The sequence below is a fragment of the Scyliorhinus torazame genome, chromosome 10 (genome assembly GCF_047496885.1).
Source record: "Scyliorhinus torazame isolate Kashiwa2021f chromosome 10, sScyTor2.1, whole genome shotgun sequence".
NCBI classification, from domain to species: domain Eukaryota; kingdom Metazoa; phylum Chordata; class Chondrichthyes; order Carcharhiniformes; family Scyliorhinidae; genus Scyliorhinus; species Scyliorhinus torazame.
Window position 1 is genome coordinate 212,021,336 of NC_092716.1, and position 144,179 is coordinate 212,165,514.

The following is a 144,179-nucleotide window of genomic DNA, read 5'->3' on the forward strand; positions in this document are numbered from 1 at the left end:
TATCCACTCTGTCTATGCCCCTCATAATTTTGTACACCACTATCAGGTAGCCCCTCAACCTCTTTTGTTCCAGTGAGAACAAACCGAGTTTATTCAACCTCTCCTCGTAGCTAATGCACTCTATACCAAGTGTCATGAGAATATCGCTTTTAAAAATGTTTGGCTGCTCATGTTACTGCAGTGATGTCAGAGTGTGGGTGGAGCTGAGCTCTGGTTCTGCTTTTTAGTTTCACTTTGAGAAAAGCTTGTGTATGTCTGTGTCTTTTTTGGTTTCGTTTTTCAGTGTGTTGCAGCTGAAGTCAGACAAAGCAGGTGTACTGTTGATCTCTCTGCCATGAAAAGACTATCTCTGGATCATTTGGTGAATTCAGAATTATAAATGTTCTCAGTAGTGAATGTAAAGCCTGATGTGCTTCTGTTTAAAGGTTTGTTATGTCTTCTGGGTGTTAAAAGGACAGCTTACAGATTACTTAGTGTTATATTCTTTGGAGGGCTGTATTTGATTTACTGATTGCTAAGATGTTCACTGTTTGTTTCAGAAAGGTTAACTTGAGTTCATAGAATAAACATTGTTTTGCTGTTTAAAAAAATACTTATCCATTTCTGAAGTACCACACTTGTAGAGTGAGCCCTGTGCTCCCCATACCACAATCTATTAAAAGTTGTGGGTCAGGTGAAGTCCATGATACACTTTGGGGTTCTCTAAACCCTGGTCCATAACATAGGTAACATCCTGGTAAATCTCTTCTGCACCCTCTCCAAAGCCTCCACATCCTTCTGGTAGTGTGGCGACCAGAATTGAACACTATACTCCAAGTGTGGCCTAACTAAGGTTCTATACAGCTGCAACATGACTTGCCAATTTTTATAATCAATGCCCCGGCCAATGAAGGCAAGCATGCCGTATGCCTTCTTGACTACCTTCATCATCTGAGTTGCCACTTTCAGTGACCTGTGGACCTGTACACCTAGATCTCTCTGACTGTCAATACTCGTGAGGATTCTACCATTCATTGTATATTCCCAACCTGTATTAGACCTTCCAAAATGCATTACCTCACATTTGTTCGGATTAAACTCCATCTGCCATCTCTCAGCCCAAATCTCTAAACGATCGAAATCCTGCTCTTTCCTCTGACAGTCACTATTGTAGCCATGTAAAATGGCTGACTCCCGATTAGAATTGCCAAACCCCGATTTAAAATGGCGAACGGAAGAGGCTGATGGGAAAATCAGCCAACAGGACTCAAACAGACAGCTGCAGGTAAAACAGTGTCTTCGCCTCTGGAGAAGCCAGACCAAACCGATACCTGCAGCCATCAACATCACAACACCCCAGCAATCTGCATTTTAATCAGCCATCCCCGGGAACAATTGCTACAAATTAGCAGCATAAAGCCGACCCAGACCTTTCGGCGCCAGCAGGAGCTGACACAAAGAAAGGTAAACGACCACCCCTCGATCAAGGAATCGCTCCAGTATTGGAGAATATCGAACCAAGTGATTGGGACCAAGTCCAATCACTTGGAACCAGGTACAAGGTCCGCCCCGCGAGGCGGGAGACCCTGGGGACTATAAGAATAGGGCCAAGTTCAACTCGACCCTTCTTCTCCTCTCTGCACCCTTCTAGCCCCTTGCTGAAAGAACCCGTAAGTTTTACTCCAACGATCGCTACCAGATAGACACTCCTGACTATCGACCTGTACCAGCTTTTGAATCCCGCAGGCTCAGAACCCATTCGAAAAGCCATTTGTTTCCCTGACCTGGTGGGCCATTTCCAAAGTTAAGTATTGGTCTGTTAGTGGTAGGTAGTAGTTTAGAAGTAGAATTATTGTATAAGTATTAATTGCTGTATATAATAAATGAGCGTTGATTTAACTCTTACTAAGCGGTGTACTGGATTATTAATCATTACTCAGACTTGAACCACGTGGCGGTATCAGAAAGATACCCGGCGACTCATGAGCAAAGGTGACAGAATAAGAATAAGTAAACTAAGGCTAAAACGAGCAACACTATCTGCAATTCCACCAACCTTTGTGTCGTCTGCAAATTTACTAATCAGACCAGTTACATTTTCCTCCAAATCATTTATGTATACTATGAACAGCAAAGGTCCCAGCACTGATCCCTGCGGAACACCACTAGTCACAGCCCTCCAATCAGAAAATCACCCTTCCATTGCTACTCTCTGCTTTCTATGACCTAGCCAGTTCTGTATCCATCTTGCCAGCTCATCTCTGATCCCATGTGACTTCACCTTCTGAAGTCCTTATAGACAACATCCACTGACCTACCTGCATCAATCATCTTTGTGACCTCCTCGAAAAACTCCATCAAGTTAGTGAGACACGACCTCCCATTCACAAAACTGTGCTGCCTCTCGCTAATACATCCATTTGCTTCCAAATGGGAGTAGATCCTGTCTCGAAGAATTCTCTCCAGTAATTTCCCTACCACTAACGTAAGGCTCACCGGCCTGTAGTTCCCTGGATTATCATTGCTACCCTTCTTAAACAAAGGAACAACATTGACTATTCTCCAGTCCTCCGGGACATCACCTGAAGACAGTGAGGATCCAAAGATTTCTATCAAGGCCTCAGCAATTTCCTCTCTTGCCTCCTTCAGTATTCTGGGGTAGATCCCATCAGGCCCTGGGGACTTATCCACCTTAATATTTTTCAAGACGCCCAACACTTCGTCTTTTTGGATCTCAATTTGACCCAGGCTATCTATGCATCCTTCTCCAGACTCAACATCCACCAATTCCTTCTCTTTGGTGAATACTGATGCAAAGTATTCATTTAGTACCTCGCCCATTTCCTCTGGCTCCACACATAGTTTCTTCCCCTGTCCTTCAAGTGGACCAACCCTTTCTCTGACTACCCTCTTGCTTTTTATGTATGTGTAAAAAGCCTTGGGATTTTCCTTAATCCTTTTTGCCAATTACTTTTCGTGATCCCTTTTAGCCCTCCTGCCTCCTTGCTTAAGTTCCTTCCTACTTTCCTTATATTCCACACAGGCTTTGTCTGTTCCCAGCCTTCTAGCCCTGACAAATGCCTCCTTTTTCTTTTTGACGAGGCCTACAATATCTCTCGTTATCCAATGTTCTCGAATTTTGCCATATTTATCCTTCTTCCTCAGAGGAAAATGCCGGTCCTGAATTCCTTTCAATTGACATTTGAAAGCCTCCCACATATCAGATGTTGATTTACTCTCAAACATCCGCCCCCAATCTAGGTTCTTCAGTTCCCACCTAATATTGTTATAATTAGCCTTCCCCCAATTTAGCACATTCACCCTAGGACCACTCTTATCCTTGTCCACCAGCACTTTAAAACTTACTGAATTGTGGTCACTGTTCCCCAAATGCTCCCCTACTGAAACTTCTACCACCTGGCGGGGCACATTCCCCAATACCAGGTCCAGTACAGCCCCTTCCCCAGTTGAACTATCTATATATTGTTTTAAGAAGCCCTCCTGCATGTTCTTTACAAACTCTGCCCCGTCCAAGCCCCTAGCACTAAATGAGTCCCAGTCAATATTGGGGAAGTTAAAGTCTCCCATCACAACAACCCTGTTGCTTTTACTCCTTTCCAAAATCTGTCTACCTATCTGCTCCTCTATCTCCCATTGGCTGTTGGGGGCCCTGTAGTAAACCCCCAACATTGTGACTGCACCCTTCTTATTCCTGATAAAATCCCTTGTTGAGAAACCACACTCTTCACAGCTTCACTGCCCTCTGAGGTGTCCTCCCGCATGACAGCTGTGATATTCTCCCTAACCAGTAGCGCAACTCCTCCACCCCTTTTACATCCCCCTCTATCCCTCCTGAAACATCTAAATCCTGGAACGTTTAGCTGCCAATCCTGTCCTTCCCTCAACCAGGTGTCTGTAATGGCAACAAGATCATAGTTCCAAGTTCTAATCCAAACTCTAAGTTCATCTGCCTTACCTGTTATAGTTCTTGCATTAAAACAGATGCCCTTCAGTGCCACCAGTCCCGCTGTTTTTAGCAACATCTCCCTGTCTGCTCTTCCTCAGAGCCACACTGGCCCTATTCCCCAGTTCTCCCTCAATTTTTTCACCTTCTGACCTATTGCTCCGGTACCCACCCAGCCTTAGGGAGGGGAAGGAGTCTAGGAATGGATCAAGGATTCATCCTTGGGGACATCAGAGGTAATGGTATGGGAGAGAGAAGAAGAGTGTGGTTTCTCAACAAGGGATTTGGATGCAGTGCTGCTACACCTTCTGGCCACAGGTTGATTTTTCTGTCTCTATATTTATTGTGGAGGCACTTCTATACTGTTATTAGCATCATCTGGTACCAGACTCAAGCAGTTTGTTCCGATGATTACTGCCTTGACTGGTGTTCTTGTGATGTATTGAAGAATTCAGCACTCACATTATGTTTACCACCTACCCAAGGTCACAGAGACACAACAGAAGGTAGTATTTTTAACATCACAGCTGGTGTATTCATGCTTCTGCATCAAATAATGATGCCTCACATAAAGTAATAGCATGTTTCCTATAAGGTAAGTATTTTGTTCCCCAAGTGAAAAAATAGTTTATGTCCATCTCACACTGACAACAAAGGAAGCATGACTACATCTAGAAGTACGAAGTCTTACAACACCAGGTTAAAGTCCAACAGGTTTGTTTCGATGTCACTAGCTTTCGGAGCGCTGCTCCTTCCTCAGGTGAATGAAGAGGTCTGTTTGAATTTGTCTATATATGTGTTTCTGGAACAGACCTCTTCATTCACCTGAGGAAGGAGCAGCGCTCCGAAAGCTAGTGACATCGAAACAAACCTGTTGGACTTTAACCTGGTGTTGTAAGACTTCTTACTGTGCTCACCCCAGTCCAACACCGGCATCTCCACATCATTACATCTAGAAGAGCATTGTGCTCTGGAAATGGATGAGTTTATGTTTACAATAAGGTCCTGTTTGGCATGATGGATGGGTCAGTGTGAACCTGACATGTTCTGCCATGGGTAATAGATAAGTCTCTGTCCAAATTAATTGTGTCACCCCAGATAAGGGATAAATCTATGTCTACAATATATATTCTGTTCTATATTTGTGTCCACTCTACATTTATTGCTATTGTCTAGGATGAATTTATGTCCATACTCAAAGTACTACTTCTGGCAATGGGTGAACTTAGGTACGCAATAAGTGCATCACCTCACATAATGAATCGATCAGTGTCAATGCAACATTTAATAGTAAATGTTCCTATTAGTTACACCCAAGCATAACAAATACAAAGTGGACATCACTGAGCAGAAAATGAAAAGTGGTTTCTTCCAATTTAGCACCCCTTCCAACTTTCCATTGATTATGGTACTGGTGACAGAAGGTGCAATTTGTTTGTCGTTAATTAGATAAACATTATGCCACAATTACATTATTTAAATGTTTGCATAGTTTTCAGGGCTTCAGGGTGAGATGGTGCTCAGTGATCTCCCTCACATCCACAAATAAAATGGCCCCTCTGCTGCACTGCTTAAGGAAATGCATTTAAAGATCTCTGTTGTAATATCTGAAGCAGAATTATGAGATTATTTATAGACTTGGTTTTGTTTCTTTTTTGTATTTACTGGTCAATCAAAAGGCTTTGCTGTCAGTGTTCTGGTAATATTACTTTTTTGGTACAACTGCGTTTTTAGGATAAAGAGTTTCCTATTGGGAATTCCCTTACCCTCCCATTGGAGTAAGAGGAGGACCAACAAAGCTGGATAGTGTCAGAAACGGACTGTTTCCACTAGCCAGTGTCCTGCAACTCATATTTGTCATGATATTCAAACACACACATCATGATGGACACACCAACAGGCAAATCAGAGCACACAACACCACAACCAATCACAGACAAGAACACCAACCACATAAAAAGCACGAGCACGACACCTGGTGGTCAGTAGGTCTGGGGACAAAGAAACAAGAAAGAGCTGTTAAAACATCACAAGCAGGGAACCCCCACGTGCAGAGTGCAAAGACAAAACTGTACATAGTAAGTTTAAATAAAATAGCGTTGTACCATATACAACCGTGTTGGCTCATCTGTGTGTCAAAACACCCAACACCACATGGTACAGGAGTGGATCGATACCTGCCTACTAACCTGCCATTCTGGACATGGACCACACCGACGGACCGCAGCCGATGCAAGTCGCGGGGAACCTAGGTACCAATTGGAAGCTCTACAGGCAGCGATTTGACCTGTACATCCGTGCCACCGAAAAACAGAGTGCCTCGGATGACACGAAGATTGCAATGCTCCTCTTCTACGCAGGTCAGCACGCCACCAACGTCTTCAACTCACTGGTGTTCGAAGAAGGCGAAAACCAATCCAAATATGACACGGTCATCCTCAAGCTGGACCAGCACTTTCAAGTTGAAGTAAATGAAAGTTTTGAAAGATACCTCTTTCAGCAACGCCTGCAAGGTAAGGAGGAGCTTTTTCAACCCTTCTTGACGCACCTCCGGATTCTAGCGCAGTCCTGCGGTTACGGCACCATCACAGAGTCCATGATCAGGGACCAGATTGTTTTTGGCGTTGCCTCTAGTGGCCTACGCCAGCAGCTTCTTAAAATAAAAAGCCTCACCTTAGCGTCTGCTGTGGAAGCCTGTGTCCTCCACGAAAATGCTACCTGCCGTTTTGCCCAATTTCAGACGTCCGAGTTGGCACGGAGGGGGTCCCCAGCCGTCGAATCGGCAAGCCAGGCCGCCCACGACGTCGAACGCATCCAGGCCGTCGATTACTTCCCGACCCACGGCCCGGACGACAGCGGCCGCTTCCCGCGCTTTTCGCGGTCTCCCGCGCAGGTGCGCGCCAAAAATAACGGCCACAACGAGAGACGCACTGCGCAGGCGCGCCCACCGCAAGATCGCACTGCGCATGCGCAGTGGCGCAACGAACGCCGTGACGTCATGACGTGCGGCAATTGTGGAGCTCTACATTTAAAAGGGCAATGTCCTGCAAAAAACCGACAGTGCCTCAGATGTGGCAAGATGGGCCACTACGCAGCCCACTGTCGTTCGGCTCAACCCATGGATCCGGCGCATCCTCGACAATCTCGCAGACAAGTCAGGACCGTCCAGCCCACGCATCAAGACTTCCAGTTAAGTGATGCAGATGACCAGGATGCCTTCCGCGTTTCCGTCATCGATGTCAACAAGGTCAATGCCATCAATCCAGCCGATGAGTGGTGTGCCACCCTGACGGTCAACCGATCGCGCGTCGCCTTCCGTCTGGACACCGGCGCATCCGCCAACCTGATTGCATATTCTGCAGTCCAGGCCATGAAGGTCAAACCACCCATCACGCCATCCCGGCTCAAGCTGGTTGACTATAACGGGAACGTCATCCCGTCCATAGGATCTTGCCAGCTACAGGTGACCCACAAGATGTACACGGCCACACTCCCCTTCGAAGTTGTCGGCTCATCAAAGGACTCGTTACTGGGCGCACAGGCGTGTAAGGTCCTTCACCTGGTACAGCGCATTATGTCTCTCTCTCCAGATGAGATATCCGACTTCCCGGATGCTGAGTTCCACGCAAATCTCCATTCCCTCCTTGCTCACAACCAGGAGGTTTTTGAAGGCATGGGGACATTGCCATACACGTACAAGATTCGACTCAGACCGGACGCCATCCCTGTCGTTCACGCACCTCGCAGGGTTCCTGCGCCACTCAAAGACCGCCTCAAGGCACAACTGCAGATTCTTCAGGACCAAGGGGTCCTATCCAGGGTCACGGAGCCCACGCCATGGGTCAGCTCCATGGTCTGTGTAAAGAAGCCCTCTGGCGAGCTCCGTATATGTATAGATCCTAAAGATCTGAATAACAACATCATGCGGGAACACTATCCCATCCCGAAACGAGAGGACCTCACCAGCGAGATGGCGCGAGCCAAAATATTCACCAAATTGGATGCGTCCAAAGGATTCTGGCAGATCCAACTGGACCCGGCCAGCCGAAGACTATGCACATTCAACACCCCTTTTGGCAGATTCTGCTACAACCGGATGCCATTCGGCATCATTTCAGCATCTGAAGTTTTCCACCGCATTATGGAGCAGATGATGGAAGGCATCGAAGGGGTACGTGTATATGTGGACGATATCATCATTTGGTCCACCACTCCGCAGGAACACATGCATCGTCTACGACGTGTCTTCACCCGCATACGACAAAATGGCCTGCGTCTCAACCGTGCGAAGTGTGCCTTCGGCCAGACGGAGCTGAAATTCCTCGGGGACCACATCTCAAGGTCAGGGGTCCGTCCCGATGCAGACAAGGTTAGCGCCATCACAGCCATGCCACGGCCGGCTGACAAGAAGGCTGTCTTAAGATTCCTGGGCATGGTCAACTTCCTTGGGAAGTTCATTCCCAACCTGGCTTCTCATACAACAAATATGCGCCATCTCGTAAAAAAATCGACAGAATTCAACTGGCACCAATCGCATCAGCGGGAATGGGAGGAGCTCAAGCACAAACTGGTCACGGCACCAGTGCTGGCCTTCTTTGACACGACTCGCCCTACAAAGATCTCAACAGACGCCAGCCAATCTGGTATTGGAGCGGTACTCCTGCAAAAAGACAGCACGTTGTCATGGGCCCCGGTTGCATATGCCTCACGAGCCATGACCCCTACCGAACAGCGCTACGCGCAAATCGAAAAAGAATGCCTGGGCTTGTTAACTGGACTGGACAAGTTCCACGACTATGTGTATGGCCTGCCACGATTTACGGTCGAAACTGACCACCGCCCCCTGGTCAACATCATTAACAAAGACCTGAACGACATGACTCCTCGCCTCCAGCGCATCTTACTTAAACTCAGGAGGTACGATTTCGAACTGATCTACACTCCGGGGAAGGAGCTCATCGTGGCGGACACTCTTTCCCGAGCAGTGAGCACACCACCAGATGCGGAGGGGTTTGTGCGTCAAATTGAGGCACACGTAACTCTGACAGCAGCAAATCTGCCAGCTGATGATCCTAGTCTGGCCCACATACGCGCAGAGACGGCGACTGACCCCCTTCTGCAGCGAGTGATGCGCCACATGACGGAAGGGTGGCTCAAAGGGCAGTGCCCCCAGTTTTATAATGTGCGTGATGATCTTACCAACATAGACGGGGTCCTTATGAAATCACACAGGATCGTTATTCCGCACAGCGTGCGCCAGATGATTCTTCATCAACTACACGAAGGCCACTTGGGCGTCGAAAAATGCAGACGAAGGGCCCGGGAGGCGGTATATTGGCCGGGTATTAATGAAGACATAGCCAACATGGTGCTCAACTGCACAACCTGTCAGAGGTTTCAGCCGGCGCAACCTCCGGAAACACTTCTACCACACGAGATGGTGACGTCCCCCTGGGCGAAGGTGGGTGTTGACCGATTTCACGCGCTCGGCAGAGATTACATCGTTATTATAGACTACTTCTCAAACTACCCGGAAGTCATGCCTCTCCATGATCTGACGTCGTCCGCAGTCATTGGGGCCTGCAAGGAAACATTTGCTCGCTATGGCATTCCAAGGACTGTCATGTCAGACAATGGACCCTGTTTCGCCAGCCGTGAATGGTCGTCCTTTGCCGCAGCATATGGTTTCACTCATGTGACATCCAGCCCTCTGCATCCACAATCGAACGGGAAGGCTGAAAAGGGTGTCCACATCGCCAAGCGGCTCCTGTGCAAGGCGGCTGCTGCCGGATCGGACTTTAACCTTGCCTTGCTGGCCTATCGATCGGCCCCGCTATCCACGGGTCTCTCGCCAGCGCAGCTACTAATGGGTCGCTCCCTCAGGACGACGGTACCTTCCATCCTGGCACCAACAACAGACCATGAGGCGGTTCTTCGGAACATGCAACTGCAGCGTGATCGCCAGAAAAGTCGGTACGACACACGAGCGACGGACCTGCCCCCCCTGTCCTCCGGAGACAAAGTACGCGTCCATCAACCGTATGGTGGCTGGTCAGCACCGGCCGAAGTCCTCCGACAAGTGGCTCCCCGCTCGTTCCTGGTTCGCATGCCGGATGGTTCAGTGCGTCGCCGCAATCGGCGCGCCCTTCGCCGACTTCCACGCTCACAGCCACACAGTACGCACACGCCAGATCCTCAACAGGCTTCCGAGGATGACTTTGTGGAGCTGCCGCACATCACGCCCTTTCCATCGCCACCCATGGCCATGCCTGCACAGCAGCCGGTGGTTCTTGATCCACCCTTGAGGCGATCAACCCGAACTCGTCGCAAGCCCATTAGACTGGACTTATAATACCGTTCATATGTTTAACAAGTTGCACAATTTTACATGATAACCTGTTGTTGTTTATCGTTCCAGATGTCGTCTGACTGGACAACTGTTCAAGTTTTTTTTCCTTCTTCTCTCGCTCGCATTTATGTTATGTTATGGTACAACTTGGTTCATGTGACGCACCCGACATCGCCCCATGTACATAGTTCCGTCATATGCACATGCTGCACACGACACACACACACTCTTAGATGCACTCACGACACGATCATATTTATTACCACGTAGGCACATATCTTTGTAAAAAGGGGGGATGTCATGATATTCAAACACACACATCATGATGGACACACCAACAGGCAAATCAGAGCACACAACACCACAACCAATCACAGACAAGAACACCAACCACATAAAAAGCACGAGCACGACACCTGGTGGTCAGTAGGTCTGGGGACAAAGAAACAAGAAAGAGCTGTTAAAACATCACAAGCAGGGAACCCCCACGTGCAGAGTGCAAAGACAAAACTGTACATAGTAAGTTTAAATAAAATAGCGTTGTACCATATACAACCGTGTTGGCTCATCTGTGTGTCAGAACACCCAACACCACAAAATTTACAGCCAAAGGTGTATATGCTTGATCTGGCAGTGATCTGTCTACACAGGCTCTCGATAAGAAGGCAGCCATGTTCAAAGCTGTGCCATCTGTTGCTCGCGTACCAGCAGAAATTGGGCACCTTAATGTTGAACTTGGCAAAGGCTGTGAGTAACAGCCACATCCTAGGAAAACCTAGGAAAACCTTCACTTCCTTTCAGGTCTGTTACAATGTTGTCCAATTAGGGGGTGAGGGTAGTTTCCCATATGGCAAGCAGAGTCACTCTCTTCAGTACCACTTTTGCCTGCAACATTTCCATTTTAGCAGCTTTCATGCAAGTGGCAGAGTCAAATGGCTTAGACTCATTTTTGTTTATCAAACCACTGAGGAAAAAAGCACTGTGTGTGTACCTACATCACATGACTGCAGCACTTCAAGAAAATGGCTCACCACTTCTGTCTCAACGGCAGTTGGAGAGGGAAATAAATGCTGGCCTTGCTTGTGATGATGCCATCCCAAGAATATATGATACATAATAAGAAATGGTTGCAACGCTATGCTGCTCCATCTTTCAGTCACAGAATATAGGGCCTTGGTGAGGCCACACCTTGAGTTTTGTGTGCTGTTTTAGTCTCCTTGTTTGAGGAAGGACAGTGTCCAGCGAAGGTTCACAAGGCTCATTCCGAGGATGGCAGGACCGACATATGTGTGGTGTTCTTTGTATTGCTTATTTCAGGATGATTGGCGTAGTGTTCACAAAGACCACAAAATAGCTTTAACTTAAACAAAGCTATACATTTCTTAACACTACTGACTTGGATTCGACACGTACTCTTAAAGAATATACAGTTGATTAATACCATCTAAACTACACTCATCTACAGCAAATCTCACTACTGATTTAAACTGTGATCTGTACTCACTTACACTATCTGTACTTCTGACTCTCTAGCTAACTCCTGCACACACTCTCCCACAAGGCTTAGCATCAGTGCCTTATATAGTTGTAACTGTAGCTCCCTCTAGTGGCTACCCTTGACACTTCATTAACCCTTGCAGTTCTGACAGTTAAGATAACACCACAATATGAAAAAAGACTGGGCATGTACTCACTGGAGTTTAGAAGAATGAGAGGGGATCTCATAGAAACATATAAAATCCTGATGGGACTGGACAGGCTAGATGCGGGAAGAATGTTACCGATGTTGGGGACATCCAGAACTAGGGGTCACAGCCTAAGAATAAGGGGTAGTTCAGGACTGAGATGAGGAAGAACTTCTTCTCTCAAAGAAGTGGAAATCTCTACCACAGAAAGCTGCTGGGGCCAGTTGGTTGGATATATTCAAGAGGGAGCTGGACGTGGCCCTTACGGCTAAAGGGATCAAGGGGTATGGAAAGAAGGCAGGAGTGGGATATTGAATTTGCATCATCAGCCAGGATCATAGTGAATGGTGGTGCAGGCTCGAAGGGCCGATTGGCCTACTGCTGCACCTATTGTCTATGTTTCTACGTTTCATCCTGCTTCCACATTTATTGTGTCAGCAATCGGATTTTTCCAGGTACTTTTGATTCCCAAATTAACTTTGCAAAGCTTAAAATATTGATTAGTATGGCCTGCCAATATTTTTAGTCTTCAATGTTCCGATCCCTATTAAACTTACCCATGATTCTTTAAACTGCTTCGAGAAGATTCCTTGCCCGCCTTTCCTCTCTCATAACTCCAGGCTCAATACAGGTAGAAAGGTTACCCCCACTGTGCAAATAAAGCTAACCCTGCAAAATTTTGACACTAACTGATGGATAGGTACAAATAATGCACTATGTGATTAATCGCTGAATGGAAGGAGTGTTTGAAAATTTACTCTGTATTATCTAGGTTAGCCAATCGGCTTGTTCACTTTTCACCATATCCCATTGTCTCGATGCGCAGATGTGCTCTAACTGTATTAAGTTTCTGTACAAATTTCATATGCAGCAAAATATTTCACATTAACAAACCAGTAGAAATTAATCCCCAAATCAAGTGAGTTGCAGCTTCTTGTGCAGAGGAGCCACTGGTCAGTGAGTCAGGTGGTATGAGCTCGATAAATAACACAGAAATGATGTAAGACTGGAGGTGAAAGAAAAAGAAAGATGTGCATTTATACAGCATCATTCATGAGCACAGGGTATCCCAAAGTGTGTTACAACCAATGAAGTACTATCACTGTTATGGCAGCTATTTTTGAACAGCAAGCTCCCACAAATAGCGATAACGACGGCTAATCTGTTTCACTGATGGTGATTGAGGGATAACTATTGGCCTGCTCTTTACTGAGGTAGAGCCATGTGATTTTTATATCCATCTGAGAGGTCATGTGGGGCTTCACTTTAATGGGCAAGTTTTTCTGACCCCCGCGGCATGTTTTCCAGCAGTGGGGTCAGTTCACCATTGGCAGCTGGCAGAACCTGCTGGTCCTGCTGATGTCTACAGTATATTGTGTGGTTCACCCATTGTCCCACCACCGGGGAACCCGCAACAGAGGGTCACCTTCAGGCACGGACTCGGGCTGTCCCCAGAATGGGTACACACAATCCAGAGGTTGTACCCCCATCCCCAGCAGAGAACCCCACCCCTGCAGGCACACCTGCCCCAACTCTGATACTCCCATGGTGGCCAACCCCAACTGAGGCTGGCCCCCCAGTTGCCCTCCCTACCCCCATCTGAGCACAGGTGCCCCAGGGCTCTTTGCCTGTCAGCGAAGATGGCTAATCACCTCCTCGGGTCCCGGCAGCAGCCCTTCCACCAGGTTTACGTTTTTAAAAAGGAGTACTAATCAGCGCCCATGTGACCACTTGCTGGGGAGGTGATTAGATCACGGGAGGCCGTTGGATAATGATAATAATCTTTATTGTCACAAGTAGGCCGACATTAACATTGCAATGAGGTTACTGTGAAAAGCCCCTAGTCGCCACATTCTGGTGTCTGTTCGGATACACTGAGTGTTGGCTGTTGCTTCCTGCAGTGTTCAGGCACTATGGCCAGGCCTCATGGTCTGGTGGGATGCTAGGCAATAACTGCCACATGTCACGCCTAACCACATGTATCCACTTGGGAGCTGTGAAATGCTCACTTAACTACAATTACCAATTCCCTATTAGCAATAGCCTTCAGCCACGTGGCCAGAGGCCTCCATGGTCCGTGGGAGTTATGGGTAGTCAGTGGGACAGACAGGGGGGAGCTGGAGATGCCCCATTATTGGTACAAACTATCCAGGCGGTGGCAAGGCAGACCCGTGGGTGCTGAGGCTCCCCCTTCCCCCCTGAGCTCTGGGGCACCAACCCCAGTGCCCCTGGGCTCACTGCCTGGGCGCGAAGATAGCTACTCACCTCCTCGTATCCCCATAGCAGCCATTCCGCCAGCTTCACATTTAAAAAAAGGTGAACTAATCTGTGCTCACATGACCACTTGTTCGGGAGGCAGTTAGATCACGGGAGACCATTAGATAATAATAATAATCTTTCTTATTGTCACAAGTAGGCTTACATTAACATTGCAATGAAGTAACTGTGAAACCCCCTAGTCGGCACATTCCGGCGCCTGTTCGGGTACACAGAGGGAGAATTCAGAATGCCCGATTCACCTAACAGCACATCTTTTGGGACTTGTGGGAAGAAACCGGTTCACACAGAGGAAACTCACACAGACACGGGGAGAACATGCAGACTCCGCACTGACAGTGACCCAAGCCGGGAATCGAACCTGGACCCTGGCGCTGTAAAGCAACAGTGATAACCACTGTGTTACCATGCTGCCCATCGGGGGTTGTCCCCATTAATTGAATGGAGGTTGGCTTTAAGTGGTGATTATTGGTTTTGTGCCAAGCCACGATGGGATTCATTTCTCGCAAATGGGGATGGGATGGTTAACTTGCATAGCGATCGGTGCCCGGTGGGTTTCCCAATTTTGGCCTTTCTCGCGGTCTAACGGCCTTGTCGTGCTCTTGTTCAAGCGCGACGCGGCCGGTGAATCATGCACAGAGTGCAAAATGTTAGGCTCTACGAAGAGCTAGGTGTTTATGTCCTTTCTTTTCTGTTTGCTGGCTGTCTGAAGACATTTAAATAAACATTTAGTTTTTGGTATTTGGTCAACTGTGTGAGCAATTGAACTGGGTGAACTCCACCCTGCCTATCACCATCCCCAAACCCTTGTAACATCACGTCTGCTGGTGGGATAGGGATTGATAAAATTCACCTCACAAGCGCATCTTTCGGGACTTGTGGGATGAACCCGAAGGAAAACCACGCAGACACAGGGAGAACTTGCAGACTCTGCACAGACAATGACCCAAGCCAGGAATCGAACCCGGGTCCCTGGCGCTGGCACTAACCTGCGCCTCACACACCTGTTACCCAGAAGCTGCCCCACATGCCGGCACCCATAGCGGACGCAAAGGCCAGTTGCCCTGGCCACCAAGGACACCAGCGACCCAACCACTGGGCTGCATGTGTCAGACTGTCGAATACTGTCATCTTCTGTTTCTCCCCACACCACCCTGCTAGGAGAAGGCTGTGCACTACCGCCGAGAGCATGAGAAGACAGGAGGGGTACCGCCGGACCTGCGGCCCATCAGTGTGGCCGAGCAGAAGACCTTAGATGTCATTGGCAATCGGAAGAAAGGGAGTGCCGAGGTGGAAATCGGCCGCGGGCGAGGAAGTGAGATCCCGCTTAGTTGCGGTCCTCCATGACACGTGTGTCAATCCCCCCAACACCACCCTTGTCCCCACCCTCACCCCACACCACCCTCACCCTACACCACCTGCACCCCTACCCTCACCTCCACATCACCCTCATCCCACACCACCCGCACCCTTACTCTCACACCCACACCACCCTCACCATACACCACCCCACACCGACTTCCCCCATCTTCACACCCACCGCCCCCACTCCCCCTAGCCATGCACTTGCACATGCACAGAGGGTTTGAGCACTACCATCAGTCAGAAGCGAGTGCAATGCTCGCAGATGCTCACAGGGAAGATACTGAGATTTCCTCACTGGATGTTCTCATCACTCTCCATGAATCTAGTGGCAATGAGCATATCTCGAGCTAATTTGCCTCGCCTGGGTATTGCTATGGTTCATGGTCAGCATCCTCGCCCTTGTGGACCTCCTCAGCCGCATTCCTTTCAACATCCTCTTCCTCATTGGAGGAGATGCACCGCTCCTCCACCGCCTCCTCAGGTAATTCCTCCCCAGTCACCATTGCAGCGCCAGGTTGTACAGTGTGCAGCAGGTGATAACAATGAGTGGCACTGTGAATTGTATTGCCGGGCTCCACCAGACAGCTTCAGGCATGGACCCTCATCTTCAGTATCCTATGGTCTGCTCCATCAAAGTGAGGGTTGCAGCATGAATCTCATTGTATCTTGTCTCAGCTGCATTCTGTTGCCTCTACAGAGACATCAACAACCATCCCCTCAGTGGGTAGGCCTTGTCCCTGAGGAGCCAACCCTGCAGCCTCTGTGGACCCTGGAAGACATCAGGGGTCTAAGAATCGCTGAGAATGTTGGAGTCATGTGCACTCCTTGGAAATCGAACACACACCTATAGGATGCAGTTGGTGTATTTGCAGACCAGCTGAATATTCAGATGGCGGAAGTCTTTGCGGTTCACAGTTGACAGCTTGATGCTACAGAGTGGGTGCTTTGAGTGCAGTCGATGGCACCTGTTGAAAACCGGAAATTTGTGCAAATCATGGCTTGTCAGATCCTGCTCGAAATAGACTAGGCTGTGTGCCCTCATAAAGACTGCAACCATCATCTCCTGGGTGCACTTGCACGTGGAGGATGTTGAATTCTCGCAGAGGTCACTTCTGGATCCCTGGAAAAGCCACTGGTATTAAAATTGAGCACTGCTGTAACATTCAGCAACACTGGCATGGATGCCCTTCCTGTGGTGCCAAATCCTGCAGCAGGTGATAAATGTAACCAACCAGTTCCCTGCGACACTAGTTCTCAGACATCTGCAGATATGTCAAGTGCTGCCTGTAAATCATGGGTACATCAAGGCACCTACGAAAGATCGCTCTGTGGGGTTCATCCTCTGTATGTGGAGTATTCTTCACACAGCCACCTATTCTTCTTCACGGTTCTGCTTCTGACTTTTGTTGAGCCAGGTGCCATTGTTGCCATCTTCTTCTTCCCCCCTGTCTGTAGGCGAGAAGAATGACCAAACGTTCATCAGACTCCATGTTCCTGATTGCCTCCTCACTGCCATATCAAACAGAGACTTGACGGTTAGCATATTGTCTGCAGCTGCCTCTCAGAGCCCATTGACTCATGTCCTGGCCACAACATTGAGGTCTAGTCCTATGTTCGCATGCTGGTTGGGATACCACACCACCCCTAGCCCATGGGGGCCACTAGTCAATAAACAGAGAGTAAAGGAGTAGGAGTACTATTCTTGGGCATTGTGCGATGATCACCTTTTTAAGCAGATAATATTGCTTCCCCAGTCTGGCACAGGTAGAGTCACACCAAAGCAGTCATAAATGCCAAAGATTATATGCTGAACAACAATAATTTGCACTCTCACAAGTACTTCTTGAGTGTGTATAATTATGTGACTAGCCTGACTCCAAGCATGTCACTTAAGATCAAGCTAAATGGTCTCCGCTGCATCAGAGTGCTCATGATTTTCTATTTGCCTTGACCTTGTCTTCAACCTGCCTCCATATGCAACCCCTGTGATTGTGTGGCACTTTCAGTCCATGCTGACTTCACCACACCTCCGCCCCCAACCGCTCTGAAGCCTGTGCCCTGCCAACACATGCTAACCAAGAAGCTGATATGCAGCCCTGCTTGTGACCTACCCAAAGATGTTGAACCACTCCAGGTGCTGCACTAGCTTGAGTGAGCTCTTCTTAGAGTTCTGCTCACCCTTGCTTGCCTTTGAAACCAGTCGTACATTGTGCCATTCTGACATCATGCCCCAGTGAAAGTTTAATTTGATGTGGGGATATGGGGCGTCATTCTCCGACCCCCCGCCGGGTCGGAGAATGGCCGTTGGCCGCCGTGAATCCCGCCCCCGGCCCCGTCGAAGTCTCCGGTACCGGAGATTGGGCGGGGGTGGGAATCGGGCCGCGCCGGTTGGTGGGACCCCCCGCTGGATTCTCCGGCCCGGATGGGCCGAAGCCCCTCCCAGAAATTGCCTGTCCCGCCGGCGTAAATCAAACCTGGTATTTACCGGCGGGACCAGGCGGCGTGGGCGGGCTCCGGGGTCCTGGGGGGGGGGGCGCGGGGCGATCTGACCCCGGGGGTTGCCCCCACGGTGGCCTGGCCCGCGATCGGGGCCCACCGATCCGCGGGCGGCCTTGTGCCGTGGGGGCACTCTTTCCCTTCCGCCTCCGCCACGGCCTCCACCATGGCGGAGGCGGAAGAGACTCTCCCCACTGCGCATGCGCGGGAAACTGACAGCGGCCGCTGACGCTCCTGCGCATGCGCCGGGAAACTGTCAGCGGCCGCTGACGCTCCTGCGCATGCGCCGCATTTCCGCGCCAGCTGGCGGGGCAACAACGCCATTTCCGCCAGCTGGCAGGGCGGAAATCCCTCCGGCGTCGGCCTCGCCCCTCAATGTTGGGGCTAGGCTGCCAAAGATGCGGAGCATTCCGCACCTTTGGGCCGGCGCGATGCCCGTCTGATTGGCGCCGTGTTTGGCGCCAGTCGGCGGACATCGCGCCGTTGGGGGAGAATTTCGCCCATGATTTCAGCATCTGGATCTGATAATGATATGCTCGTAATCAGGGGCAGAATTCTCCCCCAACGGCGCGATGTCCGCCGACTGGCGCCAAACACGGCGCCAATCAGACGGGCATCGCGACGGCCCAAAGGTGCGGAATGCTCCGCATCTTTGGCGGCCTAGCCCCAACATTGAGGGGCTAGGCCGACGCCGGAGGGATTTCCGCCCCGCCAGCTGGCGGAAATGGCGTTTGTTGCCCCGCCAGCTGGCGCGGAAATGCGGCGCATGCGCGGGAGCGTCAGCGGCCGCTGTCAGTTTCCCGTGCATGCGCAGTGGGGAGAGTCACTTCCGCCTCCGTCATGGTGGAGGCCGTGGCGGAGGCGGAAGGGAAAGAGTGCCCCCACGGCACAGGCCCTCCCCCATATCCCCCTCCCCATATCCTTCATATCCCCCCTCCCCATATCCCCCTCCCCCATATCCCCCCACCCCCATATCCCCCCTCCCAAATATCCCCCATATCTCTCATTTCCCCCCTCCCCCATATCCCCAAGTGAATCCAGCCCTAACCTTAACCTCTGCAATACACGCGCAACCGATGGTGTGCATTCATATACCTGCCTAACACTGTTGCCTTTTACCCCTGCCACCACCCCCACCCACAGGAGAAGTGAGCACACAACACCAGGGAGCATGTGAGGACTGGAGGAGGCCACGCTGATGAGAGGCCACTGACCGAACACGAGGAAGGGCCCTGGAACTGGCTGGCGGACCTGACGACCGGGAGGTTGCTGATGCAGAGGTCGGGTGCGTACGAGCAAGTGAGCCACCGACAGCCCGTCCCCATATCCCCCCTCCCCTATATCCCCCTCCCCCATATCACCTGATCACTGCCTGCGTGTCTCACCATGCATGCTTCATTGTGTATTGCAGGAGCAAACGTCGAGGCACCCATCCCCGCAGATGCAGACCGCCTGCAGGATGCCCCTCGGAGGCCACGGGAAACGGAGAGACCCGGACCCTCCGGCATGCGACGCCCGCAGGATGCCCCTCGGAGGCCACGGGAGACGGAGAGACCCGGACCCTCCGGCATGCGACGCCCGCAGGATGCCCCTCGGAGGCCACGGGATACGGAGAGACCCGGACCCTCCAGCATGCGACGCCCGCAGGATGCCCCTCGGAGGCCACGGGAGACGGAGAGACCCAGACCCTCCGGCATGCGACGCCCGCAGGATGCCCCTCGGAGGCCACGGGAGACGGAGAGACCCGGACCCTCCGGCATGCGACGCCCGCAGGATGCCCCTCGCACACCGCGGGTGACAGAGAGACCCGGACCCTCCGGCATACGACGCCCGCAGGATGCCCCTCGGAGGCCACGGGAGACAGAGAGACCCGGACCCTCCAGCATGCGACGCCCGCAGGATGCCCCTCGGAGGCCACGGGAGACGGAGAGACTCGGACTCTCCAGCATGCGACGCCCGCAGGATGCCCCTCGGAGGCCACGGGAGACAGAGAGACCCGGACCCTCCAGCATGCGACGCCCGCAGGATGCCCCTCGCACACCACGGGAGACGGAGAGACCCGGACCCTCCGGAATGCGACGTCCGCAGGATGCCCCTCGCACACCATGGAAGACGGAGAGACCCGGACCCTCCGGCATGCGACGCCCGCAGGATGCCCCTCGGAGGCCACAGGAGACGGAGAGACCCGGACCCTCCGGCATGCGACGCCCGCAGGATGCCCCTCGCACACCACGGGAGACGGAGAGACCCGGACCCTCCGGCATGCGACGCCCACAGGATGCCCCTCGCACACCACGGGAGACGGAGAGAACCGGACCCTCCGGCATGCGACGCCCACAGGATGCCCCTCGCACACCACGGGAGACGGAGAGACCCGGACCCTCCGGCATGCGATGCCCGCAGGATGCCCCTCACACACCACGGGAGACGGAGAGACCCGGACCCTCCGGCATGCGACGCCCGCAGGATGTCCCTCGCACACCACGGGAGACGGAGAGGCACGGACCCTCCAGCATGCGACGCCCACAGGATGCCCCTCGCACACCACGGGAGACGGAGAGGCACGGACCCTCCAGCATGCGACGCCCGCAAGATGCCCCTCGCACACCACGAGAGACGGAGAGACCCGGACCCTCCGGCATGCGACGCCCGCAGGATGCCCCTCACACACCACGGGAGACGAAGAGACACGGACCCTCCGGCATGCAACACCCGCAGGATGCCCCTCGCACACCACGGGAGACGGAGAGACCTGGAGCAACAGGGAGACAACGTTCCCGTCACGTGCGGGAGCGACGAGGCAGGCGTGTGCCACCCATCGACGAGGGGGGCAGCCACAGGCCCCCGTCACAGCCGAGCCAGGACACCACTACCCAGGACACCACTACCCAGGACACCACTACCCGGGACACCACTACCCGGGACACCACTACCCAGGACACCACTACCCAGGACACCACTACCCAGGACACCCCTACCCGGGACAGCACTACCCGGGACAGCACTACCCAGGAAGACGAAATACCGGACAGTGACTCAGAGTGGATGGGTGGAGACGAACCCCCATCCCAAAGTGCCATGGACTCAGAGTGGGACGAAGAGCACGACACAATGCCATTGCTGTCACCAACACCCTCCACCATCGCAGAAACACTCACCTTGGTTGGGCACTTTAGTGATGAGGCGTCTGGTACACTCACTGGTGCGCACAACACAGCCGTCCCGGTACAGCAGGTGGAGGTAGGAGCAGCAGAGGGGCCGGACGGTCAGAGGGCAGCCCAGCCCAAGCGAACATCTGCCGCCCAGATGGATCCCGGGTTCCTGGAGTTTCGACACCTACCCATAGATCCGATGCAACCGCCGACCCAGAGACGAGCGAAGAGGGTGACGGCCGGCTTGCGGCGGCTGCAGTCGCAGGTGGAGGAGTCCACCCGCGTCCAGGAGCTGGGAGTGGGGCCGGTCATGCGTGCCACCCAGGCCGACACCGCACAGGTGGCGTCCGCGGTGGGGGCAATGGGTGCGACGGTGTCAGACATGGGGAACGGTTTGCGAGGCCTGGGGCTTTCCGTGCAGGTGGCGTCTGTGGCCCAGGACATGGCTGCCCTCTCACAGGAGGCCATGAGCCAGTGCCAGCGCCAGATGGCAGAGGCGCTCAACGCCATGGCCCAGTCTCAGCAGGCCATGGCCCAGTCTCTGCAGGCCATGACCCAGTCTCTGCAGGCCATAGCCCAGTCTCAGCAGTCCATGGCCCAGTCTCAGCAGGCCATAGCCTAGTCTCTGCAGGCCATAGCCCAGTCTCTGCAGGCCATAGCCCAGTCTCAGCAGTCCATGGCTCAGTCTCAGCAGGCCATAGCCCAGTCTCTGCAGGCCATGGCCCAGTCTCTGCAGGCCATGGCCCAGTCTCTGCAGGCCATGGCCCAGTCTCTGCAGGCCATAGCCCAGTCTCTGCAGGCCATCGCTGAGGGCATCGGCGCCAGTGGCCACAGACAGGGTTTGCCAACCCCCTGGGCTCCATGGCTGCAAACCTGCAGACCCCTGTCGATACCAGCACGGGCCTCCAGGACTGGCAGCTCCAGATGTCGGGGGGGCGTCGGATGGCCAGTCCGTTCGCATCCCCCACCCATGTAGAGGCCTGGGGGCCATCGGGCACCCCGAGGGAGGAGGAGGTGGTGTGGTCCGTCCCGGCTCCCCCTGTAGGGGAGGTCCCGGAACACCGCGACACCTCGGGCTCCCCCCTTCCGTCCCAGGTGCATCGGGTGGGCAACGGGCAGGACAGGCTGGCAGCTAGCCATCCCAGTCGCCGGGGCCGCAGCCTGGTCCATCTAGGCCAGGACGCCCCAGGAACGGCCGCCAAAGGGATCCAGTGTCAGAGGGCAGGAATCACAGGAGTCCACCTCCAGTTCTGCTGTTCCGTCTGGGGAACCACGTAGACGTAGTCAAAGGGCCCGTAAGGCCAAACAATTAGACACTGAGTAAGTTGGCACGGGTGCAGGGCACAGATGAGTTTTAGGGGTTAGGGCACGTGCATGAACTCCTTTGGTTATTAAAGTCAATGTTACACCTACAGAAGCTGCCTTTGTGCTCTGTCCAAAGCGTGCGGGGGTGTCATGTACGTTGAGCGCAAGTGTGTGTGTGAGGGGTTCTCTTACCTCAGTCCCAGGTGAGTCTGCCCCCTTCCCCCTGGGCCGCCATCAACATCCCCCCGGGCAGAGGACGGGACCGTGCGCTGCAGTGTCACAGCCGCATGCAGGGATGGTCCGGGTGGATGGTGGTACTGTGGCCATGGGTCAGACATAGTCCAACGATGTGGAGCCAGGAGCTCACCGCAGGGTGGGTTGTCATCATCCTCCATGGCCTGCAATAGACACGCGTCCACCCGCAACTGTGTGAGCCCGGCCCGTTGTGCCGCAGGTGGATCGGCAATGGGGGTGGTGGTGTGCATGCGGGTGGGGTGGGTGGGGTTGGGGAGGGGAGTGAGGGTGCTGGGTGGGTGGATGGGTGAGGGGTGTGGGTGGTCGGCTGTTGCCATGGTGTGCGGTCTGTGGGCATTCTACCTGATTCCCACGCCCATCTAGTCAGTGAAGCGGGCGGCTATCAGCCTGTCCCGTGCCCGCTGGGCCAGCCGGTAACGGTGGACAGCCACCCGCCTGTGTCTAGTCCATCTGCCCTGACCATTACCCCCATCCCCCTCACCTGGGGAGGACTGCGCCTCTTTCTGCTGCTCCTCCACTCCGCCCTCCTCTGCCTGCGGCACATCGCCCCTCTGCTGGGCTATATTGTGCAGGACGCAGCACACCACAATGATGCGGCCGACCCTATCTGACCGATACTGGATGGTGCCCCCAGAGGGGTCCAGGCACCTGAAACGCATCTTCAGCACGCCAAAGCACCTCTCGATCACTCCCCTTGTCGCTACATGGGCATCATTGTAGCGGTTCTCTGCCTCATTGTGTGGCCTCCGTATAGGAGTCATCAGCCACGATCGCAATGGGTAGCCCCTGTCGCCCAGCAACCAGCCCCTCAGCCGGGGATGGCGTTCCTCGTACATGCCGGGGATGGATGACTGCAACAACACGTATGAGTCGTGTACACTGCCTGGGTAACGGGCGCAGACGTGCAGGATCATCATGCGGTGGTCGCAGACCACCTGTCTGTTCATCGAATAGGTCTCCTTCCTATTGGTGAACACTGCCCTGTTATCTGCAGGTGGCCGCACGGCGACATGCCTCCCATCGAACCTTGGATGACGAGAGATATTGTAGGCCTCGTCAAAAAAAAAAGGAGGCATTTATCAGGGCTAAAAGGCTGGGAACAGACGAAGCCTGCGTGGAATATAAGGAAAGTAGGAAGGAACTTAAGCAAGGAGTCAGGAGGGCTAGAAGGGGTTACGAAAAGTCATTGGCAAATAGGGTTAAGGAAAATCCCAAGGCTTTTTACATGTACATAAAAAGCAAAAGGGTAGCCAGGGAAAGGGTTGGCCCACTGAAGGATAGGCAAGGGAATCTATGTGTGGAGCGAGAAGAAATGGGCGAGGTACTAAATGAATACTTTGCATCAGTATTCACCAAAGAGAAGGAATTGGTAGATGTTGAGTCTGGAGAAGGGTGTGTCGATAGCCTGGGTCACATTGAGATCCAAAAAGAAGAGGTGTTGGGTGTTTTAAAAAATATTAAGGTAGATAAGTCCCCAGGGCCTGATGGGATCTACCCCAGAATACTGAAGGAGGATGGAGAGGAAATTGCTGAGGCCTTGACGGAAATCTTTGGATCCTCGCTGTCTTCGGGGGATGTCCCGGAGGACTGGAGAATAGCCAATGTTGTTCCTCTGTTTAAGAAGGGTAGCAAGGATAATCCCGGGAACTACAGGCCGGTGAGCCTTACGTCAGTGGTAGGGAAATTACTGGAGAGAATTCTTCGAGACAGGATCTACTCCCATTTGGAAGCAAATGGACGTATTAGTGAGAGGCAGCACGGTTTTGTGAAGGGGAGGTCGTGTCTCACTAACTTGATAGAGTTTTTCGAGGAGGTCACTAAGATGATTGATGCAGGTAGGGCAGTAGTTGTCTATATGGACTTCAGTAAGGCCTTTGACAAGGTCCCTCATGGTAGACTAGTACAAAAGGTGAAGTCACACGGGATCAGGGGTGAGCTGGCAAGGTGGATACAGAACTGGCTAGGCCATAGAAGGCAGAGAGTAGCAATGGAAGGATGCTTTTCTAATTGGAGGGCTGTGACCAGTGGTGTTCCACAGGGATCAGTGCTGGGGCCTTTGCTCTTTGTAGTATATATAAATGATTTGGAGGAAAATGTAACTGGCCTGATTAGTAAGTTTGCAGACGACACAAAGGTTGGTGGAATTGCGGATAGCGATGAGGACTGTCTGGAGGATACAGCAGGATTTAGATTGTTTGGAGACTTGGGCGGAGAGATGGCAGATGGAGTTTAATCCGGACAAATGTGAGGTAATGCATTTTGGAAGGTCTAATGCAGGTAGGGAATATACAGTGAATGGTAGAACCCTCAAGAGTATTGAAAGTCAAAGAGATCTAGGAGTACAGGTCCACAGGTCACTGAAAGGGGCAACACAGGTGGAGAAGGTAGTCAAGAAGGCATACGGCATGCTTGCCTTCATTGGCCGGGGCATTGAGTATAAGAATTGGCAAGTCATGTTGCAGCTGTATAGAACCTTAGTTAGGCCACACTTGGAGTATAGCATTCAATTCTGGTCACCACACAACAGAAGGATGTGGAGGCTTTAGAGAGGGTGCAGAAGAGATTTACCAGAATGTTGCCTGGTATGGAGGGCATTAGCTATGAGGAGCGGTTGAATAAACTCGGTTTTTTTCTCACTGGAACGAAGGAGGTTGAGGGGAGACCTGATAGAGGTATACAAAATTATGAGGGGCATAGACAGAGTGGATAGTCAGAGGCTTTTCCCCAGGGTAGAGGTGTCAATTACTAGGGGGCATAGGTTTAAGGTGAGAGGGGCAAGGTTTAGAGTAGATGTACAAGGCAAGTTTTTTACGCAGAGGGTAGTGGGTGCCTGGAACTCGCTACCGGAGGAGGTGGTGGAAGCAGGGACGATAGTGACATTTAAGGGGCATCTTGACAAATACATGAATAGGATGGGAATAGAGGGATACGGACCCAGGAAGTGTAGAAGATTGTAGTTTAGTCGGGCAGCATGGTCGGCACGGGCTTGGAGGGCCGAAGGGCCTGTTCCTGTGCTGTACATTTCTTCGTTCTTTGTTTGTTCTTTGTTCTTTGATCGCGCCCTGGACCACGGGGAACCCGGCCACGGCAGAGAAGCCCACGGCCCGGGCATCTTGGCTGGCCCGGTCCACAGGGAAGCAGATGTAGCGGTGCGCCATGGCATATAGGGCATCTGTCACTGCCCGGATGCACCGATGTCTGCGATATGCCGGACAGGTCCCCACTCGGTGCCTGGAATGACCCTGTTGCATAAAAGTTCAGAGCCACCGTAACCTTGACGGACACGGGGACAGGGTGTCCCCCGCCAGTGCCACGCGGTGACAGGCGTGCCAGCAGGTGGCAGATGTGTGCCACGGTTTCCCGCCTCATCCGGAGTCTCCTCCTGCATTCCCGGTCTGTGAGGTCCTGGTATGACTGCCGGGGTCGGTACACACGGGGCGCCCTCGGGTGCCTCCGTTGCCGTGGGGCCGCGACGTCCTCCTCCCCCTCATCGTCCTGTCGGTCAGGTGTCCCTCCAGCCTGGGCGGCTGCCGCCTGCCCCTCTGCGGCAGCAAGCGCCGCCTCTCTGGCATGCTCCTCCTCCTCCTCATCCAGGGCAACATGGACATTAGCGGCTGCCGCCACGGCGGCCAACATCGCTGGATGATCGGAAAACACGACGGCCTGGTTGGAGGGGGGGGGGGGGGGGGGACGACATGTCATCATTGCCCATATCCCCTCCTCCCCCCAGCCAGGTGGCATGGACCGCATGGGTCCAACTGTTGGAGGCTGGCACCTGGCCAGGTGGACCAACTCACTTGCCCCCCCATCCCCCTCCCCGGCACGGACCTCCCACCCTCCTCCCCGGCACGGACCCCCCATCCTCCTCCCCGGCACGGACCCCCCTCCCCCTCCCCCTCCCCGGCACAGACCCACCCCCCATCCCCCGCCCCGGCACGGACCTCCCATCCTCCTCCCCGGCACGGACCGCCCTCCCCATCCTCCTCCCCGGCACGGACCCCCCCCCATCCCCCTCCCCGGCACGAACCCCCCCCATTCCCCTCCCCGGCACGGAACCCACCCATCCTTCTTCCCGGCACGGACCCCCCACCCATCCTCCTTCCCCGGCACGGACCCCCCCCCATCCCCCTCCCCGGCACAGACCCCCACCCATCCTCCTCCTCGGCACGGACCCCCCCCCCATCCCCTTCCCGAGCACGGACCCCCCCCATCCTCCTCCCCGGCACGGACCCCCCCCCCCCCATCCTCCTCCCCGGCACGGACCCCCCCCCATCCCCCTCCCCGGCACGGACCCCCCATCCCACTCCCCGGCACGGACCTCCCATCCTCCTCCCCGGCACTGACCACCTCCCCCCCCCATCCCCCTCCCCGGCACGGACCTCCCATCCTCCTCCCAGGCACGGACCTCCCATCCTCCTCCCCGGCACGGATCCCCCTCCCGGCACTCCCCCGGAGCCCAGCCCACTCTAACCCCCTCCCCCCCCTGCCACACACACACACACACACACAACCCGAGACACACCTCTCCCCACACATTCAGATTGCGGCCACGCCATCGCCTGCCCAGCGGCCAACCCCCCAGGCCGTCACTCACCTCCACGCTGGTCGGCGTGAACCTTGGGCACAGGGTCACGCCGATGAAAAGGATGTTTGATTTACGTCGACATGACCGGTCATCACGTCGACGGGACTTCGGCCCATCCAGAAGGGAGAATATCGGCAGGCCGAAAATCGGCTGCCTTGCGCCCACCCGTACCATTCTCCGACGGCAGCGGCGCCATTAACGCCCCACCGACTTTTCTCCCTTCGGAGACTTCGGCAACCGGTGGGGGCGGGATTCACGGCGGCCAACGGCCATTCTCCGACCCGCTGGGGGGTCGGAGAATGACGCCCAAGGTTCCTGACATTGAACTGTGGCTAACACAGCCCACCACCAGCAGGAGATGGGGATGATCCTGTCCAGCATTTACACCACTGGGACACGTATTCACTGCCTTCTCGCAATACATTCCACTCCTGCTGCCAAAGCTGCCCACTGTGAACTACAGTGGAAAATCCTGACCAGTGTGTGTGTGGCATGGCGTCCAACAGATGTATTTATATTCATAAAAGAAATTGAAGTAGCTGGCATCAAATTAGTATAAAGCAAAAGTGGTACATTAGAGAATATTTTGCAAGAAGTTGGAATGCATCAATGAAGAAAGAAAATTTAAGGGTATTTAATATTTCAGAGACACAGAAAATGAGTTGGGTAGCTCTATTAAGAAAAACTGAGAACAGTGCTATTGCGAGAAATGGTAAGAAGTCTCACAACACCAGGTTAAAGTCCAACAACTTTATTTGAAATCACAAGCTTTTGGAGCGTTGCTCCTTCATCAGGTGAAGTCCAGCGCCGGCATCTCCACATCATCGTGAGAAATGATCTTGGTTCAGATATTCAAGATGTAAAATCAGTTTCGATGGAGATAAGAAATAACAAAGGAAATAATTTACTAATATATAGGTCCATTAACAGTAGCTACACAGGGCAAAGAATACATCTTAAAATAATGGGCCTCGCAAGAAGTATGCAACAATAATCTTGGGTAATGTAAATCTTCACAAATATTGGAAAAAACAAATTGGCAAAGTTAGTGAGGAGGATGAGCTTAGAGAGGAGGATGAGCTTAGAGAGCGTATTTAAGACAGTTTCTCAGGACAATATGTTCTGGAACCTACCAGAGAAGCATCTGAATACCTTGGAGACTGCTCTTATGATGTACCTCCTTCAATGTTAAGCAGTGCTCACTCGACTTAAGTGGTGCCAACCATTTAAGATATTGTCCCCTTGCTGATGTGTTCAGTCAATCGTCAACATGGTTCATGATGTATCAATACTGAAATCGTTGAAATGAAAAGGCAAGATTAGGTTGGCATGCTGCTTCCATTGCAATCAATGGACTTTAATTAATGGAACATTTCCTCCATTGTTTTTACTCTTACTTTTCTTTTTTTCTCAAACAGAAGACAAACTGAATTTAACTGGAAATGAGGGTGAAGCTTGCAGAGATGAGGGTAGCTGTGAACTCACATGATGGCATCATTGAGGCCTGGAAAAAATTTAACTCCCAAATCTCAGTTCTGTGTTCAAAGTAGAACTGCTGCTCAAACTCAGTGGGAATCCCTTGGGGCAGGTGTTGGTGCAGTCATATTGTCACTGAAATAGTTATCTAGAGATCTCAGGTAATGCTCCAAAGATCATTGACCAATGAGCAAATCCAACCATGGCAGCTAGTGAAATTTGAATGCAATTAAAAGTAAAATGACTACCATGAAACAATTGTCATAAAAACCCATCGGGTTCGCTAAGGTCCATAATTCTGCCACCTTTACCTGGTCCGACATATATGTGACTCCAGATCCACAACAATGTGGTTGACTCTGAAATTGGCTAGCAAGCCATGGGCAATAAATGTCGGCCTAGTTAGCGATGCCCACATCCCATGAATTTTTAATTCTGAACTTCTGAACTTACTGTTCAAGCTGATGAAGCATCTCTTCTCGATCTGTTTGGTAATTCCTGCTACTGTATTACTCTCTTTGGAAGGAGAAATGTAAGAAAGAGCCACATAAATCCACCAAAGGTCCTCCAATTAGATTTTATCTCTCCCTTCCAGGCAAATGGTTGCCTCAGCCTTGTATGTTGCACTCACATGCTGGGCTCTGCCATCACCTGAGCAGAGGGATGTTCATGGGGTCTCTTCTCCCCTTTAGATTTTGAATTGCCCACCAACTTCATGACTGGACCTGTCATGGATATGAAAATTTGATCTAATCTATTGGTTATGGGATCACTGAACTCTGTCAATAGCATGCTGTTTCCACTGTTTTGCATGCCCATACATCCAGTTTTGTCATTGCATTTCATTATAGGTATGCCCGGTACTGCTCTTCTGCCCTTCTATATAACCAGGGTTGATCACCTGGTTTGCAGGTAATGACAGAGTGTGCGATTTGTGAGGGCATGAGGTTACAGATTAATGCTTAGCCTGAAGCAGTTACTCCTGGCATCAGTTTTAAATTTATTCCACATCAGTCTACACTTACAACCTTTAGTCTCACTATCTTGCCTTTATTATACGACATTTAATGCAATTAATACTTCCATAAGCTTTCCTCCTTTTCATATTTTCCTCCCTGAGCTGTAGAGATGATACTTTTTTAAACTTTGTCACCTGCACCATTCCCATTATTCTTGGAAACATTCTTGTTGCTCTTCCCCCCCGTCCTCATTTCCTGCATTGTGTTCAGATATTCCTTTTTAGGTATTTGCTTCTCGAATTCTTCCTTCCATTGCCTGAGTCCCTGAGGTAAGCAGTGTTGCAGGCTGCATAGACTGGACAGAAATAATCACAGAGAGTGAATCTCTGTCTCATCATTTCATGGTTATTTCATCAGCCCTGGCTGCCTAATGTCTCCACATTAATTCTGGAGTCTATTAAATTCCCTCTCTACTTCTCAGTTAGCATTTCAAGCCACAGGAGGCTAGTGTTCTACTTTTAGAATAGGGTTAATACCACAAGTTATGACAAAAGCAGCACACAAACTGTCAGTTCACAGCTTTCTTGTCAACGACTGTTTGGATTTATGCCACCATTTCTCCTCTTCTCCTCTAAAGGCACTGTGCCATCATTCCACTGCCTCTGGCAGTCATCCAGTACCTTGTGCAGGTCTGCTTGAGATAGTGAGCAGCAGTGTCACAGTCAAACCAAATCTGATACTTAATAAAATAGAAGCAGCAAATGATGGAAGTACACAGCAAGTCCGGCAATATCTGTTGAGAGAAAAACAGAGTTAACAGGGGCGATTCTCCAATCGCGGGACTAAGTGCCCGCACCGTCGTGAACTCCGTCGCGTTTCGCGAAGGCGCGAACGGGCCCTCGCCACGACCAATTCACAGGCTGGAAAGGGGCCAGCAGCGGTGCTGCGAGAAACGCTATGTATAAGGAAGTGCGCGGATCGGCGCACACACCGGGGCCCGACATGGATGAGCCCCGTCGCGCCGCTCCCCACTTCTGGGACAGCGACATGGAGTCACTCCTGGAGGCAGTGGAGGGGCGCCAGACCATCCTCTTCCCCAGACGTGGACACCGGCAGCCAAGCAGCACTGTGAGGCATGGATGGCGAGAGGCGGGGGCGGCAGTCAGCGCTGTGGGGCACATCCCCCGCATGGGAGACCAGTGCAGGAAGAAACTGCACGACCTCACAAGGGCAGCGAGGGTAAGTACTCTGACACTCCCCCCGGGCAACCCCCCCTGCCCACGCTGGGGAGGGGGCTGGGGCCCAATGTTGCACAAGGGACACATGTGGAACCCCCCACCCCACCCAGTGGGCAGGTGCCATGGCGTGTTCATAGTGTCCTCACCTTGTGATAATGTTGCGTTCATGTGTGCGTCCGAGATGTCCGCCTAACCCTGAGGTTCTTCTACTCCCCCTCCCTCCTGCTCCCCCCCCCCCCCCCAAGGGCAAGACAGCTCACAATCAGAGGGAGCGTGCAAGAACCGGAGGGGGATCACCTGAGCTGCACCCCCTGACTGTCTATGAGCAAAGGGCACTGGACCTTGCTGGGGGAGCCGCCAGCTGGGAGGTAGCGCCGTGCCAGGTCGGAGGCGAAGCTCCAGGTGAGAATCCACTGTATGCAGTCCTTCATCCCATCGGTACCCCCACCTCCCCTCACACCCCACTGCCTGACACTGCACCACCCTCACAGTCCACATCCTCACACCCCACCGCCTGATACTGCACCAGCCTCACAGTCCACACCCTCACACCCCACTGCCTGACACTGCACCACCCCACAGTCCACACACTCACACCCCACCGCCTGATACTGCACCAGCCTCACAGTCCACACCCTCACACCCCACCGCCTGACACTGCACCACCCCACAGTCCACACACTCACACCCCACCGCCTGATACTGCACCAGCCTCACAGTCCACACCCTCACACCCCACCGCCTGGCACTGCACCACCCCACAGCCCACACCCTCACACCCCACCACCTGACACTGCACCACCCCCACAGTCCACACCCCACCACCTGACACTGCACCACCCCCACAGTCCATACCCTCACACTGCACCGCCTGACACTGCACCGCCCCCACAGTCCACACCCTCACACCCCACCACCTGACACTGCACCAGCCCCACAGTCCACACCCTCACAACCCACCGCCTGACACTGCACCACCCCCACAGTCCACACTCTCACAACCCACCGCCTGACACTGCACCACCCCCACAGTCCACACCCTCACACCCCACCACCTGACACTGCACCAGCCCCACAGTCCACACCCTCACAACCCACCGCCTGACACTGCACCACCCCCACAGTCCACACCCTCACACCCCACCGCCTGACACTGCACCACTCCCACAGTCCACACCCTCACACCCCACCGCCTGACACTGCACCACTCCCACAGTCCACACCCCACCACCTGACACTGCACCAGCCCCACAGTCCACACCCTCACAACCCCCCCTCCGCCCCTTCACATACAACCACGCGAGCCTAACAAAATGTGCTTTACTGTGTTCTACCGGGCCACACAAGCACCGCCGTGGAACTGCTGGTTCACCCCGCCGCCGTACAGCCCCAATCTCTTCTGGCCACAGGGACGCATGGGACAGAGGGCAAGGATCACGGGCAGGACGGCCACCCTCTGAGGCCGGGCCATTGAGGCGTGATGCAGAGAGGACAGACAGAGATGTCAGGATGGACAGTAATGACTCTTATGACAGTGAGACGGAGGAGGGGGGGACAGCGAGCCCGGACAGTGACGCACAGAGGACGTCGCGACATTCGAGGCACAGGGCACGGCACCTGTCTTCGGCCGTGGTCTCAATGCACCGGGCAAAGTGAGTCTGGTGTCTCGGCAGGAGACACGAGAGCTGGGGACAGACGAGGACCCAGCTGCCGCGGCACTGCTGTCACCCACACCCTCCAACATGGCAGATACACTCACCTCGGTTGGGCAAGTAAGTGACGAGGCTTCTGGTTCACAGACTGCTGCGCACCGAACAGCCAAACTGGTACAGCAGGTGGGGGTAGGAGCAGCCGAGGGGCTGGACGGTCGGACGGCAGACCGACCCCAGCACCCAGCTGCTGCCCAGACAAGTCCCGGGTCCCTGGGCATTCCAGGCCCACCCACAGACCCGATGCATTCACTACCCCAGGGACCAGACGATGGGATGACGGCTGTCTTCCGGCAACTGCAGGCGCAGCTGGAGGAGTCCATTCGTGTCCACGAGCAGGGAGTGGTGCCGGTCATGGCTGTAACCCAGGCCGACACCGCACGGGTGGCGTCCGCGATGGAGGCAATGGGGGAAACGGTTTTGGCCATGGGTCAGGTTCTTCAGGGCGTGGGACTTAGTGTGCACGCGTCATCCATGGCCCATGACAGGGCTGCCCTCTCACAGGCTGCCATGCTCCAGAGCCACATGGACATTGCCGCCGTGCTCCAGGGTCTGGCCCAGTCTCAGCAGGCCATGGCCCTGTCCCAGCAGGCCATCGCTAAGAGCATCGGCGGCCTTGTCCATGTGATGGATGACGTCGGCCAGACCCAGCGGGAGGTAGCGCTGTCCCTGACAGGGATGTCGCACTCCCTCAGCTCCATCACCGGGAACGTTCAGACCCTGGTCGATTCCACAGCGGGTCTCCAGGACTGGCAGCGCCATGTGTCGGTGGTGCAACCGGGAATGCCTCCGCGCGCACCACTCTCCCTTCGAGAGGCCCAGGGGCGAATGGGCTCCCTGAGGGAGGAAGAGGTCCCGGTGCCTGTCCCGGTAACCACAGCAAAGGAAGGACCGGAACACTCGCAATCCCCCCGTCCTGTCTGGTGGGCAGCGGGCAGAGGAAGGTGGCAGCACGCCAACCAGCACGTCTGCCGAGCAGCCTGGCCCATCCAGGCCGGGCCACCCCAGGAAGCGCGCACTGACAGGGAGCCACGTCGAAGGGCAGGATTCTCATCAGTCCGCCTCCACTCCGGATGTACCGTCTGAGGAAACACCTGGACGTAGTGGTAGGGCCCGTAAGGCCAAAAAGGTAGACACATAGTAAGTTGGCACGGGTGCAGGGCACAGATTAGTTGGAGGGGCTAGGGCACGTGTCACTCTATGTCACAATTAAAGTTGCTGCACCAAACCTTCATGCGTTTGTCCTATTTCTGGTGCCTGGGGCGGGGGTGGGGGGGGGTGGGGGGGGGGGGACACGTGACGGTGCACGGTGACAGCGGTGGTGTTCGACGATCATCACAGGGTGAGGCTGGGATTCCCCACCCCCACCCCCAACACCAAACACGCCGTCGTCCGCAGTGCTCCCTCCGACGCCCGCTGCCTTACATGGACTTGTGATGGAGTGTCCGTGACGCATAGGGGGGACACCGAGGTGGGGGGTGTTCAGATATGGCCATGAGTCAGACATTCAGTAGCGATCTGTAGCTCACAGCTCATCACAGAGCGGGCTGTCATCATCCAACATGGCACTGTTCATACCCGCTTACGGAAGTCGAGGTCTACCGACAGTAACGAGGTGCCGCAGGTGTTGTATTTCTTGACGGTGGTGCCGTGTGTGGTAGGATTGTGCGATGGTGCGGGAGGTGGGTGAGGGGGTGCTGGGTTGTGCCAGTGCACGTGGTCAATGGTGCCAGTGCCCTTAACAACGATGCCCTCCCCCTAGTGTGCGAATCATGCGGCGATCAACGCACCGCATGCCCGCTGTCCCAAACGGTGGAGTCGTGCGGCCTCCCGGCCATATCCCGTGACCCGATGATGTCTGTGACCCGCCGCCCTCCCATCCTCCCCCTCCTCCTCATCCTCCAGTTCAGAGTCACTGCCCTCTTCGGTCTCACCTTATTGTTCCTCCTCCATCACATCGCCCCTCTGTTAGGCGATGTTGTGCAGCACGCAACAGGCGACAACGATCCTTCCGACCCCCTGTCGGGGTGGTACTGCAGAGCGCCCCCTGAGCGGTCCAGGTACTAGTACCTCATTTTCAGGAGGCCGAAGCACCTCTCCACTACACCCCTGGTTGCCGCATGGGCCTCATTGTACTGGCTCTCCGCGTTGGTCTGTGGCCTCCGTATGGATGTCATCAGCCACAGCCGCAACGGATAACCCATGTCGCCCAGCAACCAGCCCCCCATCTGGGGTGGGTGACCCTCGAAAATTGCGGGCATGTAGGACTGCGCCAATATAAAGGCGTCATGCACGCTTCCCGGGCACTGGGCGCACACGTGCATTATTCTCATTCCCTGGTCGCCCACTACCTGGACGTTCATCGAATATGTCCCCTTCCTGTTTAGGAAGACGTCCCTGTCCCGCGGTGGTGCACGCAGGTTGACGTGCACCCCATCCACGACGCCCTGTACCATCGGGATGCCGGCCACTGCGGCGAATTGCGATGCCCTGGCAGCCTGGTGCATGTGGTCCTCCGGGAAGTTGATGTATCTTGTCGCGACTGCATAAAGGCCATCGGTGACTGCCCGGATGCACCGGTACACCGAGGCCTGAATGATGCCGCAAAGATCCCACTCGGCGACTGGAAGGAGCCGGTCGCAAAGAAATTCAGGGCGACCGTCACCTTCACCCTCACTGGGATGGCATGTCCTCCCCCGGTTCCACATGGTTCGAGGTGCGCCATCAGGTGGCATATATGGCCGACCGTCTCACGGCTCAATCGGAGTCTCCTCCTGCATGCCACCTCCGTTAGGTCCTCGAAGGAAACGCGGTCCCTGTACACACGGTGACACTCGGGCGCCTCCGACGCCTTGGCACGACCACATGCTCTTGCTCATCCCCTGGTGACTCATCAGGATCGGTTTTGTTGCCCTCTTCCTGGCCGACGACGTGGAGGTGATCCTCCTGGCACGGGGCCATCCGCTGACACTCCCTCTGCAGCACCATCCCTGAGCCGCCTTGCTCAGCCCCGACGGATGGCCACCTGCATGTCTGCCGCTGCCGCCACGGCGGCGAACATCGATGGCTGCTGCAAATACATCATCAACTTGAGGGAGAGGCAACGACATTACAACATTTGTTAGGAGGGTGCTTTGGCACGTCGGCAGCCAGGGCCCTTTCGATGAATGGGTGCCCCGGCTGCCTGGTCACTGTTCATTCAGGCACCGTGCCACCTGCCCACAGTATCCGTATCCCGCACAGTTCAACCTGTCCCTCCTCATCGCAGCGCTAAACCATGCCCTCGATTTGGAGGGGTGTCCTCATCACCTTCCTGCCACGGTACCCCAGCTGGGGGTCACGGTTCCGCGGGCAACCGTGGAGGTCCGCCCGCCCCCCCCACAACCCGGCCAAGATTGTGGCATCTTTTGCCCCGGCCCCTCCTCCTTCCCCCTTCTCAATCCTTCACCCCCGCGCCCTTCTCCTACCCAATCCACCCTTCCCTGTATCTCTTTATACTACCCATCCTCCTTAGCCCTCATGTCACCCATCCCAAATACCCCCTCCCCCCCAACCACGTCCACCTTTCCCCCCTCTCCCCCCTCCCCTAAACCCATCCACCCTTCCAACCTCTCCCCCTCCCCCCCAACCACGTCCACCCTTCCCCATTCCCCCCCCAATCACGTCCACCCTTCCCCCTCTCCCCCACTCCCCGCAACCACGTCCACCGTTCCCCACTCCCCTCCCAACCACATCCACCCTTTGCCCCTCTCCCCCATTCCCCCCTCACCACGTCCACCCTTCCCCACTCCCCCCCCCAATGCCACCCCAACACCCTCCCCCCCAGCCCATTCGCCCCCCCACCATGGGGGATCACAGCAGACACTTCCTACAGCCCTCCCCCACCCCCCACCCCCACCCGCCATCACCGGCCGTGGACGCTACTTCCTGGTTGCTGGGATGGGCCCGTCTACTCACCTCCCTCTTCCGCTTCATCAGCCAGCATGATTGGCTGACGAATTTATTTAGCAGGGGTAAACGGCGACGGCGTGACCAGGGGCGAAATTCTCCCAAAACGGCGCCAATCAGACGGGCATCGCGCCGCCTCAAAGGTGCGGAATGCTCCGCATCTTTGGGGGCCGAGCCCCAACATTGAGGGGCTAGGCCGACGCCGGAGGAATTTCCGCCCCGCCAGCTGGCGGAAACGACCTTTGGTGCCCCGCCAGCTGGCGCGGAAATGACATCCCCGGGCGGCGCATGCGCGGGAGCGTCAGCGGCCACTGACAGTTTCCCACGCATGCGCAGTGGAGTGAGTCTCTTCCGCCTCCGCCATGGTGGAGACCGTGGCGGAGGCGGAAGGGAAAGAGCTGATTGGTGGGCCCCGATCGCGGGCCAGGCCACCGTGGGGGCACCCCCCGGGGCCAGATCGCCCCGTGCTCCCCCCAGGACCCCGGAGCCCGCCCGCGCCGCCTTGTCCCACCGTTCAAAAGGTGGTTTAATCCACACCGGCGGGACAGGCAATTTATCGGCGGGACTTCGGCCCAATCGGGCCGGAGAATCGAGCGGGGGTCCCGCCTAACGGCGCGGCCCGATTCCCGCCCCCGCCGAATACCCGGTACCGGAGACTTTGGCAACCGGCGGGGGCGGGATTCACGGCAGCCCCCGGCGATTCTCCAACCCGGCGGGGGGTCGGAGAATGACGGGTCACGCCGTCGGGACTTCGGCCCATCCGGGCTGGAGAACAGCGGTAGACTGGGAGAATCGGCTCTACTGCCTGCTCGGCGGATTCTCCGGCATGCGTGGCGCCGACCCCGATGAAGCCAGTCTCGCCGGTTGGGAGAATGGTGAAACGGCATCGCGCGAAAAACTGGTGTGAGCAGCGATTCTCCCAGAGGGCATGGGAGAATCGCCCCCAACATTTCAGGCAAATGGGGCAAAATTCTCCCCAAACGGCGCGATGTCCGCCGACTGGCGCCCAAAACGGCACCAATCAGATGGGCATCGCGCCGCCCCAAAGGTGCGGAATGCTCCGTATCTTTGGGGGCCGAGCCCGAACATTGAGGGGCTAGGCCGACGCCGGAGGGATTTCCGCCCCGCCAGCTGGCGGAAACGGCCTTTGTTGCCCCGCCAGCTGGCGCGGAAATGACATGTCGGGACGGCGCATACGTGGGAGCGCCAGCGGCCGCTGACAGTTTCCCGCGCATGCGCAGTGGGGAGAGTCTCTTCCACCTCCGCCATGGTGGAGACCGTTGCGGAGGCGGAAGGGAAAGAGTGCCCCCACGGCACAGGCCCGCCCGCGGATCGGTGGGCCCCGATCGCGGGCCAGGCCACCGTGGGGGCACCCCCTGGGGCCAGATCGCCCCGCGCCCCCCCCCAGGACCCCGGAGCCCGCCCACGCCGCCTTGTCCCGCCGGTAAATAGGTACTCTAATTTACGCCGGCGGGACAGGCAATTTATCGGCGGGACTTCGGCCTATCCGGGCCGGAGAATCGAGCGAGGGGGGGGCCGCCAACCGGCGCGGCCCGATTCCCGCCCCCGCCGAATATCCGGTACCGGAGACTTCGGCTACCGGCGGGGGCGGGATTCACGGCAGCCAACGGCCATTCTCCGACCCGCTGGGGGGTCGGAGAATGACGCCCCTGACCTTTCAACAGAACTCTACATGGTTTGAGATGGTTAGAGGTTATAAGCTGGTATTGTGGCAGGAAAAGGGATCAAGGGGTGAAAGAACAAATGGGATGGTCCACGATCAGAAGGACAGAGGTAAAAGGGCAGGTAATACATTCCATGCACTTGTAAGTGAAGGCGCCAGAGGAAAAGGAGGGTTTGCTGGGAGTGATAGAAGGTTGGAAAAGGGTGTCATGCAGGGAATGGTCCTTTTGGAATTCTTAAATCGGAGGGGAGGGATCGTGTGTCTGATTTTGGCACCACACTGGAGGTGATGAAAATGGTTTTGGATGACCTAGCGAATATTAAGGCTGGTGAGGTGAAGATGAGGAGAAAATGTATCATGGCCTGGGAAGGAGAGCAGATCTTCTGGAAATGGAATGCGTGTGGTCAAGGAGCCTGTCAACTACAGTGGAGGGGAAACCTTGGTTTAAGGAAAAAGGAAGGTATATCGGAAACATTGAAATGGAATGTGGCATCATCAGAAGAGATGCACTGGAGAGAGAGAAGCTGAAGACACCATTTATTGTATTGAGTGACACTACCGCCCTCCTCAATGGGATAGATTCAGAACAGATCTTGCCACTCGCACAGGGCATTTATGAAGCACTATGGGCCATCAGCACCAGCACAAGACCATAAGATGGAAGAGCAGCAGTAGGCAATTCAGCCCATCATTCTTCTCTGTCATTTAATGAGATCATGACTGATCTGATATGATTATCCTCAACTCCTCTTTCCTACCTTATCCCCATAACCCTTGATTACCTTACTGATTAAAAATCTGTCTTTCACAGCCGTGAACATACTTAACAAACCAGGCTCTACACCATCTACAATAAAGTGTTCCACAGATTCATTACCCTCTGAGAGAAGAAAGTTCTCTTCATCTTTGTCTTAAATGGGCAACCCTTATCCTGAGTTTCTGCCCTCTGCTCCTAGACTCTCCCACAAGAGAATTGTATTTCATCACAAAACTGTGATGAAATTGAGGGCAGCATGGTAGCACAAGTGGGTAGCACTGTGGCTTCACAGCGCCAGGGTCCCAGGTTCGATTCTCCTGGGTGAATGTCTGTGCGGAGTCTGCACGTTCTCCCCATGTCTGCGTGGGTTTCCTCTGGGTGCTCATGTTTCCTCCCACAGTCCAAAGATGTGCACGTTAGGTGGATTGGCCATGATAAATTGCCCTTAGTGTCCAAAAAGGTTAGGAGGGATTATTGGGTTACGGGGATAGGGTGGTAGTGAGGGCTTAAGTGGGTCGGTGCAGACTCGATGGGCCGAATGGCCTCCTTCTGCACTGTATGTTCTATGTTCTCTGTAATCTCATGGTCCAACGTATCTCACACTCTGCCATTGCCATCAAGATATGTGACCAACACTAGTTCAATAAGAAGTGCAAAAGAGCAGCATTAGGCTTACCTGTAATGAGTTATCAACTTGGTGAAGCTGCAACATAGGGTTTACATCTTACATGCATAATAAACAGTGGAAACAGCATGCAGACAAAGAAAAGTGATCCCAGAAGCAATGGATCAGATCAATGTTCTGTAGCTCTGTCCGTGTCCAGGTGTGAATGTTGATCGGCAATTCATAAACTAAGGGAAGAGGAGGTCCCATGAACATCTCTAATCTTTAATGATGACAGAGCCCAGTACATGAATGCAAAATTCAAGGTTGAAGCATCCATTTTCAGCTAGAGGTGTCAAGCGGATGCTCTATTCGCCAATTGTTGAGGTTTTCAACATCACAAGGACTAGTTTTCGGCCAATTTTATTCATGCCACTTAATACCAAAAGAAAGTAGAATAATGAATACAACAAAGGCTATGGGCCCTAAAAACATCCCAGCCATAGTTTTGGAGACTTGCAATCCGGAATTAGCCAGTCCTCTAGACAAACTATAGCTACAACACTGGCATCTACCTGGAAAAGTGAAGGATTGCACTGCCGTCTGCTGTCAAAAATAGCAGGACAAATCCAACCTGGCATATTACTGTCCCATCAGCATATTCTCGATCACCAGCAAAGCAATGGAAAAGATCATCGGCAGCACTTATTCACCAAGAACATGCTCATCAATCCTCAGTTTCAATTCCACCATGGCACATGGTCTCTCGGCTCCAGAACTAATTACAGCCTGATCCCAAATGGATAAAAGAACTGAATTCCAGAGAAAAGGAGAAAATGACTGCCCTTGACATCAAGGCAGCATTTGACTGTGTGTGGCATTAAAGAGTCTGATTAAAATTGGACTCAATGAAAATCAAGAAGTCTACACTGGTTGGAGTCATATTGAGCACAAAGGAAGATGGCTGTGAGGTTTGGCGGTCAATCATCCCAAGGCAGTATCCTTGGCCAAACTAATTTCAAAATTTTCATTCCTAATCTTTCTTCCATCACCAGGTCGGGAGAGTAGAGGTTTGCTGGTGATTGCACAGTTTGTAGTTCCATTCACAACTTTGCAGGTAATGAAGCAGCCAGTGCCTGCATACAGCAAAACCTGGACAACATTCAGCCATGAGTTGATATGCGGCAAATAAGGTCTGTGCCACACAAGTGCCAGGTAATGACCATCTCCAACAAGAGAAAGTCTACTTCCTCCCCTTGACACTCAATGACATTAACATTATTGAATCCGGCACTATCAACACTTGGAGGTCACAACTATCCCGAAACCTAACTGGATGAACCACATGTTGTGGCTAAAGGGGCTTGTCAAAGGCTGGGTGTTCTGCAGGAAGTGACTCACATTCTGATTCCCCAAATCTTGTCTACCACCCACATGCATAGATCAGGAGTGTCACAGAATACTCTCAATTTGCCTGGATATGTCAGCAACAACAACACTCAAGAAACGCGACACAATTTAGGAAAAAGCTGCCCATTTGTTCACCACCCGCTAGACATTCACTATCTCTACCAACAATACATCATAGCAATAATATGCACCATCTACAAGATGCACTGCAGCAACTCACCAAGGTTTCTGAGATAGCACCTCTAAAACCCAATGGCAATGGCAATAGACACATGCAAACACCACCACCTACTGGTTTCCCTTCACGTCACATCTGACCTGTTCCTTCATCAATATTGTGAAACATCCTACCTAATAGAACTTTGGAATACCCTTCACCCCAAGGGTTTTGGTGGTTCAAAGACATGGCAGTAACGATTTTCCATGTCACACATCCCATGAATGAATTAAAGAAGAAAGCTCGTGATACCTGACTGGTGTCTGTGCCCAAGCCCCGCAGTAGCAATGTTTCTCCTCTGTTGCTCGAATCCCTCCAAAGCTGGGCTCTCTACTGCCCCTAGATTGATTGATTAATTGATTTCAACATGATCATTGAAATGCATAAAAGATAATCAGAAACTAGAATTAACAGGATAGAACAGGGCAGGTTTTAGAATGGATGAGCAATCTACTCTACCAAGCAACCAACAAGGCTGTGAAGGCAACATTTTCCCATCTTTTGCCATGGATTAAAACGTATTGCTACAGCTGTCTTCTGATGAGCAGTTAATCCTGAAGTTAACACTGAGGGTAATAGGCCTCATTTAAAAAAAGAAAATTAAAGACTTGCCTTCCCTAACCTCGTGCTCTCCGGTCATTTCAAAATAATAATACAATAGTTTTGAAGTTTAGTCACGAAATAGGAAATTTAGATGAACCAAAGAGACTGAAACAAAACATATGGCCAATGCGTTGATGAACATTGTGAAGAGGCAGCTGGAGCCAGAACAGCCAGGAAATCCACTTGGTTAGTGTAAAAAAAAATGTTCAGTGAACTTGATAAAAGCAATGCACAGATGGCTTAAACTTCTGCTTTCTGTTTTTTGTCATGTATGTGGATTAGTAAGATTACAGGGGTTGAATAATTAAATAATCTACTTACATTTAAAAGGTTGCACTGACGGTGACTCTGTCAGATAAGCTTGAACTTCCTTCATTGCAACAAACCAAAACAAGTATAGTCACAGGAAGCAACATGAACATTAAGAAGTCCAATATCTTGTCAAACTGAATAATGTCAACTTGCTTTTAGAAATTCACCTGCTGATTAAATCAGTAACACTTCAGGGTCCCATTTTCACTTCAGTTCTTTGTCCGGTAGTGGGCTGGAAAAGGAGCGAGCTTCCGGCTGTTCACACCGGTGGGATCTTCTGGCCCCTCCGACGAGGCACCCCCTCTGTGGGTTTCCCGGCAGCAAGGGGTGGATTCAATAGGAAATCTCATTGCAAGCAGTGGGACCAGAAGATCCCACCACCAGCCAATGGCGGTCTGGCTCCCACTGCCGAGAAACACACCACGGGGACGCCACAGAAGCTCGACCATAATTTGACAATCCATTCTAACCTTCTAACATCAGTAAATTAGACTATCTGGAGACAAGAAAATTGAAAAAAAATTGATTTGTTAGTTTATAACCAAAAATGACTTGACTTCTATGAAGAAGCATAGGGTTGATAGTCTGATACTAGATAATAAGTTTTATTTTATTTGAAAGAAAATAAAAGCAATCTGTCCCCATAAAATTGGAGGAAAATAAATTTAGACTTATGATGGTCACCTCACGCCATAAAGTACTATTGGGAAATGGATGCTTTGCTTTTTCTTTTAAAAAAAGAGAAAACAGCAATATGTAATTTATTATTCACAAAATGGACTCTGAAAAGTCAGGTGACTCTTTTTGCGGTTTCTGGACAGACCACGATACACAAGACCACATATTTTGAGGACGGTGCTTAAAATGCAAATTTCCCAGGTGCTAATTGACCAGCTCTCACCATTTTAATGGAAGAGTTTTAAAATGACAATGGCTGCTAAACCTGAAGATGGGATTTCAAATATAGCCATTCATAGCCAAAATGTTGATTGGGTATCAAACATTTTCCCATTGTGCATCAATTACATTGGCTCCAACCCATTGTGTGGATAATGGGACAAATTAATCCTGTCATGACCTGACTGAAACTAGCTGGATGGGAGCGGGGGCGTCATTCTCCGACCCCCTGCCGGGTCGGAGAATGGCCGTAGGCCGCTGGGAATCCCGCCCCCGCCGAAGTCTCCGGTACTGGAGATTGGGCAGGGGCGGGAATCGGGCCGCGCCGGTTGGCGGGACCCCCCGCTGGATTCTCCGACCCGGATGGGCCGAAGTCCCGCCCAGAAATTGCCTGTCCCGCCGGCGTAAATGAAACCTGGTATTTACCGGCGGGACCAGGCGGCGTGGGCGGGCTCCGGGGTTCTGGGGGGGTTGCGGGGCGATCTGACCCGGGGGGTGCCCCCACGGTGGCCTGGCCCGCGATCGGGGCCCACCGATCCGCGGGCGGGCCTGTGCCGTGGGGGCACTCTTTCCCTTCCGCCTCCGCTACGGCCTCCACCATGGCGGAGGCGGAAGAGACTCTCCCCACTGCGCATGCGTGGGAAACTGACAGCGGCCTCTGACGCTCCCGCGCATGCGCCGGGAAACTGTCAGCGGCCGCTGACGCTCCCGCGCATGCGCCGCATTTCCGCGCCAGCTGGCGGGGCAACAAACGCCATTTCCGCCAGCTGGCGGGGCGGAAATCCCTCCGGCGTCGGCCTAGCCCATCAATGTTGGGGCTAGGCCGCCAAAGATGCGGAGCATTCCGCACCTTTGGGCCGGCGCAATGCCCGTCTGATTGGCGCCGTGTTTGGCGCCAGTCGGCGGACATCGCGCCGTTGGGGGAGAATTTCGCCCCTGATACCTTATTAATCCAAAAGGGCAGCCAAGCAAGGTAGTCTAGGGGCTAGTATTTCTCAGGGACAGATCACCCAGCAAAAGTAAAGAACCCTGCCTGTAGGCAGAGAAATGGTGCTGAACTATTTTACCTGCAAGGTTATATTTCTTTACTGCAGAGGCTCATCCACAATTTCCACTATAAAGCCAGAAATTTCCAAGCTCCATTTGTTTTCAATGACCCAGGAGAGACTCTTTCTCAAAAATTGATCTTGTTGCAGTCAGCCAAGAGGTGGGAAAAGGGGGGGAATTATCCCACACCTCTCCCCACCTTAGACATATTCTAAACAACTATGATTAGATAATCTCCCGTGAAATGGTAGATGGGGAGCCAATATCACATGCAATCTACAGGCAAAGTAGGAGCATCATGTCTAATACCGGTGTGTCATAATATGAATTTACAGACAATGATTTTAAATATTGGATGCAAGCAAGCTGTTAAGATGACTACCACAAATCATTTAGCATTTGGGCTATGGACAGTATCAAGCATTTGGTGAATACCTAATTAAATATGGATGTAGATGAGGGTGCCTTGCAGCCAATCATGGAATTAACACACCGCTTTGTTTAAGGATGAATCAACACCAAAGCTTATGGAGTTTCAAGGCTATCTGTCCCTTTGTTTCATAATGGATAAAAAAAGATAGAAGAACTCTATTTGTGGCAGATGGAAGTGACTGGCAACTGTTAACCTTCCATTGTATCACAATGGCCTCCCCTATCCAAACTAAATTGGGTGGACCTCAGAAGTGTTAACCCACAATACAGGATGTGGAATCAACATAAACACATGTGTTATTTGTGAAAGGCCACATGGTGGAAAAACCATGGTTTGTTTTGTCTGTTCAGAAGGTCAGCTGAGAGCAGTCTGCTAATCATATCTGGCAGAGCCATCTGAACCATCAGTTCAGCCAGTCTGTGAACCAGACTCGGAAACCAGCTGCAAGATATCAAACAGCCAAAGTACTTAACCTGTTGGATTTTCAAGTTCACCTGAGTTACAACCTCCGAGACATTCAACTACAAGAAATCTCGGCTGGTTTAGCTTTGAAAGCAGACCAAGGCAGGCCGGTAGCACGGTTCGATTTCTGTACCAGCCTCCCCGAACAGGCGCCGGAATGTGGCGACTAGGGGCTTTTCACAGTAACTTCATTTGAAGCCTACTTGTGACAATAAGCGATTTTCATTTCATTTTCACAGCTTGCTGTAAACCTTTTCCTTTAGAAGACACTCAGTCCAACACTAAATCATTGGAACCATTGAAGCAATCACAGGCATGTTGTGTGGGAGACTAGAAATCATTAATCATAGACTAAATTAACCGTAACCTGTAAAAGTAAAACTCTCTTTGTGTGTGTGTGTGCATGAGACTGAGAGTGTGGTGTTGCGTTTATTCAGAGTATGCGGGTGAGAATAAATGATCTTCTTTATTTTAAATTTGCAAAAGCTTGCTTCTGAATGATGTAATTGGAATACACACTCCAAGGGTAAGAACCTTGGGCGGGATTCTCCCCTACCTGGCGGGGTGGCCAGTCCCGGCACCGAGGGGTGGCGTGAACCACTCTGGCGTCGGGCCGCCCGGAAGGTGCGGAATCCTCCGCACCTTCAGGGGCTAGTCCGGCACCGGCAGTGTTGGCGCTGCGCCAACCGGCACAAAGGGCTTGGTGCCACGCCAACCGGCACCGAAGGGCCTCCACCGGCCAGCGCGAGTTGGCGCATGCGTGGGAGCGCCAGCGTGGGTTAGATGTAGAGTTTCAGGCAAGAAAAGAAGAATGTGAAAGATAGGAGAGGAAAGAGGGACCAACTTTCCAGCTGGAGAAAGAATTACAAGCACAAAGGGACAGGGAGCTATGGCAGATGGAAGCAGCTAGGGAAATCATGTTAACTGTTAACCACCTCAGACACAATTAAATGGAAGCATATTTCAATTATGTCCCAACACCTACTGGCCATTTTTGAATGAATGGTATTTCTATGAAACATATTGGAAAATATAAAAGTGCTTTTAATTTTAATACCAGGAACAACAGGGAGTTTGACCCACATAGGCAAGTACTGGGATTGAACTACCTGATAGCCGATATGTTTAATATGTTTTAACTGCCATCATTGCAATTGGCACCTGTTGGTGCTATTTGCTTGATATTGCAGTATTAGGGTGAAAGGGTTAATGTGGAACTGAGGGACAGTGCTACCCACATAATGCTATAGGAGGTGTCGCATGACTAGTAACAGCCTTGTAGTAGTCTGAATGGAAATAGATCATAGCTCGGACTGAAGAAGCATATTGTTTTGAATATTTGTACATTGTTATGTCCTAAAGTAAATAGTTACTGTGCTATGGACAGGGTTTTCTTGCCCCGCTGTGGTGGGTCTTGCCACGGCAGATGCAGCAAACCAGACAAAAGTACACTGGACTGTATTCTCTGATTCTGCGGCTATGTCCGCAGGATCCGTCTGGTCTTACGAACAAAACGTCGAGGTCACCCCCGCACCGATGGTGGGGGGCTAGCAGCCGCGCCACGTAAAGCCCCCAGCTTTACTTGCCGATAAGGACGCAGAATTGCCGGGTCCGCGGCCAGTGGGGGCCGTGCCACATGGTACAACATGGTACCGGCCGCGCACAGATCCGGCATGCCAAAAACTGCCCTCCTGTAACCCCTTTCACTACCCCGGACCACCCCCACCAGTCCCCCCCCCCGACTGTGGCGGTGCTGGACACAGTCCGCAGCCGCCACACGAGCTCCACAAAAAGTGAGAGGACACATGCCCCACGCCGTCGGGAACTCGGCCCACCGGGGACAGAGCATGGGGGGAGGGCCTCAGGTGATGCCCTGAGGCCGTCACGACAGCCTGGGGCGTGCTCCTCAAGTCCGCCGTCTTTGAGGGGACAGAGCATCGGGAAAATGGCACCGCCCCCGATTCCGCTGTAAAAATGGATTCTCCGGCCGATCGCCGAACGCGATTTCAGAGTCGGCGATCAGAGAATCCCGCCCACTGACTTTGCGGCACCAGCAAATCCCCCAGCCTGTGCCTCTTAATGTCGTCCTGAGACAACCACAGCAGCATACATCAATAAAAATGGAAAAATCAGCAGCCTGACATGAAAAATGGTGTAAAAACTGAAGAATTTGATAAACAGTTGGAAATTGCTATAAACCGCCACAACAGACATGAAGGCTAAAAGGCAGAGAAGGAATCAACTGTGCAGCTCAAAAAGGACTCCAGCATACCACGTGGAGATTCTCCCAAAATCATGATCAAAAAGCAGAGTCAAAGAACCTAGCAAAGATTGTGGAAGGGTGAGATTCTCCGCTCCCGCGCAGGTTGGGAGAATCGCCTGGGTCGCCAAATTTTCCCGTGACACTGGTCCGACGCCCTCATTCACCCAAGTGGCGAGATCAGCCCCGTCGAGTTCCGCGCGGCGCAGTCCGGAGAATCGCCCGAGACACCCAAAATGGCGATTCTACGCCACCCCCGCTATTCTCAGGCTCGGATGGGCCGAAGTCCCGACGGCGTGACAGCAGTTCACGCCGTCGCCGTTCACACCTGCGATTTAAAGTCGTCAGCCAGTCGTGCTCCTGGAGATCGAGTCGGCTCCCCGGGAAAGCTGCGGCCAACGGGGGGATGAGGGACAGTGTGCAAGTGGGAGGGGGGATAAGGGAGAGTGTGCAGGTGGGAGGGGGGATGAGGGAGAGTGCGCAGGTGGGAGGGGGGATGAGGGAGAGTGTGCAGGTAGGAGGGGGGATGAGGGACAGTGCGCAGGTGGGAGGGGGATGAGGGAGAGTGCGCAGGTGGGAGGGGGGATGAGGGAGAGTGTGCAGGTGGGAGGGGGGATGAGGGAGAGTGTGCAGGTGGGAGGGGGGATGAGGGAGAGTGCGCAGGTGGGAGGGGGATGAGGGAGGTTGCGCAGGTGGGAGGGGGATGAGGGAGAGTGTGCAGGTGGGAGGGGGATGACAGAGAGTGTGCAGGTGGGAGGGGGGTGAGGGAGAGTGCGCAGGTGGGAGGGGGGATGAGGGAGAGTGTGCAGGTGGGAGGGTGGTTGAGGGAGAGTGTGCAGGTGGGAGGGGGGATGAGGGAGAGTGCGCAGGTGGGAGGGGGATGAGGGAGAGTGTGCAGGTGGGAGGGGGGATGAGGGAGAGTGTGCAGGTGGGAGGGGGGATGAGGGAGAGTGCGCAGGTGGGAGGGGGATGAGGGAGGTTGCGCAGGTGGGAGGGGGATGAGGGAGAGTGTGCAGGTGGGAGGGGGATGACAGAGAGTGTGCAGGTGGGAGGGGGGGTGAGGGAGAGTGCGCAGGTGGGAGGGGGGATGAGGGAGAGTGTGCAGGTGGGAGGGTGGTTGAGGGAGAGTGTGCAGGTGGGAGGGGGGATGAGGGAGAGTGCGCAGGTGGGAGGGGGATGAGGGAGAGTGTGCAGGTGGGAGGGGGGATGAGGGAGAGTGTGCAGGTGGGAGGGGGGATGAGGGAGAGTGCGCAGGTGGGAGGGGGGATGATGGAGAGTGTGCAGATGGGAGGGGGGTTGAGGGAGAGTGTGCACGTGGGAGGGGGGATGATGTAGAGTGCGCAGGTGGGAGGGGGTTGAGGGAGAGTGTGCAGGTGGGAGGGGGGATGAGGGAGAGTGTGCAGGTGGGAGGGGGGATGAGGGAGAGTGCGCAGGTGGGAGGGGGGATGATGGAGAGTGTGCAGATGGGAGGGGGGTTGAGGGAGAGTGTGCACGTGGGAGGGGGGATGATGTAGAGTGCGCAGGTGGGAGGGGGGATGAGGGAGAGTGCGCAGGTGGGAGGGGGATGAGGGAGAGTGTGCAGGTGGGAGGGGGGATGAGGGAGAGTGCGCAGGTGGGAGGGGGGATGAGGGAGAGTACACAGGTGGGAGGGGGATGAGGGATAGTGTGCAGGTGGGAGGGGGTGATGAGGGAGGGGGGATGGGGGAGAGGGGGATGAGGGAGAGTGCGCAGGTGGGAGGGGGGTGAGGGAGAGTTTGCAGCTGGGAGGGGGGATGGGGGAGAGTGTGCAGGTGGGAGGGGGGATGAGGGAGAGTGCGCAGGTGGGAGGGGATGAGGGAGAGTGCGCAGGTGGGAAGGGGGATGAGGGAGAGTGTTCAGGTGGGGGGGGAGATGAGGGAGAGTGTGCAGATGGGAGGGGGGTGAGGGAGAGGGCGCAGGTGGGAGGGGGGATGAGGGAGAGTGCGCAGGTGGGGGGGATGAGGGAGAGTGCGCAGGTGGGAGGGGGGATGAGGGAGAGTGCACAGGTGGGAGGGGGATGAGGGAAAGTGTGCAGGTAGCAAGGGGGTTGAGGGAGAGTGTGCAGGTGGGATGGGGATGAGGGAGAGTGCGCAGGTGGGAGGGGGGATGAGGGAGAAGAGTGCGCAGGTGGGAGGGGGGATGAGGGAGAGTGTGCAGGTGGGGGAGGATGAGGGAGAATGTGCAGGTGGGAGGGGGGATGAGGGAGAGTGTGCAGGTGGGAGGGGGGATGAGGGAGAGTGCGCAGGTGGGAGGGGGGATGAGGGAGAGTGTGCAGGATGGGGGGGGGTGAGGGAGAGTGTGCAGGTGGGAGGGGGGATGAGGGAGAGTGTGCAGATGGGAGGGGGTTGAGGGAGAGTTTGCAGGTGGGAGGGGGATGAGGGAGAGTGTGCAGGTGGGAGGGGGTGAGGAAGAGTGTGCAGGTGGGAGGGGGGTGAGGGAGAGTGTGCAGGTGGGAGGGGGGATGAGGGAGAGTGTGCAAGTGGGAGGGGGGATGAGGGAGAGTGTGCAGATGGGAGGGGGGGGTGAGGGAGAGTGTGGATGGTATCGTCCATCCGCGGATGCCACATGTCAGCCGCCCTGATATGCAGGACGGTGACGAGGACACGGCCGCAGGTTGCCGTGTGGCTGATGGGCACAGGCGACTGGCACACTGGTGAGGAGTATGGTGTGAACTGACCGTTGGACGCAGACAGTTACCAGATGTTATGCTGGGTGCGTATCTGCAGCGCATCCATCCCACCGGGGCACACAGGTATCCCATGCAACCCGGCTGGCGAGGTGTGGAAGAACCTCCGTGTAACATGTTGTTTCTCTGCACCCCCACCACCCTCCTGCAGGTCACCATGAATGCCAACCAGACAGCGATGTTCACTGCCGTGGTTGGAGCCGCAGCTCTGCAGGTGGCCATCCAGCAGCGTAGACTCAGATGGCCCACAGTGGCTGCAGATGCAGCGGTTGCTGCTGCAGCAGAGGGGATCGCCGCGGAGTGGCCCGTCGTCGCCGCGCAGGCCGCAGGCGCCCAGGACCCGAATGTACAGGGGGATGCCGAGGGGAACATTGACCCCTGACGGCGAGGAATGCAGAGGAAGTGCTTGGGGGAGAGCAGGAGGAGGAGGAGGAGCAGGAGGATCCACTGATGGTGGTGCCAGGGCGCCACAGGCGCCCAGCAAGGCCGAGGGTGTACCGGATGGTACCGAGGGTATGTCGTTCGAGGCCCGACTGGACATCACTCGCAGGAGGAGACTATGGTTCAGCAGGGAGACGGTTGCACATATATGCCACCTCGTGGCGCACCTCGCACCACTTGGAACTGATGGAGGACACGCGATACCAGTCTCCGTCAAGGTGACGGTGGCCCTAAACCTTTATGTGACCGGTTCCTTCCAGGCGCCGAGCGGGGACCTCTCGGGGATATCACAGGCATCGGTCCACAGGTGCATCAGGGCCATCACCGACGCCTTGTACGCCATCGCGGACAGGTACATAAAATTCCCCGAGGCCGCACGGTTCACGCACTGTGGGGGTGGGATTCGCTGAACATTGCCACTTGCACCGTCACTCCTGCACACGGGCACCACACAGCACCCCCCACCAACACCCCTCACCCCCCCCCCCCCCCCCCCCCCCGCACCCCCGCACCGCGTTCACGGCACCAATTCCACATCACCTCACCATTGCGGCACTACGGGATTGCACAAGAGTGGTGATTGGGTAAGTGGGTGTGATCAGTGCCATGCTGAATGATGACGGCCTGCTCTGCGATGAGCTGTGTGCTCAGATTCGCCAGCCGAGGTCTGACTCAGGGCTATAGCTGAACCATGCACTCTGATGGTCACAGCCTTCGTGACGGATATTTCACCACATGCCCGTGTGGGGTGGCTGGCGTCGGTGTGCCGAGGACAACGGTGTCCGATTATGGGAGGCAGGGGGGAAAGGGTCAGCACATCCGGAACAGACCTTGAACCGCTCGATTACCACTACGCCACTCGGTCACCCTCACGAGCCCCCTGGCACCGGACATAGCACAGAGTCTTACAAGTCAAATTCAACAGTGAGTTTATTTGTGTGATTAACATAGGTGCCCTACCCCCTACAACTAAACTGTGCCCTGCACCCGTGCCAACTTCTTACGTGCCTAACTTCTTTGCCTTATGGGCCCTACCACTATGTCTGGGTGTCTCCCCAGATGGTACAGCAGGAGTGAAGGCGGACTGCTGAGAATCACGCCCTGCGACATGGCTCCCCGTCGGCACGCGTTTCCTGTGGCGGCCCGGCTTCGATGGGCCAGGCTGCTCAGCGGGCATGCTGGATGGCGTTGTGCCACCCTGACCTTCCCGCTGCCCACCAGATGCGCCAGATGGAACGGGGGGAGGCCGAGTGTCCCGGGACATCCCTTGATGGAGCTACCGGGACGGGCCCAGAACCTCTTCCTCCCTCGGGGAGCCCGGTGGCCCTCGAGCCTCAATGTGGGACGGAGATGCGATCGGAGACATACCCTGTCGCACCACCGACACCTGGCACTGCCAGTCCTGGAGGCCTGCAGCGGTATCGACCACGGTCCGAATGTTCGCTGAGACGGAGCCCATGGAGTGCGACATTCCTGCCAAGGACTGTGCGATCTCAAACTGTGAGTGCGCTACGCCATCCATCACGTGCGCCAAGCGGTCAGTGCTCTCCGCAACTGACTGCTGGGACTGTGCCATCGCTTGCTGGGACCGGGCCAGGGCCCGGAGAGCGGCGGCAATGTCGTGTGGCTCTGGCGCATGGCTACCTGTGAGAGGGCAGCCCTCTCCTGGGCCATGGATGACGCATGCACGTTAAGCCCAACGCCTTGCAGAACCTGACCAATGGCCGATACCGTTTCACCCATTGCCTCCACCGTGCGGTGTCGGCCTGGGTGGCTGCGATGAGGGGCACCACTCCCTGCTCCTGAACGCGGGGGGACTCCTCCAACTGCGTGTGCAGGTCCTGGAAGATGGCCCTCATCCCGTTATTCAGTCCCTGGGTGTCCACATGCATCGGTTGTCCGGGTGGGTCAAGTACATCCAGGAACCTGGGAACCGTCTGGGTGGCAGCTGTTTGCTGGGCCTGGGCTGCCCTCCGACCGTCCAGCCCCTCGGCTACTCCAAACTCCACCTGCTGTACCGGCTCGGCTGTGGGGTGCGCACCAGATCGTGACCCGGGAGCCTCATCACTTATATGCCCAACCGAGGTGAGTTTCTCTGTGATGGTGTATGGTGTGGGAGACAGCAGTGCCGCAAGCTCGAGGTCATCGTCCGTTAGGAATTCTGGTCTGTTCTCCTCCCACTCATGGCCCGGCGCAAGCTCCATGCCGGCCATGTCGTGCTGACCTCCAGGTGATTCCACCGAGTGTGTGGCCGTGATGTGTGATTCTTCATGAATGTCTGCCCTGTGCCCCTCACTATTGTCTCTCTCGGTGGTGTGAGCGTCCCTGTCCTGCGTCCCATACTGAGAGGTTTGCCCTCCTGTCCGACCGACTGCCAACCTGTGCCGTGCGTCCCTGGGTGCACTTGTCGTTGGCGATGTTCCGCTGTCTCTTGGCCGAGACGTCCCTGGACGTTCGGCGGCTGGCCCTGGGGAACATAAAGATTCGGGGTTCATTAGACATGGTGGCCCGGGTGTATGGTGGTGATGGGTGTACAGTGTGAGGGGGGGGAGGGGAGCGAGGGTGCAGTAGCATGAGTGTGAGGGGGGAGTGGATCGATGCTGCAGTGGGCAATGTGTGAGGGTGACGATGACGGGTTGGGGAGGGGGTGAGGACATGCAGGGTTGTCTCACTTGCTTCGGCGCCTCCGAGCTGGCATGTCGCGACATCCCGGGTGGCGGATCCCCCAGCAAGGTCCAGGGCCCTCTGCTCGTGAACGTTTAGGGAGTGCAGCACAGGAGAACCCCCTCCAGTTCTCATACGCTCACGCTGGTTGTGAGCTGTCTTGTCCTGGAAGGGGGGGGTTGGATAAAGCATCACAATTAGGCGGGTATCAACAGGGCGTGCAGATATCAACTACATTTTTGCTGGTTCAGGAGACAGCACGCCATGGCATCGCTCTGGGGGGGGGGTCCCGGGGCTCATGTGGGCCGAGTAAATCGTTGGGCACCCTGACCCCCCAAACCCCCCTGATGCCCCAACCTCCCCCTGACCCCCCCAACCCCCCTGACACCCCACCACTGCGCCTGATGCCCCAACCCCCCCGACCCCCCCCCAACCCCCCACCACCGCCCCTGATGCCCCAACCCCCCCTGACCCCCCCCCCTGACCCCACACCACCCCACTTCCCCCCCTCGTGCCCGGGGTGGGGGGGGGGGGGGGGTTGGTTGTGACCCGGGGGCACCCTCATGGCACTTACCCTGGCAGCCCGAGTGAAGTTGTGCAGCTTCTTCCGACACTGCTCCCCCGTCCGGGGGATCTGCCCCACAGCACTCACAGCGGTGCCAACCTCACGCCAACCGCGCCTCACCGCGCTGGATGGCTGGCGATGCCCACGTCTTGGGCAGGGGGTGTCCCTTCTGTGCTCGACCTCATCCGGCAGGGTGTCCAGGTTCATGTCCCGGAACCTCGGTGCGGCTCGCCGGGGCTCAGCCATCTCTTCCTCTCTCTTCTCCTCCGGGTCCTCTGTGCGCGGATCGTGCCACTTATGACGCAGCGCCGTGTCATTCGGGCGTTGCGCGGTGACAACACGGCTTTCACGACACCCCCCCCCCCCCCCCCGAGTTTCCCGCGGCCCCGATCCTAGCCCATTTTCGGGCCTTGAATCGGTCGGGATCGGGGCCGTTTCGTGCCGTCGTGAACCTCGACGGCGTTCACGACGGCGTGGGGACTTAGTTGCGGGAGCGGAGAATGGTTCCCATAAAGTTTCTAAACAAGGGAACAGTAATCAAGGACCATAGAGAAACAGTTAATTTTTAGTGTGTGGCTTGAAACACTCCACAGCCCACATCCAGAGTCAGTGCCGTAACACATGGCAACCATGGGATAAGGTAAAAGTAAGAAGAAAAATTTCAATCCTCCAGTAACAGCAAAGTAACTAACTGGTCTTGATAATAATTTTCATGATTCTTCCTGCGATTCGGAGACCTTTGGCATGTCTCGGTAATCGTGGTGAGAATCTGAAAAACCTCGATCCAAGTGGGAAAACTCAATTACCACAGCACCATTAAAAACATTTAAAACAAGCCTCCCCAAAACATAAAATAGTGATCGATTCAAAATTTACTTTTCCAGAACAATTTGGACAAATGGAAGAGCAAGATCAAACACTCTGTGGGCACTCTGGAGGAGGAGAATTTAAGGTACAGAATTGCACCAGGATTGAGTAATTATATCAGAGGCTGAACAAGTTAATCCATTTTTTGTATTCAATTAGTTCAATTGCTGATGGTGTAATAGCCAGACAATGTATTAATGCATTTTCTGACAAATTTGAAGAGGTCATCAAAACCTTTAACTTCCAGAGTAACAACATTTTTAAAAGGTTCAAGTTTAACAGAAGAGTCCAAAAGCCTGGAGAACCTATGGATACCTTCATCAATGATTTGTATTACTGAAGGTTCGCTGAAGGTTGTGATTATGATGATCTTAACATTCAGCTGATATGAGATCACATGGTGGTTAGGGTTACTGACAATTCCCTTTCTGACCTGCTGCAATCCAAGATAGATCTGACTTTGGAGAAGGCGATACAGATTGTCAGACAACCTGCAGTCCATCTGCAAAATCGAGCCATATTGAGAGGAGATGATAAATCAGGATACAGAGCACTTCTTGAGGAGTCCCTCAGTGTCGAGGATGACTTACTTCGACTGAGGAGGTGGGTTCTGCGGTGGCGGAATAGTCCAATCCTGGATCCACAGATTCTGTCACAGGTTTGGCAGGTGGTGTTTGATGAGGTGGGTGGGTGGGATGCTCTGGATTCTGTGCTCGCCTTCTGTTGTTAATGTTTGGCCTCCATATGCTCCACCCTGTGATTGGTGCCTTCGCAGATGCTTCTCCAGTTGTTGTGTTCTAAGGCAAGTGATTCCCACGTAGTCGTGGAGATGTTGCATTTATTTGCTTCTTGAGAGGCCTTGGAACGTTTCCTCGGCCGTCCTCATGATCGGATGCCATTGCGGAGGTCGGACTACAGTACTTGTTTCGGGAGTCTTGTGTCGGGCATGCGTGCAATATGGCCGGCCCATCGCAGCTGGTCGAACGTGACCAGTGTCTCGATACAGGGGATGTTGGCCTGGGAGAGGACGCTCACACTGGTACGCCTATTCTGCCAGTGGATTTCCATGATTTTGTGGAGGCAACATTGGTGGTATATCTCCAGGGATTTGAGGAGTCTGCTGTACATTATCCATATTTTTGATGCACACAGGCGGGTGGGCATCACGGCTTCTCTGTAGACCATGAACTTGGTGCTGGATTTGAGGTGTCGGTCTTCAAATGCTGGATTTCATCATCAACCATGATACAGAACACACCCAATGACCATACAGCTCACTAAACAATGAATTGCGAAAGACATTCCAGGGCAAAAAAGATCTGAAGCAATTAAAACTCAAGATAGCGGTAAACCAGCTTCACGGGTGTGAAAGGGTCCTGTAAAAACAGCAGAATGCTTCCACTGTAAAAGGCTGGAACATTATGGGAAAATGTGCAGATCAAAAACCTCTAATTGCACACACAGAACTCGCAAATCTTTGCATAAAAAGCCAGCAATGAAATAAAAGAGTGTTATATCTTTGAGTTTGCCACAAAGAGAAAAGGTATGGAGGTGCTCACACTCTGGATTCTTACAAACATGATGGAGAGCTTTCATTCGGATTGTTGCTCATACAACTGAAGCCTACCCAAACACTCATTGCTGACATCACTACAGGTCATGTGATGCACCAGCGGGAATGTATTCTCTGGCATAAAATGTATTCTCATACATAACAAACAAATAGTCACAGAAAGGTGAAGAACAACAATACTTCCTAGGCGGGATTAAAAGTCCAGATATACCTGCTAAAATGGTGACATGTGCATCAATGGGAACATTGCATATTTTAAGTTAGACACAAGCAAGTGTGACAGTCCTGTCCAACAGAGAACAGTGGCTAGCCACCCTCTGGCTGCAGACACCAGGCACAATGTTCTATAATCCAGGAGGGATCAGTTTTAGGCATGCTATTTGATCTAATTCAATACAGGAACAAGCAGATACTGGAAATGCTATTTATGATTTGCAATCAGGAAGTTTACCTCCTGAACTGAGAAACTGCCCTCAACCTCATCAAAGCAGTGGAACAGACAGTCATTGAGAATACCAAGTTTGAGACCCTCAAACTGTTCAACAGTGCTGTAGACCTCGACTGGGTCTTCAGTGCAAAATTTCCGACACTCTCTGCTGAGGCAGATAAGCCAGATCTTTTCCAAATAGGTGAAGGGAACCTTCTTCCGCTGGAAAAGGAAACAAATCAGCTGGATTAATGAGTACCTAAGTGCGTCCATGACTCTTCATCACTTGACGAATCGTCACAGAGGATCAAAGTCGAAATCCAGTGATGGGTTATTAAGGTACAATCCCGCATGCACCTGTCAATATTGACTCCTTAGAAAGTGCGTCCACATTAATCTATCCACCAGAGCTGATGATTCAGGGTGCAAATAACCAAATAGTTTCAGAACTAGAAAAAAAGTCAGAATTAGATAACATTCCGAACACATCAGCGTTATTGGAGGGACAACAACGTTAATCAAAGCCTTCTTCACCTCAGGAGACAACAATCCAGGATTTTCCAAAAGTTCAGGAACAAGGGGCAACATGGATTGCTCTAAAGACAATGCATAGTGCACACAATTGTTAAAAAGAACCAGCATCAATCCAATGCACAGGATGAGGAACATAGTCAATGTAGAGAAAAGGATAAACACATGACATGCGACCATGAAACTATAGGTAAGGAAAAGAAGGAGCAGAAGAAAAGGATCAACTGTCAAATCTAAAACAAACAAAATACTAAATACTGCAGCTTAATAATAATAATCATTATTGTCACAAGTAGGCTTGCATTAACACTGCAATGAAGTTACTTTGAAAAGCCCCTAGTTGCCACATTCCGGCGCCTATTCGGGTACACAGAGGGAGAATTCAAAATGTCCAAATTACCTAATAACATGTCTTTTTGGACTTGTAGGAGGACACCGGAGCACCTGGAGGAAACCCGCGCAGCTACGGGGAGAACGTGCAGACTCCGCACGGACAGTGACCCAAGCTGGGAGTCGAACCTGGGACCCTGGCACAGTGAAGCCATAGTGCTAATCACTATGTTACCCTGCTGCCCAATGAAGAACAGACAAGTTGAACAAAGAAATCTAGGTTGAGACTACCAATCATCCAAGTTTCAAAAGAACATGATCAGGGAAAGTTGTGAAACCTCCACACCGTTTAAACCTGTGAAGTCAGAGACTTGGAAGGAGAAGAGGTAGCATGCAAATATTTTTGGATATCGGCTGGGGAGGGCGGGTGGGGGAGAGGTATAGTGTTAAAGTGTTCAGGACTGGAGAAACATTATCACCCACATGATGCTGGAGAGAGAGTCACATGACTAATACTCTGGTAGTAGTTTGAATGGAGGTAGCTCATAGCTTAGACTGAAGAAGCTACCATCTTGTATATCTGTGCGCAGTTCTGTTCTGTAATAAATAGTTATTGTTCAGACTCTTTGGGCTGAATTTCAGACTCCCCCATTGGTGTTTTTTTAGGCAGGGGAGGGTGATATTGAAAGGACAGAATTCCTCCTAAGTTCCCGACTGCCCCGACCTTGCAGCGATTTCACGATGGGGCAGGCAAGGCTGCAGATGGGATACCCTCCCTTGCCCCAATTGAGGCCCTTATGTAGACAATTATTGGTCACTTAAGGTCTATTTCTCACCCACTCTCAAGTTATAGGCTGCCAAGAGGATTTGCCGGGTTTAGGTAACTTGAATGAGAAGGTGCCTCCATCAGAAACCTCCTTCTGATTTTGGGCACCCCAGTCAATCCCTGTTCCCTCCCACCCCAACCCCACCCCCACTCACCCCCTGCTTTACCCCGACACCTCATTCACTCTCAAGCCTTCTCTACCTTCCCTGCCCTGGGACCCCTTAAACACACCTGGCCTTCAGTCCTTGGAATCTAGGCACAGGCGTCCTTCTAAAGTTCCTCTCCAGTATACTGCAGCTCTTGTTGCTTCAGATAGGACCTCTGCCTAGAAAGCTGCCAGTCAGGATTGGCTGGCAGCTCTATAGGCAAAGGTCCTAACTGCAGCCAATTGATGTTCATATAAGTGTCAAGTGGCTGAAAGGCACTTAGAGTTGGAGGGCGGTGGTGGAAGTGTTTTCTCCACTGGCCTTTTGGATGGTGGGATGGGAGTCTCCTGCCATCCAAAAATGTAGCCCTATCTGAATCTTTTCCGAAGACAAACACAAGAACATACAAGAGATATAGGGAACTGCATATGGTAATTGTGGACCGTGTAGGGCTGGGACCCGCATCTTAATTCAATGAATTCTAATGCCTACATTTGTAATGGCAACTGCGTGTGTAAATTTTGTTGACTGCAGTTGTGCTTCAATACATGTGATGGTGCTTCGGGAGCTCTACCCAGGCAGAGGTGGTTATGGTGTGATACAGGGAGTTTCCATTACAAACCAAGACATAGGAATTCATAATGTACAAACATAATAGCAGTGTGTGCACATGTAATATTAAACATGTTATAAATGGGTAGTTCATGTTTTAAATCCTCGTATTTCATCTGCCAACATTAATAATGTATTGTATTTATATCATAGGAACTATATGGACTTTGTTGGAATTGTGTTCAATGGATACGATGGGGGATGATGAGAGAGGGATGAAATATATTTGTTCCTTTGTTGTGTAGCCTTGTTTCACACTTGTGCCTTTGAGGCAATAGGTTTCTAGTTTGATCGCCAGTCCAGAATTTGATGCATTATCTACGCTGGCACTGTATGATGAGACATCAATTGAAACCTGGCATCTAGTAAAATTGCTGCCCCTGGATTTCTTTTAAATAAAACAGAATGATTTGATCAATGACAGCCTAGTAAAAAAAAGGAATGCTCCTGGTCCCTGGCATCTGTGGTGGGGCATGTTCCGTCGGGAACTGCAGAAGATGTTTTCAAGTTGTCTTCATGAGGTAAAGGTGAAGAGAGTCAGTGTCCATGTGCACATTTGAATTTGTTTAAGCAGTCAATTCAGAATTATATGCATTGTAACTGTGCATCCTATCATACATAACCTACTCTATCCTAGTGGCTTTTTAATTCAAATATTTGAAGTTCCTGGGAATTAAATTTTTTTAAAGTCTGATTTTGGTGAAGTGGGTTTAATTCCTGACAGTCAGGTGGTGCCTCCTGTTGGCCTAATTCAGTGCTGCTGATACGTGACCCCTTTAGTTACGCACCGTAGAGAAGAGTAGGAAATATTTGGGTCGACGTACCTCAACCCACTTGTAAATGATTCATTTATCTTGATTCACATCCAGCTAGTCAACCACAAACTGGGAAAGTTTGACGTCAGTGACTTTGATTAACACAGCAGTTAGCAATATGTTCAGAGCTGAACTCTGTCCGTTTCCATGACAATTCGCTGTTTCGTTTTACAAGGACATTGCATTAATTTACACATCAAGGTTTCAAGTACAAGTGCAAATTATGTATTTTTCTTTTTGTTTGTAGCAGTAACGCAGTCAGCAGGGTCCTTGGAAGGTGAGCAACAGTAAACAAACACTGAAGTGCTTCAAATGATGTTGCCCTCATAAATACACTGTTGTGGATAAACCTCTCCAAAGGCCACTAGAGTTTCTGAACTGGAAAGAGATCAATTTTTCCATATTAATTTATTTTAAAAGAGAGCATTATCTACTCCATTCCTGATTATGTTCTTCTACTTAAATATTGTTTTATTCATTCATGGGATGTGACAATCGTTGATGAGGCCAGCATTTATTGCCCATTACTAATTGTCCTTGAGAAGGTGGTGGTGCGTTTAATTCTTGAAATGCTGTAGTCCGTGTGATATAAGTACACCCTCAGTGCTGTTAGGGAGTCAGATCCAGGATTTTACTGAGCAAGAATGATGGAATGCCATACAGTTGCAGGCCAATGTGGTGTAAGACTTGGAGGGGAAATTGCAGGTGGCAGTGTTCCTATGTGCTTGCTGTCATTATTCTTCTATTGAGTAGATGTCGTGAGTTTAGAAGATTCTGTCAAAGGAACCTGGGTGAGTCACTACAGTGCATCTTGTCGATGCATTGCTGCCATTAAGCACATGCGGTGGAGGGAGTGAAGGTTCAAGGTGGTGGATTGGGTGCCGATCAACTGAACTGGTTTATCCTGGCTCATAGATCATAGAATTTACAATGCAGAAGAACCCAGTCCATCGAGTCTGCAGCGGCCCCAGGAAAGAGCACCCGATCCAAGCCCACACCTCCATCCCATCCCCGCAACCCCACAACCCAGTTACCCTAACTAACCTAAGGGCAATTTTTGGATGGCCAATCCACCTAACCTGCACATCTTTGGCTGATGTCAGGTTTCTTGAGTGTTGGAACTGCATGCATTCAGGCAAGTGATGCGTCATGTAACAGATGGGTTGTCTCTGGGGTGTCCGGAAGGGTAATATACCCTGCTTGTGACCTAATGTTGGAGTGCAAGTCATTTTAAAGCTGCTGAAGGTGGTTGGGTTGAGGACACTGCCCTGAGTAGCTCACACAGTGATGTCTTGAGGTTCAGATTATTGATCTCCGACAGCCTCAATCATATTGCTTTTTGATAGGTAAAACTCCAACCAGAGGACAGCTTTCCCCGTGTCTCCACTGACTTCAATTTTGCTTGGGCTCCTTGATGCCACCCTCTGTCAAATGTTACCTTGATTTCAAGTGGTGTCAAGTACAGTCACTTTCAGCTCCTTAAATATTAATTATTAATACCAATGTTAATTATTAATATTAACATTATTGATTATATTAATATTTGTAATAAATATGCTTTAATCAATTACACAGTGTATCCAGTGTATCTGCACAACACTTTTTCACTTCAATATCAGCTGGAGTCAACAATGAATCAGTCACAAGACAACTTTCATTTATATAACACCATTAACATTATGAAACGTTCCAAAGCCATTCATGGGAGCTTCAAACAAAATTTGAGATCAAGCCACATAAAGAGACTGAAAGCTGGGTCAAAGAAGTTTTCTTTGAGTAAGTCCTGTTGTGTTCTGTGATCTTGTCCATGCAATGAATCTACAGAACTGCTGGTGACTTAACTAAAATGATGTTTTATTGCTGTACATGTGGCTAAGTAACAATCAGAATTGCTATACAGATCAAGTTATCAGTGTTACATTAGACTCTCCTATAACTACCCTTACGTGCGATTGCCCTGATGTACGTCTTACAACCTTCTGCTGAGAGTCCCATGACCGATGTTTCAAGACTGCATGGTAGATCTGTACCTCCACCTGCCGGTTGGAGGTCGCACCACCAATTCTATACAATATTGTCTACAGGCAATATCACCACATGTCCAAGGGTGGAGAAGTTTAGGAGGGAATTCTGTAACTTAAGACGTGGCCAGCAATGGTATGGCAATAAAAATCAGGGATTATGGAGGCAGCCAAACATACAAACCACTACGTCACTGGAGAGGAGTTGAACTTGTGGGTAAATGGGATTGTACTGGCTGTGCGAATGTGTTGCAGATGTGCTGTTTTCAACCACGCTTTTAACTTGTAAATTTAGTGTTTTATTTTCCCTAAATTCCACTAATTTCCACTCTGCTCTTTGGAAATGTTTCTGAGCCATGCTGCATCAGTGATGTTGAGACTCCACCTACTTCACATTGCTCAGAGAATTCCTGGATCTCCCAAAGAGTGGGCAAAAACACATATGCTTGCTGGTATGTGGCAGCCATCGAAATGAGGGAGAAATAGGGAAATGTCTCTCTTGAAAGAGGGAGATGAACTTCCCAAAGAAATGATCCTGAGGTTTTTCCCTCATCTAAGTTTAGATTGGAAGGGTTGAAAGGACAGGCAGCAAGAATAAAGATAAATGTAAGTGAAACCATTTTACAAAGTTTCTGAGTGAAATTCTTGGTGGTCGAGGTCTTGTGGATGCTGTTTCTGGACAATAGCTAGGCAGTCTTGAAGCCTGTCGCCATTTGTGCATTGGATTTCTGTCCCAGCTGCAGACACAATGCCAAGCCAGGGCAGGTGTGAACTAGGTGCATATTGATGCTGTGTTAACTATTGTCAGGCTCAGATCAGATCAGGTGGATCAAACATCAGAAGCATTCTCCTTCACTACCTCCCAAGTGGAGGGATTTGGGGTGGAACTGCAGGTATGGAAAGGGGATAGAAAAATCAGGCTATAAAATTATAATTTTGCCAGAATATATGGCAAATTTGTGAATGCTATTGATTTATTCCACTGGAATATGGATCATATGTCAGAACATTAGAGATGGTGCATTACATACAGCGGATTGGCAAGCTGACCTTCTGTCCTGGGACAGGGGATCAAATTCAGGCGCGACAAATGTGTTGGTTACAAATCTTCTAATGATATGAATTCAGAGAGTCCCAATCCAGATTCCAAGAAGAATAAGGCTCTAATGTCTCGTAATTTGACAAAGAATCGTAATCTTATCTGAGAGACATCACAAGGACTGCTAAAGTTGCAACTTGAAAAGAATAGCATTGTGGTGCAGTGGTGAGCAAAGTTGTTAAGGTCTTGGCACACTCTAGAAAAATCTTTCCTTTGCATCTAACCTGTGCAATATATAATTCATTCATATTTGTTACAGAAAGTTTCCATCTTTCAGCACTGATGCCTTTCACCTTAAAGTGCAAATGTAATTTATCCAAAACTACAAAATAAGTAAAGATCTTTTGTAAACTTCCAGGAGTAACAATACATATAAAGTTACAAATCTTGAAATTTCATTGCGTTTCCAGACTGGCTGCCATAGAAAGATCAATCGAATTCCTGGAGTAATAAATGTCTGTTTTAGCCAAGTGCCATTTCTTCATGTGTTCTGTTGTATGTCCCCATCGGTGAAATTCTTGCAAGAATTCCTGGCAACAGAAAATATAACAGAGAAGTCTGAAGAGAGCACTGATTCAGCTTGGTTCCTCTGTTCACACTTTTGCCTCTGAATCTGAAGATTCTTGCCCCATTGCATTGGTTCCGAGAACTAGGAATCGATGGATTAAAAACAGAGAAAATCCATCTGGTTTACTTTCCATCATCATGATGGTGACCCGATACATCAATAGTACATTCATTGACTAATTATGGCAAACAATCTCCAAGGTGGAATACAACCAAAACATTTCTAAGGGCGTGATTCTCTCGCTCGAGCACAACGAGGCCGGTCACCAGCGTGAGAGGCCAAACAGCTTGCGATGCAACCAGCCCGTTCCCGTAGGCGAAACCGGGGTCCCGCAGTAGCATGGCCAATAATCAACACTTCAACCCGATTTCCATACGATTAATGGGAGCCATCCCATACCCAATGGCTTCACAAAACTCAGCCACCTGCACCAGCATGTGGTCACATTGGTGCCGATTAGCACTCCTTTTTAAAAATGTGAACCTGGCAGAAGCCAAGGAGGTGAGTAGCCATCTTCGCTCACAGGCAATGAGCCCGAGAGACTGGGCTTGCCACCTCAGTGCTCAGCGGGGTGGGGGGGTGGAGGAGCACACCCGGCTGGGGTGGGCCTCCATAGGAAGGGAAAGGGGAAATCAGCATTGAAGGGGGTGGTCTGCTGGGTGGACAACCATGCGCAGCTCCGCCATGCTAAATCCTGGATCGTGTGTACCCCTTCTGGGAACAACCTTTGTCCCTGCCCATCTGCCCCAGCGACTACCCATAACCCCCACCGACTGCTGAGGTCTCTGGCCGTGTGTCTTAAGGCTATTGCTGAATTGGCTATCGTAGTTAAGTGAGCACTTCACACATCCCAGGTGGATCCCTGTGGGTGTGCGGGCCATGTAGCATGTGGGAGCCATTGCCTGCCATCCCAATCAGACCGTGATGCCTGGACACTGTACCTGAAAACTGTGGGAGGCCACACCAAGATCCAGCAGCCAAGATCCATACACCCAAGGATGGGTCCCAGCACCGGGGGCATGTCGGGTTGGTTGGTGGGTAGGTGAGTGTAATGGGAAAGGGACCAGGGCCTGGCCCAGGTAATGTTATAAGTGGATACAGGATGAGGGGTCTATGGGTGGGGTGGGGGGGGGGGGGGGGGGGGCACTGCGGCCCGGTGTGCATGGGCAAGGTGTGCCGGGTGTGGGGAAGGAGCTGGGAAGACGGGGAGATCAATGGGGGAATGGAGGGTCCCAGGTTGGAAGCCATCGCTGTTTGTCAGTTTAACACCCTCCCCCAATTCCTTACAGATATTGACCGATATGGATGGTCCGATATGGATGGAGAACAGGCCCTAGTGGTGCTGCTGGTAGACAGGGCGGCTAGGCGCTGGAGATGCTGCAGCAGCAATTCTTCAGAGGCTAAAGGGGTGCCGGAACCCGCCCCACACCCTGAGGACCCGGAAGCCCATCAGGCCAGGGTGAGACCCAGAGGGGATGGCCCACGATGACTCAGGGTTTACAGACATCGTTGGTCATTCGAGCGGATGATGGACAGCGCGTGTCGCAGAGGGCTCCGCCTCAACAAGGAGATGGTGCGACACCTGTGCCATGTCCATGTGGATCTGGCATCACGTGGAGAAGGAGGACAACCACTCTCTGTGGCCGTCAAGGTCACCGCAGCCCTGAACTTTACGCCTTGGGATCATTCCAGGGCTGGAGCAGGAACCTCTGTTGATCTCGAAGGCCACAGCCCTCAGGTGCATCCGACAGGTCACGGCTGCCCTGTTTGACTGTGTGGAGAGCTATATCAACTTTGACATGGGCCAAGCCAAATGAGATGCCTGGGCAGCAGGATTCTCCACATCATTGGGATACCGCAGGTCCAGGAGCTGATAGACGGCACGCATGTCGTCTTGCGTGCACCAGGCCAGCTGAGAGTGCCCTACATTAACAGGAAGTTGGTCCACTACCTAAATATCCAGCTCATGTGTGACCACCACATGCAGATCATACACGTATGTGCTTGCTTCCCAGGGGCTGTGCACAACAGCTACATCCTGGGGCAGTCAGACATCCCATCTTCTTCGAGGACCACCCCAGTGTGGCCGGTTGGCTCTTGGGGGATAAGGGGTACCCGCTGAGGACCTGGCTAATGACACCAGTATGGAGGCCGGAGACCGAAGCAGAGACCTAATACAACGAAGCCCATGTGGCCACCCGAGCTGGCATTTAGTGGTATATCGGACTGCTTAAATGTGCTTCTGAAGCCTCGACCACTCTGGTGGTGCCCTGCAGTACACCCCCGGAGGGTCGCACTTTGTGATGGTCTGCTGTGTCCTCCAAAACCTGGCACAGCAGCGGGGCAATTTGATGGAGGTCTGGGTTGAGAAACATGTGGCCTCCTCTGAGGAGGAGGACCAGGATGATGAGGAGGTGCTGGATCAGCAGGGGCTGGAGGATAATCCCGGGGAAGAACCCGGGGAGCAGCCAGAGACTGCAGGACAGGCAGCAGCAGAAAGGGTCCGGCAAACCTGGAGGGCCAGGGAGGCCCTCATACCCGCACACTTCACATAGGACGCGGCATCGTCCATCATCATTATCTTCCCCACCCTCCTTCCCCCATTTCCCAAACTCCCAGGGTCTGTGTTACATCGATCCAGGGTGCTGGGATTGTGTCGGCACGTCAGCGACGTCACTGTCAAGGGCAGAGGGGTGATGATAACCCGCAGAGAGATAAGAGCCGGTGCCCCCCCCCCCTCCGACCAGTGCCCTCTCAGTTATCCTCGTTGCTACATCAAGGTATATCCCCAGGATGCACATCAGAGGTGGAGGCAACCAGCTGGTTACACGTCCCGTGGCCTTCAATGCCCCTAGCAGGCATCCTCTGGGGTCTCTGAGGCCAAAGGGCCCCGGCACGCTTGTCGGCAGCACATGCGCAGCCGTGCCACTCAGTTCCATGTGTTGACTGTGTGAGGCAGCCTCATCAGAGGGATGGAACTCAGGGGAGCTTTTGGCCACCATCCCCACTCCAATACCCTCTCCTCCCACGTGGTGACCATAGGGCCTTGAGGTTCACCTCTGGATGGAGGGGCAGCTGGTTCGAGCCCTGCTGCCCCTGCATCATGTGGCTCTGCCAGACCGACCAGTTCCCCATGGTCCGCACCATTGTGTCGACACCCTCGGCAATGCTCCTCAGTGATTGGACGATGCTCTACAGCTCTCAGTCATGCCTGTCACCGACTGCGCCACACTTTGGGCACCTTCACTAATACTACCAATAACGTGCACAAGGCTCTCCACTGCAGCCTTAGCAGTGTTGGCCTTGGTGCCACACATTGCCAGCAAAATCTCCTACAGCCGTAGCCTCTGGGACTTCTCTGATCAGCTATGGACCTGCTGGAGTATCGTTGACATCTCCCTCTGAATGTCCCGGCCGCTCCCTAACACCTCCCTCAGCTCCGAGATAACCTGGTTTATAGGCTCAGCATCTGGCTGGGACCCAGCTGGGTCCTGGGATCCAGCAGGCCTCTGACTGTTATCCCGTTAACGTTGCCCACCAAGGTGTGTGTCTCTGCATTGGTGGAGGGTGGGGATGACAGCTGTGATGCACGGTCAATGACCACTAAAGCGAGGTTGTAGTCCAACTGAAGGCTTTAATAAGCTAGATGTTCCCCCCAGCAGCTCAGGTACAGAATGAAGGCTGCTGGGGCGGCACAGGCTCTTATACCCCACCTATCAGGGCGGAGCTACCATACAGCTTGACCAATAGGAAGCATACAATATCTACCAATGGTGTTCCAGCATTACCAGGTACCGTAATACCTCCACACAGACTACCACAAGCTGTGACGCATCTCGAAGCTCTACTCCAAGGTGGTCTCATGGGAGGCAGAGGATGGGGCCACCCTGGATGGGTTGGCGCCGTCAGCTGGAGGACCTGTGGGAGAATGAACATGTGGTCAGTGGGAGTGATGGGTTAGTCTGTATGGCATTCACAACTCAATGACAGGCCCTCCGTGTGGGGCCCAGTCGCTCGTCACCTCTGCAACCTCCGCAGTTGGCCACTCCAGTCACCTCCAGGACCCATTCCTCAAAAGTGGTGAGGATTCTTATGTCCTGCACCCCACCGCCAACCTGGGCCCTCTCCCAGCGATTGTTGGAGAACTTCTCCTGCGGAGACACAGAGAGGTCATTGTTAACCGCACGTGTGGTTCACAATGGTTCGGGGTGGGGTTGAAGGGGAGGCACAGGGAAGGTTGGGGGTGTGCTGCTCGTCTGGGGGGGTGGGGAAGGTCTCGGGGATTGGGGGGGGCTGTCAGCTCACCCATGCCACCCGGTTTATGTCGTTGACCTTCTTGCAGCACTGGAGGACAGTCCTCCTGGTCACGCCACCTGAGCTGACAGCCGCTGCTACTTCATCCCAGGTGGCACTGGTTGCCCTGTGGCTCACCTCCCAGGACCCTCTTGGCCTCAACCTCATCTAGGAGCCTTCCCAGCTCCGCGTTTCTAAACCTTGGTGCCAGGCATCTCGGCTCCATGGCTGCGAGTTGAGTGGGGTTGGCTGTGCAAGTGCTGTTTAAATGTTGCTCGATCTTGTTAATGGGGGCTGGTAAGCACGGCCCCGGCAAATCGGCTGTTGAGCCTTCATTTGTGGTGTGAAGCCCGTGGCTCCTCGTTAAGTTGACCAATTAACATTGTATTGCATTGCTTGTCTCGTCAGGCCGAGCGCCAGGAAGCTCGCGGCAGTTCCCGCTTGCTACCACACTTAGAAGTCTTTCCGGAGAATCAGGCCTGAAGTGTTATTTTTGGCAAGTTTGGCAGTGGGGCGGGTTCATGTCGGCCTTTTGGTTGAGATCCACACCGGTATTCACCCACACTCAGTCATTTTTTTGGCCTTGGGGAGCTTCTCCCCGTTCCAGCCTACATTTGGAAACCTTTTCAGAAGCGAGGAGTTGAACTTCCCAGCGAGGCTGGCTGCTCAGAGATCGGACGCCATTTTGAAGGGGTGCCCCGGTCTCAAAGTAGCTTGAGGGCCACCCACACCCCCACTAAGGCATTACTCACTCACTAACAGCATAGTGGATGCACCTACACCTCAAGGGCTGCAGCGGTTCAAGAAGACAACTCACCACCACCTTCTGAAGGGCAACCAGGGATGGGCAATAAATACTGGCCTAACAACACCGCCCAAAAACCCTCTCGTCTCCAAGTTGGCCCATTATGGGGTTGCTGAAGGTGTCTCATTTTCAGGCCTCCCCACCCCCACTTTCGCTGCCCCCTTTTCAGGACCCTCACCTTCACCCTCCCAACCTTTATAAGGTTCCTTCAGGTTTGCAATAAAAACCCAATTCATGCCTCACCTTGTAATCACAGGCCCTTGGTCATTTTATTGCATATATTCTATCTTAAGAATGCAACAGAACACTTCATCCTGATTTTCTGTCAAGTACTTGTTTCGCAGGTGAATTAACCTTTACTCTTTTTCACTCCTTTAATTCTTGTGTCTGCACAAAGATCAAGCTTGCAAATTCAAAAGTGGTAAATTTATTTTAATCCAATTGTGTTTTATGCATATCCTCACAGCAGAACAGGTTGTATTTGAACTGCCACTACATACCAAAAGTGACAAGGGCAAGGAATGGACTGTTGAAATAGCGGTGATGGGAGGGTGAATGCTGTCTTGTTTAGAGAGAGGAAGCAGGTTACTGCTTCATGGAGCCATTGCTACTCCTCTGTGCAGGTACCTCAATTCTAGAAATCTCTTAAAAGACAGATTGTTGGCTGACTGTGAAACTATGTAAGCTCCTTTGCACACTGATATACACAATCATGATGGTAGAAGACTGAGCTTGTTTGGCAGGAGGTTGATCTTGTATGACTTCAGTCTAAACTTCCATGGTAACACTCAACTGTTTAATGTCTCCCGTTGACCTGCAATATAAATTGCAACATTGGCCATCATGTGTTGCAACATGGCTGTATTCACAAGCGTGCAAATGGGATTGGCACCACTTAAAGGATGGTCTCCAAACAACGTGCAAAACTTTCTGCCAAATTGGTGTTGGACACTGTCGTGTTAGGTACACTGGTCTAACACTGGCTGCAACTGGATGCATCTTAGATCAGAAAGAGACCTTGAAGTTAGTTCAATCAGGCTTATTGAACTAATAGCACAGTTAGCACAGTTCTCTGTGAGTTCGACTCTCTGCTAACTTAAGTGTGGTTACTTTGTCTGACTGAACCAGACTAGCTCTTAGCCACATGGTGGAGGTGTGAGATTGTAACAACACTCTTGACTGACTCTCTAGATGTTCATCAGTGGAAAGAGGTGGAGTGTGAGTGCCTCGTGTCTTTTATAGTCAGATCCCACCCCTGAGTGTCCTGCCTGCTTATTGGTCATGTCCTGTTCTCTGTGTCCATTAGCTGCTTGTCTGTTTATCATTATGTGTGTGTCCGCATATCATGACATCTCCCCTTTGTTTTTATGTTTGGATGACATATGTGAACGTATTTACAAGAATAGGCCAATATTAACATATGTACATGTGAAAACAGCTGTCCAATGCGAGAACACAGAACATAGCAAACAGAACAAATGTTCATAAGTCCAGTCGCTGTGGCTTGCGTCCGATCCTGGTTGACCGCCGGAGAGGTGGTGATGGGGACGACAGCGCTTTGATGGGCGGGATTGAAGCCTGACTGATGGCCTCGTGAGTCGAGGTGTGAGATTGTAACAACACCCTTGACTGACTCTCTCGATGTTCATCAGTGGAAAGAGGCCTTGTGTCTTTTATAGTCAGATCCCACCCCTGAGTGTCCTGTCTGTTTATTGGTCATGTCCTGTTCTCTGTGTCCATTAGCTACTTGTCTGTATATCATTATGTGTGTGTCTGCATATCATGACAGACACTTCCAAGCTTCTGTACATTGACTGCAGGTTTCATGGAAACCTTCCCAGGACACCAGACATTTTGTCATGCTTACTCAGCAGCTTCCTTCTGCAGGCTACCTCATTGAGATACTTATCTGAGTCCTCTGCAGCAGAACTTGGCATCCAGTGAGAAGGCACCACAGCTATCCTTACCCCGATTGCAGATCATTCATGTTTGGTGTCTCAATGTTTGCAGATGCCACCTTGATCTTATCACCTAATTTACATGCCGAGTCAGCATCTGAGCTGGTGACTGCAAGTGTGTAATCAGATGGTGGTAAGTCTTCATTAGTGTTTCCTCATTGTTCCTCCGCTGACGGCCAGGTTGCAGTTCTTGATTACCTGAAAAGGGAAAGGCACAGGATTAAGATTGTGGGATGGAGAGGTGTAGAGGACTAAGGGCACAATTCTCCAGAAAAATTTCTAAGTGTGGTAGTGAGCGGGAATTGCCGCAAGCCTCCAGGCGCTCGGCCCAGCGAGGCCGGCAACGCAATTCAACATTAAGTGGTCCACTTAACAAGGCCTCACAGGCTTCTCCTCACAAATGAAGGCTTGCCAGCTGATTCGCCGGGACTGGACTCGCCAGCCCCCCACTGATCAAGCAGCACTTGAGCTGCACTTGCTCAGCCAACCCTAGCCAGCTCACAATAATGGTGCTGAGGAGACTGGCCCCAAGATTCAGTGATGTTAACCTGGGGAGGCTCCTCGACACAGTGGAGGCCAAGAGGGATGTCCTGTTCCCACATGAGTCCAGGAGAGTCAGCCACAAGGCCGGCAGTGCTGCCTGGGATGAGGTGGCGGCAGCTCGGGAAGTGTGACCAGGAGGACTGGCCTCCAGTGCCGTAAGAAGGCCACAGAATCATAGAATCATGGAATTTACAGTGCAGAAGGAGGCCATTCGGACCATCAAGCCTGCGCCGGCCCATGGAAAGAGCACCCTATTTAAGCCCACGCCTCCACTCTATTCCCGTAACCCAGTCACCACACCTAAACTTTTCAACACTAAGGGGCAATTTAGCAAGGCCAATCCACCTAACCTGCACAACTTTGGTCAATGACCGACACCGGGCAGCACGAGTGAGTATACACGTCCCCCCCACACCACCCCCCCCCCCAACCCCAGGAATCATCCACTCCCCAACTCCCCATGTGACTCCCAACCCTTCCTCCACCCACTCCGCATTCAACACCCCCCAACCCTTGTTTCACAACCCACATCCCCAACCACTGTGAACCATGTGTGTGGCCAATGATGCCCTCTCTGTGTCTCCCCAGGAAAAGCTCTCCCATAACCATCAGGAGAGGGCCTAGACTGGCGGATGGGTGCCAGACTTAAGAATCCTCACCTTCTTCAAGAAGCATGCCCTGGAGGTGACTGGTATGGCCAAGGACAGGGCGGTCACCCACGTGGAAGCTGGCAGATGCCGCAGAGGTGAGGAACCACCGGGCTCCACCTGGAGGACCTGTCAAATGTGAGTTGTTATTGCCTTACTGACTGACCCATACCTCACACTGACCACATGTCCATTCTCCTGCAGGTCCTCCAGCCGAGGGCGCCGGCACATCCCGGGCAGCACTCTCTCCTGACTCTGGGGAGAACACCTCAGAGGAGAGCTCCTAGGATGCAATTGTTATAGTCACAGCACAGTTGACATCCCCATCCTCCACCAGCGCAGATACACGCACCTTGGTGAGACACGTTACTGGACAGGCTTCACAGGCACAATCTGGTGAGCACAATACTGCTGATGATGCACATCAGGTGGGGGAAGGAAATCCCAGGCGAGATAGCAGTCAGAGGGCTGTTGGATCCCAGGAACCAGCTGGGCCCCAGCATAATGCTGAGCCTGTGGAACAGAGGTATTCGGAGCTGTTGAAGATGATAAGGAGCAGCCAGGACATTCAGAGGGAGATATCAGAGTCACTCCAGCAGATCCATAGCTGATTGGAAGAGTCCCAGAGGCAACAGGCGCAGGAGATGGCGACGGCAATGCATGGCTCCAAGGCCAACACTGCTAGGATGATGACCGCAGTGGAGAGCCTGGTGCGCGACGTCGGCACCATGAGCGAAGGTGTCCAAGGCGTCGCGTAGTCAGTGACGGCCATGGCTGAGGGTCTTGGCAGAATGACCAACTCGCTGGGGGATGTGACCCAGTACCAGGCTGGCCTAGATGAGGTTCTGTGGGACATATCCTGCTCTCAGATAGGCATGGTCAAGGCGCTGTGGAGCTTGTCGCAGGTGGGCATTGCTTGGGCGCTATAGAGCAGGCATTTTCAAAGTGGGGTTCACGACCCACGGGTGGGTCGAGGGCGGGTATCATTGCGTTCCTGACCACGGGAATTCACGCGCAACAGCCGGCTTTTAACAATGCCGGCCGCGAGTGGCTTTACAAATGGAGGCCACAATCAGAAAAAAAAATGTGTGCCCGCTGATCAGTGCACCACCAGAAGCAAGTAAGTTCAAGGTCAACGCTCGCTACCAGACGGGCGACCTTAGCTGTTCTCCTGTATCTCTTTGAACCCAACAGCCTCAGATCCGAACAAAGGCCATTGTTCCTCTGACTAAGTGGGCACCCGAAGTTAAGTATAGGTGTTAGCGTTAGAGATAGCTTAGTTTGTAGTACTGTTGTGCATGAGTAAATCTTACTGTGTGTGTAAATAAATAGTATTGACTTTGAACTAACTAACTGGTGCATTGGCTCTTTGATCGGTATTGGGGTTGAACCTTGTGGCGGTATCGAGAGATACCTGGTGACTCTGAAAGTAAATATAATTGGGATTAAGAAAAGCGACCATACTGACCATATTTATAACCAGATAAACAGAGCAACAATGGGAGGAGCCAGGGGCTGAAGCAGTCAGATGTGAGATTTTACTTTAGTTTTAGAGTGGAATGTGAACAGAAGTCAAGCATCTGCTCTTGATACAGTTTAGTTAAAGATCTGTCTGTAGACAGACTAACAGTTTCTTTTAAAACAGTTCAGAGTTTTAGTTGGGAGCTGGAAGCCAATCTATGAGGGCAGTTTCTGAAGACTTCAGCGAGAAATCTTGCATTGTTCTGACAGGGTCAGGTCTCTTTCTTTAAAACAGTCACAAATATTTATCTTGTTCAAAGTGGAGTTTCAAGACATCTCTGTCGAAGAAGTATTCATGAGTGCAAATTGTATTTAAAAGTGGATTGGGATCTGAGATGGTTCTGTTGTTTGATTGGAAGTAAAGATAGCAGTTAAGGGTTATTGTATGACTGTATTGATTAGCATTGTTTAAGGGGTAATTGTAAGCTATTTTCTTGTGTGATGTTAAGGATATTTTAATACTCTGTTTGTAATAAAGTTTGCTTTAATACATCATATTCTTATTTTGTGTGAGATATCCTTTCCTCACAGTCTTACAAAATTAAAAATAAAGTATTGAGGTTTATGTCCAGTATCCCAGCCACTGTTGGGATCTGGTCTGGGAACATAATAAGTAAGTCTGTAAAGGCTTCAATCGTGTTGCTACAATCGGCACAAGTTACCATAATAATTGATCAATCCTAAAAACGAGATGTTATTCAAAAGGAAGTCTTCTCTGATGAAACAGACCTTTGTGTGTGACTATAGTGTGTAGTGGCTGTGATTCAGCAGCCACATTCATCTGCAGATATGCACGTGAAAGATCAATTTTAATGAATTTCTGTCCTCCAGAAAGTCCAGCAGTAAGTCTTCAATTATTGGTAGTAATTAATGATCTACGCACAAAACTGGATGAATAGTAGTTTTAAAATCTCCACAAGTTTTACTGAGCCATCCTGTTTTAAAATAGGAATGATTGGTGTTGCCTAATCACTTGTAGCAACAGGTTCAATGACTCCTGTCCTTACCAAACTTTCTAGTTCTTCTTCAGCTTTAGGCCTGTGGGCATATAGTCCAGTTCTACCTTTGAGACATTTCAGTCTTTTCTCTGTCTTGATTTTTAGGTATATCTTAACTCCAGTCGTAGAGCCTAACAAATCTTCAAACACCTTCCCATACTTCTTCAGAGGTTTTTGCAAGTTGCTCTTTGAATCCGCAATATAATTTTAAAAAATAATTTATTTTAAAGTGTCCAATTCTTTTCTCTTCCAATTAAGGGACAATGTAACGTGGCCAATCCACCTACCCTGCACACTTTTGGGTTGTGGGGGTAAGACCCATACAAACACAGGGAGAATGCGCAAACTCCACATGGACAGCAATCTGGGGCCAGTATCAAACCCGGGTCCTCAGCGCCATGAGGCAGCAGTGCTAACCAGTGCGCCACCATGCCAACGTTTGAATCCACAAATCAATTGACTTTTCCCAGTTTAGCCTAATATTAGCCAACCGTACTTTGCCACTAAAGTTTCCACAGAAAATATGAAGGGGTAATTGTGTGCTGCCCATTTGTTTCTATTTTCATTATAATGCATCCTTTTAATGGCACAACCACTTCATGTATGTTCGTAGGATCACATTGGACGATTTTGAAGGCAAATGCTTTAGCATTTGATGATAAATATCTCAGGGTATTAGTAATACTGCTGCATCCATATCCACTTCCATTTTAATTCATGACGTTCAAGTGTTGGATATGCCCCAAAATATTGTTGATCACCCTGTATCGACAAAAGACCTAGCTTTAGGTCTTGCAGTAGGTTGGTTTTGCTGTTTTTTGAGTGATTTTGAGCTTCCTCCACTAATTTGTAGACACGACTAGATTGTTTAACAGTATTTTCTTTTTGCACTTTCTTGGTGGAGCAGTAGTTTTCTGCGCCCAACACACTTTGGCATTGTCGTCCTTCTTGCCAGAGTACTTGAGAGTATCCAATTTACTTCAGCGTTCTCCTGCTGAGTGCCCAACCTGTGTACAACAGTGACAGGGTCGCACCTTTGCTGCCTTGTTCCTTGAGGGTATCCATTTTGTGGATCTTCGCTCCAGCCCCTATCTGTGAAGCTTCTCTTGTTGCAAGCTCCATAGGTGTAGCAACCTCCACAGCAGCTTTTAGAGTTCAATCACTTGCAGGAACAACTTCCTCTGAATAGCTTCACTGTGGAGTCCACAATCCTGCCTGTTTCAAAGAGTACAATCAAGTGTTGTATCGAATTCGCAATATCTAGCTCATTGTCTTAAAGACGCTACAAACTTTAAAATGGTTTCACTTTTTTCCTGACTATGGTGGTGGAACTGAAACCTTCCTGCAATTAATAACGGTTTAGGAGAGAAATGTCCCTTTAAGATTTTGATGAATTCACTAGGACTTTCTTCCTGATTTTGCTGGGTGAACTAGATTCTGTAGCAGCATAAACATTTTACAACTAACTGAACTGAGGAATGTTGTGAGTTTTAGGTCTCCTGGTGTCTGCTTAATTATTAAAAACATCCTCATCAAATGGGTCAGTGATGCCCATTTTTCAAGCCATTTTTGGATGTTGGCTCCTAAGGTCTACACTTCCTCTCTACCGACTATGTTGTGCAGTGTGTTGCTCTCTGCCTTGCTCCAACCAGATGGCTTTGATTTGTAGTGTTGATCAGAAAACAACAAGTCTTGTAAACTAACAAAACTATTTATTTAACACTACAATTGGATTCGACACTTATCCCTAAGAACTAACAGTTGACTAAACACACGTAAACTATATTCATCCAGCATCTAACTCACTAACTCATTAACTACTCTCTTGATCTCTCACTCGCTTCAGTACTCCTAGCTCAGCTCCTGCTCCTGCCACCTACTCCTACCTTATGTCCCACAAGGCTCAGTATCATCCCTTATATACTGCTAGGATTGTTCCCTCTAGTGGCTGACTGTACATATTTCATTAACCATTACATTACCTTCATGTATGATAATACCACATAAAGTGTGGTGCAAACAATTCCTAAAACGAGTAACTCGGAAACCTGGCCCCTTTTGCCTGAGCATTTTGACTTTTCACCCAAGTACTGGCCCTTGTTGAGTTGGCAGACTTCAAAATCCCCAGACTTCAAAATCCCCATTCCCTGCAACCCGCTTTGCTTTGGCACATGCCCGGTCGCTGCAGCCCCGACCCCACTCATTTCAATGCAAGAAAGTCTTCCCCGATTGTCGGTCTTCTTACTCACAGCTGCTGTCAAAAAATGTTTTAAAACTTCACATCGGTGGCAGTGCTTCACCTGTCATGTGTGTGTGTGTGTGCCTCAATCCTCATCGTCCGTCTTCTCTAATAGAATTTACAGTGCAGAAGGAGGCCATTCGGCCCATCGAGTCTGGAAAGAACACCACATTTAATCCCATGCCTCCACCCCATCCCCATAACCCAATAACCCTGTGGTGATGTGCATCACTGTAAATACATGTAAGCTAGACAGACACTAGAGGGAGCACCAGAAACATCACTCACACACACTCAACCAATAGATAAGTTAGATAGGAGGCGACCAATGGACATTCACGATACACAAGGAGGTGACACGACCACAGGGGGACATTACACCAACCCATACATAAAGGACACCACACACATGATTTGCCCTTTTGGCCAGTGGAGACAGTGAGGAAAGGCACAGGGTTGATTCAATATTACACCCACCACGTGGAAGACAGGAGATGGTTAGTCAGTTAGGTAGCTATAATAGGATTAGCATTAGTGTTGAACTCAAGTTATAAAAGTGTACATAGTGTAAATAAATGAGTTGAAGTTATTTACACGTCTCAACCTTCCTTGACACATGCAACACAAGGAAGCCGCTTATGTTACAAAGGAAACATAACAAAACATGGTACCAGGAATGATCTGCTTAAATCCAGATAGCCATACCTCAGCGTACAGTGACAACCAGCAATACCCAAACAAACCCCACACAAATCTTTGGACACTAAGGGGCAATTTAGCATGGTCAATTCACCTAACCTGAACATCTTTGGACTGTGGGAGGAAACCCACGCAGACACGGAGAGAAAGTGCAAACTCCACACAGACAGTCACCTGAGGCCGGAATTGAATCTGGGACCCTGGAGCTGTGAAGCAGCAATGCTAACCACTGTGCCACCATGTCTCCCACCTGTTCTATTTCCTGTTGCCACAAAGGGAAAAAGTGTGGAGGTGCCCACACTCTAGACTCTTGTAAAACACGGTGAGAGATTTATTCAGGGTGTTTCTCATACAATCAAGTTGATGATCGGCCCAAAGCCACTGCAAACACTCTACTGACATCACTACACATCACGTGATGCAGAACCAGAAGGAATGTATTCCCAGATACAGAACACCAACCAGTTTTCTATCCATCTCAATACGTTACCCCCAATCCAATATGCTTTAATTTTACTTACTAATTCTACACTCTCAGTGGGACTTTGTCCAAAGCCTTCTGAAAGTCTAAATAAACCCCATCTACCAACAATGCAAACATATGAATAGATAATGGAGATGTTGAAACAAGATTTTGACAGAAAGATTTATTCACTTGGTGGAGGAAGAACAGCAGACCCGGTGATATGTTTAACTAGTTGAATCCTGTTAACCCTCTCTCCGGTGAGTACCACTGATTTGAAGGCCTGCGTCCTTAAGTTGCTAAATGAATGCTTAAGCCTCAAGTATGTCGGTCAGAAGCATTTATTTAGATCTATTACATTTGTTGTATAAGTATTAGCTGGGGCCTGTCTCTGGGCAACTAGATGACACAGACATTGAGTAATTTATATAAATTAGGATCCTGAGCATTATCAAATAATGTTTGAGATGAAGCCACATAAAGAGGCATTAGGATAGATGGCGAGAAGTTTGGTCAAAGAAGTAGGCTTTAAAAGGCGGCATGGAAGCACAGTGGTTCACACTATTGCTTCACCGCGCCAGGGTCCCGGTTTGATTCTCGCTTGGGTTACCGTCTCTGCGGAATCTGCACGTTCTCCCCGTGGCTGCGTGGGTTTCCCCGGGTGCTCCGGTTTCCTCCCACAAATCCTGAAAGACGTACTTGTTAGGTGAATTGGACATTCTGAATTCTCCCTCTGTATACCTGAACAGGCGCTGGAGTGTGGCGACTAGGGGATTTTCACAGTAACTTCATTGCTGTGTTAATGTAAGCCTACTTGTGACAATAATAAAGAGTATTATTATTATTTTTATAACGGAGAAAAGAGGCTTTTCGAGATGGAACTCCAAAGGTTAAGGTCTAGGTCACTGAAGGCCTATATGAAGTGATGCAGATAGGAAATACACAATGCTGGCAGCAGCTCCACTTCAACCTCGTCGCCAGTGTAGAATCAGACTAAGTGACCACACAAGAATGCACATTTGTAGGCAATAAGAACACAGATTTATTCACAATACAGCAATCACTCCACTCCCTGAAGGGAGCGGGGTTTATATACTGAGAGGTTCCCCTTGTTCAGGGGAAAGCCCCATCCCATTTACTGCGGATGTTCGTATTCCCAGAAGGACGCAGGGGACCAGCCCTCTCATCACAATTTGTTTGATGGGCCAGATTTTCTGGCCACGCCTGACGGGCGACCAGAAATTCCTGCCCAAGGTCAACGGACCTTCACATGGTCCCTGCCCCGTCCATGGTGATCTTGCGGCAGGCGCAGCCGAAAATCCAGCCCTATGTTTGGGCAGTGTCCCTACCAGGACCAGCCCCTTAACCCAAAAAGAAAGTCACAAGGAACCCAGTGGCACTCACTCCGTGACATCTGAGGGGATCATAACAAGATCAAAAGGTTGATTTGATGCGCTTGGTTTTGTTTTTTAATTTGCTTAGGTTGACTGCTGCTCACTGCTGTCTTCAATTAGCTCATTATTGCGATCGAGCAGGACGTATCGGTGTGGCTTCAATTGACTTCTGGCCATGGGTCTTATGTTCAAAGGACAGAGCAATTGGCTGAATTTAAACAAACTTAAACTGAATTTATGCAAATTTAGAATAATTGCAGCAGCACCATGCTCAACATAACGGAGTCAGGCCTCAAATGACTGCTGCTCACTGCAGGTACAGGTTATTAAAACCGGATGCATGTCACCACAGGAGCCTGGGCACCCTAGTTTCTGGGCAATATGATAAATACCCTTGAAAATTGCAATTGGCAGAAAATTACCATTCCAACTTGGTTGCGAGCAATTCCGAGGGCATGGGCTGTTTGGGCCGATGGGCTTCTGAATTAGTGTTGACCGTTGGGGATAAGCATGCATAAAGTGATTTTTGGCGCAACTCACTTTTACTTAAATCTGCATGATCCTGAGTTCTATTTCAGTCGTTAGGCTGCATATTAAGCTGATACCGGGATGGAATTCATGTGGAACTTCAGGTTAACTTCAAAAATGATGAATGAGGAAAACAAATACAGAAAAATCTTGGGTAAAAGGCAACAGCATTAACTGCGCTTGAGCACCAATCCATAATGAGCATTAGTGCGCGTGTGGTTAGATGATGGTGAGGATAGGCTTGGACTTTACTGTGGTAACCTTCCCACTTTCCTTTGGGCTGCTTAACAAAGGTTCCTGGGGGGGGGGGGGGGGGTTGTTCATATTTGTGTGACCATATAGCACCAAGAGGCATCTTCAGGTGAACAGAAACTTCTGAATAATATGTAAAATTTATCGGAACAAATGCAAATATTTCTAGAATTTTTTTTTCCATTCATTCATGGGATGTGGGCGTTGCTGGCTATTGCCCATCTTTACTTATCATGAAGAAGGTGGAGGTGAACTGCATTCTTGAACCGCTGCAGTCCATGTGGTGTAGTAACGCTTATAGCGCTGTCAGGGAGGGAGTTCCAGGACTTTGACCCAACAACAGTGAAGGGACGGTGATATGTTTCAAAACCCACTGCCTTCAGCGCTTCCCACCCCATGGCTGCCGAAACCTTCCACGTATCGTTTATCTCCACATACCTCCGAATGGCCTCCCTCACCCACTTACTCACCTCCTCCTCCGCTAATAGCCCGACATCAAACCTCCAGTGCGGACACCCTCCTTATTCACCCGTAAGTCCACCCAGTGCCGGGCATGATCCGACGCTACAATCGCCGAGTACTCAACGCCCACCACCCCCGCCAACAACGTCCTGTCCAGAATGAAAAAGTCAATTTGAGAGTAAACTTTGTGTACGTGGAGAAAAAACGAGTACTCTTTTGCTCTCGGCCACCCAAATCTACACAGATCCACCCCTCACCATGTTTTCCATAAACCCTTTTCATTCCTTCGCAGCCGCCAACACCCTCCCTGTCCTCGAACACGACCTATCCAGCCTTGGATCCATAACCGTATTAAAGCGCCCCTCCCCCAATCATCAGCGGATGCGAGTCCAGATCAAGGATCTTCCCCAATACCCACTTCATGAACTCTACGTCATCCCAATTTGGTGCATAAATGTTCACCAGCACCACTGGCATCCCCTGCAGTTTCCCGCTCAACATAACGTATCTCCCCCACCTTCCGTGTCCACCACTATACCTCCCACTTCGAACAACACCCGCTTATTAATCGGAATCGCCACACATCGGGCGGGATTCTCCTCTATCCGGCAGAGCGGGCCGTACCGGCGCCAAGGAGTGGCGTGAACCCCTCCGGTGTCGGGCCGCCCGGAAGGTCCGAAATCCTCCCCACCTTCAGGGACGTGGCCGGCGCCAGTGGGGTTAGTGCCGTGCCAGACGGCGTGGAAGGGCCTCCGCCGGCCGGCACGAGTTGGCGCATGCGCGGGAGCACCAACGTGTGCTTGACGTCATCCCAGCGCATGCGCAGGGGGTTCTTCTCCGCGCTGGCCATGGCGGAGGTTGACAGCAGCCGGCGCCGAGGGAAAGAGTGCCCCCACGGCACAGGTCCGCCCGCGGATCGGTGGGCCCCGATCGCGGGCTAGGCCACTGTGGGGGCACCCCCCAGGGCCAGATCCCCCCGCGCCACCCCGAGGACTCTGCAGGCCACCCGCAGAGCCGTGTCCCGCCAGTACAGACCTGGTTTGATTGACGCGGCGGGACCGGCCGAAAACGGACGGCTGCTCGGACCATCACGGGGCGGAGAATCACCAGGGGGGCTACTGCCAGCGGCCGCCAGAACCCCGGCGCCGGAGAATTCAGCAGCCAGCGTCAGGGCGGCGGGGCGGGGTTCACGCCGCCCCCCCCCCCCGGCGATTCTCCGACCCGGCGGGGGGGGGGGGGGGCGGTCGGAGAATCCTGCCCCTCTTGTTTTGAAATCTGGCCCCGAATGGAATATCTGCTCTACCCACCCCTTCCTCAGCCTAGCCTGATTCACCATCCTCAGGTCTGTCCCCTGTATCATCGCCACGTGCGCCTTTAAGCTTTTCAGATGGGCGAACACACGGGCCCTCTTGAGTGTCGCATTCAGCCCTCTCACATTCCATGTGATCAGCCTGGTCGCAGCCTGGTTGGGGGGCACCTACCCCCCCTCCTGGCCGATCAACCATAGCCTTTCCTGGGCCAGCCTGCAGCCCATGTACCGCACCTCCTCAGGCCTTGGGCGGGCGCCCACTGTCATCATCCCTCACCATGTCAGCCTTCAACAGCCCCTCCCCTGTCAGCAGACTTCTACCCCACTCTCTCTTCCCCCCCCACTCCATGACAAAATAACAATCCCAACCCACATCAACACATTTGCCACCTGCTCACCCCCCACTGCGTTACCGTGAGCTAGCCCGCCCAGCTAGCCTGGTAGCCCCACTGCCCATGGCTAGCATCCTACCACCCCCCCCACTAATTCCCCTCCCCCTGCTCAACCATCCTCCCAGTGCAAACTTTACAATCCCAACCAAACACAAAGAAAAGAGCAACCCACCATCCTCCATCAAGAACTAAAAAAAAACCAAAACAGAGCAATGGCCCAAAATACAGTGCAAAAGTGGTTCATACAAACCAGAAGAAAACCAAAATACGAGATAGGAATATCCCCTCCAGAGCTCAATGTTGTCCTCCTGCCAGTCCATTGTCTCTAACAAATTCCATCGCCTCCTCTGGTGACCCAAAGTAGAGTTCCCGGCCTTCAGATGTTGCCCACTAACGCGCTGGGTATATCATGCCAAAGTTCACCCCCTTCTTAAAGAGGGCTGTCTTCACTTTATTGAAGTTCGCCCTTCTTTTGGCCAGCTCCGCACTCAGGTCCTGGTACACGCAACTCGCTGCCTTCCCAACTACAGCGCCTCATCTGCCTGACTCACCTCAAAATCCGTTCCTTATGCAGGAACTGGTGCAGTCGCACCACCATCGCCCTCAGCGGCTCCTTCCTTGCGGTTTCCTCATAAGTGCCTTGTGTGCCCGGTCCACCTCCAGGGGCAGAACAAGCGCTCCTTCACCCAGCAGCTTCTTGAACATTTCCTGCAGCCTCGTCTGTTAATCTCTCATGAACCTCATCTCCGCAGCCATCAAGGCAAGCTTCTCCTCATGCTCCCCCACCGCCTGCTCCACCTTCTGGATCGCCTGACCCTGGGCCCCTAACCTCATCTCCATGCGGTTGATCCCCGCCTTTATGGGATCCACCACCCTGGCATGGTCCTCCAAGTTCTCCTTCCTCTGCTGGGCAAACATCTCGTTGAGGAAGCTCACTAGCTGATCCATCGACCACAGGGCCGGTACACTCGTACCCTGACCATCCGTCATCTTCCCCTGTGTCGCAGACTTCACACCAGCTTTCCGCAATTGTGCTCTCCTTTTTCAACCACTTCTGGTCCATGTCCTTTTTCAACCACTTCTGGTTGTGAAGGCTACAATGTAAATTCAAGTCTTTGGGCGTGATTCTCCGACCGTGTCTGCCCGGTGCTCAGAGAATCCAGCCAGAGGCCAATGGATTTCTTCATTGTCCGCGTCTCACCCGTGGCATTCTTGCAGCGGGCGGGGAGGAAGAATCCAGCCCTTTCTTACCTTTTTTTTAATGCATTAAAAGTCTTGCAGCTAGCATACATTTCCTGTAATTATCCCATTTGCTTCCTGAAATATTTTACTCACCGCACTTTGTTGATAATTGTCCGAAACTAGTGGATCAGCTCACTCGTCATGCACATTGCCACGGGAGATTTGCTAACATAGATTATAATTATTGTGACAATAGTGTTCTGCAAACCCTTATGATTAAGGAATGAATTGAACATTTACGTGTAAAACCTACAAATGTGCTGGCAGCAGATACAGCGTTGCACCGTAGCATGGAAAATTTAAGTCAGATCGGCATAATGCCTTGCAAAATATTTCACAAGCTCATCGCTATTTGAGATCAAATTGAAATCAACACTGGAATTTATGATCTCATCCCAATGTTTCTCCTCCTACCACTGTTGCTTCACACTGTTATTCCACTTAATACACTCCCACACATCCACATTGACTTCTCCCAATCTTTCTCCCACAGAGAAAGTGATAACTGAAGTGTTATGTACTGTATGTCTCGTCTAGCTTGCCGTACTTTGCAAGCCAGTGCTGTTTGGGGTTGTAGGATCTATGTTTTTTGTTAGTTTGGTTGCTGAAGTCAAATAAGCCGAATCTGTAATGTTCATCATCTCCTGTGCCTTCATGTGTATTGATTGACCTTTGAAAGGTAGCAGTCTTAAAAATGTAAAAAAACTGGTGGGAAGGATGATGGGCTTTTTGGATAATGCCAGGCAAAAAGTGAATCTAAAGTAAACTTTTTTTTTCAACTGTGAGCTGCATGTTGGATTTGAACTGCACTGCAGAAAAAGGCTGGTAGAGTATAACAAGAAAGAAACCTGCAGAGTTTTAAAAGAAATAAATGAGAGCCTGCCATCTTGATGGCAACGATCACTGCAGTGTGCCTTTTTTAAAAAAGCAATAAGTTTGGGCGGCTTGGAGGGGAATGAAATGGCTTATTCCCAGTGATCCTGAAAAAGTGCAGGAAGCAGAGAGGAAAAAGTTCCTTCTAATACTTCATAAAAAAAACAGGAGAAATGCCCTGAAACCAAACTTTACAGAGCAGAGAAGAAATTGTAGCAGTTTCCAAGGTTTGAAAAAAAAAGCAACCTCTTTGTGGGAATCCCAGCAGGATTTGGGGTAATTGGGACCATGAAGCTGATAGACTGCCGACAGCTCCAAACTTCAAAATAAAACAAACCTTCAGGGTCAGCCATGGAAGTGAGCAAAAAAATGCTACTGCGCTTTGAGCATAACAAAGAAAGTTAAACATTTTTTACAAAGAAAACAGCAAAAAAGCCGTTAAATCCACAACACAGAAATCTGACAGCTGCAGTAATAATTTGAAGTCAAAAAGATCGATTACTGTCTTAAAATGGCAACACATTTAAAGCGGCAACACAGTGACTGACAGAGAAGAGAAATTTAGAAGGCTGAAAACAACTACACTTACCAAACCTATGGGACATTAGGGCCGGGATTCTGCATCCCTCGCCGGGTCGGAGAATCCCCGGGGGGAAGCGCGAATCCCGCCCCGACACCGGGGCTGCCCTATTCTCCGGCGCCGTATTTTGGGCGGTGGCAGCATTTCCGCCACGCCAGTCGGGGGCCGTTGACAGCGGCCTCTCCGGGCCCGAATGGGCCAAGCAGCAGTCCATTTTTGGCCAGTGCCGCAGGCGTGAATTACTCACCTCACGCATGGCGGGACCTGGCAGGTAAGGGTGCGGGGGTGGTCTTCGGGGGGGGGCGGCATCCAACCCCACGGAGGAGCCTCCACGATGGCCAGGCCTGCGATCGGGGACCCCCGATCTGCAGATAGGCTTGTTTCGTCCGTGCCGGGCCCCTGTAAGGCTCCGCCATATTGCCCGGGGGCCAGCGCGGAGAAGAGAACCCCCGTGCATGCGCGAAAATATGCCGGCCGGTCTGCGCATGCGTGAGAGCACGCTGCCGTGCATGCACAAACTCGCGTAGGCCCTTCGGCGCCGGCTGGAGCGGCGCCAACCTCTCCGACGTCCACCTAGCCACCGAAAGTGCAGAGAATTCCGCACTTTTGGGGGCTGTTGACACGGGAGTGGTTGCCGCAGGTTTTCCCGCCGGCGTGGGGACTTAGTCCCCAGAAGGGAGAATCCCAGCCAAGATTCTTGAACATTGGAACTCCTACACTGAACACTTTGAGTTTTTAGTCTTGGTAAATGAAATTGAAAATGACAGAAAGGTAACAACTTTCTAAAATGTGATGGGAGCTAAAACCTTCGGCTTATGAAGAAGTTTAGTGCAGCCTGACAAATCTGGCACAAAATTGCTGAAGGACAACATTTGCGCCGTATGTTGCAATACTTAAAAAGCTCACTGAAGATTGTGAATTCAATTAACTAACGAACAATATCCTCCGTGACAGGTTGGTCTGTGGCCTTCGTAGTGAAGCAACCAGAAACACCTCCTAATAGCAGCTAACCTCATTTTGCAAGAAGCCATAGAGATTGTGGTCTCCATGCAAAAGCAGCACAGCTGGGTGCATCAACTCAAGTACATACCACAACAGCCGAGAATGCACACAAGGTAACAAGAAGCTGAAAATGTTATCATTGTGGAAAGTATAGTCACCATCCATCTGAATGTTGGTGCAGAAACCTTGCATGATATCAGTATGGCGAGAAAGGATACATTGAACCTGCTTTAAGAACAGAAAAGAAGCAGTGAATCGGAAAAACAAACCAGTGAAAAAGAAATCTGCAGTCTGGCGTAACAAGAAGAAAAATCTGCCTGTCGTACAGCACGAACGGGAGAGCCAGAGTGACACCGAATCCTTGGAAGAAGTGTCCCTCCTTGTCTTATCCATGGCAGGTAGTTCATGGGGCTATTGGGTCACATCGCAACTGAAGGACAAGCTAATAGGCATGGAACTGTATACAGGGGCAGCAGTTTCTCTGGTTCCAGATGCTGTGTATAAGGAGAAGCTGAAACATCTTCTCTTGAAGCCTACAAATCTTGTTCTGAAAGCATAGACAGGATAATCTGTACCTATGATGGGCAGAATGAAATTTAATGTGAAAATAAGTGGACAGAATGCGAAACTATCACAGTTTATGGTGAAAGAAAGCTGTTTAAATGGTCATAGCATGAGAAGATCTGGTGAAACCGAGCTGAAATACATAGCATTACAACAGAGGAAACTGGTCTGGCAGCTGTGATAAAAAAAACATGCCGTTGTTTTTGAAGGGAATTAGGGCAACGTGAAGACAATTACCGTAAAATTGAATATCAAACCTGACTCTCAACCTAAATTTCCAATGGCCAGAACCATGCCTTATGCCACATGACGAAAAGTCAAAGCTGACCTGGTCCGTCTGTTCAAGATATGTGTCTTGGAACCTGTTCCCATTATGAATGGGCAACACCCAACTTTCCAGTACTCAAGAAAGATGGCGCCATACACATCCGTGGAGATTTCAAGGTTGCTGTTAACTCCATGTTGTGTGCTTCCACTTCTTCAGTTTGAGGACCATTTTGTTGGCCTGGCTGGTGCCAGATATTTAGCTTAGTTATAAATGCATGTTGATGAGAAGTCACAAGAATATCTTACTATCACAACGCACAAGGAACTGTACAGATATTGCTGTTTGCCTTTTGGAATAACATCAGCTCCAGTCAGGGGACCATGGAAAAGATTCTGAGTGGCTTACCTGGATTTCAGTGGTACATGACGCCATCTTGGTAACGGACAAGACAGTGAGGATCATGTCAAGATCTTAGAAGCCACACTGCAAAGGTGAGAGGAGTATGACCACCAGGTTCCCAGATACAAAGCAAGTTTTTTCAGCCCTCTGTGGAATATTTGGGGCAGGTCATGATGCTGCTGAGCTTCGCAAAGCACTCTCCAAGGCCATTGTGGATGTTCTAGCTCCTCAGAGTATCAGCCAGCGTTGCTCATTCTTAGAGCTGCTGAATTAATGCGGGAGAGTTATCCCACAGCTGAAACACTTGCATGAGCTTCCGTGTCACAACAAAGCCTGGAAATGGTCATAAAGGGGCAGCACGGTAGCATTGTGGATAGCACAATTGCTTCACAGCTCCAGGGTCCCAGGTTCGATTCCGGCTTGGGTCACTGTCTGTGCAGAGTCTGCACATCCTCCCCGTGTATGCGTGGTTTTCCTCCGGGTGCTCCGGTTTCCTCCCACAGTCCAAAGATGTGCAGGTTAGGTGGATTGGCCATGATAAATTGCCCTTAGTGTCCAAAATTGCCCTTAGTGTTGGGTGGGGTTGCTGGGTTATGGGGATAGGGTGGAGGTGTGGACCTTGGGTAGGTTGCTCTTTCCAAGAGCCGGTGCAGACTCGATGGGCCGAATGGCCTCCTTCTGCACTGTAAATTCTATGAAATTCTATCTATGAAAACTGCTCGCAGTAGTGACTTTAACCTGATGTGCTTCTGTTTAAAGTTTTTTTTGAAAGTCTTCTGGATGCTAAAAGGACAAATTACGGATTACTTAGTGTTGTATTCTTTGGGGGTTGTATTTGAATTAATGGTTGCTAAGACGTTCACTGTATGTTTTTTAAAAGATTAACTTGAGTTCATAGAATAAACAATGTTTTGCTTTAAAAAATACTTTACCATTTCTGCTGTACGACACCTGTAGAGTGGGCCATTTGCTCCCCATACCACAATCTATTAAAAGTTGTGGGTCAGGTGAACTCCATGATCCACTTTGGGGTTCTCTAAACCCTGCCCCATAACAAATTGGAGGCTCGTCTGGGATAAAAGTCTATCTCTTGGATTGGCTTCGTGAACTTAAAGACAGTGAGGGGTGAGCATATTGTGGTTGCTTTTCAGGTGTGGTATTTCAGTTTAAGTAGGGAGTGTGTTGTGGACAATGGCTCCTTCAGAGGCTCTGAAGTTTTGGGGGTGGAGACGGTCATACGCAGTACCTTCCGGACAGAGACTAAAAGCAGACTGTGAGATTTGGCAAAAACATTGCAGTTAACATTACCTGACAAAATACGAAAAGATGAGGTAACTATGGCGGTGGCTAAGCATTTAAAGTTGCCTGAGATACAGTTTGACAAATTGGAAATGGCAAACATTCAGTTACAAATTAAACAAATGGAACATGAGCAAGAATTAAAGCAGCTTTAATACGAAAGAGAGGGAGAGGAAAAAGAAAGAGTAAGAGAGAGAGAGGAAAAAGAGAGAAGAAAGGAAAACAGAAAGAATAGCCCTAGCAGAACAAAAAGAAAGAGAAAGGGAGCTACAGATCAGGGAAAAAGATAAAGAGAAAGAGTTTGAACTTCTGAAAATGGCTATGAAACATAACAGTCAGTTAAAATTGGCAGAAATAAAGGGAAATGTACAGTTGTTTGATAGTGATGAGGATAGTGAGAATGAGCATCAACGTCAAATGCTTGTTGGGAATCTATTTAAATATGTCCAAGCATTGCCAAGGTTTGACGAGAAGGAGCTGGAAGCCTTTTTCATTTCATTTGAGAAGGTGGCTAAACAAATGAAATGGCCACAGCACATGTGGGTGATGTGCAATCAATTATTCTCAAGACGAAGTGATTCATAACTGAAGGCTTTAATCTGCTAGAACTCTTCCCCAGCAGCTTCGATACAGAAAGTGAAGGCTGATGGGACGGCACCGGTTCTTATACTCCGCCTCTCAGGGGGGAGCTATGTACAACAGCCAAAGGTAGACTTCTGGGTCTAACCAATGGTCATCCACCTCTTAGGTACCGCAATACCTGGTCCTACCACATTCAGTCCCTGTTAAAAAAAGAGTCCGGCGGGGGTGGTGGCCAATGTTAATAGTCGCCTTTCGCATGGTATGACCAGGTATGGAGGTACCGTGATGTCGAGGGAATTTACAAAGTGTTCATAGTGCAGCAATCAGTCGATCGGGTGGCCTGGTCGTCCTTCTGGAGCGTCTGGGTCTCGGCGGTGATTCTGATGGGTGTCCCGGCGGTTGCGACTCCAGGAGCGTGATGTCATCCTCCCTGGCAGCTTTGTCACCCCTAGGAGGCGTTGTTGGGGCAAAAGGTGGACATGGGAGGAAAGCGCCTGTAGGGGGCGTCGGTGTGTGGCCGGGCCTAGGCAGGAGCGGCGGGAGTACTGACCCTCCAGTCAGGTGCTGTGGGGAGGGTGGGGGTAGGGGCAATGGTTTGGGTGCACGTGGGGCTCCAGCGGGCGCCAGGTCCCGAAGGGAGACTGTGTCCTGGCAGCCGTCAGGGAATGCTACGTAGGCGTTCTGGGGGTTGGCGTGCAGCAGGTGAACCCTGTCGACCAACGGGTCCGACTTATGCACCCTCACATGTTTCCGAAGCAGGATGGGTCCGGGTGTCGCTAGCCAGGTTGGGAGCAAGGTCCTGAAGGAGGACTTCCTGGGGAAAACAAGGAGACATTCATGGGGTGTCTGATTTGTGGTTGTACAGAGCAGTGACCGGATGGAGTGAAGGGCCACCGGGAGGACTTCCTGCCAGCGGGAGACTGGGAGATTCCTGGACCGTAGGGCCAGCAGGGCGGTCTTCCAGACCGTTCCGTCTCCCTCTCTACCTGCCCGTTTCCCCGGGGGTTGTAACTTGTCGTCCTGCTCGAGGCGATGCCCTTGCTGAGCAGGAATTGACGCAGTTCGTCGCTCATAAAGGAGGACCCCCTATCACTGTGAATGTATGCGGGGAAACCGAACAGTGTAAAGATACCCTGGAGGGCCTTGACGACGGTGGTTGTGGTCATGTCTGGGCAGGGGATGGCGAATAGGAGCCGGGAGTACTCGTCAATCACGTTCAGGAAGTACGAGTTGCGATCGGTGGAGGGGAGGGGGCCTTTGGAATCCATACTGAGGCATTCAAAGGGACAGGAAGCCTTTATCACGTGCGCCCTCTCTTGCCGGTAGAAGTGTGGTTTGCACTCCGCGCAGATTTGGCAGTCCCTGGTGACTGTCCTGACCTCCTCGATGGAGTAGGGCAGGTTGCGGGTCTTGATAAAATGAAAAAGACGAGTGGCCCCCGGGTGGCAGTGGTCCTCGTGGAGGGATCAGAGGCGGTCCACTTGTGCGGCCGCACAAGTGCCGCGGGACAGGGCATCAGGAGGCTCGTTCAGCTTCCCCGGAATTTACAAGATCTCGTAATTGTAGGTGGAGAGTTCTATCCTCCACCGCAAGATCTTGTCGTTCTTAATCTTGCCCCGCTGTGCATTATCGAACATGAAGGCAACCGACCGTTGGTCCGTGAGGAGAGTGAATCTCCTGCCGGCCAGGTAATGCCTCCAGTGTCGCACAGCTTCTACTATGGCCTGGGCCTCCTTTTCGACCGAGGAGTGGCGAATTTCGGAAGCATGGAGAGTACGGGAGGAGAAAGCCACAGGCCTGCCCGCTTGGTTGAGGGTGGCCGCCAGAGCTACCTCGGACGCATCGCTCTCGACCTGGAAGGGGAGGGACTCGTCGATGACGCGCATCGTGGCTTTTGCAATGTCTGCTTTGATGCGGCTGAAGGCCTGGCGGGCCTGCGTCGACAGGGGAAAGGTTGTGGACTGGATCAGGGGTCGAGCCTTTTCTGCGTAGTTGGGGACCCATTGTGCATAATAGCTGAAGAACCCGAGGCAGCACTTTAGGGCCTTGGGGCAGTGAGGGAGGGGGAACTCCATGAGGCGGCGCATGCGCTCGGGGCCTATGACTCCACTTCGCACTACGTAGCCTAGAATGGCTAGACGGTCGGTGCTAAACACGCATTTATCCTTATTGTATATGAAATTAAGGATTTCCGCTGTCTGGAGAAATTTGCGGAGGTTGGTGTCGTGGTCCTGCTGGTCATGGCCGCAGATGGTGACATTATCCAGATACGGGAACGTTGTACATAAGCCGTACCGGTCAACCATTCGGTCCATCTCTCGCTGGAAGACTGAGACCCCGTTCGTGACACCGAAGGGAAATCTTAAAAAGTGATAGAGCCGCCCATCTGCTTCCGGGTCACCATTACGGAGGGGTAGCTGGTGGTAGGCAGACTTGAGATCCACCGTGGAGAAAACCTTGTATTGCGCGATCCTGTTCACCAAGTAGGCTATACGGGGGAGAGGGTACGCATCCAGCTGCGTAAACCTGTTGATGGTCTGGCTGTAGTCGATGACCATCCTATGTTTCTCCCCGGTCTTTACCACCACTACCTGAGCTCTCCAGGGACTGTTGCTCGCTGCGATGACCCCTTCCCTCAGCAGCCTTTGGACCTCTGACCTGATAAAGGTCCGGTCCTGGGCACTGTACCGCCTGCTCCTGGTGGCGACGGGTTTGTAATCCGGGGTGAGGTTCGCAAACAGGGAAGGCGGGTCTACCTTAAGGGTCGCGAGGCCGCAGACAGTAAGGGGGGGGTAATAGGGCCGCCAAATTTAAAGGTCAGGCTTTGCAGATGGCACTGGAAATCCAGCCCAAGAAGGGTGGCTGCGCAGAGGTGCAGCAGGACGTACAGGCGGAAATTGTTGAATTCCCTGCCTTGGACAGTGAGGATCGCTCAGCAGAATCCCTTTATCTCCACCAAGTGTGACCCGGAGGCCAGGGAGATCCTTTGATTTACAGGATGGGTGAGAAGAGAACAGCGCCTTACTATGACGGGGTGAACAAAGCTTTCCATGCTCCCAGAGTCAATCAAGCAAGACGTCTCGTGGCCGTTGATGGAGATAGTCGTTGTAGCTGTTGCAACTCTGGTCCAGAGTCACCGAGGCTAGCTGAAGTAATTGAGGGTTCTGGTCGGGCAGTGTGTAGTCGGCTGTGCTGGGGGCCTTGGGCCCCATCCAAGATGGCGTCACCCATGGGTCGCACATGGTGTCCGGGGATGAAGAAGATGGCGGCGGCGAGGGACAAAATGGCGGCGCCCACCCGTCCAGCATGGTATCCGGGGGGCAAAACTGCCGCGCCCGCGGGTCGTACGTGGCCTTAGGATAGGGGGGTGGCGGTGAGCGCTGGGCGGTCTGGGCTTGAAAGGGAGGTTGCCGATAGTCGCTGGAGACCTCGGCCACGGCGCGGGCCTGGCAGACCCTCACATAGTGGCCCTTCTTGCCGCACCCTTTGCAGGTGGCGGTGCGGGCCGGGCAGCGCGGGCGGGGATGATTTGCCTGCCCGCAGAAGAAACAGCAGGGTCCGGCGGCGTTAGCGGGCCGTCTCGCCGCGCAGGCTTGCGGGGTCAGGGGGAAGTTCTGAGGGGCTGCCGCGCGATCGGGTGCAAAGGACAGTGCGTTTTTATAGGCAACGTCAATGGACCCTGCCAGGGCCCGTGCCTCTGTAAGTCCCAGAGTGTCCCTTTCTAGGAGTCTTCGGCGGATATCGGGGGAGGTCATACCTGCCATGAAAGCATCCCTGATCAAATATTCCGTGTACTTGCTCCCCGAAACTGGCGGGCAGCCACAGTTTCGGCGCAGCACCAGCAGCGCCCGGTAGAAGTCTTCCAACGTTTCCTCATGGCTTTGCCGCCTAGTCGCCAGCAGGTGACGAGCATAGACCTGGTTCACAGGGCGGATATAATGTCCTTCTAGCAGCTCGATCACGGCAGCATAATTCTCCGCCTCCTCGATAAGAGGGTAGATCCCAGGGCTGACCCGTGAGCGTAGGAGATGCGTCTTTTGTCCTTCTGTGGGGGTGTTGGCGGCCGTGTTGAGGTAGCCCTTAAAGCACGCCAGCCAGTATTTAAAAATAGCAGCAGGGTTGTCCGCGTGGGGGCTGAGCTGAAGGCACTCCGGTTTGATACGGAGATCCATCCTTCCAACTGAAGTTGTAGCAGATTAAATTGATGCGCAATCAATTACTCTCAAGACGAAGTGATTCATAACTGAAGGCTTTAATCTGCTAGAACTCTTCCCCAGCAGCTTCGATACAGAAAGTGAAGGCTGCTGGGATGGCACCGGTTCTTATACTCCGCCTCTCAGGGCGGAGCTATGTACAATAGCCAATGGTAGACTTCTGGATCTAACCAATGGTCATCCACCTCTTAGGTACCGCAGTACCTGGTACTACCACAGTGGGTATTACTGATTCAAACAACGCTGGTAGGTAGGGCTAGTGAAGTGTTTGCATCACTACCGGTGGAGGTATCTGGGTCATATGAGGAGGTGAAAAAAATCAATCTTAGGTGCATATGAACTAGTGCCTGAAGCCTAAAGACAAAGGTTTAGGAATTTAAGGAAAGAACCTGGTCAGACATAAGTGGAGTTTGAAAGGATCAAACAGAGTAATTTTGATAGGTGGATAAGGGCTTTGAAAATAGACCAAACCTATGAAGCTCTCAGAGAAATTATACGTTTGGAGGAGTTTAAAAATTCAATTCCTGATGTAGTGAGAACTCATGTGGAAGAGCAGAGGGTTAAAACTGCGAGATTAGCAGCAGAAATGGTCGTCGATTATGAATTAGTTCATAAATCAAAGCTTGGTTTCCGGCATCAGTTTCAGCCTGTGAGGGATAGAAACTGGGGACATGAGAAATACTCAAGTGATAAAGATAAAGGTGATCTGATGGGAGATAATAAGGAGAGTGTACCTCAGATTAAAAAAGAAATCCAGGAGGGTGGAAAAGAAATGAAAAGTTTCAAATGTTTTCACTATAATAAACTAGGTCTTGTAAAGTCACAGTGTTGGTGGTTGAAGAAAAGCACTGGGAAGGCTGATGTGGTAAAACAGGATAAGATAGTGGGGTTTGTTAAAGTGGTAAAGGAAAGCCCAAGTGAAGTGAAGGAGGTGCAAAAGATTGTATAGCCTGATCAAGAGGTGATTGATAAGAAGGTGCCAGATCTCTTTAAAGAATTTACTTGTGTGGGTAAAGTTTACTCATGTGTATCAGGAGGAGGAGGTAAAGAAGTCACAGTTTTAAGAGGTACGGGAGCTAGTCAATCGTTAATGGTAAGAGATATGGAATGATGTGGTTTGGAAGAATGTTGCCAGAAAAGGTGGTAATATGTGCAATTCAGGGTGAGAGGAGTAGTGTTCCATTATATAAGGTAAGATTGGAAAGTCCAGTGAAGAGTGGTGAAGTGGTAGGAGTAATAGAGAAACTATCTTGTCCAGGAATACAGTTTATCTTGGGTAATGATATAGCTGGATCGCAGGTGGGAGTGATGCCTACGGTGGTTCATAAGCCAGTGGAAAATCAGACAACTGAAGTGTTGAAGGACGAACATCCTGGGATATTAGTAACAAGGTCTCAAAGTCTCAGGTTAAAACAAGAGGAGAAATCAAAGTGTGAAGATGAAGTTGAAGTGCAATTATCAGAAACGATTTTTGATCAGATGGTTGAAAAAGAACAAGGACAGGTGGAGGATGAGGCGGATATTTTTAGTTCAGGAAAATTGGAGGAGTTATAACAGAAAGATATAGAAATAAAACGGATGTATCAGAAAGGAGATACGGAAGAGGAATCTGAGTGTATACCAGAGTGTTATTACCGTAAAAGTGATGTCTTGATGAGAAAATGGAGACCTGTACATATGCAGGCGGATGAAAAGTGGGCAGAAGTTCATCAAGTAGTATTGCCGGTAGGGTATAGAAAGGAGGTGTTGTGAGTTGCACATGAGGTTCCAGTGGGAGGTCATTTGGGGATAAGGAAAACTCAAGCTAAAATCCAGAAACATTTTTATTGGCATGGACTACATAAAGATGTAATTAAATTTCGTCAATCATGTCACACATGTTAAGTGATAGGGAAATCTCAAGCATTGATAAAACCAGCGCCTTAATACCCATTCCAGCATTTGAGGAACCTTTTACAAGGGTCTTAATTGATTGCGTAAGACCGCTTCCTAAAACAAAAAGTGGAAATCAATATCGTTTGACTATAATGGATGTGTCTACTAGGTTTCCAGAGGCCATTCCAGCATATACTATTACAGCTAAAAAGATTGTGGAGGAGTTATTTAAATTCTTTACTAGATATGGACTACTCACAGAAATACAATTGGATCAAGGATCAAATTTTACCTCAAAGTTATTCAAACAAGTTATTGATAGCTTAGGAATCAAACAATTTAAATCAACTGCGTACCATCCAGAATCGCAGGGAGCGTTAGAAAGGTGGCATCAGACATTAAATACAATGTTGAGGGCTTAGTGTCAAGATTATCCAGAGGATTGCAATTGAGGAATTCCATTCGTACAGTTTGCAATTAGGGATGCACCTAATGAGTCAACCAAATTTAGTCCTTTTGAACTAATTTTTGGTCATGAGGTGAGAGGACCACTTAAATTGATTAAGGAAAAATTGGTGCGTGAGAAATCGGAAATTACACTATTGGATTATGTGTCAAATTTTAGGGAACGATTAAATAGAGCAGGTGAATTGGCTAGACAACATTTGAAAGTTGCACAAAATGTGATGAAATGGGTCGCGGACAAGAAATCCAAAGATCGTAGTTTTGCCAGTGGGGATAAAGTTTTAGTGTTGTTACCAGTGGTAGGGGAGCCTTTAAAAGCTAGGTTTTTGGACCTTATCAGATTGAAAGGAAATTAAGTGAGGTGAATTATGTGGTAAAAACACCAGATAGAAGGAAGACTCACCGAGCCTGTCATGTGAATATGCTTAAAAGGTACTTTGAAAGGAACGGAGAGAAAAGGGAGGAGGTTTTAATGATTCTAACTCAAAGTGACGAACCAAATCCAGATGACTGTGAATTTGACATACCTCAAAGTAAATTGGAAAATGAGGATTTTCTTAAAAATTGGGATAAATTGTTGAGTTACCTTCCAGAGGAAAAACAAACTGAACTGAAAGAGCTACAAGGGCAGCATGGTAGCATTGTGGATAGCACACTTGCTTCACAGCTCCAGGATCCCAGGTTCGATTCCGGCTTGGGTCACTGTCTGTGCAGAGTCTGCACATCCTCCTCGTGTGTGCGTGTGTTTCCTCCGGGTGCTCCGGTTTCCTCCCACAGTCCAAAGATGTGCAGGTTAGGTGGATTGGCCATGATAAATTGCCCTTCGTGTCCAAAATTGCCCTTAATGTCGGGTGGGGTTACTGGGTTATGGGGATAGGGTGGAGGGGTTGACCTTGGATAGGGTGCTCTTTCCAAGAGCCGGTGCAGACTCGATGGGCCGAACGGCCTCCTTCTGCACTGTAAATTCTATGATATTATTGATATCACATAGGCAAGTTTATGGAGATAAATTGGGAAGTACTAAAATGGCTACATATGATGTAGATGTGTTAAATGTTGTTCCAATCAAACAACATCCATACAGACTTAACCCTTTAAAATTGGCACAGGTTAACAAAGAGATTGGGAGTATGCTGAAAAATGGCATAATTGAAGTGGGTTGCAGCCAATGGAGCTCACCCATAGTGATGGTACCTAAACCAGATGGTACCCAACGGTTGTGTGTGGACCATAGAAAGGTTAATGCAGTTACAAGAACGGACTCTTATCCTATCCCACGTTTGGAGGACGGCATTGAGAAAGTGGGATAATCAGTTGTTATTTCCAAATTGGATTTACTTAAAGGTTGCTGGCAGGTACCTTTGTCCGAAAGGGCGAAGGAGATTTCAGCTTTTGTGACTCCAGATGGTATACACCAATTCAAAATTATGCCATTCGGCATGAAAAACGCCCCAGCCACATTTCAACGGTTAACTAATACAGTCATTTCAGGATTACCCAATTGTGCGGTATACATCACCGATCTGGTAATTTTCAGCCAGACACGGAAAGAACATTTAAAACATCTTATGGAGTTATTCGATCGATGTCAGGAGGTGGGTTTGGTGATAAAACTAGCCAAAAATGAATTTGGAAAAGCCCAAGTCACTTTCTTTGGCCATACAATCGGACAGGGTCGAATGGTCCCACGGGATGTGAAAACGAAAGTTATTGGGGAGTTTCCGATACCCTCGACACAACGGGAAATAATGTGATTTCTTGGTATGAGTGGATTTTACCGGAAATTTGTCCCAACTTTTAGCAGTGTGGTCGCTCCACTGATGGACTTGCTCAAGAAGCGTTACAAATTCCAGTGGACAGCCGAGTTTCAACAGGCATTTGACGGTCTGAAGGCTGTGTTAACCACTGCTCCTGTGTTAGCCATCCCAAATTATACCAAACCATTCAAAGTGGAGGTTGATGCGAGTGATGTGGGTGTAGGTGCGGTGCTTCTACAAGACGACGACGAAGGGCTAGAGCGGCCTATTGGTTATTTTTCAAAGAAATTGAATTCTCACCAGAAAAAGTATTCGACGATTGAGAAGGAGACTTTGAGTTTGGTGCTAGCTTTGCAACATTTTCACATTTATGTGACCAGCAATCCATCTGACACCATTATATATACTGATCATAATCCATTGACGTTTTTGGAGCGATTCCGGAGCAACAATGCAAGGCTGTTTCACTGGAGTTTATTGTCATAGCCATTTCATTTAAAAATAGTACATGTGGCAGGACGTGAAAACGTGATAGCCGATGCTTTGTCATGAATGCGATGAACAGAAGGATTTCAGGTGGAGGAAGAAGAACAGAAAAAATGGACTATATTATTATACCTGTTTGCATGTGTTGTTTTTTGAAACAAACAAGTATATTTACTGTGTGCATTTCTTAAAGGATAGTGTTTAAGAAATGTACCTTTGAGAAATGGAGCTGCTCATGTTACTGGAGTGATGTCAGGGTGTGGGTGGAGCTGAGCTCTACTTCTGCTTTTTAGTTTCAGTTTGAGAAAAGCTTGGGTGTGTCTGTGTTTTTACAGTGAGCTGTATCTGGAGTTAAAACAAAGGGGTGTACTGTTGTTCTCTACCATCCAGAGATCAACAGTACATTTGATGAATTCAGAAGAATTAAAAATGTTTTCAGGAATGACTGCAAACTCTGATGTGCTTATGTTTAAAGTCTTTTGGGTGAAAAAGGACAGCATACAGGTTACTAAGTGTTGTATTCTTTGGGGGGTGTATTTGATTTACTGGTTGCTAAGATGTTCACTGTTTGGTTTAGAAAGGTTGACTTAGTTCACAGAATAAACATTGTTTTGTTTTAAAAAATACTTGTCCATTTTCTGCTGTACCACACCTGTAGAGTGGGCCATGTGCTCCCCATACCACAATCTATTAAAAGTTGTGGGTCAGGTGAACTCCATGATACACTTTGGGGTTCTCAAAACCCTGACCCATAACACATTCCTCCATTCAAAATGTCTGGAATTATTTCTGCTGACACAATGAAATACACCACATGGTACGTTTAAAGAATCTCCAGCATTCCTACTAATGGGATGGCAACTGGGCACTTGCTTTGATCTTCTAGAACCAACAAAGTCACGGCAAGCTGTGCAAAATCAACAGCATGACCAAGTGGTGAAAAAAGCACAAAGATCAAAGCCAAGAATTTGCTGTTCTGGACAAGATGTTCCTGCTCGTAATTATGCTACTGGAGGTAAATGAGTTCCTGTTACTGTGATTGCTCAGGCAGGACCTGTTTCGTACACAGTCCAAACTGCAAATGATCTTACCTGCTGGAGACATGCTGATCAATTGTTGCCAAATCAAGCACCATCTAAGGATACGCCTCTTATGGAAGAGCCTGATTTCACCATTTCGAGTGAGCCATCTTCAAGTCAAGGAATGCCAATTCCAGTCTCACCTCCTCAGTCTAGCTCCACTGAAGTAAAAGTAATCTCACCTTTGCCTGCAGCTTCAGATTCTGCTACAAGTCCAAAGTTGTCATCAGTTTCCAATGCACATTACTCTTTATGAATAGGGGGATCTGGGGTTATGGTCAGAAGGCAGGAGAATGGGGATGAGAAACAGATCAGCCATGATTGAATGTTGAATGGCAGAGCAGACTCGATGGGCCAAATTGCCTAATTCTGCACCTATGTCTTATTGTCTCATGGTCTTACTCTGCTGTAACACACATCAGGAGATAAGACTCCCTGAGCGTTTGAGTTATAGTTAAAGCAAACCCATATGGTTTTCTTGGGACCATCTTCCTTCTTCCCCTAGTGTGGTGTTCTTTGTGATTCTGTTATCAGGATGGATGTTGTAGTGTTCACAAAGACTACAGAAGCTAAGTTCATTAACAAAGCTCATTTTTATTTACACTACTTATTAAAGCTCAACCACTTACTCCTATAGTAAACAATAATCTAGTAATCTACAATCTGCACTCTACTAACACTAGTCTCTACACTCTACCTATAACTGCACTCTACACTCTCTCACTGCTCTTCTCCAGCCTTTGCCCAGAAGCCTGTGAGTCAGTACTTTATATAGTTCTGCATCTAACTCCATCTAGTGGTTAATTATGATATGACATTAACTCTTTGTATTCTGAACATTTCACATAATATCACACCTAGTTTCAAGAAATGTTTTGTTGACCTGACATTTTCAATAAGTGGGTGGGGATATGTTATGTCTGCATGTCTTGTTTGGCTCACCGTACTTTGCAAGCCAGTACATTACAAGATTGCAGGATACATGTTTTTTGTTAGGTTGGTTGCTGAAGTTAAGTAAACTAATGCTGCAATGCTCATCACCTCTTATGCCTGCATGTGTGTTGATTAATATTTGAAAGGCATCTGTGTAGAAAACATAACAAAAAGGCAGATTATTCCTGAGCCGTTCTCATCCAACACTTTATGACTAGTTTCCAAGTGACAGAACCAAAGATCAGTGAGCTCATTCTCCGCTTGCTTTCCTGGAAAGGAATGATATGTAGCAGGAGCAAAAAAAGAAAATGGGGCTTGAAATAAGAGATTCTCAACACCCTCTTGCACTCTTCCCCACCAAGAGATAAACCACAAATATACAGAGCAACTTCTCTAATCTAATTCAGAACAAATGACCTCACTTCTGGCTAATTGACAGATTAATATGAGTGATGTACCCAAATAGGGCACAGAAACCCTGAGAATTAGGGTGACATGGTGGCACAGTGGTTAGCATTGCTGCCTCACAGCATCAGGGACAAAGGTTCAATTCCAACCTCAGGTGAATGTCTGTGTGGAGTTTACACATTCTCTCTCTGTCTGCGTGGGTTTCCTCCCAAAGATTTGATGGTTAGGTGGATTGGCAATTCTAAATTGTCCCTTTGTGTCCAAAGATTAGGTGGAGTTACAGGAAAGCCAAGGGTGCCTCAGAGCAATATTTATTCTTAATTCTGGGGGTTTCTGCGCCCTATTCGAGTATCGCTCATATTAACCTGTCAATTACACTAAGTGAGGTCACTCGTTGCTACTACGCTTCCTGAAGTCCTCAATATCAACAAAACAAAGGAGATTGCCATCGACTTCAGGAAGTATAGTGGAGAACATGCCCCTGTCTACATCAATGGGAATGAAGTAGAAAAGGTCAGGAGCTTCAAGTGTTTAGGTGTGCAGATCACCAACAACCTGTCCTGGTACCCCCCGTACCGACACTATAGTTAAGAAAGCCCACCAAAGGCCCTACTTTCTCCGAAGACTATGGAAATTTGGCATGTCAGCTACGACTCTCACCAACTTTTACAGATGCACCATAGAAAGCATTCTTTCTGGTTGTATCACAATTTGGTATGGATCCTGCTCTGTTACGCAAACCAGCCGCCCACCCATTAACTGTCTACAATTCCCACTGCCTCGGAAAGGCAGCCAGCATAACTAAGGACCCCACGCGCCCCGGACATACTCTCATCCACCTTCTTCCGTTAGGAAAAAGATACAAAAGTTTGAGGTCACGTACCAACCAACTCAAGAATAACTTCTTCCCTGCTGCCATCAGACTTTTGATTGGACCTACCTCATATTAAGTTAATCTTTTCTCTACACCCTAGCTATGACTGTAACATTACATTCTGCAGTCTCTCCTTCCTTCCCTATGTGCGGTATACGTTGTCGGTATAGCATGCAAGAAACAATACTTTTCACTGTATACTAATACTAATACATGTGACAATAGTAAATCAAATCAACTCAAAAAGCTTTCTGGTATAAGGTTGGGGGGAGAGGGCCCAGGTAGGGTGCTCTTTCAGAGGGGTACTGTAGACTTGATGGGCCGAATAGTCTCCTTCTGCACTGTAAGGATTCCATGATTCATAATTGTCTGTGCATCTATTATCTGCCATCTCAGATATTTATCAGAATCTACATTGGACAAAGCTTTACATGCGCTAGCACCGGATAATACTTTTTCTTTTATATGTTTCTTTTTGAGGAAAGGAAACAATAACATGTTCATTTTTCAATTTGTATTGCTCTTATCTTCATACCTGTGCCGATGTTATTGTTCTCCCAAGACCAAAATCTGGCACTTTCAATTGTCCACCAATTTCCTTTATCTATCAAAGGCCTGGTATGATTTTGATATGATATTAATTTTAGAATTTTACATAAATTAAGAATTGTCATTGAATAGTTTTATCTGTAAAATATAGCTACTTGCTTTCTTGTCTTAGCACAAAATATACCATTTAACACCTGATTCTAAGGTTGTGTCTGAACAAGTCCCATATCATGCAAGCCAATTTGATAACCATATTTTAGATAAGGATGTAAAACGGTTTATCGGAATCTGTACTTTTATTCATGTAACATTCAAAGATAACATTGAGCACAAATAAGAATGAACATTTGTCTCTCACTTATGTGATTTGGGCCTTGTAGGTGGGTAGAGAACAAGTGACCTCACTTCATGTAGTTGACAGGTTAATATGAGCTATACCTGAATAGGGCACAGAAACCCGCAGAATTAGGGATAATTATTGAAGTCTCTGAGGCACCCTTGACACAGTCACCCCATTGCTTCCAGGGTAACAACGCTCTTGAGATATAGTTCAACATCAGGACTAAGACAAAGATTTTGCCTGTTCTGTGAGCACCTGAGGGAATCCAAATTATCAGGGGTGTGAACATATCGACTCGAATCTCGCTGCCTTTTTTTAAACACCCTTGCTCAATAAATTTTATTTTGTATCACTACAGCCTTTGTTTCTCACTTGATTGTACTTTGAATGTCTAGATCAGCAGACCTTAAGTAATTATCGATTTGACTAAAGATACCAGCAGCCCCAAATTTTAATCAGGTGCAGATTCTTACAGTCCCCTCCACTATAGTTGATAGTGGTGGTTTTCCTTTTTGGCAAAAAGTTCCTAAAAAGGTAACGGGTTGGAAGCCCAATTCTCCATTCCTGCATAATGCTCCAGGCCTCTCAGCCGGGAAACTCGCGGGTGTGGATTAGTGCAGGTATTTTCAAGCATGGCTCTGACATGGTGGACGCCGCAATGCATCAAGGTAAGTACGTAATGTCGATGCTCCCCAAAATCCATCAGAGGGTCCCCCAAAATGCACAGCAGAAATCACTTAGCTGCTTTTGATGTGGTGATGACCTGGCAATCATAGCTAGGGTGCATATCAACATTTTAGTAAACATCAAAGCAGGGTAATGGAGATGCATTCAAGTGTGAAGGGTAAGATAATAAACCATCCACCAAGCAACTGTCTCTGGAGTATACAAACTGTCAATCACTGGCTAATGGAATGTATTGCTGTGTGAAATTGAATGGAAGATCTGCATTTCAAACCATGTCAAGGGACTTCAAGTCCTTTGAAGTGTAACGGGCTATCCAGGAAGCCTCTGACTCTTGCAAAAGCTGCTGCTTTGAACATTTCTGCCTGAGGCAGCAAATGTTAAGAAAGGGTAAGTGAAAACTCAGTGAATTTTCATCCTGCTGCCCGGACTGGTCTTCAGCTTTCAGGCAGGGGTCACTCATTGGGAGCCTGAAGGGGGTGGTGCTGGGGTGGTGGGGTCTGGGGGGGGTTTCATGAGCTGGTCTTTGTTGGGGGTCTTTGATGAGGTTGATGACGTCTTTCTTGGGTGTCTCATGGTAGCACAGTGGTTAGTACTGTGGCTTCACAACTCCAGGGTCCCAGGTTCGATTCCCGGCTTGGGTCACTCTGCTTGGGTCTGTGCAGAGTCTGCACGTTCTCCCCGTGTCTGCGTGGGTTTCCTCCGGATGCTCCGGTTTCCTCTCACAAGACCGAAGGACGTACTGTTCGGTGAATTGGATATTCTAAATTCTCCCTCTGGAGACCTGAACAGGTGTCTGAATGTGGCGACTAGGGGCTTTTCACAGTAACCTCATTGCAGTGTTAATGTAAACCTACTTGTGACAATAAAGATTATCAGTATTATTATTGGGGTTTGATAGGGGGTCTGTTGGGGGTCTCTGTTGGGGGTCTCTGTTGAGGGTTTCTAATGGGGTTGATGGAGTCTTTGTTGGGTGTCTCTGTTGAGGGCCTCTGCTCGGGATTTCTGTTGTGAGTTTCAGTTGGAGATTACTGTTGTGGTCTCTGTTGGGGGGGGGTCTGATAGGGGTTCCTGTTGGGGGCGTCTGTTTGGGGGGCTCTTTTGGCGTGTCTAATGGTTGGTCAGTGGGGGGGGGGGGGGAAATCGGTCACCCTTATGCATGCGTGTTGTGGGGGGGGGCGGTGACTATTATTCCCCTAATAGTGGGGCGAGGGTGCCCCTACTTGTCAGCGGGGGTTGGGGCACGATTTGCATTGTGCGCGGAGGGGGCCAGCCACTGGACCTCCGTATTGAGCCGCCCACTGAAAATGGCGGCACGTGACCGGGATCCCGACAGAATCCTGTGAACTCCCATCATGCATAGATTTGCATGATAAAGGAGAGCAAATTGCTCCTGGGCACTGTTCCCAGCACCCGTGGAGACAAGGGGCAATTCTACTCAGATGGGAGCACTGAGTCTCCAGGTTGGAGAATCCATACAGTAAGGCTAACATGTCTGAAAGTTAGCAAATGATATGGAGTCAGTATCATAGCAATGGCAGTTCTGCTGGTGCTGGAAATAATGGCTTATTCTCAATGTTCAGTTGAAGGAAATTGTGACCCCATAACAAGCTGAACAAATTGGAGTTGAACAGGTCATGAAGAGGGAAATTTAGGTGCCATCACTATACATAAGGAATCTGGTCCCATGCTTGTGGAGGAATACACCTTGAGCCATTAAGGAGATAGTAAGAGACAGGGAGTCGGGGCACAGCAAGGATAGAGTCCAGAGATGGTTGGGTTGGAGCAAGCAGAGGATTTTTTATTTGATATAAATTGGCTACACTCAGATACATAGAACTGAAGCATTAAAAAGTGAGGCAATGGAGAAGAATTTCATGATCATAGGACCGTGAAATTATAAAGACTCCTGTTCCTATGAAAAGTCCAACAAATGACCACTGGGAATAAGGGTAAATGCTACTTTTCCGTCACTTATGACAGTTTAATGGTGTGCCCATTGGATGACTGGCAGATCTGGAGACTAAAGTAACCTTCATAGAATTTCAGAGTCAGGGAGCTGGATTCCTCGCCCGCCGCGCCACATATCTGCCCCGACCCGCCGGCGCGATTCTTCGTTACACTGGCCAGTCAATGGGAGGGTGGGATTCACCGAGTCTCTGCACCGAAATCGCGATCGACGCAGGGGCGGAGCATGGGCCGAATTCCAACGTCAATGCCGCTCCCGCGATTCGAGAAACGGCGCGAATCGCGTGCGCGCCGTCCATGCGGCGCAGGTAGGGGGCCAATGACAGAGGCCCCCGCGGCGAATCTCCAAGGGAACTCGGCGTGGCGGCTGCGGACTCGGTGGGGGGCGGGGGATTGTTTACTGCGGGGGGGGCCTCACAGACGGCCAGGCTATTGATCGGGGGCCGCGGGTGCTCGGGATCTCGGGGGCCTATCTTTTTGGTGCCGGTCCGCGGTGTGGGTCTGCCATGTCGCGCGGGGCGGCCGCCGCAGACCGCCGCCGTGTGCCTGTGCGGACCCCCGACTGGAGGTGCAGGGCCTCGTATCGGTAGCCGGAGCTGCGAGGACTACACCAGGGCCCTGCTAGTCCCTTCCAGGTCGGACAATCACTCTGGACTTTCTTCAGGAGAGTCCAGAGTGATTCGCCCACGTTTCCACGCTGGAGTGGGGACATAGCCCCATTATTGGAGAATCCCGCCCTGGGTTTCCCATTGTGGGCCAGCCCCACGCCTTCAGGAAACCCCCGGGCCCCGGCAAAATGGAGAATCCCACAGGCGGAGAATCCTTGTGGAGCAGGGCAATGCTGGCAGTTATGAAGGGGAGACAGAGGGCTGGATTCTCCGATTCTGAGGCTTTGTCCCCACACCGGCAACTGATCTTCCTTTAGGCTGGGGGCTAGCATAGCAGTGGCGTAGAGCACCCAGCTCCAGCTGACGATACGGCCCGGTGAATTGCCGGGTCCGTGGCCGTGCAGGCGCATGGCAGCAGCCTGCAGCGGCCACGCTGTGCTTGATGGCGGAGGCCGCTCGCCAACCCGGCCCGCGAAATGGTGCTCCCCCCCTTTGGCTGGCTCGCATTCCCTGGACCAACCCCCGCAGTGCCCCAGCCCCTGATAAAATCCCCCCACTGCCCGTGGATCGACCCTCCCCCGACAGTGGTAGCGCTGGACTGAGTCCGCAGCTACCATGCTGATTTCCCGACGGATGAGACCACACGTGACCATCGGGAACTCGGCCGGTCGGGGGTGGGGGGGGATCATCGGGGGACGGGCCATCGGGCAATGTTCTGAGGCCATCGATACGTCGCACGGCATACTCTCTGAGTACGCTGCTTTGGAGGGGACGGAGCATCGCGAAAGCGGCGCTGCCCCCGATTTGGTCAGGAACTTTCATTCTCCAGCCAAAAACAATTTTGCCGTCGGCGACCGGAGAATCCGGCCGAGACTGTCTGAGGAAACGCAGCTATCAAAAATGTTATCTTACAGTGGGGAATGGTCAGGAGTTGAGTTGGGATGGAGGGATAAAAAGAGGAGGTGGTGGGTCTCATGGTGTCTGATAATTCACCAGGGCCAATGAACAGAATCTTCAGTGTTGCAGGGGGCCAGGACTAAAGTCAGTGAAGTACTGGGGTTGGGAGTGGTGGCAGAGATAGCTGCAGCAATAGTTTGAATTTTAGAGATGAAGAAATCCAGGAACTCATTTTATTTGAAGATTAAGAGTATGCATGTCGTATATGCTACAACTGTTTTTCAGTCAGACAATATTTGCTATTTCTATGCAACTCAAAATGTAAAGTATTACTGGATCACATTACTGAATATTGTCACCTTGATCTGAAAACTGCTATTAATCTGGAATGTGATAGGTATGAAAAAAACTATTTACTGTCTCAAATTTGATTTATTTCATAGTATGCGTGAACCAGCTGAGTGGGGTATTGTAATGATAATGCTACGGTCCATGAGGCTTGTCATGTGGCTGTCAACAAGCCTCAAGTGAATTCTGAGATTAAAATGTATCTTTGTTCCCATAGAGCAGTGGAATGTAGATTAAACTTCCGACAGAAGTATAACATTCAATTTAACAGTCAGAAACAAGCCATTCAGCTCAACAGGTCTTCCCCACCATACAAACCTCCTCCCATCTTGTTTCATCGCACTTTCTATTTCTTTCTCCTGCGCTTACTTTTCTCGCGTTCCCTAAAATGTATCTATGCTAATCACCGCAACTACTCCAACTGGTAGTAAGGTCCACATTCCTACTTCTATCTGGTTGGAATTTTCTGGACCCAACATGGGAGGGTCGGCTGCCCGATCAAAAACCTCAGATAGATGAACTTCAAAATCAAGCTTGATAACAATATAATTAGGATCAATATTGAAAGCTACTGGGATAAGTATAGGCAGAGGTATTTATTGTGCTGATGGGAATAGGGAGACAAAGAATACCCCGGGCCGGGTCGGAGAAACGCGCGTGCACCGATTCTCCGGGGACCTGGAGAATTGGCGCTGGCGCTGGCTGAACGCGGCCCCCGGCGATTCTCCGTGCGGGATGGGCCGAGTGGCCGCCGAGATAGGCCGAGTCCCGCCGGCGGCGTTCACATGTGGTACTGCCCGGCAGGACCTCGGCGTCCATCCTGCAGAGAGCGGCTTAGTGGGGGGTAGGGGGATCCGACTCCGGGGGTGGGCCTCCACCGTGGCCTGGCCCGCAACCGGGGTTTACCGATCGGCGGACCGGCTTCTCCTGGTGGGGGCCTCTTTTACTTTGCAGCGGACCCCTGTAGCTCTACGCCATGTTGCATCGGGGCCGGCGCGGAGAAGGCAACTAGTCCGCATGCGCGAGTTCGTGCCGGTCGCAGCGCACATGCGCAGACCCGCGACACCAGTATTGGCAGCTGGAGCTGCGTGAGTCACTCCAGTGCCATGCTGGCCCCCTGTAGGGTGCAGGATCGCTGCTCCTGGGGGCCTGTTGACGCCGTCGTAAAACGTGACAGCGTTTACGACGGTGTCAACACTTAGCCTCAGGATTAGAGAATCCTGCCCCCGGCCTGTGCAAAGTCACACATTATGTTAGGTGGAATGGACCTATATTATTGTGAAGTTTACTTATTGCTTTTGGGGATCAGGCAATATTTCTATAGGAGATTAAATGGTGGAGTAAAGTTTATCATGAGACAGATTGTATGTGTTTAATAAGTGAAGTGGGATCATGGATCAAGGATCTTTGTCCATACTTTCTCATGCTGATCTGCTTTTCCATGTTCTCCGAGCAGCAACCTGCCGTTTCATTGTGTCAGAATTCCTGAATTTGAATTACATGGAAAGAGTCAATTTTAGGGGGAACTGTTGCAGAATTAGTCTGACGAGTCAAATGGTTGCACATAATGTTACAATTTTCTTTTGCTACATAGGTATGACATATGTGTTTCAGTCAACAAATACATTGATTAAAATTAAACAAATAGTGTAATTGAAAATGTGACTTCTATAACCATAAAGCAATAGTTATCAGGATGCAAAGGGAATGACAATGAATGCTTTTAAAATATACATATATAGAATGACAGTAAAATCAATAGCTGCAACATTTTCCTCATTTAAGTTTTAAGATTAGTTTGAAAATGTAATGCAGCCAAAATAAAGATTGATTTTCAAAACAATTTATCAAAAACCTGAAAAGAATTAGCCTTCGACTTCTTGATGATGGTATAGCTGAACACTGTATTTATTGAGTGACAGTTGAAGAGAACAAAGTAAATTAATTTAATTACAAATGCAGAGTAACCTTGTCATATCACTGATTCATTTCATTCAATTTCACAATATGAGAAAATATTCAATTAAAGAGGAGGCCGAGACCAAAGGATGTCAAGGCAAGGGAGTTTTCTCATTGCCATGGACAATAGGTATCCTTCAGCCAGCATGGCCAAACACAGATCATCGAGTTATTTAACTCATTTGTTGTTTGTACAACTTTGCTGTCTGAAATTTGCATGCCACATTTCCTTACACAACAAAAATACTTCTCTTTTGGTGAAGCAGATTGTGATTTCCTGAGGTAATGAAAGATGTTACATAAATGTTAGCTCTTTCTTATAATAAAAAACTTGAGGAGGATGGTATTATTTAATACCATGGTTTCATTTAATTTTTTATCCGTTTGAATAGAGAAATGTTAGCATTGGGAATAGAATACCACTTTTCAGTTTGGGCATATGCTGTCAGGATTAAGCACTCCCACGTTAGATAAAGCATGAGCTAAATACAGCAGTCAGGTTCCTCAGCCATGCATTTGAACCAGAAGAACATCCTTCAATGAATAAGACTTTTTTCTTTCCGTTTTCAAACCCAGCTACCTCTTATGCTCTTTCCGATTGGGTTGACTGGTTCACGCCAAAATGAGCTGTTCTGTGCTTTCTACTCACTTCTACTGTGAATTGAGTTGAGACTCACTTTGCATTACAATTTTACAGTCACTGGAGAAATATCCCTGCTGACTTTCCCTCTGCTATCCCAACAGGCAAGGGAGAGGTGGAAAAATGGCACAAGGTCAAGTGGTGAGACCAAACACAGCATAACTGCCTGTCCTCTATTTCCCTCCCCACCCTCTGCTGCGATGGTCATTGACTGGAGCATAAGAGTCTGGCACATGTAGGATTAATGTTTGACTGTGTACAATACCGCCCACAGTTCTGTAAGAGAACACATGCACCTGAGGGTCAATATCATGTTGGACAGAATTGTGTGCACAATCAAACATGGAGATCTAGATTGAAATTGTTACTGTATACAGGTACATAGTTCTTGTAGTTAATACAATTAAAGTGGCTAAGACTATGAAGACTTCATTAAGACCTACCAAATGATATCCAACACCCTACAACGCTGGCGACCCCTGCCATTCCTTAAATAAATATCAACAGAGGACTGGGCCTGATAACAGCATAGTTCACGTACAGAATATTGGCAGAATGGGCAGCACGGTAGCATTCTGGTTAGCACAATTGCTTCACAGCTCCAGGGTCCCAGGTTCGATTCCCGGCTTGGGTCACTGTCTGTGCTAATGAGGAGTCTGCACGTTCCCCCCGTGTCTGCGTGGGTTTCCTCCGGGTGCTCCGGTTTCCTCCCACAATCCAAAGATGTGCAGGCTAGGTGGATTGGCCATGCTAAATTGTCCTTAGAGTCCAAAATTGCCCTTAGTGTTGGGTGGCGTTACTGGGTAATGGGGATAGGTGGGGTTACTGGGTAATGGGGATAGGGTGAAAGTGTGGGCTGGGTAGGGTGCTCTTTCCAAGAGCCAGTGCAGACTCGATGGGCCGAATGGCCTCCTTCTGCACTGTAAATTCTATGATCTATGATCTATGAGAATGTAGGAGCTCCAAGCAATATTTTAATAAAATATGGATTGGTGGGGAAGTAAGTTGACAATAGAAGCAGCAACATTTTATTTCAGTTCTGCTTCCTCAAATGAATATTTCATTTTCTGTATGTTTCTGAATTTAATTAATTGAACTGGATGTATAATTGGAATATAGCTCTTTAATAGCCAGTTGGCAGGCACTGCTATAGGTTGGCACAGCAGTTATTGCGTTTGCTGTTGTGCATTGAATATTCATTGCCAGGGTTGGAGGATTAATTTCAGTGAGACTTGTGAAATTTGGACCAATGAGCCTTTATGCATCAAGACCAAGACCTATTTTCCCACTAAATATTCCTTTCAGCTTGTGTAGCTCATTAAAATGTGTGTAGAAGATACAAGATACACAATAATAATTACCGTGTTTTTAATTTGATATTTCAGTCTAAATCTTGGAAGTATTGTGGTGGTATGTATTAGGGGTAATGTGGTACCTGTGAAGCCGAGAGGCTATTGGCTGACAGGTCCCGGGTCCTGGTTGGATCTGCCGACTTCTGGCTCCGCCCTGAAGGCGGAGTATAAGCGCTTGAGCTTCTCCCCGCCGCCTCATTCTGTTGCTGAGCTGCTGGGGACAAGTCTCGCTTAATAAAGCCTAGATCGACTTCATCGCTTCTCGTCTCGCATAAGTCATTGTGCGCTACAAGTATATAACTAGAAAACTCTTGAGGTGCAGTTTTAAAAGCAGGGCAGTGGTAGAATGCTCAGATCAGCCATTATAATGAACAGGACATTCAAAAGAACAAGTTGAAACAGATCACACCACTGCATTCAAAAGGCAGAGTGACACAGACAGGATAACAGAGACATGTTCAAAGAGGGAGAAGAAATAAACAAACTCCAAATGTAGCCAGCCAGTCGAAACAACAAGGAATGTTGTGAGTTTAACCGCTGACTCATTTATGCTAATGCTCCTGCTACCTCTCTCTTGGTTGGGGCCTTTAGGTGGTTGAGCAGAGTGCCTGCCTGGCCAGTATTTTATGGTCCATCCCACCCTGGTGCACTACACCAGGGCCATGCTGGTAAAGACCATCTGAGCCCATCCAAGGGCCAACCCCCACCCCACTCCAACCATGCACGACCTGATCACGCCTCCTCTTTCCAGACCCCCCCTCCCATGTCCTCCCCCAGGGGCCCTTGTAATATGGAGACCCCTCACAACCTCTCAAATAGGGGGACTCTCCCAGGGACCCCGCTATTACAGGGGTCCTTGGGGGCCTCCTATGACAGAGGTTCATGGGGGGTCACCCGATTACAGGGGTCCCTTTGGGAGGCCCCCTATTATAGGAGTCCCTGGGAGGTCTCCTATTGCAAGGTACCATGGGGGGTCCCCCGATTACAAGGGTTCCTGGGAGGGTCCCCTAATTACAGGGGCCCCTGTGGGAGGTCTCCCTATTACAGTGGCCCCAAGTGGGAGCAGGTTGGGTCACCCCCCTACTTGAGGGAGTGGGGTGCTCCCAGGCAGTCTGAGAGCTGCTGTGCGGTGCATTGTGGGAGGGGTCTTCAGGGCGGATTTGCGGTGCAGGAGGGGTTCGGTGTTGATTTGCGGTGCAGTGTGGATTTGGGGCCGATTTGTGACGCTATCTTGAGCAGGCGGCCCGATAGCGGGATTCCCTGGGAATCCCTCGTGTTCAACGCAATGCATAAATTTGCACGACGTGAAACACTGAGTTGCTTACCGGTTTGCGCTCCCAGCGGGATCATAAACCGGTTGCAATGCAGCTCCAGCGTGAGAACATAGGGAGCCATCCAAAGGCCATGCTGCACCCGAAAACAGCTTGCCGTGGCGCAGCGTGGCCAATAAAAACCGGGAGACGCTGCTCCTGGCATTAACCCTGCTCGCAATGGCCCATGAGATCCAACATGATCTCGTGAGATGGTGTGATATAAATCCTGTCCATTGTGGGCGGGATCACTTTTTTGAAAATCTGCATATTAAAGCGAGACAGCTAGTCTCCCTCTAATGTGCAGGTTCGCAAGGTACCTGAGGTTTTGGAAGTCATCCCCTTTCCCTTGGAGACCTCGGGCGAGTGCTGTTCAGCACTGGTTCCCACAAGTGGGGGCCAGACAGAATGACATGTGTGGGGGTCTCCCAGGGGATCAGAGGCCCCTAGTTGCATGCGTTCTGAGCAGGGTGGTGTCCTGGCACTGCTAGTTTTACCTGGGCACCCTGGAAGTGCCAGCCTGGCACCGCCCATGTGATGGGTTGGCATGACCAAGGGACACCCTCACATTGTCGTTTGGCTGGGGGGACCGGAGATTGCTTTGGGTGCCTGGGAGACTGGGATGCCATTTAAAAATGGTGTCCTGATCTCTCGCTACTCTGCGGAGCACCTCAGTGTACAAAACGGGGCTATGTTCAGCCTCAGCCATGAATTCCTCGCTGAGAGCTCTTACACAATGTGAGTCGCGTTGAATAGCCTTGTGTTCTTTGGCACTGCGAGTGCCGGCAAACAAGCGGCTAAATGTACTCGCTATGGGACTTTGTTCCCATTTAATTGAACCGAGCCCATCATCTCCCAAACGGAGATTCCAACCCTATATTTTACATATTTAACATTAAGGCTTTATGTTATGAGTCTGAGTCCACAAAAGATCAGCCATGATCTCATTGAATGGTGGAGCAGGCTCGAGGGGCCAGATGGCCTACTCCTGCTCCTAGTTCTTATGTTCTTATAACTGATCTGTAACTGTAAATAAACGCTGACTGTATATATATTCCATGATTGTAAATATTCTCTATACTCTGTAAGGAGGTATATCTCCATATCTGATCATACCATGTTGAATGCAATTGTAACCACTGGCCACCACCCCCGCTGGACTCTTTTTTAACAGGGAGTGAATGTGGTATTATCAGGCATTGCAGTACCTGAGAGGCTGAAGCCATTGGTTAAGCCTAGGAGTTTACCATTGGCTGTACAGTACGTAGCTCCGCCCTGACAGGCGGGGTGTAAGAACCCGTGCCATCCCAGCAGCCCTCATTCTGTACCGAAGTTGCTGGGGAACAGTTCTAGTCTATTAAAGCCTTCAGTTATGTTACAACCTTGTTTTAATAGTTATTGATCGTGCATTAATAGGTTCTCCCGTGTTCTCTATTGGAACCTGTGGAGTAGCTTGTGAATCTTCAGAGACTATTATTTTTCAGCTCTGGTTGTCTTCCTGGTCATATGGATAATTATTCCATTCCTTTGATGGTGTTCTTATTGTTGATGCGAGTGCACTTCTAATTCTTCTCACTATTCCATTCTCTGTCTCAACAAGACAAGGTAACAGACTTTGGGCTGGATTCTCCGCACCTCGACTCTGAAATCGCGTCCGGCGGCGGGGCAGAGAATCCAGTCCACGGATGGAATCGGGACCGGCATCGGTTCTTCGATTCTCTCGCTCCCGAAAAGCGGCGTACTCGTGGTGTACGCCACGTATCCACCACCTGCGGCAATTGCCAGAGGCCCGCCCCGCTCTTTGCCACCCTGACCGTCCAAGTCCCGATGCATGGATCTAATCGGATCCAGACGGCCTGGATCTAATCTGGTCCTGCCATTCGGGATACCCGCGTGGTGGCTGCGGGCTCAGTCCACGGCTGCCATGGCCAGGGTCCGGCCAATCGGAGGGCACGGGGCGCCTCATACGGGACAGGGGTATTTTTGAGCGGGCGGTCCAGGTTGTGTGCGCGGCCGATTGGGGGCACTATTTCCGTGGTCCAGCTCCGCGGTTTGAGTCCGCCATGGAACACGGCGCAGCTGCTGGAGGTCGCCACCATGCGCATGCGCGGCCTCTGACCCGGACGTGCGGGGGGCCGTATCTGCAGCTGGAGCTGCGAGCTTCACGGCGGCTCCCTTCTAGCCCCCTACAGGACTGTGAATATGTGGCCTTTTGACGCCAGTTTTATTGACCTAAAAGGCCAGAGTTTTCACGATGGCGTGGGGACATAGTCCCTGAACTGGATAATCCATACCTTTGTGTCTTTTCCAAGACTTGGACTTCTATATCCTGATCACTAATGCAGACTGATTCATCTGGTTGGAGTTGTGGTAATGCTTACACTACATGGTATTGATTGTAATCCTCCTGTGTCTCATTTACACAATATTCCTTCTCCCTTACTAACATACAAACTTGTTTTTAGGTGTTGAACAACAGGAAGTTCAGTGTGTACTCTTCGTCCCACCAGTAGTTTTGATTGGGGACTGTAGTGCTGTAAAATGGTAGTTCATCGGTGTTAAGTTGAGTTCATCATGCTTTTTCAACAGGGCTTTGACTGTTCTTCCTTCTCTCTCGGCTTAACCATTTTCTTGTGTGTATCTGGGTAAACTAGTTGGGTGGAAAGATCCGTGATCTTCTGTAAATTTCTTGAACCCTTCATTTGCAAACTGTGGACCATTGTCTGAAATTACAATATCTGCAATTCCATCAGTGGAAAAAATTACTTTCAGTGAATTTTTGACTGCTGCTGAGGTTGTTCCATGGAGGCAAGGGGTGGCATGGTAGCACAATGGTTAGCACTGTTGCTTCACAGCGCCAGGGTCCAAGGTTCGATTCCTGCTTGGGTCACTGTCTGTGTGGAGTCTGCACGCTCCCCCAGTGTGTGTGGGTTTCCTCTGAGAGCTATAGTTTCCTCCCACAAGTCCCAATATACGTGCTTGTTCGATGAATTGGACATTCTGAATTCTCCCTCAATGAACCCAAAGAGGCCCCGGAGTGTGGCGACGAGCGGATTTTCACAGTAACTTCATTACAGTGTTAATATAAGCCTATTTGTGACACTAATAAAGATTATTATTATTTAACCTCAATCCATATGAAGTAATAGTCAACCATTATGAGGAATTTCTTCCCCTTGAGCTTTATTAGATTAATTCCTTGACATTTCCAGAGTCTGGTTGGAAATGAGGAGACCATCAAAACCTCCTCCTGCTCTTGCCAATGAACGCAGAGGTGAAGCATCTAGTGATTTTGATATCACAGCCACCAAACTGAATTCCGTGCCCCAGCATGTGCTGCGAATGGGTCCCTGGTGTATTTTTTGAATGAGCCCAAGCTTGAGGATTCTTGGTATTACCCACCTCTCACCTTAGATTAAAATGCCACCCACAATACGACAATGTCTGCTTTGCTCAAACACTGTTTTAGGGTGAGATTGTTAGGAAAATATTCCAGCCATCCATTTTCTCAATATTCTCTGATTTTAGCACATTCTTCATCTATTTTCTGCACGAGGCATTTTTCATTCGGCATCCGAATGGCTAAAGGTAAGAATTTTGTTACAAGTTAACTGTATGAATCTACCTCTTCAACAAGATTTATACCCAACGTACAGGAGCTGCTTCCCAACAGTGGGACGCATGACAATAAGCGGGATTCTCCGACTTCCTGCCAGGTCGGAGATTCCCCGGGGGACGGCGCAAAACCCATCCCGCCGCCCCGACGCCGGCTGCCGTATTCTCCGGCGCTGGTTTTCGGGCGGGGCTGGGTTCACGCCACGCTGTTCGGGGGCCGTTGGCAGCGCCCCCCCCGGCAATACTCCGGGCCCCGATGGGCCGAGCGGCCATCCGTTTCTGGCCAGTCCCGCCGGCGTGGGTTAGACATGGTCCTACATGGCGGGACCTGACAGGTAAGTCAGCTGGGGTGGTCCTCGGGAGGATCGGACCCGGGGGGGGGGGGGGCCTCCACGCTGGCCTGGCCCGTGATCGGAGCCCAACGATCTGCGGGCGGGCCTGTGCCGTGGGGGCACTCTTTCCTTCCGTGCCGGCCCCTATAGGGTTCCACCATGGCCGGAGCGGAGAAGACAAACGCCTGCGCATGCCCCAGAATACGCCGGACGGTGTGCGCATGCGTGGAACCACGCCGGCGGTTCCGTGCATGCGCGAACTCACGCAGTCCCTTCGGCGTCGGCTGAAGAGGCACCAACCCCTCCAGCTTCCACCTAGCCCCCGGACATTCGGGGGTTGTTGATGCTGGAGTGGTTCGCAACGGTTTTCCCGCCGGCGTGGGGACTTAGTCCCCGAAAGGAGAATCCCGCCCAACATGTCTGCTGTTGTTTGCAGCTACCTTGAACATGTACATTGAGACAGCCTGAAAACCTGGGCTGGGATTCTCCGACCTGGCGCCGGCTGCAAGATTCTCCGTCGCCGTTTTTCGGGTGGCGGCGGGATTCCCGCCACGCCTGTCGGGGGCCGTTGACAGCGCCCCCACCCCAGCGATTCTCTGGGCCCTGATGGGCTGAGTCGCTGACGAGTTTGGCCGAGTCCCGCCAGCGTGGATTACTCACCTCCCACACGGCGGTACCTGGAAGGTAAGTGTGCGGGGGCCGTCCTGGAGGGGGGACGGGGGTATCCGACCCTCGGGGTTGGGGCCCCACGGTGGCCTGGCCCGCGATTAGGGCCTATCAATCAGCGGGTGGGCTGGTTTCGTGGGGGCCTACGTTACTCCGCGCCGGGCTCTTGTAGGGCTCCGCCATATTGCCCGGGGCCGGCACGGAGAAGGGAACCGCGGCGCATGCTGGGAATATGCCGGCCGTCGGACCCATGTGGGTCGTTCCCCGCCGGCTGGAGCTGTGGGGACGACTCCGGCGGCAACCTAGCCCCCTAGAAAGGTGAGAATTCCTCACTTTCGGGGGCCGTTAACACCGGAGCCGTTGCCGCCGGTTTTCACGCTGGCGTGGGGACGTAGCCCCATTTTTAGAGTATCCCGCCCCTGGGCTCCATGCTGCATCTTTGATAGTCCCTTGATATTTAATAAGATGACCAATGGATTGAAGTCCATTTCAATTATAAAATGGAAGCCCCCATGAAGATATGGAGCTCTGTAACATTGAAGGTGGTGGAAAATCTGTATTGCCCAGATATATTTGACGATAAGCCCTCATGTCTAATGCATAAACGATTATGTGTCCCAATAATTTTATAGTATATTGTGAAAACTTAAAATTATTGTTGTGAGTTAGCCTGCTTCTTCCAAGTATTGTAATACTGTTCTCACTCTTCTATCAAGTTCCTGTGTGGTGAATCCATGCATCAAGATGTAGCAGATGGTCCTTGCTAATCCATCCAAAATGGTTGTCATCATTCTCTGGAAACTCTCTGGAGCTGATATGATTTCGAAACTTTGGTGTTTAAAAGAGTGGGGGGGGTTTCTGGCTGTTCTTGCCAGTGAGATCTTCCAGCCCCGTTGACACTCTACTGTGTGGTTTTCCCGGCAGCGTGGGGTGGATTCAATGGGAAATCCCAATAACAGAGGCGCGTCTAAAAGATCCTGCCACCAGTCAATGGCAGGCCATATTCCGCCACCGGGAAACACGCCGTGGGGAGTGTGGAACATCCTTTCCATAACGGCCCGAAGAGTGTGATAAATGTAGTCAGTAATTCTGATTCCCCATCCAAAGGTGGTTGCCTGAAGTCACTGTTTGCTTCCAACTTTGTGAAAATGGTACTTTTTGCTAGCCTTGCCAGTCTCTCGTTCGCAGATGTCATTAGGGGATCTCTCTTTCCACTGCCTTGTTAAAGGTGGACGTCTACGCAGATTGTCAGCCACTTGATTTTGGTACAGGAGCAATGCCCAAACACTAATTTGTGAGTCTGCTGACAGTTGAGATAACTACCTGATGTAGGCATGGATTGAATTTCTTGTTTCATCTTCTGTCAAAGTGGGTGTGGAACCTCCCTTGAGGTGAACAAGCACACTGGTCTTGTTTCGAAGAAGAGTCATTTTGGACTCGAAGTGTTAACTCTGTTTCTCTCTCACTGTGTCTTTCCAGCACTTTTTGTTTTTATTTCACATTGTTTTTACGTCTGGTCTCAATGTGATGTGATAGACTGTTTTTAGCTTCCCTAGACCTCTGAACCTCTGACTTTGATTTTCCTGAGCTTCCTAATTAATTAACTTTGTTGATTAGATTGATATCTGTATAAGCTTTCTGACTTAGCAGTGAACATTATTGATTGTGAATCGCATACAAACTTTGTGATATCTCTTCCTTTGTGTTGGAATTTTGCAGTCAACTGTCAATTGGCTTTCAGCTGAATGCCCCCAGGAACATTGAATCTTATATTTAATGGCTGAAGTATCACTGATTTTAACCACTTTTCTGTGTCTGACAGAATTGAAACAGTGTCTAAATTGAAGTTTTTTTTATGCCCATTGATCATAATAGTTTCATTCCAATAATTTCCATTTGATCCTGTGAATTCTCCCAAGAATGGTACGTCTGGTTCTTCGTCTTGTTCAATTTCTTGAGTGGTAAATTATATTGACTGCTTCTTCCTTAATTGTTTGGTTAAGAGCTATTTTCTGCAGCAAACCGATTTAAAATGGACTCTTTTCTTGCAAGAATGGCGCTCTCCATATTTTGTCAGGGCATTCTGAGTAATGGTACAGCCTTTTCCTGCCACAACAGGGCCGGGATTCTCCCCTACCCAGTGGGGCGGGGGGTCCCGGCGGGATGGAGTGGCGGGAACCACTCCGGCGTCGGGCCGCCCCAAAGGTGAGGATTTCTCCGCACCTTTCGGGGCCAAGCACTCACCGTGAAGGGCAAGGCCCGCACCGGAGTGGTTTCTGCTCCACCGGCTGACGTGGAATGCCTTTGGCGCCATGCCAGCCGGGACCGAAAGGACTTCACTGGCCGGCGGAAGTCCGCGCATGCGTGGGAGCGTCAGCGGCTGCTGACGAATTCCCCGCGCATGCGCAGGGGTGTGTGTCTCTTACGCGTCGGTCATGGTGAAGACTGTGGCCGAGGCGGAGGGAAAAGAGTGCCCCCACGGCATAGGCCCGCCCGCGGATTGGTGGGCCCCGATCGCGGGCCAGGCCACCATGGGGGCACCCCCCGGAGCCAGATCGCCCCGCACCCCCCCCCCCATTACCCCGGAGCCCACCCGCCGGTAAGAGAGGTGGTTTGATTCTCGCCGGCAGGACAGGCATCCCAGCAGCGGGACATCGGCCTACCGCGGCCGGAGAATCAGCGGGGGGGGGGGCCCGCTGACCACTGCGGCGTGATTCCCGCCCCTGCCGAATATCCGGTGCCGGAGAATTCGGCAACCGGCGGGGGCGGGATTCACGCCAGCTCCCGGCGATTCTCCGACCCGGCGGGGGGTCAGAGAATCCCGCCCCATGTCACAGACGGCTAGTGCACCCTCTTCTCTTTTTCTCACTTCAGGGTTAGTATTAACATAGAACATAGAACATACAGTGCAGAAGGGGGCCATTCAGCCCATCAAGTCTGCACTGACCCACTTAAGCCCTCACTTCCACTCTATCCCCGTAACCCATTAAACCCTCATAACCTTTTTGGACACTAAGGGCAATTTAGCATGGTCAATCCACCTAACCTGCACGTCTTTGGACTGTAGGAGAAAACTGGCACTCCTGGAGGAAACCCACGCAGACACGGGGAGAATGTGCAGACTCCACACAGACAGTGACCCAGCAGGGAATCGAACCCGGGACCCTGAAGCTGTGAAACCAAAGTGCTAGCCACTTGTGCTACCGTGCTGCCTACGATAAGATCCCAGATCAGATCAGGCTGGAATACTGGACAGAAACCCCAATATTTTGTTTTAATTTTGTCAGACTGTGAGGAAAGGATGCTTCACTCCAGGAGTGATTGCACAAAGAAATAATGATATGGTATATTAAAACAAACTTTATTATTAAAACATCCTGAATATCACACCAGAAAAGAGCCTACAATTACCCCATAAGCTAAATACAGTGAATACAATATCATCAACTGCTATCTTTATTACCACTCAAACAACAAAAAAAATCTCAGCTCTCAAACCACTTTAAGTACCATTAGCACATAGAAATACCTACTGTACAGAAATATTCTTTGAGAAAGAGAGATCTTGTGCCACTGCTTTAAAGAAAAGCTCTGAATACTCTCAGAACCATGCAAAAACTCTGGATGTATCTCTTCAGAAGAAGCTTCTCAGCTCACCTTTGAATCAGACAAATCTGAACTGCTTTGAAAGACTGTTAATATTACGACAGACATATCTTTAACTGAACTACAGAGAGCAAGCTGCTTGACTTCTGTTCACAGCTTCATCTAACTCACAACTGAACCTGCTTCCTGCAAAATGCCTGATAACTTCGCTCCACCCAGTAACAACATCATTTTGCCAAGCTGAAATCTAATTGATTCCACAGGGAGTCTCCTTAATGCAAACTAAACTGCATTATCCCAAGTCTTTAACAATGGCTTAATACACCCCTGGCTTCCAAAACCTTTGTTGTATTTCAAACTAGGATTTATTTTAAAACGTGATTGCAGCAGTCAAATATTAACTCCGGCTTCTAACCCTTACTGCACCAAATAACTACCCAAATATAGCTGAAATTACTACATTCATCACATTAGGTGCACTGCAATTTCTAAATGTTGGACAGTATCAGCCTGTTTTCTCCATGAGACTTATTTTTCTCCATGAATGTAAATTTTATTTTACTTTCCCTCTTCTGCCTGCCTTGCTCTCTGTCCTGCTTTTGACAGGGTCAAGTCTTACCATTGCTGCAAAAGAGAGTATCTCCTCAAAGGCCCTCCCAACAATGCCATCCCAATTAATCCATCTTTCAGAGTTCACAGAGGCGAGGCAGAGCTGCATGGGCAGGAAGGCTAGGAATGCCTTCGTTGCCTCCCACTTCAAGGATTAACACCCAGCATGTCGTCCAACAGTTGCCTCATCTGCAATGTGCAGTCTTTAATGCCTAACCATTCACGATTCTTCAATTGCAGAGTCTCCTACAAATGTCAGTCCTTGGCACCCTGACTATTATTGTGAGACTGTGATCCATCATTCTGGACACCACAGCCAAGTTAGCCATCTTTTCTGTATGGACCCTGCGAAGCCCCATAAGAGCTCTTGAGAGATTCACATTGATAGCCTCACAGTCCTCCACATAGTCCAGCACATTGGCCCATTCTACTCACTCTCACCTGATGGGATACTACCTTTGTCCTTTAATGATGTCCTTGCAGTTTTGGATGCAATCACTTTATGCAAGGTCTATCCCCCCATTGATAAGGAGATGGAAGAGCAAACAATTCCTCAAGTGAGGTCTCACAAAGGCTTCTGTCAACTGCACACACAAATACTTCTTTGACCTTACGCTCAATCCCTCTTACACTCAAGGCCAACTCACTCATTGCCTCCTTACTTGCAGCTTTCACCTGCATGTTAACTCCATATTACCTTTGAACAAGGACGGTCAGGAACGATTGAATGCACACATCCCATCTTTCACCTAACATCCAGGAAAGTTTCTGGTTTTCTAATTTTTCAGACCACCATGGAAAGTTCACCTTTTCAACCCTCAAACTGTATCTACGATATTCCTTACCAGTCAGGTCACCTGTTCAATTCCCTTGAGGACACTCTGTATTCTCCTCACATCTTTCATTTAGGCAAGAGCAGCTGGAGATGCAGTGACTTTGCTGCACTGCTCAGGCGTCATTCTCAGAGCTCAGAACCTGGTGAGCTACAAGTGATGGAGACATAGAACATAGAACATAGAAAATACAGCACAGAACAGGCCCTTCGGCCCACGATGTTGTGCCGAACCTTTGTTCTAGATTAATCATAGATTATCATTGAATTTACAGTGCAGAAGGAGGCCATTCGGCCCTTTGAGTCTGCACCAGCTCTTGGAAAGAGCACCCTACCCAAACTCAACACCTCCACCCAACACCAAGGGCAATTTGGACATTAAGGGCAATTTATCATTGGCCAATTCACCTAACCCGCACATCTTTGGACTGTGGGAGGAAACCGGAGCACCCGGATGAAACCCACGCAGCCACGGGGAGGACGTGCAGACTCCGCACAGACAATGACCCAAGCCGGAATCGAACCTGGGACCATGGAGCTGTGAAGCAATTGTGCTATCCACAATGCTACCGTGCTGCCCTTAAGAACAAATAAATCTACACTATATCATTTTCCCGTAATCCATGTACCTATCCAATAGCTGCTTGAAGGTCCCTAATGTTTCTGACTCAACTACTTCTACAGGCAGTGCATTCCATGCCCCCACTACTCTCTGGGTAAAGAACCTACCTCTGATATCCCTCCTAGATATGTGCCCAGGCTGTGCGCGAACAACTGATGGCAATGCTTAAGCATGCTCATGTTGGAATATTCCGTAATCACAATGTTGATAATGTGAGAGAGGTGCTTCGACAGGAGGATATCATCGAACTATGATGGTGGACCAAGTTCCAAACCATTAAGTACCCCCAACCATTGTAGCAGCTAACAGCAAGTTGAGCATCCAGGAGGTTGCTAAACAGTGCAAGAGAACAGATACCAAAAGTATATGTAATGGCTGTACATCTGTGCTACCCATGCGCCTTCAATTTTTAATTTTCTATTACTACACCTCGGTGCAGCCCCAACATCCACAGCTGAGGTGGAGGCAGCCTGGTGACCGTTATTTTTTTAAAATCATAGAATTTACAGTGCAGAAGGAGGCCATTCGGCCCATCGAGTCTGCACCGGCTCTTGGAAAGAGCATCCTACCCAAGGTCAACGCCTCCACCCTATCCCCATAACCCAGTAACCCCACCCAACACTAAGGGCAATTTTGGACACTAAGGGAAATTTATCATAGCCAATCCACCTAACCTGCACATCTTTGGACTGTGGGAGGAAACCGGAGCACCCGGAGGAAACCCACGCACACACGGGGAGGATGTGCAGACTCCGCACAGACAGTGACCCAAGCCGGAATCGAACCTGGGACCCTGGAGCTGTGAAGCAATTGTGCTATCCACAATGCTGCCGTGCTGCCCCTAATATATATCCTGATAACGTTGGCAGATGCCTCTGGTGGCCTGAGGCGTAGAGGGCACGGCCTGCTAAGGGTTTTTACATAGGTGCAGTTACACCCTCCTTGGCCTTACCTGCTGGAGGTGATGGGGGGCAGAAGCACAGGGGAGGTTTAGCAGCAGCACCCCTTGGAGTATCCTGGGATAAAGCCTCCAGGGTGCCTTGCTTGCGGGGCTTCTTCCTCTGAGTGCCCTCTGGCATCTGCCTGTGTCCTTGAGAAGTCAAGGCTGTCTGGCACCTCTTTCATCCTAGCCATTGCTGCACTGCACCCATGGCTAAGGTGACAAAAGTTCAGATCAGAGTCACTATACATTCTGCTAGACCCGGGTCTCCGAGGCAGTCGTCATTCTTTCCATGGAGGCAGACAAGCATTTACATAGATCCATGGCAGTGAAAAAATGGCGTTGTCGCCAAGAATCCTCCAAGTGTCAGGGACTTCGACTGTCACCTCTTCCACTAGCATAAGCTAGTGTTAAGAATGCCAACTCAGGGCGGCACGCCCACACAGTGGTTAGCATTGCTGCCTCCTGCCGCCCAAGACCTGAGTTTGATCCCAGCCCCGAATCACTGTTCGTGTGGAGTTTGCACATTCTCTCCATGTCTACATGGGTCCCACTCCCGCAACCCAAGGATGTGCGGGGGGGTGGGGGGGGGGGGGCTACGCTAATTTGCCCTTTAATTGGAAAGAAAAAGAAGTGGGCACTTTAAATTTATTTTAATAAAATAGAATGCCAACTTGCACAACTAGGTTGCGGAAAACGGAAAGAATACTTTCAGTGTATGATCTATCCTCAGCTCTGCAAATTCCTCTTGTTCTTTTAATGACAAATGTCTTTAATGATTCAAAAGAAGGTGAACTAAACGGATCACATATCCAATAAATGTCTTCCATACTCTTGGAGGGGAAGTAGAATTCTAGCTTCTCTTGTCATGTTTTAAGATTTGTAGAGATGAGATTGAGTATAGTTTTGCCAGCAGGATTTGCTGATGCCAACTGGAACATCTCAATCGACCCACTTGCCATATTTTCCTGTCAAAGGACCAGTTTTGATCTGAAGCTTTGAAGTTTATCTGTGGCAGTCAGAATGTTCTTGTTTCTCCGCCACATTTTATCAATCATCACATATTAGATCATTGTGTCGCAATTCATGCAGAGCCAAAAACACCAATAGCATTTTACGGAGCTCATAAACAAGAGAGAGGACATTTCCCTGAGACAGCTATCATACTTCTGTATCCATGATTAAATCCTGGTATGCGGCCCTCATCTCGTCACACAAAATAGTAAACTAGTGTGATTTGAAAAGACATATGACTTCGCATAATTCATGATTTTTGCTGTTTGGTCCAATATTGCAGCTAACTCAGAAGGCATTGTTTTGGTAACATAACAACATAAGAACTAGGAGCAGGAGTAGGCCATCTGGCCCCTCGAGCCTGCTCCACCATTCAATGAGATCATGGCTGATTTTTTTGTGGACTCAGCTTCACTTTCCGGCCCGAACACCATAACCCTTAATCCCTTTATTCTTCAAAAAACTATCTATCTTTATCTTAAAACCATTTAATGAAGGAGCCTCTATTGCTTCACTGGGAAAGGAATTCCATAGATTCACAAACCTTTGGGTGAAAAAGTTCCTCTAAACTCAGTCCTAAATCTACTTCCCCTTATTCTGAGGCTATGCCCCCTAGTTCTGCTTTCACCTGCCAGTGGAAACAACCTGCCCACATCTATCCTATCGATTCCCTTCATAATCTTATATGTTTCTATAAGATCCCCCCTCATCCTTCTAAATTCCAACGAGTACAGTCCCAGTCTACTCAACCTCTCCTTGTAATCCAACCCCTTCAGCTCTGGGATTAACCTAGTGAATCTCCTCTGCACACCCTCCAGTGCCAGTACGTCCTTTCTCAAGTAAGGAGATCAAAACTGAACACAATACTCCAGGTGTGGCCTCACTAACGCCTTATACAATTGCAGCATAAACTCCTTAGTCTTAAACTCCACCCTTTAGCAATGAAGGGCAACATTCCATTTGCCTTCTTAATCACCTGTTGCACCGGTAAACCAACTTTTTGCGACTCATGCACTAGCACACCCAGGTCTCTCTGCACAGCAGCATGTTTTAATATTTTATCATTTAAATAATAATCCCTTTTGCTGTTATTCCTACCAAAATGGATAACCTCACATTTGTCTACATTGTATTCCATCTGCCAGACACTAGCCCATTCACTTTGCCTATCCAAATCCCTCTACAGACTTCCAGTATCCTCTCAACTTTTTGCTTTACCACTCATCTTAGTGTTGTCTGCAAACTTGGACACATTGCCCTTGGTCTCCAGCTCCAAATCATCTATGTAAATTGTGAACAATTGTGGGCCCAACACTGATCCCTGAGGGACACCACTAGCTACTGTTGCTAACTTTTGGTTGGTTCAATTGGCTCTGTTTTATAACCTTTGCTCTCGAGTCGCCAGGTATCTTTATGTTACCACCACAAGGTTCAAGTTCAAGTAATGATCAATAACTCAGTACACCAATTAGTAAGATTCAAATCAAAGCACATTTATTTACACACAGTCAAATCTACTCATGCATAAATTCTACTTTCTAAGCTATTTCTATCACTAACAGGCCAATACTTAGCTTCGGACTGGCCCACCAGGTCAGGGGAACAAATGGCCTTTCGTTCGGGTTCTGAGTCTGCAGGATTCAAAAGCTGGTATGGACTGGTAGCTAGGAGCGCCTATCTCGTAGCGAGCATTGACTTGAGACTTACGTTCTTTGGCGGCAGCTGGACAGGGGGCTTCTTGACACACACCATGGAGCTGACCCATGGCGTGGGCTCCGTGACACTGGATAGGACCCCTTGGTCCTGGAGATCCTGCAGCTGCAGCTTGAGGCGGTCTTTAAGTGGCGCAGGAACCCTGCGAGGTGCGTGAACCACTGGGATGGTGTCCAGTTTGAGGCGAATTCGGTAGGTGTATGGCAGTGTTCCCATGCCTTTGAATGCCTCCTGGTGGTGGGCGAGGAGCGATTGGAGCTGTGCGTTGAACTCTGCATCTGGGAAGTCAGACGTGCCGTCTGGAGAGAAAGAGAGAATTTGTTGCACAAGGTGGAGGGCCTTACATGCTTGTGCGCCCAGCAGCGAGTCCTTCGATGAGCCAACTATCTCGAATGAGAGTGTGGCCGTGTGTGTTTTGTGTGTCACCTGGAGCTGGCAGGATCCCATGGCCGGGATAACGTTCCCGTTGTAGTCGACCATCTTGCACCGGGATGGCTGGATTGGTGGTCTGACCTTCATGGCATAGAATGCTGATCATGCTATGAGGTTGGCGGAGGCGCCAGTGTCCAGGCGGAAAGTGATCGGCGATCGGTTGACCGTCAGGGTGGCACTCCATTCATCGGCCGGATTGATGGTGTTGACCCGGTTCACATCAATGACCGCAACCCGGAAGGCGTCTTGGTCATCTGTGTCGTCGGTTTGGATGTCGTGATGTGGAGGCTGAATGGTCCGCACGTGTCTGCAAGGTTGTCGGAGATGTGGAAGATCCACAGGTTGAGCCGCTCGACAGTAGGCAGCGTAGTGGCCCATCTAGCCACAGCGTAGGCATTGTCGGGTTTTTGCAGGACATTGCCCTTTTAAATATGCAGCTCCACAGTTGCCGCACGTCATGATGTCATGGCGTTCGTTATGCCACTGCGCATGCGCAGTTCGGTCTTGCGTCGGGCGCGCCTGTGCAGCACGTCCCTCAGTGTTGCCATAGGTTTTGGCGCGCACAAACGCGGGAGGCCTCAAAAAGCGCGCAAAACAGCTGCCCTCGTCATAGAATAAACATTGTTATCATTTAAAAGCACTTTAGCTCTCTGTTGCATCACACCTGTAAAGTGGGCCCTTGTGCTCCCCATAGCCAAAATCTCTTGAAAGTTATGGGTCAGGTGAACTCCATGATACACTTTGGGGTTCTCTAAATCCTGGCCCGTAATAAATTGGGGGCTCGTCCGGGATAAAAGTCTATTATTTGGATGGCTTAGTGAACTTAAAGACAGTGAGGGGTGAGCATATTTGTGTTTGCTTTCCAGGTGTGGTACACTAGTTTAAGTAGGGAGTGTATTGTGGACAATGGCTCTTTCAGAAGCTCGGACATTTTTAGGGGTGGAAAAGGCCACACACAGTACCTTACGAACAGAGACTAAGAAAAGGCTCTTAGATTTGGCAAAAACATTGCAGTTAACATTACCTGACAAAATGCGAAAGGAAGAGATACTTACGGTGCTAGCTGAGCATTTAAAATTGCCTGAGATACAGTCTGACTCATTAGAACTGGCAAAAATTCAGTTACAGATTAAACAACTGGATCATGAGAAAGAATTAAAGCAGCTTGAATACGCAATGAGGGACAAAGAAAGGGAGAGAGAAGAAAGAAACAAAGAAAGAATTGCCCCAGCAGAACAGAAAGAAAGAGAAAGGGAAGTACAGATCAGGGAAAAAGAGAAAGAGAGGCAGTTTGAATTTCAGAAAATGGCCATGAAACATGACAGTCAGTTAAACTTGGCGGATGTAAAGGGAAATGTACAGTTGGAGGATAGTGATGAGGATTAAGAGAAAGAGCGTCATAGTCGAAGGCTTGGTGAGGATCTATTTAAATATGTCCAAGCATTGCCAAGGTTTGATGAGAAGGAGGTAGAAGCTTTTTTCATTTCATTTGAGAAGGCAGCTAAACAAATTAAATGGCCACCGGACATGTGGATATACTGATTCAAACAAAGCTGGTAGGTAGGGCTAGTGAAGTGTTTGCATCACTATCAGAAGAGGTATCTGGGACATATAAGGAGGTGAAAAAAATCCACCTTAGGTGCATATGAGCGAGTGCCTGAAGTCTACAGGCAAAGGTTTAGAATCCCCGAATTCACCGGCGCCGGGGTTTTGGCGGCGTCGGGAATCGCACCGCGCCGTTCGCCAGCAGCCCCCCCCCCGGCGATTCCCTGGCCTGCAATGGGCCAAGCAGCCGCCCGTTTTAGGCCAGTCCCGCCGGCGTAAATTAGACGAGGTACTTACCGGCGGGACCTGGCTCTGCCGGTGGCCTCCGGGGTCCTCGGGGGGGCGCGGGGGGATCCCCCACGGTGGCCTGGCACGCGATCGGGGCCCACCGATCCGCGGGCGGGCCTGTGCCATGGGGGCACTCTTTCCCTCCGCACCAGCTGCTGTGAACCTCCGCCATGGCCGGTGCGGAGACAAACCCCCCTGCGCATGCGCTGGGATGACGCCAGCACATGCTGGCGCTCCCGCGCATGCGGCAACTCGTGCCGGCCGGCGGAGGCCTTTTGGTGCCGGTTGGCGTGGCATCAAGCCCTTTGACACCGGCTGGCACGGCGCCAACCCCACCGGCGCTGTCTTAGCCCCTGAAGGTGCGGAGGATTCCGCACCTTCCGGGCGGCCCGACGCCGGAGTAGTTTACGCCACTCCTCGGCGCCGGGTCCGTCCGCCCCGCCGGGTCGGGGAGAATCCCACCACATGATACACTTTGGGTCCCGGCCCGTAATACTATTGCCAGGAAGAGAGATTTCACAGCTGACTACTTGAAATCCACTCAAGCTTGAAGGCAAATGAGATTAAACAATCCAGACATGAAGCTGTCAATCACAGCCTGGTAAAATCAATTTCATATTGATATGTATGAAAACCTTGCAGATCAATGCTCTGAGGAGTTTTAATCCCAACTGACATGGTTTTTTCTTTAAAGATTTACAGGTGCTGCATCCTCTGCCTGAGCCAGCAACAGGTGAGTTGTAAAGCAGTGATTTTTTTAATACCGTCTCCATCTGAAGTGCTTTCTCGCTTCCAGGCAGTGGTCTCTGTAATGGAGAATTCCAGACCCAGGGGCAAAATTCTCCATTATCGGCGGAAAGTCCGCCGATCGGCGCAAAAAACGGCGCAAATCCCACTTGCGTCACGTCATAAAAATGGGCCGATAGTATCCGGCCCGAAATGTGCTAGCAGCGACGTGACGGGATCCGCGCTTGCGCAGTGGTTCACGCCGTGCAGCGTCATACGCGCTGCACGGCGTGACGGCTCATAAGGCCGCGCAGCTCCCCGCACCCGACCGGAACAGCCGACCGCAACACCCGACTTGATGGCTGGCCGTCGCTCAGCCCCGAGGTTCGAGTCACGCGATGTGGAGGCGCTCCTGGACGCGGTGGAGCAGAGGAGGGACGCCCTGTATCCCGGGCACGGCCGCAGAGTTGCCCCACGCCACAGCCGGCGTCTGTGGAGGGAGGTGGCAGAGGCCGTCACCGCTGTGGCCCGAACACCACGGACAGGCACCCAGTGCCACAAGAAGGTGAACGACCTCGTCAGAGCAGGCAGGGTGAGCCTCCCCCATATCCCCCATATCCCCCCTCCCCCAAATCCCCCCTCCCCCATATCCCCCCCTCCCCCATATCCCCCATATTCCCCCCTCCCCCATATCCCCCCTCCCCCATATCCCCCCTCCCCCATATCCCCCATATCCCCCCTCCCCCATATCCCCCATATTCCCCCCTCCCCCATATCCCCCCTCCCCATATCCCCCATATCCCCCCCTCCCCCATATCCCCCTCCCCCATATCCCCCATATCCCCCCTCCCCATATCCCCCATATTCCCCCCTCCCCCATATCCCCCCTCCCCATATCCCCCCTCCCCCATACCCCCCTCCACCATATCCCCCATATCCCCCCCTCCCCCATATCCCCCATATTCCCCCCTCCCCCATATCCCCCATATCCCCCCTCCCCCATATCCCCCATATCCCCCCTCCCCATATCCCCCCTCCCCATATCCCCCATATCCCCCCTCCCCCATATCCCCCATATTCCCCCCTCCCCCATATCCCCCCTCCCCCATATCCCCCCTCCCCCATATCCCCCATATTCCCCCCTCCCCCATATCCCCCATATCCCCCCTTCCCCATATCCCCCATATCCCCCCTCCCCCATATCCCCCCTCCCCATATCCCCCATATCCCCCCTCCCCCATATCCCCCATATTCCCCCCTCCCCCATATCCCACATATCCCCCCTCCCCCATATCCCCCATATCCCCCCTCCCCCATATCCCCCCTCCCCATATCCCCCATATCCCCCTCCCCATATCCCCCCTCCCCATATCCCCCATATCCCCCCTCCCCCATATCCCCCATATTCCCCCCTCCCCCATATCCCCCATATCCCCCCTTCCCCATATCCCCCATATCCCCCCTCCCCCATATCCCCCCTCCCCATATCCCCCATATCCCCCCTCCCCCATATCCCCCATATTCCCCCCTCCCCCATATCCCACATATCCCCCCTCCCCCATATCCCCCATATCCCCCCTCCCCCATATCCCCCCTCCCCATATCCCCCATATCCCCCCTCCCCCATATCCCCCCTCCCCATATCCCCCATATCCCCCCTCCCCCATATCCCCCATATTCCCCCCTCCCCCATATCCCCCATATCCCCCCTTCCCCATATCCCCCATATCCCCCCCTCCCCCATATCCCCCCTCCCCATATCCCCCATATCCCCCCTCCCCCATATCCCCCCTCCCCCATATCCCCCATATCCCCCCTCCCCCATATCCGCCATATTCCCCCCTCCCCCATATCCCCCATATCCCCCCTCCCCCATATCCCCATATCCCCCCCTCCCCCATATCCCCCCCTCCCCCATATCCCCCATATCCCCAAGTGAATCCAGCCCTAACCTTAACCTCTGCAATGCACGCGCAACCGATGGTGTGCATTCATATACCTGCCTAACACTGTTGCCTTTTACCCCTGCCACCACCCCCCCCCCCAGGAGAAGCGCGCACACAACAATAGGGAGCATGTGAGGACTGGAGGAGGGCGCGCTGATGAGAGGCCACTGACCGTACACGAGGAAAGGGCCCTGGAACTGGCTGGCGGACCTGAGGACCGGGAGGTTGCTGATGCAGAGGTCGGGGCCCCACGAGCAAGTGAGCCACCAACAGCCCGTCCCCATATCCCCCCTCCCCTATATCCCCCTCCCCCGTATCACCTGATCACTGCCTGATGTCTAACCATGCATGCTTCATTGTGTATCGCAGGACCAAACGTCCAGGCACCCATCCCCGCAGATGCAGACCGCCCGCAGGATGCCCCTCGGAGACCACAGGAGACGGAGAGACCCGCACCCTCCAGCATGCGACGCCCGCAGGATGCCCCTCGGAGACCACAGGAGACGGAGAGACCCGCACCCTCCAGCCTGCGACGCCCGCAGGATGCCCCTCGGAGACCACGGGAGACGGAGAGACCCGAACCCTCCAGCATGCGACGCCCGCAGGATGCCCCTCGGAGACCACGGGAGACGGAGAGACCCGGACCCTCCAGCATGCGACGCCCGCAGGATGCCCCTCGCACACCACGGGAGACGGAGAGACCTGGAGCAACAGGGAGACGACACCCCCGTCACGTGCGGGAGCGACCACCCAGCGATGAGGGGGGCAGCCACAGGCCCCCGTCACATCCGAGCCAGGACACCACTACCCAGGACACCACTATCCAGGACACCCCTACCCGGGACACCACTACCCAGGACACCCCTACCCGGGACACCACTACCCGGGACAGCACTACCCGGGACAGCACTACCCAGGACACCCCTACCCGGGAAGACGAAATACCGGACAGTGACTCAGAGTGGATGGGTGGAGACGAACCCCCACCCCAAAGTGCCATGGACTCAGAGTGGGACGAAGAGCACGACACAACGCCACTGCTGTCACCAACACCCTCCACCATCGCAGAAACACTCACCACGGTTGGGCACTTTAGTGATGAGGCGTCTGGTACACTCACTGGTGCGCAAAACACAGCCGTCCCGGTACAGCAGGGGGAGGTAGGAGCAGCAGAGGGACCGGGCGGTCGGAGGGCAGCCCAGCCAAGCGAACATCTGCCGCCCAGATGGATCCCGGGTTCCTGCAGTTACCACACCCACACATAGATCCGATGCAACCACTGACACGGAGACGAGCGAATAGGGTGACGGGTGGCTTGCGGCGGCTGCGGTCGCAGGTGGAGGAGTCCACCCGCGTCCAGGAGCTGGGAGTGGTCCCGGTCATGCATGCCACCCAGGCTGACACCGCACGGGTGGCGTCCGCGGTGGAGGCAATGGGTGCGACGGTGTCAGACATGGGGAACGGTTTGCGAGGCCTGGGGCCTTCCGTGCAGGCGGCGTCTGTGGCCCAGGAAATGGCTGCCCTCTCACAGGAGGCCATGAGCCAGTGCCAGCGCCAGATGGCAGAGGCGCTCAACGCCATAGCCCAGTCTCAGCACGCCATAGCCCAGTCTCTGCAGGCCATGGCCCAGTCTCTGCAGGCCATGGCCCAGTCTCAGCAGGCCATCGCTGAGGGCATCGGCGCCAGTGGCCATGTGCGAGCTGGCGTCGCACTGTCGCAGACAGGGTTCGACAACCCCCTGGGCTCCATGGCTGCAAACCTGCAGACCCCTGTCGATACCAGCACGGGCCTCCAGGACTGGCAGCGCCAGATGTCGGGGGCGCGTCGGACGGCCAGTCGGTTCGCATCCCCCACCCATGTAGAGGCCTGGGGGCCATCGGGCACCCCGAGGGAGGAGGAGGTGGTGTGGACCGTCCCGGCTCCCTCTGTAGGGGAGGTCCCGGTACACCGCGACACCTCGGACTCCCCCCCTTCCGTCCCAGGTGCATCGGGTGGGCAACGGGCAGGACAGGCTGGCAGCTCGCCATCCCAGTCGCCCGGGCCGCAGCCTGGCCCATCTAGGCCAGGACGCCCCAGGAAACGGCCGCCAAAGGGATCCAGTGTCAGAGGGCAGGAATCACAGGAGTCCACCTCCAGTTCTGCTGTACCGTCTGGGGAACCACGTAGACGTTGAGTAAGTTGGCACGGGTGCAGGGCACAGATGAGTTTTAGGCGCTAGGGCACGTGCATGAACTCCTTTGGTTATTAAAGTCAATGTTACACCTACCGAAGCTGCCTTTGTGCTCTGTCCAAAGTGTGCGGGGGTGTCATGTACGTTGAGCGCAAGTGTGTGTGTGAGGGGTGGTCTTACCTCAGCCCCAGGTGAGTCTGCCCCCTTCCCCCTGGGCCGCCATCAACATCCCCCGGGCAGAGGACGGGACCGTGCGCTGCAGTGTCACAGCCGCATGCAGGGATGGTCCGGGTGGATGGTGGTACTGTGGCCATGGGTCAGACATAGTCCAATGATGTAGAGCCAGGAGCTCATCGGAGGCGGGTTGTCATCATTCTCCATGGCCTGCGATAGACACGCGTCCACCCGCAACTGGGTGAGCCCGGCCCGTTGTGCCGCCGGTGGATCGGCAATTGGGGGTGGGGGGGTGGTGTGCATGCGGGTGGGGTGTGTGGGGTTGGGGAGGGGGGTGAGGGTGCTGGGTGGGTGGATGGGTGGGGGGTGTGGGTGGTCGGCTGTTGTCATGGTGTGCGGTCTGTGGCCATACTACCCGATTCCCACGCCCATCTAGTCAGTGAAGCGGGCGTCTATCAGTCTGTCCCGTGCCCGCTGGGCCAGCCGGTAACGGTGGACAGCCACCCGTCTGTGTCTACCCCGTCTGCCCTGACCATTGCCCCCATCCCCCTCATCTGGGGAGGACTGGGCCTCTTCCTGCTGCTCCTCCACTCCGCCCTCCTCTGCCTGCGGCACATCGCCCCTCTGCTGGGCTATGTTGTGCAGGACGTAGCACACCACAATGATGCGGCCGACCCTATCTGACCGATACTGGAGGGCGCCCCCAGAGAGGTCCAGGCACCTGAAACGCATCTTCAGCACGCCAAAGCACCTCTCGATCACTCCCCTTGTCGCTACATGGGCATCATTGTAGCAGTTCTCCGCCTCATTGCATGGCCTCCGTATAGGCGTCATCAGCCACGATCGCAATGGGTAGCCCCTGTCGCCCAGCAACCAGCCCCTCAGCCGGGGATGGCGTCCCTCGTACATGCCGGGGATGGATGACCGCGACAACACGAATGAGTCGTGTACACTGCCTGGGTGACGGGCGCAGACGTGCAGGATCATCATGCGGTGGTCGCAGACCACCTGTACGTTCATCGAATAGGTCCCCTTCCTATTAGTGAACACGGCCCTGTTATCTGCAGGTGGCCGCACGGCGACGTGCATCCCATCGATCGCGCCCTGGACCATGGGGAACCCGGCAATGGCAGAGAAGCCCACGGCCCGGGCATCTTGGCTGGCCCGGTCCACGGGGAAGCGGATGTAGCGGTGCGCCATGGCATAAAGGGCATCTGTCACTGCCCGGATGCACCGATGCACCGATGTCTGCGATATGCCGGACAGGTCCCCACTCGGTGCCTGGAATGACCCCGTTGCATAAAAGTTCAGGGCCACCGTAACCTTGACGGACACGGGGAGAGGGTGTCCCCCGCCAGTGCCACGCGGTGACAGGTGTGCCAGCAGGTGGCAGATGTGTGCTACGGTTTCCCGGCTCATCCGGAGTCTCCTCCTGCATTCCCGGTCCGTGAGGTCCTGGTATGACTGCCGGGGCCGGTACACACGGGGCGCCCTCGGGTGCCTCCGTTGCCGTGGGGCCGCGACGTCCTCCTCCCCCTCCTCGTCCTGTCGGTCAGGTGTCCCTCCAGCCTGGGCGGCTGCCGCCTGCCCCTCTGCGGCAGCCTGCGCCGCCTCTCTGGCACGCTCCTCCTCCTCCTCATCCAGGGCAACATAGACATGAGCGGCTGCCACCACGGCGGCCAACATCGCTGGATGGTCTGAAAACATGACGGCCTGGTGGGGGGGAGGGGAACGACGACATGTCATCATTGCCCATATCCCCTCCTCCCCCCAGCCAGGTGGCATGGACCGCATGGGTCCAACTGTTGGAGGCTGGCACCTGGGCAGGTGGACCAACTCATTTGCCCTCCCATCACCCACCCCAGCATGGACCCCCCCCCAACCCCCAACCTCCACCCCGGCACGGACCCCCCCCCCCCAACCTCCACCCCGGCACGGACCCCCTCCCCAACCTCCACCCCGGCACGGACCCCCTCCCCAACCCCCAACCTCCACCCCGGCACGGACCCCCCCCCCCCAACCTCCACCCCGGCACGGACCCACCCCCCCAACCTCCATCCCGGCACGGACCCCCTCCCCAACCTCCACCCCAGCACGGACCCCCCCCCAACCCCCAACCTCTTCCCCGGCACGGACCCCCTCCCCAACCTCCACCCCGGCACGGACCCCCTCCCCAACCCCCAACCTCCACCCCGGCACGGACCCCCCCCCCAACCTCCACCACGGCACGGACCCCCCAACCTCCACCCCGGCACAGACCCCCTCCCCAACCTCCACCCCGGCACGGCCCCCCCCCCAACCTCCACCCCGGCACGGACCCCCTCCCCAACCTCCACCCCGGCATGGACCCCCTCCCCAACCTCCACCCCAGCACGGACCCCCCCAATCCCCAACCTCCACCCCGGCACGGACCCCCTCCCCAACCTCCACCCCGGCACGGACCGCCTCCCCAACCCCCAACCTCCACCCCGGCACGGACCCCCCCCCAACCTCCACCCCGGCACGGACCCCCCCCCAACCCCCAACCTCCACCCCGGCACGGACCCCCTCCCCAACCTCCACCCCGGCACGGACCCCCTCCCCAACCCCCAACCTCCACCCCGGCACGGACCCCCCCCCAACCTCCACCCCGGCACGGACCCCCCCCCCCAACCTCCACCCCGGCACGGACCCCCTCCCCAACCTCCACCCTGGCACGGCCCCCCCCCCAACCTCCACCCCGGCACGGACCCCCTCCCCAATCTCCACCCCGGCACGGACCCCCTCCCCAACCTCCACCCCAGCACGGACCCCCCCCCAACCCCCAACCTCCACCCTGGCACGGACCCCCTCCCCAACCTCCACCCCGGCATGGACCCCCTCCCCAACCCCCAACCTCCACCCCGGCACGGACCCCCGCCCCAACCTCCACCCCGGCACGGACCCCCCCCCAACCCCCAACCTCCACCCCGGCACGGACCCCCTCCCCAACCTCCACCCCGGCACGGACCCCCTCCCCAACCCCCAACCTCCACCCCGGCACGGACCCCCCCCCCAACCTCCACCCCGGCACGGACCCCCCCCCAACCTCCACCCCGGCACGGACCCCCTCCCCAACCTCCACCCTGGCACGGCCCCCCCCCCCAACCTCCACCCCGGCACGGACCCCCTCCCCAATCTCCACCCCGGCACGGACCCCCTCCCCAACCTCCACCCCAGCACGGACCCCCCCCCAACCCCCAACCTCCACCCTGGCACGGACCCCCTCCCCAACCTCCACCCCGGCACGGACCCCCTCCCCAACCCCCAACCTCCACCCCGGCACAGACCCCCCCCCCAACCTCCACCCCGGCACGGACCCCCCCCCCAACCTCCACCCCGGCACGGACCCCCTCCCCAACCTCCACCCTGGCACGGCCCCCCCCCCAACCTCCACCCCGGCACGGACCCCCTCCCCAATCTCCACCCCGGCACGGACCCCCCCCCCCCAACCTCCACCCCGGCACGGACCCCCTCCCCAGCCTCCACCCCGGCACGGACCCCCTCCCCAACCCCCAACCTCCACCCCGGCACGGACCCCCCCCCCCCAACCTCCACCCCGGCACGGACCCACCCCCCCAACCTCCATCCCGGCACGGACCCCCTCCCCAACCTCCACCCCAGCACGGACCCCCCCCCAACCCCCAACCTCTTCCCCGGCACGGACCCCCTCCCCAACCTCCACCCCGGCACGGACCCCCTCCCCAACCCCCAACCTCCACCCCGGCACGGACCCCCCCCCCAACCTCCACCACGGCACGGACCCCCCCCCCCCAACCTCCACCCCGGCACGGACCCCCTCCCCAACCTCCACCCCGGCACGGCCCCCCCCCCCAACCTCCACCCCGGCACGGACCCCCTCCCCAACCTCCACCCCGGCACGGACCCCCTCCCCAACCTCCACCCCAGCACGGACCCCCCCAATCCCCAACCTCCACCCCGGCACGGACCCCCTCCCCAACCTCCACCCCGGCACGGACCCCCTCCCCAACCCCCAACCTCCACCCCGGCACGGACCCCCCCCCAACCTCCACCCCGGCACGGACCCCCCCCCAACCCCCAACCTCCACCCCGGCACGGACCCCCTCCCCAACCTCCACCCCGGCACGGACCCCCTCCCCAACCCCCAACCTCCACCCCGGCACGGACCCCCCCCCCAACCTCCACCCCGGCACGGACCCCCCCCCCAACCTCCACCCCGGCACGGACCCCCTCCCCAACCTCCACCCTGGCACGGCCCCCCCCCCAACCCCCAACCTCCACCCTGGCACGGACCCCCTCCCCAACCTCCACCCCGGCATGGACCCCCCTCCCCAACCCCCAACCTCCACCCCGGCACGGACCCCCCCCCAACCTCCACCCCGGCACGGACCCCCTCCCGGCACTCCCCCGGAGCCCAACCTACTCTAACCACCCCCCCCCCTCCCCCCCCCCCCCACGGCCGCACACACACACACAAGCCGAGACACACCTCTCCTCAGGCAATCAGTCTGCGGCCACGCCATTTCCTGCCCAGAGCCAACCCCCCAGGCCGTCACTCACCTCCTTGCTGGTCGGCGTGAGCCTGGAGCACCGGGTCACGCCGATGAAAAGGAGGTTTGATTCACGTCGACGTGAACCGTCATCACGTCGACGGGACTTCGGCCCATCCGGAAGGGAGAATATCGGCAGGCCGAAAATCGGCTGCCTTGCGCAGACCCGTGACATTCTCCGCGGCAGTGGCGCCATTAACGCCCCGCCGACTTTTCTCCCTTCGGAGACTTCGGCGGGGGCGGGATTCACGGCGGCCAACGGCCATTCTCCGACCCGGCGGGGGGTCGGAGAATGACGCCCCAGGTCTCTGTAATGTGGTACTTCCAGGCTGGGTCTCTATAATAGAGGGTTTCCAGGTAGGGGTCTCTCATTTGCGGGGGGTTACTGTTGGGGTCTTTCTTATAGGGGTGTCTATGGGGGGGGGGTCTTTCTTAGGTGGGGTATCTGGGGCTGGATTCTCCGAGCCTCCGTGCCGAAATCGCACTCAGCGCGAGGACGGAGAATGGGCTTTCGCACGGAAATTGTGCCCGGCCCCGCTGAAGCGATTTTCCAGCCCCCGGAGAATCGCTCAGGAACGCACGCGTGCGCGTGCGATTTACACACCGTGGGTCGGGGGCCAGTTACAGAGGCCAGCTCCGTGCGCAACTGCCCAAGTTCCCGACAGCGTGGTTCTAACCACGTATCAGCCGTCGGGAACCTTGGGTGGCGGCTGCGGACTCAATCCGTGCCCGCCTAGGTGCGGGAGCAGGGGGATCAAGTACCTGGGGGGGCATTATGGTTGGCCGGGGGGGGGGGGCAATCATGTGGGTAATATGGAGCGGCGCGGGGCCGATCATTGGGACCTTCTTTCTTGGTCCAGGTCCGCCGGCTGAGTCCACCATGTCGCAATGGGCGGGGGGTTTGCATTTTGCGGGGGAGCGTGGCTCTCTGATGGGCTTTGGGGCCAACTCCCTTGGCCCACCGCGAGGTCCACCACATCACGGTCATGTTAGTAAATAGCTGCACTAATTCTCACCCATGTGAGTCCCGGCCCTGAGGATCAAAGATACATGCGGGCTTGGAGAATGCAGTGCCCAGCCCATTAATAGGATGCAAATGGGACTGGAACCTCGATGCCGCCACTACTGGGGGACCGACGCATCGGAATGGGATTGGTGCTGTTTTTTGGCCGATGCTGGATTCTCCGCTGCATCAGGAACTCCACTACCGGCGGCAGGTGGTGGAGAATCCAGCCCATAATCATGAAATTGTAATTATATATATGATTGCAATTATGAGATTTATCCGGTTAGATTTGGACTGTAACTTTAAATTAGGGTAAATGAAGGGGGTCTCAACGCATTACAATAAACAGTACGCATGACCAAAACTACAACACTTCTTTTAATAAAAGCAGGGTGATTTTAGCAGGGTAATGCAGTGAGTGCAGGTTAGTTACACATTACAAATTGTTTATTCCTCTAGAGCGCTGCAATGGATAATTATATAATAAACAAATTACGTGCCTAAAATCAGTCCAACTCACTTAAAGCAGCATGATCTCCAGCATGATCTCCAGTATGGATGATGGTGGTGGGGGTCAGGATGTCACCCAGCCATGTCCATACTGATTAAGATTAGTGATGTGACTGCAGTGACTGATAGTGATGCAGCCAAGCCTGGGGCCAAGATTTTGAAGATGGTGAAGACTCCTTTACGTTTTGTCCAAAATGTTGGTAATTGCTGCTAATCCTGCCCACCACCCCTGAGCGTTATATGGCTGCAGGTAGGAATTACCTCAGAGAGCTACTGGCCAATCAGTTCTAGTCCCCTCAGTGCCACGCATTGCAGTGGCCAGGACCGGAACTGCAGCAGGGGCCAGAGTCTCAGTCCTGAATGCGCAGGACCAGCTAGGCTTTGGGGGTATCAAGGCAGGGGTGCTAATGGTGTTGGTGAAGAAGCCGGAGGGGAGGAAACACCTGCAGTAACCAGACCTTTTGGATGTTAAAAAGAAGCCATTGGCAGAGGCAGCCCCCCCCCCCCCCCCCCCATCACCCCCAACTCCTTATCACCCAAGTACTGAGCACTTTTCGGGCTTCTCCACAGCCCAAACTCCTCCTGCCAGCATGAAAATTGAGGCTGAATGGGAAATGGCCTTAACTAATCTTTAATGTGCCACTGAGGCCTTAATTGTGGCAAGGGCTGGACTTGGCCTCACTTGTCTCACCATAAAGTTATGGAGAGGTTGGGCTGGGCGAGAGCCCAGTGGGAAGGCCATCCAAAGAATTTTACAGCCAACCCCCCCCCCCCCCCCCATAGACCTGTTGGTGAAGGAATGTAACATTTTGCACCTGGTGTGATCCATCAATAATAATTGTCTAATAATCTTTCTTAGTGTGTCACAAGTAGGCTTACATTAACACTGCAATGAAGTTAATGTGAGAATCCCCTAGTCGGCACATTCCGGCACCTGTTCAGATACACAGAGGGAGAATTCAGAATGTCCAATTCACCTACCAAGCATGTCGTTCAGGTCTTGTGGGAGGAAACCGGAACACCCAGAGGAAACTTACACAGGCACACGGAGAACATGCAAACTCTACACAGACAATCACCAAGACTGGAATCGAAATTGGGTCTATGGCACTGTGAGGCAGCAGTGCTAACTACTGTGACCATGTTGCCCCATAGGTATTTAATACCTAGAGAATGCAGCAACAGATCAAGTATACTCTAATAGAATTTGCCTTCTCTGTAATCTCTCACATTGAGTAGGACAAAATTAGCAGTATCATAAGAATAAACTTTCCAAAGTTACACACCACCCTGGCTTGAACGTAATCACTGTTCCTTCGACATTGACAATATCCTAGCATTTGCTACCAAAAACCATCATAAGGCTACCATTCACCAAAATAACTTCAGTTGTTCATGGAGAAGGCCAATCATCACCTTTTCAGAACAAGTAGGATAGACAATGCGCGGAATTTCCAAAAATGTATCAGAGGGTCAGGCTCTGACTGAAAATTGGCGTGTATCTCTCCAGTAACACAGTCGGCTTTCAGACCAATCTTTCTGGCACTTCGTGCACATAAGTCTTGTGGCAAATTTTACACTGTCACTCTAGTGGGGCTGGCTTCACAGAGATTGGGCTGGCCAGCTTTAAAGATCTGCGTTTAAAATATAATACCCTCAACCCCCCACCCCCTCCCCGGACACAGGACCTCCCGACCACCACCACAAGCATCGGGGTGACTCTCCCCACTACATAAGTATCAGAGGCCACTTTATCCACCCACCACCAAAGAAATAATGGGGGGCACCCTCCCTCTTCAAGTCATCGGCCCCTCCTCCCAGAGGCATCGGGGCTCTCCCCCCCCCTCCACAACACAAAAGGGGAACCACCCTATGGAGTCAGGGCTAGCCCTGAGCCAGAGCCCACTTAGCACTGCCTCTTCGTGTGCCCACTTGACAGTGCCCATTTGGCAGTGTCGTCTGACAGTTCCAAGTGTCACTGACAAGGTGCCAGAGGGCAATGTCCAGCCTTGGCCCTCAAACCCCGTGGCCTCCAGGAACCTTTGCGCCCCAGGTGCGGACATCATGACTGATTTCTGTTTCTGAAAACCAGTAGTGATTCGTGCCGGTGTGACACCACGTCGCCAGAGGGGGAGGGAATATGTCATGTTCGGACACTACGGCAGGAAGCCATTTATTTACATTAAAATCTATTCCTGATCATGTCACTGGCAGGGAAGATCTTACATTGAGATCTCACTGGCGCAAATCCCATTTCGATCCCCTCTCGAGATATCTTGGGCGGGATTCTCTCAGCCCATACCGGTTCGGAGAATCACTGGGCCGGGCGCGATTCGCGCGACGCCGCCCCGACGCCGGTCCGCCGATTCTCCGGTCACCAGAGAATCGGCGCCATTGACACGGCGCTGTCGGCGCAGCGCCGGCGGCCCCCCTGCCGATTCTGCGCCCGGGATGGGCCGAGTGGCCGCCAAAAAGGCCCAAGTCCTGCCGGCGCCCTTCACATCTGGTCTTACCTGGTGGGTCCTCGGCGCCAATCCTGTCAGGGGCGGCCTGGTGGGGGGAGGGTGGGTCCGACCCCGGGGCGGGCCTCCACCGTGGCTGGCACACGATCGGGACCTACCGATCTACGGGCCAGCCTCTCCTGGTGGGGGCTTCTTTTACTCTGCACCAGCCCCTGTAGCCCTACGCTATGTTGCGTCGGGGCCGGTGTTGAGAAGGAAGCTACCATGCATGTGCGCATTCGCGCCAGTCGCAGTTCGCATGCGCCCAGTCGCAGCATGTATGTGCAGACCCGTGGCGCCCATTTGATGCAGGTATCAGCAGCTGGAGCGGAGTGGGTCGCTCGAGTGCTGTGCTGGCCCCCTGTAGGGCAAAGCATCACTGCACTTAGCGGTCCGATGACGCCGCCGTTAAACTCTCCAATTTTTACGACAGCGTCAACACTCTGCTGTCAGAAGGGAGAATCCCGCCCTGGATTTATGCCCACGGCGAATGGGGCTGCTAGCTCTCACCCAATGAATAGGATCTTGTCATTCCAATGCTTATAACTTTAAACATACCATATTCACTATACCTTTTACCACTTACAAGGACAGCAGATGCATGGAATCACCACCTGCAAATTCACTTCCAATCCACACACCATCCTGGCTTGAGAATTTATCACCACTCCTTCACTGTCGTTGGGTCAAAATCCTGGGGCTCCCTCCCGAACACCACTGTGGGAGTACCTACACCACATGTGCAGCAGAGGTTCAAGAAGGCGGCTCACCACCACCTTCTCAAAGGTAATTAGGGATGGGAAATAAAAATGTCAGCCTAGCCATCGATACCCATGTTCTGTAAAAGAATGTGAAAAAAAATCTCTTCTTCACTGCCAACATTTCTGTCACTAAGCCCCGACTTCCATTTACCTAACCTTCATGAGTTTACCAACAATAAACTGCAGCTCTGTAATTACTCAGGATAGGCAGATCCACAACTTATTAAAACTGCCAAATACATAGATATCAGGATACATAATGATTGAGGTTGTGATACAAAAGACGAGATCATTAGACAGAAACGGAGACATCAGTTTCCAACATCAGAAATGACAGAATTCAGAGCTTCATGCACGAAAATCATTAAAGTCAAAGCTAAGCAGAGGGGTAGAGAAATCAAAATGGCAACAACAGACTAGATATCTATAACTGAACAAAGATCAGATATGACAAATACAGATACAAGACATACAAGACTATAAGATGGCAAAAATAAGCAGATGCTGCGTAGATGCTGCTTAAAATCCATCTACATTTATTTGTTCTATGAGGAAAGATTGAGGAGACTGGACCTGTATTCTCTAGTGTTTAGAAAAATGAGAGGCAACCTCATTAAGACATACAAAATTCTTACAGGGCTCGACAGCATTAGCTGCAGGAAGGATGTTTTCTTGAGCTGGCAAGGGGGGGTTGCTTAGGACCAGGGGACCTGGTCTCAGAATAAGGATAGGCCATTTAGGGCTGAGGGGCAGCGCAGTGGCACAGTGGGCCTTGAATTGAGAAATATTCATACAGAGGGGCAGGCTAGTGCTGTAGTCAGGCCTGCTGCTCCCAAATGCATCACAGAGGTGACCCTAGGGGCTGCTGAACGCGGAGGCAGGCTGATTAAAATGTCCGCCTCAGTTCTCTGGTACTTCATCATAATGGTCTTGTTAAATGTGAAGCCCTCTAGCCATCACCCCTTACATCCCCTCCATCACCTACCCTCTCACTATTCCCCATCCATGCTAACTCACGCCACTCCATACGCCCGCCACCACTGATGGCTTCTCATGCATTCCATTCCAAACCATGAACCCACTCACCCCCAATCACCACACATATCCGCCATTTCAACTAATTACACTTTCATGTCCATTCACCCATGCGTAACTACAAGCCTGGGCTCTCAGCCAAGCCTCATTATGAATGGGTCATGGGCATGGACGTGATCGGAGTTAACATGGAGGGTAAGAAGGGCCATTGGAGGTGTGTGAGGCATGGATTGGCATGAAAGGTATGAGGGACCATTGCGAGTGGATGGGGACATAAATTGGCATGGATGGCTTGGGTAAGATCTTTTGAAGTTATCCTTCAAAATATTCCCGTATACAGACTATGGTTTATGTATCCTCTGAGGGGTTATAAATTGTGTGTCGGGGATTGGCAGGCGGAGGTGGCTAGGTGATGCCTACCCCCGCAGTGGAGCTGGCGAGGATGGGGATCCGATCCCTGCTCGCTTTCTTGTTCCTTGCCAGTGAAAACTGGGGGCACTGCGAATGAGGTCAGGAATCCCAGAATCATATCCTGCCTACCATTTTTAAAGGTCTGCAAAGTCTCCCCGACTCTGCGAAAACTCAGCCCTAAATCCCAGACAGAGATAAAAAACAAAGAAACTGAAAGTGATTGAAATGCACTGCTGGTCTGTCAACAGATGTAAGTTAAAACAAAGGATACATTAGTCTTACTGATCCGAAAGCATTAGTCGATCTTTCCTCTTAAGAAGCTTGGCTGGAACCAGTTAACAAGGAAGCACTCAGGGCTTTACTCATCTTTTATCTTTTTCCCTAATGTCCCTCATTTCTCACTTTTTCAATAGACCTTTCCATCTTCGTGACTATTGGTGTTCTTTTATATCATGTAAGTTTTCAGATTTCTTATTGGCTGTTTCCAAGTCATTAATCAA